Source organism: Haliotis cracherodii, unplaced genomic scaffold, assembly GCF_022045235.1.
Source record: "Haliotis cracherodii isolate W230 unplaced genomic scaffold, xgHalCrac1.p SCAF_2, whole genome shotgun sequence".
Taxonomy (NCBI): domain Eukaryota; kingdom Metazoa; phylum Mollusca; class Gastropoda; order Lepetellida; family Haliotidae; genus Haliotis; species Haliotis cracherodii.
This window is the reverse complement of record NW_027266275.1, coordinates 54,181,529-54,286,025: the sequence shown is the minus strand read 5'-3', so window position 1 is coordinate 54,286,025 and position 104,497 is coordinate 54,181,529. Positions and strand designations below refer to the sequence as shown.

At 41.8% G+C, this 104,497-nt stretch overlaps 2 protein-coding genes across 5 annotated transcripts; one reads left to right on the top strand and one right to left on the bottom strand.

The window, feature by feature from the left end:
* The first annotated feature begins 18,232 nt into the window (after positions 1–18,232).
* On the top strand, positions 18,233–83,336 carry LOC139468245 (uncharacterized). 4 transcript variants are annotated; one of them, XM_071250082.1, is made up of 11 exons: positions 18,234–18,328; positions 31,500–31,637; positions 58,664–58,812; positions 63,497–64,904; positions 69,785–69,921; positions 72,937–73,149; positions 76,642–76,856; positions 78,561–78,737; positions 79,587–79,715; positions 79,970–80,140; positions 80,994–83,336. In XM_071250082.1, exons 1-11 carry the CDS (start codon positions 18,287–18,289, stop codon positions 81,110–81,112), a joined length of 2,898 nt encoding a protein of 965 aa, XP_071106183.1. In that variant the 5' UTR covers positions 18,234–18,286; the 3' UTR covers positions 81,113–83,336. The 4 variants fall into 4 exon arrangements, with proteins under 4 accessions (XP_071106185.1, XP_071106183.1, XP_071106184.1 ...); XM_071250083.1 differs by lacking the exon at positions 18,234–18,328 and adding an exon at positions 27,014–27,087; XM_071250084.1 differs by lacking the exon at positions 78,561–78,737 and having other exon boundaries at positions 18,233–18,328.
* A 1,703-nt stretch (positions 83,337–85,039) lies between these two features.
* LOC139468243 (isovaleryl-CoA dehydrogenase, mitochondrial-like) lies at positions 85,040–104,190 on the bottom strand. The gene is made up of 12 exons (XM_071250081.1): positions 104,040–104,190; positions 101,471–101,560; positions 101,140–101,191; positions 98,805–98,974; positions 97,529–97,622; positions 96,403–96,539; positions 95,227–95,323; positions 92,852–92,945; positions 91,670–91,751; positions 90,345–90,449; positions 89,962–90,034; positions 85,040–88,644 (listed from the first exon to the last, which is right to left on the bottom strand). The coding sequence occupies exons 1-12, from the start codon at positions 104,187–104,189 to the stop codon at positions 88,511–88,513; spliced, it is 1,278 nt and encodes a 425-aa protein (XP_071106182.1). The 5' UTR covers position 104,190; the 3' UTR covers positions 85,040–88,510.
* Positions 104,191–104,497: the final 307 nt, after the last annotated feature.

The following is a 104,497-nucleotide window of genomic DNA, read 5'->3' as shown; positions in this document are numbered from 1 at the left end:
AACGTTAGCGTTATATCACAACGGTCTGTCTATAATCGTGTCTGGACCTGGCAAACCCGTGGCTGAAAGCATGAGCACCGATACAAATGTAAAATAAGAAAATGCAGCAAAGAGGGTTTGGGTGTTCCTGGGACAGACAGGCTGGTTAGGCTCATCATCAGCTCAGGGCCCTTGCCCCCTCTACACGCAGCCCAGACAGCGAATGGGACTTGTCAAACCCACCCAGGACTTTTCGATGAATGTGAAGACTCCGCCACACTGCATTACCCAGATTGTCAGAAGGGCTGTATTCCGGGGAGCAAACCCGGGTACTCTCCCAATGTCAGTCAACAGATTGGAGGTACTAAACCTGAGGCACCGAGAACAATGAGGAGTTGGACAACATGATGGTACTTGGTATGCAAGCGTGACATTTCGAAAGCGAGGTCCGCATATTTGCCATGTTTTTCCTGAATCTTGTCAATCACATTGGTGTCAAAAGGGACAGAAAATTCAATAATAAAAATTATTTCATTGGATTTATCAAAAGGGACAAGATCCGGTTTTTTGGCCTGGATAGGCCTGAGACTGTTTCCATGACGCCCTCTACATATTCTGGGTCGTACCAAGGATGGATCTCTGTGTCAAAACCACAAGCATGGCGAAGATGGTAATAAAATGATCGAGCCACTCCATCATGTCGCTTTAGATACTGTGTTTGTGCCAAATCTTGGCAACAACTGAAAATGTGTTGGAACGCCTCATTAAATTCATTGCATAATTAACTTGAACTTCATCCTAGCGAAGGACTCTGCGGGGTTGCTGACCCTCTCAACACACTACACATATACTCGATGCAGATGTCGTTCAGAAAGCCTGTCTGGGCCGATTTGATATGGCTCTTCGCTTGGTTGACACTCATGTCTGTAGCGTTCAGCAGTACAGAACCATCAACAAAATCAACATTGACATTGAGATTATTGCCCACACCCTTGGCTCGTTTCAGAAAACATATAGTTATAACACCAAGATGATGATGATTATTGTTGTTATTGTTATTGTTGTTATTATTATTGTTGTTGTTGTTGTTGTCCATTCAACAAAACTCATGCGGTAAATACACATCGGGTTATCGGTAGTTCGAGACAAGCGGAGTTTCCAAATTTGGGACACTTTCACTGAAGAACAAAAAAGGTAATACTAAATTAACAGCTACAGCAATTGTAACAGGCATTCCAAATTTTGCGAATTTTGTATTTTATTTCTCGATTGAATAAAATATGTTTGATTAACAGTAATGGTTGTACCATAATGTTATGTTAATGTTCGTCGAGTGAATGGAGTACGAGATATCGATGTATGGTCCAACGTCTAACTGATGCCGACAATATGCTACAGTGTCATTTCGTAAAAAGAGAAACTAATAATTAATCCATTTATGTTTATTAGTGGAACTGACACTTTCTCAAACGCATGGTTTCCATTCTAGCTGACGTAAAGCTAAACCTTTTTCCGATTCCTCAAGGTAAAAATAGCGTCAAACCTCTTTAACATGTGGGCCCATCATTGTGTAATGTACTAATGGAGAGCGGCTTTACCTCTGAGTGATATGGTATTAAGCATGCGATAAGTCACTTGTATTGACACTTGTTTACTGTTGATGACATATGTTGTTCCCTTGCTTAATCACGTATGTGTTACACAAGCCGTTAATGCAGAGATTATAAATAATATGTAATATAAATACTGAATACACTGTATGAACATAGCATACTTAATAACCAAGGAGAGAGTGTGAGAGACATGACAAATGTTTAATGTCTAACGTATGAATCATCCATTTCTTGTGAGTACTGGGCTGTTTCCGATGACTTTTGTATTTACTTGATATTTCCACCTAAGACTGGTGTCTAAGACAAAAACCGATTCTCTGCTTCCAGAAACTTCTCAACGGAGAATCACTGCATTTCCTGTATCAAGGAGCGTTTAGAACACTTCGCTTCGCGTACACACAAACACGATAACCTTCACGTTCTCGTTTAGTTTTTTACGACTTTTAAAACGGTGTTAAACAAGATAAAAGAGAATCTATTTCAAGAATACTGTGTATCATTTGGATGGTCTGATTTATGTTTTCAATGACGTAACTTTGAGACGTTTGTGGACTGTTTAGTCATTTTCCCAATGTACTGCATATTGAGAATACTCACATGTTCCCTGAACTATTGATTCTACGAATACCAGCTCCCCTGGAAATACCGTCAATGACAATTTTGCCTCTTTGAATAACTGTCAGTTATGCTATTGATATATGAGAGCTGATTATTCGTGCAACTCGATAAAGGCCCTTCACTTGGCCTTGGGCCTCCAGAAACGAGGTAGGAGAAATGGGGTTAAACGTCGCGTCCAACATTATTGCACGTATAAAGCGTGTGTGTGTGTGTGTGTGTGTTAGGGGCAGGGGGCTGCTTGTAGGTGTCCGATTTTACAGAAATACCATGCCGCAGTTTAAGATGAAAACTCCACTCAGACACAGTATACCGACTCAGAGCCGACCAGTCCTTGTTTTAGCCCCTTCATGCCGAACCCCAGGCAGGGTAACAACAAGTACCATCTTTCAAAATCTTTTGGTATGACGCGGCCGGGGATCAAACCCCGGACCTTCCGCTCTACCACTAGACCACGGAGGCGGTCCTCTAGAAACGAATGAAACATGATGACGACATTTATCGAGAAACAAAATACATCAATATTCGCACATTGCAATGAATATTCAACTTGTATCAATCTGTTTCAATATATGAATATCATACCCGTGAAGATCCGGGATTGAATAGGTCTTCAGCAACCCATGCTTGCCTTAAAAGGCGACTATGCATGTCGTAGGAGGCGACTAACGGGATCAGGTGGTCATGCTCTCTGACTTGGTTGAGGCATGTCATTGTATTAGAATTGCGTAGATCGATGCTCATGATGTCCATCACTGTCTGGTCCAGACTCGATTATTTACAGATTACCATCATTTAGCTGGGATATTGCAGAGTGCGGCGTTAAACAACTGTTATATCATATCAAAGTCCACTCTTATCTGTCATATTCTATCAAAGTCCACTCTTATCTGTCATATTCTATCAAAGTCCACTATTATATGTCATATTATATCAAAGTCCACTCTTATCTGTCATATTATATCAAAGTCCACTCTTATCTGTCATATTCTATCAAAGTCCACTATTATATGCCATATTATGTCAAAGTCCACTCTTATCTGTCATATTCTATCAAAGTCCACTATTATATATCATATTATATCAAAGTCCACTCTTATCTGTCATATTCTATCAAAGTCCACTCTTATCTGTCATATTATATCAAAGTCAACTCTTATTTCTGTGATGTTAAAACAAAGTTCGATCTTATCTTTGTCATCATGAATCAAAGTTCACTCATATCTCTGCCACAATGAATCAAACAAAGTTAACCCGTGTCTGTCATGTTGAATCAAAATAAAGTCCACTCGAATCTCTGCCACACTGAACCCAGCCCAGTCAAGACGGAGCCGACGATTAAAAAACACACACTAAGGAATCACGGCAAATAAGTGTTGGCGAGACAGGAAGCCTGCCATGCCCAATCTGCAGCACCTGTCGTCAAAGTCACAACATATCTGGCAACTGCGAATTCTAGGATCGTCCAAGACGCCGGTCTCGCCTCATCCTAGTAACTTGAACATTTCATTCAGTTCAGAGATTCTGTTTAATTACAATAACCCGATAACAATACGATAATGCGCCTAGCGCTAGTGGATGTAACTAGGTTTACAGGAGGTAATTCAATGCGGTTTATTTCATTACTGGTTGAGCATCATCAACTCGATGAATGTGAGTGCAAGGATATTGCACGTGTACTACAACTTGGAATTATGTCTTTTAGATCAAAGTACCGATTTACATGTAACTATATATATATATATATATTGTAATAATTAAATAAGTGGAGTAAGATTAAACACAGTTTTAGTGAGTGAGTATGGTTTTACGCCGCTTTTAGCAATATGCCAGCAATATCACGGCTGGGGACACCAGTAATGGGCTCCACACGTTGTACCCATGTCGGGAATCGAACCCAGGTCTCCTGCGTGACGAGCGAACACTTTAACCACTAGGCTACCCGACCGCCCCGAACACAGTTTTAATTAGCTAGCGCTTTCAACTCGTACCACGTACGAGTCTCATCAGGCCATAACTAAATAACGGACATGAATATATATATATATATATGTGTGTGTGTGTGTTTGTGTGTGTGTGTGTTTGTGTGTGTGTGTGTGTGTGTGTGTGTGTGTGTGTGTGTGTGTGTGTGTGTGTGTGTGTGTGTGTGTGTGTGTGTGTGTGTGTGTGTGTGTGTGTGTGTGTGATGTTTCTATTTTCACAGATTTACACTTATTAGTTGTTTAATAACCGAGACGATCCGCCGCCAAGTAATTCCGATTTATTACAACCTGGAAGAATAACTCATGTATTGGACAGAGCGTGAAGCAACCCTTTCAAACGATGCAATGATAGGCAACATGCTGCCTACATATAGTCTGGCACTCTCAGTCACTTAACATATGCTAGGACTGACTTCAGTCAGCAAATAAACCGACACTCTTTACCTCACACTTTACATATGCAAGGATTTGCTTCAGTCTGTAAACAAAACGACGCTCTCTTTTACCTGACATAGTACATATGCAAGGATTGGCTTCAGTCTGTAAACAAAACGACGCTCTCTTTTACCTGACATAGTACATATGCAAGGATTGACTTCAGTCAGTAAATTTATATAACACGATACTCTTTCACCTGACATATAACATATGCTAGGATTGACTTCTGTCAGTAAATAACACGACGCTCTTTCACCTGACATATAACATATGCTAGGATTGACCTCAATCTCCAAATAACCCGACGCTTTCTTTCACCTGACATGTTACATATGCTAGGATTGACTTCAGTCAGTAAATAACCCGACACTCTTTCAACTGACATGTTACATATGCTAGGATTGACTTCAGTCAGTAAATAACACGACGCTCTTTCAACTGACATGTTACATATGCTAGGATTGACTTCAGTCGGTAAATAACACGACGCTCTTTCACCTGACATATAACATATGCTAGGATTGACCTCAATCTCCAAATAACCCGACGCTTTCTTTCACCTGACATGTTACATATGCTAGGATTGACTTCAGTCAGTAAATAACCCGACACTCTTTCAACTGACATGTTACATATGCTAGGATTGACTTCAGTCAGTAAATAACACGACGCTCTTTCACCTGATATATAACATATGCTAGGATTGACCTCAATCTCCAAATAACCCGACGCTTTCTTTCAACTGACATGTTACATATGCTAGGATTGACTTCAGTCAGTAAATAACCCGACACTCTTTCAACTGACATGTTACATATGCTAGGATTGACTTCAGTCAGTAAATAACACGACACTCTTTCAACTGACATGTTACATATGCTAGGATTGACTTCAGTCAGTAAATAACACGACACTCTTTCAACTGACATGTTACATATGCTAGGATTGACTTCAGTCAGTAAATAACCCGACACTCTTTCAACTGACATGTTACATATGCTAGGATTGACTTCAGTCAGTAAATAACCCGACACTCTTTCAACTGACATGTTACATATGCTAGGATTGACTTCAGTCAGTAAATAACACGACACTCTTTCAACTGACATGTTACATATGCTAGGATTGACTTCAGTCAGTAAATAACACTTATCGAGATGGAGGTTGGGTTTTCACTGTACATATCCCCGTCTGTCACAACAGATTCAACCTGGTGAACCCCCTGTGTACAGTTACTTCTGCACATTCCGGGGCACACTGACCCAGGGTCAAGGGGCTAGTACAGTGACCAGGCTCCATCTTGACCACAGACATGGATAAAGGCACCAGATAACACCGATGAAATGTGTCACGGCACCCCACCGCACGGCCGACGCTGAATCTACGCCCACGTGTACAAGGCCCGATTAGAACCTTCAGTTTTCCGCAATAACGTTGAGTTTGCTGACTAAGGCTTGTGTTCCGCTACAATATTTAGGTCCGTGGTTTCGCTGACGTTCTGAATTATCCATACATATATAAATATAATAAATACGACATGGTTTTCATACAATATGATATGCACTGCATGATCAGTTTTAAGATATGGATCAATAGAGAGAAATTACCGCCCCCTGCTATGTGATGATGTAGGCTGTCTGCCACTGACCTGTGTTCACATGCCTGGAGCAGCCATAGGTGCATGTTGAATGTATAGTAATATGTATAGCGGAATGGGAAACACATGCGAGTCCCGCACACGGCTGCTGGTGTGAGGAAGCAGGCATCTTGCATATGCATCTGCTATGAAACTGATGCTAGATACATTCCTATCTGCAGATTCACCTTGGGGTATTTACAAATGATTTCATCGGCTTATTGGACCATGAATAATCAAAACGTCAGTGGGGTTATACGCCGTTTCTAGCAATATTCCAACATAGTCCAACTCTTTTCTTCAAAGAGAGAACCTTATGATGGATTGTATGCACTCTTTTTCAAAAATAATTTCAAGAATGTTTCTCGTTCTACTTTAAAGGCTTTGACCTTCAAGGGACCGGAGCTACAGATTTGACAGGGTACGCTCGCTCTCTACGAGGAAACCCGTTGTCCTAGACATTGTGCTTTGTGTATGGATGTTTCCTCATATCAACATCTATGTAAACTTTGGGGGTAAGACATTTCGGCAAGAAGTAGTCATCCCCATGGGCACCAATTGCGCTACCCTTCTTTATGCATATAAATCAGAATTTCTGCTCGGATTGGCAAAGTCAAACGAAGGTAATTTGGCCAAGTAGTTAAATTTTAACCTCAGGTATATCGATGATCTGATATTGTTCAATAACCATCAAATAGCAAATGTCCTTCAACTTATTTACCCACCTGGACCAGAAATAAATGAGACCAATTAGACCGCCTCGTCTGTTTCCTATTTAAATCCGTAAAGATTTAGAGCGTCGAAGCAACAAGACTCTATCACAACGGGGATGACTTCAGCTTTCCAATAGTCAACTTACCCTTTATGTCGAGCAATATTCCAGCAGCTCCGGCACGAGGTGTCTACATTTCACAACTTTTGAGGTACAACCGGGCATATACAACTCTTGCTCAGGAATTGTTTAATCACGGTTACAACCTTCAAGACTTCTGTAAAATGTTTTATGGTAGGCATTCCCAAATTTGACGCATCAGTGACAAAAAATTATGGCCGATGCAATTCCATATTCTGACCTGTACCTCATGTTCTCGTGTTGTTTTCGGGTGAACAATTGATAGATTTCTTATGAACATGGAAACATTGTCGCTTTTATTCAAGGATACGAGTATGAACACCACAAGATTAAAACCTGCCATTGCCTATCATTAAGCGAAGTTCAGTTTAGCGTAGTCATCGGCTTATTATCACAACGAGGCTAACATTGTGGTGCTGTCTTTAGTGTTACTGGGGCTGATATAGTCTATTTTGGTTATGTTCTAATAAAATGCATATATCCCACTGTCATGGTGCAAGACTACTTTGCTGGGTATGTCAACACATACGTCTTGTCACACAGATGTGTGCAGAAAGGAAATTCAAATGTGACGTATTTAGAATAAGTATTACTTTAAGCAACCCATTGAATATTGTACTTTTAATAACAAAACAAGTTATACACAGACAATGTAGGAAAAGATTAATGCGACATTTTTAACACATATAGCATGAGATAATTAGTTATTACAATGCTACAAAGGTAATGTCATTTAAAAATTGTTACTATGCAAACCTTTTTTAATTTCTGGTCTTCCCTTCCACAGTTTGTTTAAAAAACAATCTGTAATACACACTGATACAGTACGTTGACGTTATAGGCAACAATTTATATGTATGAATAGCTGTACACTACTTGAATACCATGTACCACAATTTTATTGACATGACAATAAATATATATATATATATATATATATATATATATATATATATATATATATGCTGTACCTGCTGAGATGAATAATAAAAGGAATGAGAAAAAAAAGTGTTACTTAAAGTCTTCCAGCCTTTGGATATCGCTCGATAGCGACCTTTACCGTCACTCCATTTGGACTAAGACCCTTGGGTGAGTGATGGAGGTAAGTCAAGGACACAACTAGATAGGCGCACCCATACATCTTATGCGCAGTTCTATTTATTTCTGGAACAGTGGTCCCTTCATTCAGGCAGTTGTCCTAAATTCGATCAATATGACAACATAACAATGAAAGCAGCAGATTTAGATTAGACTTTACAGCGTCAGTGAGTCAATGGAACCATCACCTTCACCAAAGTGAGTCACAGTCACGTATTTGTGCACACTTACCTTGCATTCATGTATTCAGAAAGACGGGACATCATTTATGCATTGTTTATTAAAGAGACTAACTATAACTGTAGAAGGGTCCACAAGAAATGTCAAACTTTGTTATTCCATTATAGCATTGGTGTGAACATTATTAGACATGTTCAAATGGTTGACAGATAGTTTCCTTTCTTAATATGCTTGGAAGTGTTAGGCTTTTTGCCACAATAAACTACATAAATTTATTAAAAGGCCGATTTATTAAACTTTTGAGAATATTTAACAATGACCCTCTCCGTGATCCAAGATGAATGTCTTATCATATGTTTGTCTGTCTTGAACTTGGTCATGTTCAAATATTATATAATTGGTCATGTTTTGAAATGTTTACCGAGAATCGGCCTTTTCGACATGTTATAGCTTTTCAACATATATTTAGCATTGTTATAAATCCCAAATATTTAATAATTAAAGTAAACAAAGTCAATTGTCTTCCACGTGAACATTTCTGATAACTTTAATAACGACTTCTAAACGTTTTGCCCATATGCAGATCCTGTGCGCTCTTATAATACCTTGTCCTTTACAACTTATTCATTATAATTGGTATTAACACAAACTCTGGAAAATCCTACTATACAGACACCCGTTAATATATGCTAAGCCGCAGGTAGCTGTAGATATTTGTGTCCCTTTACCGTGCCAGGATCCGCTGTTCCTGATTATGACCCTTGGTCTATCAGCACTTTTTAAACCCGACCCACTCTCATCCTCTCGCCATATAATTCCCATGTAGTGACGCTGTAGACATAATGACTGCCACATGTAGGTTCTTGTAGGTATTAGTATTGCTATAGCGACACAAACACGGCGTTCGGGAGACGAGGGTTCTCGTTGATAGACGATACCATTCAGTAACCTACCTTCACACGAATGTTTATGTTTAGTCCTGTTATCATACATCTCAAACATTTCGTATAGGTGTTGATTTTACATTTTACATAACATACGTGATTTTGTTTGTTTGTTGTTGTTTAACGCCGCACTCAGCAACATTCCTACTATATGACGGCGTTCTGTAAATAAACGAGTGTGGACCAGACAATCCAGTGACTGACATCCTACGCAAATAGGATACGATGACATGCATCAACCAAGTCAGCCGGCATGACCATCCGATCCCGTTAGTCGCCCCTTAGGACAAGCGTCGTCGCCTTTAACGGAAAGCATGGGTTGCTGAAGTGAGTGAGTTGGGTTTCACGCCGCTTATAACATTATTCCAGGTATATCACGGCGTGTCAGCTAAATGTGGGAGGAAAGCCCGAAGTGATGCAGGTCTCAGACTGAAGGTTTGAAGATCTATTCTAAACCGGACTTTCACGGGTAACTAACGAGTGATTGCGGCATTGATGTGTAACGCGTTACTGGATTATTGCGATGTGTAAATATTCCAGTCTGGGCCATGACAAAACAGTGGCTGAAAGCATGAGCATCGATCAACACCATTGGGATACAGTGACACACACGTACCACATTGTAACCACCTGATCGTTGGTTTAGTTGGTTTGTTGTTTTCACCGCACTTAGGAAATTCCAGCTATATGACGGCGGTCTGTGAATAATCGAGTCTGGACCAGACAATCCAGTGATTGATATCATGAGCATCGATCCACACAATAGGGATCGATGACATGCTTCAACCAAGTCAGCGAGTCTGACCACCCGATCCCGTTAGTCGCCTCTTACGACAAGCATAGTCGCCTTATTACAGCAAGCATGGGTTGCTGAAGACCAATTCTACCCCGGATCTTCACCGGTCCCACCTGATCGTAAATAGTCGGCTTTTAGGACAAGGGCATGGTACCGAAGACAATTTCTGCTCTGGAATCTTCAAGGTGTGAGCAGCCTTGCACACAACTGTGGTATTTTTTGAATATCACGAGGACCTCGCGGGAAAAATTGATGCGTTTCAAACACGACCTTCGCTAGCATGACAAATGTTGCTGCAACACTGCAGTAAATGTCAATACTACCGTTACCAATGACAAATTATATAGATGTTGTGTTGTTTAATGGAAGGCGAAAAACAATTGTCCTCGCGAAGATGGCCTTGGGTAATGCACTGAACACAATGTATGTGTACGTGCACACTAAAGCATTTGCGATGAAGCCAAGCCATTTGTTTGTTCCGCGACCATGAACCCATCATTGTCAGTCTTGTCAACAACTGAGCCGTGAGACATATAGGAAACTTGAAACATCTGTCTGTAAGAATGGTAACTTAATACCGCAAGCATATTGTATAACGGCACCGAGACATCTTCGTCCACAGCACTGCTATACCACACTGCGCTGCTACGCCTGGCACTGTCACTACCTTCTAGTGGCCATGGCAACATATCCTTGGTACCTATTTCTAGTTTGTGCGGGTCAGGTTATCTCAAACCCACCAAAAATATCGGAACCTTTCCAAAATCACATAATCAGTATCGAAACATACACACTGATCTAAAAGAAATGTTTGAGAGGTATTAACTCACCTGCGACGAAAGACCACGTGTTGCTATCCGGAGGGTGAGAAGACAATGTCTCAAGATCACTAGTCCCTGCAGGGGGGTCGGGAATACACTGTGGGGGAGGGGTCAGAGACACATGGCAGCATAGCAACTGACTGTCAGTAGCAATCAGCTCCAGCAATGCGTGGCATCGGGTCTTATAGTGTTACCCGGAGCGGCTAAGTTGTAGTGGCGTCCGAAAGATACGAACACTGTACACGCAGATCTCCGTGCTATCTGAATCTGAGAAAAGAAGGATACTGGGGTAGATTGGAATTTCAGTCTTCTCGAGGGTGCTAAACAGGAATAAACAGGCTAGAATAATATCTGCAGTCAATGATGACGTAAGTTGCCCTGCCTCTGTGGGTAGTTTTTTGTCTTGGCACTGATTAAGCAGTGTTGGTAAGTATATTTACATGGTTGGTGCTTTTGAAAACACTCTAGGGACCAGCTTGGTAGATAAATGTATGGATTTACTGGATAAACACCGCATGTTTACAGGAGAATTAAAGAGATGCCATAACACGCCACTTAACTAGGTGGAAGTGATGACACCAGGTGTTAGAGAAATGTGCGCGTGGACTCGTGTGAGATGGTCAAGTTCGTCTATTCATCCATGTCCATTTTGCGCGAGGGTCGAATTCGTCTCTGACCATTGTATCTGAAGGTCAAACTCGTCTCTTGATATGGTGTGTGAAGGTTAAACTCGTCTCTGGCCATTGTATGTGGAAGTCAAAGTCGTCTCTGGCCATTGTTTGTGAAGGTCAAACTCGTCTCTGGCCATTGTGTGAAGGTCAAAGTCGTCTCTGGCCATTGTGTGAAGGTCAACGTCGTCTCTGGTCATTGTGTGTGAAGGTCAAAATCGTCCCTAGCCATTGTGTGAAGGCCAAAGTCATCCCTGGCCATTGTGTGAAGGTCAAAGTCGTCTCTGGTCATTGTTTGTGAAGGTCGAACTCGTCCCTGGCCATTGTGTGAAGGGCAAAGTCGTCTCTGGTCATTGTGTGTGGAAGTCAAAGTCGTCTCTGGCCATTGTATGTGAAGGTCAAACTCGTCTCTGGCCATTGTATGTGAAGGTCAAACTCGTCTCTGGCCATTGTATGCGAAGGTCAAAGTCGTCTCTGGCCATGGTATGTGAAGGTCATACTAGTCTCTGGCCATCGTGCCCGACCAACTCTGGTGATGGTTTTTGTGTCCTACTTCGTAATAGAATGTATGAATTTTTTCACTGAAAGATTGGCACCAGTTTCTGACGTGTTGAGTGTCGTACATAGCTATTTCAAGGAATAGTTTCTATACTGGCTCGATTACTCGACAGATGTATGAAGAAATGCTTCGACTACAATCACAACAGATTGAGAATTCAGCACACGGCTTCATTTTCACATTAATTCCAGCATTCTCTGTTCTACAGCTCTTCCGTTAAAATGAAACCTATTCCACAAGCACAAACCACCAAAGACATACATATGTACTGATCAACATTAACTCATAACCACCTCTCCATTTTATGGTTATTATAAAAAAGATCATTCGACCTAGGAATACCTCATTTTACTTGAATGAATTTATTGCAGAGCAAGATATAAATGTAGAGTTTCTTAACGTGTTATACTTTCGCAAATTACGGTCAGTAACATGAAATTTCAATCTTGACGGCGTTAGTGTTTGTAGAAGTTTTACAGTAAGGTATAAGTGCTATTTTTGTTAATTTTGTAGCATTATTTCATCGATGGCCGTTTTTTCAAACTAAAATAAGAAATACAATGCAATAAGTGAGTCAGTGAGTTAGGCTTTAAACGCCGCTTTCAACATTATTCCAGTTATATCACAGCTTAATGTGGGAGAAAAGCCCGAAGTGATGCAGGTCATAGACGTTTACCTGAAGACCTATTCTAAACCGGACTTTCACAGGTATCTAGTGAGTGAGTGCGGCAACGTTGTTAAACGCGCAGTCCGCAATATCATGTTTATATCATTGTGGTGTTAGATCTCACACGTTTACCACTTCGGTGAAACCCACGAGCACGGGTATGGTGCTGACAAACCTAGAAGCATAATCAGGGCGAACCGGGACTCGAACCCACAATCATGGGTTTCTGGTGCAATGGAATGGAAGGGTTTCTCAATACTATCTATTGAATTTTATTCTATTGTAAAGAAATTCACAAAAATAATTACACGACACGGATTGTTCTTCTACATGTTTCAGCTTTATCTTCCTCACTCAACCTTTTCATTCTGGTTATTTCTTTTGCACAAATGACAAATGCATTGCTTTGTGTTTTAACTACGATGGTAGATCCACGGTTGCCTGTCAAAGGGAGGTAACTATGTAATATATTGCTGCCTTTCGGGTCCACTCGGCTTATCCCTTACCTTCGCGATACCCAAAGGAGCAAAGACGTACTGACATTGCATATCACTGTTACGCCGTTCCCACCCCTTTAAGTTCGTATAACATGGCAGCCGATTCTAAGAAAATTTGGGGGTTTTTTTTATGTTTAAATTACAGACATCGATATCGATATATGGTCTTAGGTTAAAGGAAATTAGATACGCAATTTGATATCGAATAACATTATGAGGGACACACCTGCCGCTAGATGGCGTTGTGTAATAGGTCACGTAAACTAATGCCACTAGTGGATGGGTTTCCGGAGTTCCCCCGATGCTGTTCGAGATATCGTATGGGGGATGCGGTGCGCCTGGCTGGGGTTACAATATCGCCCCCATCGTTCCTCGTTCTACATCCGCTTTTCTCTATGTCACAAACCGGGGATACGGATCGTCCCATAAAATGTCTGCCAATGTACGCTAGAGAATTTATAGCTCACTTCTACATCTCGGATTGGTTACAAATCGTAATATATTTGTAAAATCTAAATACCAATTTCTCCCTTACATCACTTATTTCTCCCTTAAATCACCAAATCGACATGTACTTATTTCATCGAAAGTGAACTTTTAATAAGGTTTCCGGGGGAACGGGTGGCCCAGTCGTTTAAGGCGCCGTGATTCGCTGTGCAGAGTTGCGTCCATTGGGCACGCCAGTAACCTATGATTGTGGGTTCCCCTGTAAGTTTCTAGGTTTGTCAGCACTAAACCTGTGCTCGTGGGTTTCACCGGTTGGGGTTTTCCTCCCACATAAAGCTGACACGCCGTGATATAACTGGAATAATGTTAAAAAGCGTCGTAAAACCCAACCCACTCACTCATTAATAAGGTTACCACATTGAAACAAAAAATCGCTGGTGTTTTCGAGGGGTCCGCCATCTTTGTTTTGTTTTTTTTAAAATCCCTGTCCTCGTCTTGTTTCCGATGTTCACAGTTCACTATCCGTAGCCCAGAGTAGTGCCACAGAGCAAAACGGATGAGAAGATAACCACAGGTAGAGGTGAGCCATGGATATTTCCGACGCATATACACCAAACACCAAACACAATGCTTTGATGGTATGTAATTGTTATCAGGCCAATGAGAGGAGGCACCCATTAAGACATCCACTCATGGTCTCATTACAGCGGAACTCGGGGGTAAAACACAATCGCAGGTGTTGAGATAGAAAACACGGAATTCCGCGGAGTCTGTTGTGAAATCGCGTGTTCGCCCAGCTTCCACATCTTGTCCTTGGATCTACTGCACTAAAGTAACATTGATAAAATTTGACTCTTTCTAGACATGTCAGATTTTATTTATTATTATAAAAAATGGGGGTCCCCAAATGTTTGTCATGTTTTTTTTATGTTTTACGATCCTGCCACCAACATTACATGTCTCTCCCGCATTTGTTGTGTGCAGCACGTGCATCATCGTGCACGCCTTCCACGAACATAACTTCGGTCCATGGACACCTGGTGCTGAGGGCGTTGTTTGTGTTCGCTGAAGCAATAGATATCGTTGACTCAGCAAATTGTTACAGTTTCACATTGCAAGCATTTCAATTCATCTGAGATTTATTTGGTAAGAAAATCTATTTTGAACGACGATTTAATACATTGGATAATCAAGGATTACCCGGCGTTTAATTTTGCCAACACGACTGCACCCGTGAAGATCCGGGTTAGAACAGGTCTCCTGCTACTGATGCTTGCTGTAAAAGGCGACTATGCTTGCTGTAAAAGGCGACTATGCTTGCTGTAAAAGGCGACTATGCTTGTCGTAAGAGGCGACTAACAGAATCGGGTGATCAAGCTCGTTGACTTGGTTGATGCATGTCATCGTATCCAATGTGCGTGGATCGATCCTCACAATAGAAATCACTTGATTATCTGGTCCAGACTCGATTATTTACAGAACGCCGTCATATAGCTGGAATATTGCCGAGTGTTGCGTCAAACAACAAAACAAACAAACAGGACTGACGGTTAAAATAGGTTTGTATAATTATTTCTATAAATCAAACAGAAAAGAAAGATCACCTAATAGATTGACTCTCCGACTTGTTCCCACTGTGCCGGCAGATTAATCAGGTTGATGACGGAAGTTGCGATAAGCCAATTGTAATCGGGTGGGAGAAAACGACCGAAAAAGAAGCAGTACCGCCAACTGGAATATGAACTCGATCGTCTAACATGTGCCTGGTTTCTGTGACAAAATCTGTAATAGAGTACGGAGATTCCGTTTCCAATCTTGTTGGGTTGTAAATTATTGTATGTCTGAAATCAATAAATTTAAGAAATTCATAAATTGTGTTCAGTGCTCCTTTTCCACTGGACCAGAATTTGCCGGCACGATGATCCCCATTTTAATCCTTCTATTGTTAAAGGGTAGATTAGCTAAATTACCCTAAACAATAGCTGCCGGCACAGTGACAACACCCCGACTCTTCTGCTATTGGAATGTATAAGAAGTATAGGCCACAGAAAATATCAAATTTACCGACAGCGTGTTTACTGCCAGCTTTATATGATATTTTAGAGACGCTTCCATCAATATTCCTCCTTTGATAAAAGTTGGGTTCGTCTGATATATTGTATGTTATGTCGTCGCGGGACCTGACAGGCATTTCGATATTTAGATAGAGCGGGTGTAGTTGGTAAGAGATGCATTGTTGTCGGTGTCGGTGTCAAGGATCGTGGGATTAGAATCTAGAAAACAACTCAGGAGTAATACTATAATAATAATAATAACTACAGATTTATATAGCGCTGGTATCCAGTTCGAAGAACTGCTCAAAAGCGCTTCATTTGAGTCTACACAAAGAAGAGACATCACACAGCTAGGAAAACACACAGCCTCAATACTCCAAGAAAGATTTGGTGAAAAGATAGGTTTGGAGTCTTGATCGGAACAAAGTAGGACTGTCAATGTTCCTATTATCCAATGGCAGCCTATTCCATAGCTCAGGGGCAACTTTGACGAAACTCCGACCTCCAAACGTCGCCGTTCTTACACTAAGCATAGAGAGTAGGGACTGGCAGCTTGATCTGAGAGATCTCCCAGGCACGTCCTCTTCAAGAAGCTCGCTGATATAAGTTGGTTGGAGTATAAAGTTACTCCTTCATCACGTTTCTGAGTATATACTTACTCTTTCATCACCTGATGAAGAAGTAAGTACATACTCCGAAACGTTGTGTTCCTCATAATTTAGAAGTTAACATAATAAATTCTCTTCCTTGTGTATCATTTCTAAATGCCATTCAAAAAACCCTATTGCATGTTGAAAGTAGAAGAAAAATCCCCACTCCGAAAAATGCGTTCGTAAAATCACGAGCCTGTGGACGCTCCAATGTGATGGTAATGTGGTTTTGACGTCTATTTTAATGATGCGACATGGTTGAGTGGGGACGATTGAAAATGAGGGCAATGTGCTGACATTCTGGCACGATAGACAATTGAAAATCGGTTGGCCAAAACGAATTATTAACGTTTAATTTAACCCGAATAATAAATCCGTTGAAAAGGGAATAAACAATAAAAATATCATTATTTGAAATCAGTGCCTTGGAACGTTCAACGACATTCACTCCTTCATATATTGGACGACGTAAGTGAGACGATGCTGTGTATGAATGGTGGTTACTTCCCATCTAGGGACCGAGACAAGGCGCAGAGATAAAGAAAATGTTATTTGTATAAATTAACGCCTGTTACTTATGGTAGTGTGCCAATTCCCAACTAAAGCAAACTTGATACATTTATTCCAGGGGCGCACGATCAATGAATATGAACAAACAATACCAGATTGCAGAGCAAAAAATGTCCCTATAGTATCTCATCTTTGTCGAAAGTGACATTTGAAAGAGGATCGGATGGTCAAAACAGCTGCTGAAAATGAATCATACTTGCTTGGGTGGCCACTGAGAAGACATCCTCGATTATCCGGGGTATTATTGCCAATTTCTCTATCAAACTTTGCATAACTGCAGCAGCCACTCAGCAGAAGAAAAAATATCACAGGCTCACTTCTTACCAACAGAAAATATCACAGGCTCACGTCTTACCAACAGAAAATATCACAGGCTCACGTCTAACCAACAGAAATGATCACAGGCTCACGTCTTATCAACAGAAAATATCACAGGCTCACGCCTAACCAACAGAAAATATCACAGGCTCACGTCTAACCAACAGAAAATATCACAGGCTCACGCCTAACCAACAGAAAATATCACAGGCTCACGTCTAACCAACAGAAATATCACAGGCTCACGTCAAACCAACAGAAAATATCACAGGCTCACGTCTAACCAAAAGAAAATATCACAGGCTCACGTCTAACCAACAGAAATGATCACAGGCTCACGTAAAATAGAAAATAGAATCTACATCTGATGCAGCCAAATGCTTAATGTTCTTTCAAATCTAGGGCTTAATACTGAAATGATATGTTATTTTACACGACCGATTTGTATACCGCTAATAGTGAATGTGGTTCGAATGATATACGACTTGCCATTCAGTGTCTGTTGTTTCTCAGGCCGTGACCCAGTGTTTCCTCATTGTGTGCTGCAACATATTTATATCATGTTTGGAAGACAATACGATATTAATATAGTCACGGATTCTGGGAATAGTTTTGTGAGAAATGTGGGCAAGTGGCGTAGTAGTATAAATATCTGTAACACAAAGGAAACGTCTTTCAAGGGCGGAGCACGGAGTGGGGATGTGTCTTCCGCCGATGTAATTGTCCTTGAGAAAGTCGTTCCTGTGTTCTGTATATCGATGTAACCTGCTGTCTGCGCCCACTCACTGTTATCACGTGCAGTCTGCCTGACAATTTGTCCGCATTATTCCAACTGTTGCGACGTATACTCCGACGTCTGTAAATTGCCCAGGCTGGGGAATGGAGACAAGTGGTTGATAACATGAGCGACGTCCAAGATTATTGCACGTATACGTGCATGCAGGTAAGTGTGTGTGCGTGCGTGCGTGCGTGTGCCTGTACTAGTCCAATGACGATTTTATAGTGCCAGCACACTAAGATACCATGCCGCAGTTTAACATGAATACCCCACTCTGGCACAGTATACGGACTCCCATTGTTTTGGACCCTTAATGCCGAGCGCCAGACAGGGTAACAACAAGTATCATTTTTTACGTATGACGTGGACGCTCTGCCACTAGACCACGGAGGCGATCCAACCCCGACGGAGTACGGTGACAGTATCAGCTGTTGTGACTACATATACGTACTCCTCATATTCGCGGGCTCTTACAAGCAGGGGTTGATGTGGACCTCTTCAGTATGACAGAATAAAGTGAGATATTTAACAGGATTACACAGGATTAACAGGATGGTGGTTACTTCCCAACTAGGGATAGAGGCATGGCGCAGAGATAGGAACAAATGTTTGCATTAATTAACACCTGTTACTTATGGTAGTGTGTCAATTCCCCACTGGAGCACACTTTGTACTTTAATTCTAGGGGCACACAATCAATGAAAATGAACAAACAGTACCAGATTCCAGAGCAAAAAAGGCCCCCATAGTATCTCCTATTCTATTTGTTTGTTTGTTTGTTTGTTTGTTTAAGCCGCAGTTACCGAGCCTCGCCACCTTTTTAATATGTATATTGTTTGTTTGTTTTTTGTTTAAGCCACACTCAGCAATATTCCTGCTATATGGCGGCGGTCTGTAAATAATCGAGTCTGAACCAGACAATCCAGTGATTGACAACATGAGCATCAATTGGGATCGATGACATATTCTATCCCGGATCTTCACGGGTCCGTAGCTATTTCAGTGGACAATGTGTGAAGCCCATTTCTGGTGTCCCCCGCCGTGATATTGCTGGAATATTGCTAAAAGCGGCGTTATACCATACTCACTCACTCACTATTTCAGTGGACTAGTCTTGAACGTGAGGCTAACCCCATGTCACCTCAAGTCGTTCTTTGTGTGCTGAACCAGGTTTGTAGACCGACGCGGTCAACACTGTCCACCAATTCCAGTGTTACACTAGCATCTTGTCGACCTCGATACATGCACGCTAAATAGTCACATGTGTCCCCGAGATACGCCACGTGAGAATGATGCTGGGGCAGAATTCGTGTCATCGTTGGGGGCGTTGCTCAGCTTCAGCTTCTATTACCCACAGGACGTCGTTCTGAATGCGGCGTAAAATAGCATACACACGTATGTTAATTCCTCTACTCCGCGCTCCGTAGACTACCGGTCTGGGACAGTTTCAACATCCAGACGTCATCACACAATGGCCTTCCGCAACAACGGAGTCCAGTTCGTGTGGTGCTGGGGAAGATCAAACCCACAAGACACCGGTCTATAGGTTAACGCAGTCCATATGTAGCCAGACTACTGCAGCTAAGAACTGACTCGAGAAAATTGTGAATTATCCGAGGCACAGCATGGTTAATGCCACCCCCGATAACCAGTCATGTGTATTTTATGACCATTCCATTCAAAAAATACCCTGGACCGATTCGATTCGTTCTTCTCCAGCACTCTATCTCTCCTATCACGAACGTGGCACAGAATTTCGTTCGCTGATGACTTTGAAATCAACAACCAATCAAAATGCCCCTGTGAACGCTAATTCAACATTTATATACATTCAAAATCGCAGCCTCGCAAGGGCGAGCCCTCGATATATATGGAATCAGGAGACTGTCATGATAAATGTTTTGAAAAGATGTATTCCCCAGTACACTAGATAATCGAGGACGGGATAAGGCCTTTATAGTACATACAGTACAGTATTGCCGTGAATATATCATTGTTTTATAATGTTCTGTGTATAATTTTGTGTTTTAGGGGCTTGGGCCTTCAAAATGCTTTTCTCCCATAAAAGTTTGGAGGGAGTGAGTGAGTATGGATTTACGCCGCTTTTAGCACTATACCAGCAATATCACGGCGGGGCTTTGGCGTGACGAGCGAATGCTTGAACCACTAGGCTACCCCATGGCGCCATAAAATATTTGAGGCAATTAATAGGAACTGATAGGTGGACCAGGAATAGAGAAAAATATCTATCGCATTAGTCCTGACCGTGGAATATATTTATTTTATGAAAAAAAAAAAATCTAGAAAAATATATACAAAAGCAAGTCTAGCCAGCTCAAGCTATTCCACTCTGAAATCAGGATAGGGAATTTGTTTTTATTTTTAGAGTCAAGAAGGATATTGTGTAATATACGATTTCAGAGACTAAATGTTAGTCTACTATCGCATATGAAAGATACTGTGCTAATGACGCGGCCTGGTCTAGTCTTGTAGGGTGCAAGGATGGTCAGCACCTGAAGGTATTAGTAGATACACATCCGGAAGGTGTACAGACGCCACAAGAGGGAACTATCTCTCCACGTGTAGGAAGCAGGGAGGTGATGCTACTGTAAGGGGATTACACACAGATGTAGGGCTCAATACCCTTCCCATTAACCTGATAAGTCATGAGGAGTTGATAAGCAGCGAAACAATACGGATCATCGTCATCGTCATCAGTATTGTCATTGTCGTCAACATCAACAGCACCTTTGTGATGATCATTGTTGTTATTATTTGTATCGGTAGTGTTGTTGTCATCATCTTAATTAGTTACAGGTTTCTGTATTCAGTGAGACAATGGTTGGACTTGTTGCTAGGAATCATGCAATGTGATACAAATCGTTTAATTATAAGGTTAAACATTGTGTTGAGTTATTTAGCCTGGCAACGTAAGGGAATGATAAAGGCAATGTGTATATTCTGTGTGTTGTGGCGAATTAGAAACCACTATTCCGGATACTGCCGCCTAATACAATACCGCCGCTTTATACAATACTGCCGCTTAAAACAATACCGCCGCTTAATACAATACCGCCTCCTAAAACAATACCGCCTCCTAATATACAATACTGCCGCCTAAAACAATACCGCCCGAATAATACAATACCGCAGACTTATACCGACACAGACTATTCTGCCAATTATAACAAACAGTAGACAATACCAAAAAGACCTCCAGAGACAATACCCACGACTACAACCGCCAAAGACCATACCGCCAACTACAACCATACACCAGAGACCATATCGCCGACTACAACCTCGAGAGACCATACCACCGACTACAACCATGCACCAGAGACCATACCACCGACTACTACGTCCAGAGACCATATCACCGACTACTACGTCCAGAGACCATACCACCGACTACAACCATGCACCAGAGACCATACCGCCGACTACTACGTCCAGAGACCATACCGTCGACGACAACCATGCACCGGAGACCATATCGCCGACTACTACCTCCAGAGACCATACCGTCGACTACAACCATGCACCAGAGACCATATCGCCGACTACTACCTCCAGAGACCATACCGTCGACGACAACCATGCACCAGAGACCATATCGCCGACTACTACCTCCAGAGACCATACCGTCGACGACAACCATGCACCAGAGACCATACCGCCGACATCAACCGCCATAGACCATACCGTCGACGACAACCATGCACCAGAGACCATACCGCCGACTACTACCTCCAGAGACCATACTGCCGACTACAACCGCCAGAGACCATACCGCCGACGACAACCATGCACCAGAGACCATATCGCCGACTACTACCTACAGAGACCATACCGCCGACTACTACCGCCAGAGACCATACCGCCGACGACAACCATGCACCAGAGACCATATCGCCGACTACAACCGCCAGAGACCATACCACCGACGACAACCGCCATAAACATTACAGCCGACAACAACCACCAGAGACCATACCGCCGACTACAACCTCCAGAGACCATACGGCCGACTACTACGTCCAGAGACCATACCACCGACTACTACGTCCAGAGACCATACCACCGACTACAACCATGCACCAGAGACCATATCGCCGACTACTACCTCCAGAGACCATACCGTCGACGACAACCATGCACCAGAGACCATACCGCCGACATCAACCGCCATAGACCATACCGTCGACGACAACCATGCACCAGAGACCATATCGCCGACTACTACCTCCAGAGACCATACCGTCGACGACAACCATGCACCAGAGACCATATCGCCGACTACTACCTCCAGAGACCATACCGTCGACGACAACCATGCACCAGAGACCATACCGCCGACATCAACCGCCACAGACCATACCGCCGACTACTACCTCCAGAGACCATACTGCCGACTACAACCGCCAGAGACCATACCGCCGACTACAACCATGCATCAGAGACCATACCGCCGACTACAACCGCCATAGACCATACCGTCGACGACAACCATGTACCAGAGACCATACCACCGACTACTACGTCGATAGACCATACCGCCGACTACTACGTCCAGAGACCATACCGTCGACTACAACCATGCGCCAGAGACCATACCGCCGACTACTACGTCCAGAGACCATACCGTCGACTACAACCATGCACCAGAGACAATACCGCCGACTACTACCTCCAGAGACCATACCGTCGACGACAACCATGCACCAGAGACAATACCGCCGACTACTACGTCGAGAGACCATACCGCCGACTACTACGTCGAGAGACCATATCGCCGACTACGACCTCGAGAGACAATACCTCCGACTACTACGTCGAGAGACAATACTGCCGACTACAACCACGCACCAGAGACAATACCGCCGACAGCTACCTCCAGAGACAATACCGCCGACAGCTACCTCCAGAGACAATACCGCCGACTACTATAGCCAAAGGCCTTATTTAGCCATACATGTATGTGCCCTTGCGTCAACGTCACGTACCACTACGCCTGGTTCTTCTTTGTTTGTTTGTTTATTTGTTTGATTGTTTGTTTCTGGTTTAACGCCGTACTAACAAATGTTCCAGCTATATGGCGGCGACCTGTAAATAATCGAGACTGGACCAGACAATCCACTGATCAATACTGCGAGCAACGATCCACGCCGTCCGGATACGATGACACAATATTAACCGACTCACGGAGCATGACAACCCGATCTATTAGGTTGCTGGGGACCAATTCTAACCCGGAAACACCCGAAGTCGGTCACTTAATTCGCCCGGTAAGCGTAATGACTGACTACTACCCATTAGGGGGCACAGGTGGCCCAGCCGTCTGAGGCCCCGCGATTCTCTGTGCAGAGTTGCGTCCCTTGGGCACGCCAGAAACCTGTGATTGTGGGTACGAATCCCGGTAAGCCCCGATTATGTTTCTAGGTTTGTCAGCACAATACCCTTGCTCGTGTGTTTCACCGAAGTGGTAAACGTCTGAGACCTGCACCACTTCGGGCTTTCCTCCAACATTAAGCTGACTCGCCGCGATATAACTGGCGTTAAACCAAACTCACTCACTCACTCTACCCATTCCATCAGTGTCCATGGGTATGTTCTTTTCACAAAATGCCAGGTCAGTTATTTTGACATCTGATCGTACAAATGAAAAGTCAAAGATCAATCAATCAATCAATCAATCTCGGATGTCAGTCATACAAAACTATTTACTGACTAATATTTACCACGCGAAAACGTGCAACAAATGATTCATACACTGACACTTGAAGCACATCACTCTCTTTGTGCCTTTTAACACAAACTGCTCACTCCTTCGTGTAGCCATAACTAGATTGTGACCTTATGACCTCGTGTCATCTATGCCAGATCGGAATGCGCACTCAGCGACCCCTAGTGGGGTAATATTAACACATGCGCAGTGGAACCCTACAGTGTAGGTGGACGGTTTCAATTTCATGAGTTTTGATGACATCACTGCGATAAATATTGTCCGTGCATGCCCTAGGGAACACTTTCAATTGTCACGCATCGTTTAACCTGTGTGACTGAAGATATATGTGAGTCGCATAAATGTTAATGGGATAAATTAGTTTTCGGTCAGTTGCTTTATCGTTTTTTCAACCCCGGGTAGAAGTGATTTAATCTTTCAGAAAACTCTTCAATGAAGTGTGCGTTGGTGGAGTGCTTTGACTTTTCTGAATGATTCCCGCGTTTTAAGCGTCATAGAAGTTAAATGTTAATTCATAGGTGGGGTGTCATTAACTTTTAAACCAGGTCGTGCAAAATGCCAAGAATATTATCGCCGACAGTCATGTAGGACGAACAATGTCTCATGTCAATTCTGTTACGGCCACGCGCGTATTATGGTCGTCATGTGCAGGTATTCAACACCCAGCACCACGGGTCGTTTCCTTCTCTTTAAGTATACGGCCAATCATTTAGTATTCTGGGATGGGAGTGGGAGCCAATGCATAAGAGTTTTCTTTAAGTCATAAGATTGTTTCGGTTACTGTATCAATACACTCATGATGTTGATTTTTTCTGACAGACGTTGCCGAATAATTTCTCTTTTTACAATAAGCTTTTTTTTCCAAACATTCAGCATTTCCAGCAGTATTTTCTGGAACATATAATCTTTTTTTAACAAATACTTCCTGCCTCGCTCTAAAAGCAGGAACACGTTGCAAAACATGAGTACATGTATGTTTTAACATAACATTAACAGGTATGTCGGTACAATCGAAATTGCCTTCAATTCATCCTTTCATGATATATGTACAAGACAGGTACACCCAACCCCCAGTACCACCAACATACCCCAACCTCAACACCATCCACATACCCCACCCTCAGTACCACCCACATACCCCACCCTCAACACCATCCAAATACCCCACCCTCAGTACCACCCACATACCCCAACCTCAACACCATCCACATACCCCACCCTCAGTACCACCCACATACCCCACCCTCGGCACCACCCACATACCCCACCCTCGGCACCACCCACATACCCCAACCTCAACACCATCCACATACACCACCCTCAGTACCATCCACATACCCCAACCTCAACACCATCCACATACACCACCCTCAGTACCATCCACATACCCCAACCTCAACACCATCCACATACACCACCCTCAGTACCATCCACATACCCCAACCTCAACACCATCCACATACACCACCCTCAGTACCATCCACATACCATACCCTCGGCACCACCCACATACCCCACCCTCAGTACCATCCACATACCCCAACCTCAACACCATCCACATACACCACCCTCAGTACCATCCACATACCCCAACCTCAACACCATCCACATACACCACCCTCAGTACCATCCACATACCCCAACCTCAACACCATCCACATACACCACCCTCAGTACCATCCACATACCATACCCTCGGCACCATCCACATACACCACCCTCAGTACCATCCACATACCCCAACCTCAACACCATCCACATACACCACCCTCAGTACCATCCACATACCATACCCTCGGCACCATCCACATACACCACCCTCAGTACCATCCACATACCCCAACCTCAACACCATCCACATACACCACCCTCAGTACCATCCACATACCATACCCTCGGCACCACCCACATACCCCACCCTCGGCCCCACCCACATACCCCAACCTCAACACCATCCACATACACCACCCTCAGTACCATCCACATACCCCACCCTCGGCCCCACCCACATACCCCACCCTCGGCACCACCAACATACCCCACCCACAACACCACCCACATACCCCCACCCTCAACGCCAGGACTTCAGCAACCCATGCTTGTCGTAAAAGGCGACTATGCTTGTCGTAAAAGGCGACTAACGGGATCGGGTGGTCATGCTCGTTAACTTGGTTGATGCATGTCATCGATCCCAATTGCATGGATCGATGTTCATGATGTCAATCACTGAATTGTCTGGTCCAAACTCGATTATTTACAGACCGCCGTCATAAAGCTGGAATATTGCTGAGTGTGGCGTAAGACAACCAACCAAACCAACATAATCCCGCATCATGATTAACATCAACAAAGTAGCCTCATTTTGATCGAGACAATTAGGTATCCACTTGTTGGAGGGTCTAGGTTTGATTTCTTTACACATTTTCATAATACTTTAATACATACCTTGGTAGGTTACAACCACCGCTAACTAAGAACAGAGAATCGGGACTAACTATCCATGAATTTCTTTCATCATTAAAAGGATCCATTCATAAATTAAATCAGTTCTCAACCATAAGTAGAATACGATAGTCCTTTCACCAAAACAGATAAATCTCAAAGATTATATCTAAAATAACTATTTGCTTCTTGGCAAGCATCTGTGCCAAGTTAAGACCGAGGTATTAAAGCATTATCCTTAAAGGAATTCTGACACTCCAGTCACCTCCATTATACAATGGTCGAATTTCCAAGCTTTACTTAAAGTATTCTGGAATTCGACCAGTACGCCACGTGATTGAGAAGTTGACACCCCCGCTACCGCGATTACCGTTGTACCCTGAGAACCCCCGGGGTGAATATCTCACTCTGGTTCACCCCGTGTCACACGCCGCTGAGAGGGATCTATACTCTCTGTCGCCTCTCACATAAGCCGTGCAACTTTGATCGGAGTCGAACAGTCGCCGGAAAATCTCTGTCTGAGGGCGGCATTCTTCCACATCAACATCACAATAACCGATTAAAGAGCTATTTCCTGGTCAGCACCGGAGCGGAACTTCCATGCGTAAGGTCACATGACCCCCCTTATTCCCGAAGTATGTTATCTCCCTCAACCTGTGATACGCTTCCCAGCATCAGCTGTTGATGTCCGTTTATAACACTACTGATGGGAGTAGCCGAGAATCATATACAGGCGGTAAGTTCACTTTTAACGTGTCTAATTTCTAACGTTGACAGTTATTTCAAATTATTAATTTATGTCATAACAATACCATGGCTATAGATAAATGCTCATAATAATAACACATCTAATATCGCCTGTGTCCTGATATAAGCCTTTATATTTCAAGTCAGTTAGCCTGTCGTATATCTGACAGACTGATACGAATGTATTATATAGTCAATATGGTCAATTAAACAACTGAAGCCGACGTTTAGATGACAGAGCGTCGTCGGGGTACAGTAAGGCTCCGTGCTGATGCAGTTGGTATCCTGAGTCAGTCAGCACGCTCACTAGCACAATACCTAAAACAGTCGCCCGTTCTGCTGGCAGTCAAGAGCAGGTGGGACTATGTTTATTTGCAGATATGTTCGATCGTTTGTTTACTGTTGGTTTGAATTTAACGTTTGATCATGTGGTACCCATTTAGAAAATATTTAAACGGAATCATTTATGCCAAAGTAGTAGAATTACTGCATGTATTACGTGAACGTGTTTAATCGTGCTGGGCATGTATTTCCATATGGTACCTTCAATACTTTCAAAGGAATGGATAACATATTTCAAAGCTAGTTGACAGATGCGTTTCATGGGAGGTACAGAGAACACGTTTTGAAAGAATTTATTTGTTAGATAAATGCATTATGATAACTATTATTATCAGTTGTGGTTATATTATGACATTAATAAAAGGCAGTAATAGCGTTACATTTACTCCATGTTTTCTTACTGTATTCCAAGGCAATGCCACATCAGTATGTATAAGATTATTGTGAAGCCTTCTTACTCCAGTATTTCCGAAACACTACTTTCCGGACGAGTATTTGTACACAAAGTGAAATTACTTCGTACCAATAATTCGTTAATCCGGAAATTTGTTAATCCGGACTATAACAAAGGGAATTAAATTAACGGGGTTTTACTATATACGTATTTGTCCTTGATACAGAGTAGGACGTGTCCCTATACCTACATCATCTGTACCTGAACGCGTTGATGATATGTGCGACGCACTAACGTTCAGCCTCCGTGACATATCCCAGGTATTGTTTATACATATGCGCCCTACTTTCTACTTCACAGCGGTTATTGATTTTTCATCAAACTAGTGGCACAGCCGTTAATGTCAAATATCTCCTGATCACAGACCCATACAAATGACTGGCAGGTCTAGACCAGCTATATACATTAAAATACCAGCATATATTATCAAGTATACAAAACCAATGGTCTGCTGTACTTATATAAAGTAGTCAGCTGTTTAACACGTGCAATATAGAATGTTTTAACTCCATATAACGTTGAGCATTACACAATACTGATTGTAGCTTCGGCTCAATCAAATACAACAAAATGCAGACTACAGTCCCTCATATAGACGACGCTTAGTCTCTGAAAATATATAATTTTGATAGAAACAAATAACTCCATTTAAATTTAAAAGGAGCCCCAGTGAGATGGAAGATGTAGTGGGAAATCTAGACTTGCTTCAGTTAGGGCTTTTGCATTACAGAAAAGTCTGGTCGGAAGGGAAAATGATATGGTTCAGGGACTGTGAAACAAACTACCCCTAATATCACAGTCCCAGTGGGATTTATCTTTGTACATGAATCATAGATTTAATTTTACACAAACGTGTCCAAAATATTTACGGACGTATAACCTGTTTCAGTCATATTTTCACTGACGTCAGCCAAATCAAATTATTATGCAACCTGATATCGTCTCGGTGTAATAACATGTAATTTATCGTCCGCCGTCTTCAACAACAATACACTCGTAGACGCCAGCCGTGCAGGGACGGCGACAGGACAAAGGTAGAGTACACATGTTGAAATTGTTTCCCATCGCTTAGTCGCGTACCAATGATACATGCTGTAGGAATTTGTTTGTACAGTGAAAAGTGTGTATGCACCTGCCAGCTGTACTGATAATATACACAACCTGCATGTCGCTATGTGAAATATGTGATCAATGTCAATCAATTGCTGTGGTTGAGATAAATATGAAGGTCGTGATTGTTGAACCTTGTCATAAGCTTGAACCTAGCCGTGCCATTGAAGTTGTGAATGTATATTTACTGGGGTTAAAAGTGAAAGCGAGTAAACATATTTTTAAAGGCAATGATATTAAAGTGAAATTATATTATATTTTGGTAATAGGTGCCCAAGTGACAAGGGACAACGATGTCCCAGGTCCGCTTCACCACGTGACTACAATGTATGTAGCCCATTTCTGGTGTCCCCGGCCGACATATTTATTGAATATTTCTAAAAGCGGCGTAAAACAATACCCACTCACTCACTCACTCAAATATATAATAAAACCTCGTTAACTCGTACTCCAATATAACTAGAGTTATCATTAAGACGATGTAACTTTATGGTCCCGTAAGAACCCATATCAGGCACCATGGTCTAATGTATCGACATTCCGTTTGTCTCGAACTACGGATTACTCGATACATGTTTGATTGTCCTCAGGACTTGACAAGGTGCCACGGCACACAGTGCTGTTGTATACATTATTGCTTGCTGTGTTTGAGAGATGACCTCACAACCCTGGTAAAGTAGGTAGTGATGTCTATATTGTGTGATGACGTGTATGCACTGCGTGTGCAACCTTTTTTCTATTTTTCGGAAAAAAATGTAACTTTCTGATTACCGCATTCTATGTAGCCCATGTCGAAACACCACGTGGGGAATCTGGGGCAGAATAAACCCCCAGGATCTTATGCCTGTTGTAATGGACGATTATTTGTTTGTTTGTTTATTTGTTGTTTAACGCCGCACACAGCAATATTCCAGCTATATGAAGGCGGTCCAGTGATTGACAACATGAGCATCGATCCACGCAATTGGGACCGATGACATGCATCAACCAAGTCAGCGAATAATGAGAATCGGGTGGTAACATGGCATTTGTGACCTGGTTCATGCTCATGAGGTCAACCATTGGTCTACCTCGCTCAGATTCTGCAATTCCTTTGACTGTGGCGTAAGACAATATGCAGTTACTGCTGGCCAAAGTTTATAAGTTTATGTGGGGAGAGAGAGAGAGAGAGAGAGAGAGAGAGAGAATAATCTCTATGGACAAATATTAGATGAGACATTATTTAAGTGGTGTTAATAGTAAAATAATTTGGCCTCTTAGTTAAGCTCATTAAAAAAACTTGTATATCATTTTTAAAAAAAGGCTTCTTGGGATGAATTAGAGTTTCCACTGACCACACCTAGTCCTCACCATGACTGTGGAATATATTTATTCATAAAACAAAAACTAGATATAGATAAAATCAAGTCTAGCCAACTCTATTCCACATTATCAGAAATATCAGAAATTATCATCAGGAAAATTATTTGTTTTAATTTTGGAGGAGAGAAATGTTTTGTGTATTAACAGATTTCATAGACTGTATATTAGTCTAGAACCACACCCAGCTCCTCCCTATATGAGATGACCACACCCTGAACATGTCCGTTAATAAACACACAACGGCCTTGTATGGTAAGAAGGTCCTACTTGAAACACGAAGCCTGTTCTTATTACAAGGAGCAATCACACTCTGGAACAATTCCACAGTTGACTGAACATCGCGCCACTGAACGCAATTGTCCACGTGTTACGAAACTGAAGGTGCGAAATACCGCAGCAAATGTAAGCAAGCACTTGAGTCCAACCACCTCCTAATATATAACAAACTGTCAACACTGTGGTAGATCCTAAACATTCTACGCCAGGTGCCAAGTGATCGCGTCATAGCGATTGTGTTCTTATAGCCAAGAACCATAGTCGCTATTGTATGTGTTCTAGTCTTATAGCGGGGAACCCTAGTCACGATTGTCTTCTAACTTTGGTGCTGATAACTGAAAGAGAGTGCAATTAACTATTACAATTTGTATTCCACCTCGTTTTGTTGCCAATTTGATCTGCGTGACTAAACGCCCGTGTTAGAAATGAAAGTTTGCTCTTGTGTAAGACTGACTAGTGTTGCGGAACAGTGTTGTGACTGAGAGTCGGAGTTACGTCAGACAAACTGGCTTTAAACGATACCCCAAAGTTCTGTTATCAAAAAGGTTTTTAAACGGATGTAGTTTACACGTTTACAGAAGAAATTAAGGGCTGTTCACAACAAGGGGCATTTTAAAGTATTTTCATAGGACACTGGCTCAAAGGAAGTGACATCATTGACGTTCAATGCACTGAGGGGTGATGGAGGCTTAATGGTAAACTAGTGAAATAAGGAAATTAAGCTTAAACGCATCAGAGGTAAGTACACGGGAAGGGTTTCCATGGAAACCGGCATTTCTATATTTAGCCAGAGGAGCATCTTCTGCCTGCACCTCATCGTTTCGTCAGTTTAACAGTGGCTACCATCTTACTTTCAGCGGGCAAACAGCCGGCTTGGTGAGGGGAGAGGTTCCGTCATGGAGACAATATGGCTACAACGATCGGGACCCCAGATCCCATGGGGGTTCCGACTACAAGGGGGTCGGGAATTTGGACAACAATTGGCTATACAAAGGGTGAGTCCCTACCAAGACACTCTCTCAACATCTCTCTCGTACTAACCCTTGACGCTTCTCCTTACGCATGCTTCTCTAAACATGTTTCAAAGTTTCTGTAAACGCTAGGGTGAACAAAGTCAAGATTCCTAAACAAGATTTGTTTCACGGTGTGCGATCAAAACACAGATGTAAAATCTGTGTTTTAGTTTTTTGCTCATCGCCTTTGATGAAGCGATACCTGAAGACACTCATCATATAGTATTTCAGTTACATGTATGAAATACGATCGTGTCTAGGTCGTTCTTAATATTTTCAAGGTCAGCCTCTCATAGGTAAAAGTGAGTTGACTTTATACATAGTTTACAACAAATTTCCCTACTATCAGGTTAAATTAAGTTATTAAACTTTGACAGCTTCGATCGCACAACGAGGAGTAACCGGACACCCACAGACAGCGTCTGTCGCTCGCCTTCCCTAAATTCTTGCCCCTGGAGTTAGAGTGGGAAGTAGCGAGGGGGTCCCATAGCTGAGAAATATAATCTGAACACACGTAACCCATGCCTGATAACGATAAGGGGGACATTTATACTTGGCGCCGTAGCAAATACGTACCCTGTGCCAGTATAAGACTACAACATTGTTCTGCAAAGATTTCATTAATATTCTCAAAGCCTTGAAGTGGGACGAGTCAAGGAATGTTTTTACGCCCCCTCATTTTAGTTCCCTCCAAAACAAATTCCCTGGCTCTGATGTCTGCGATGACGAAAATAGAGTGAAAGTAAACAAGTGGCTGGCGAGTTAAAGTTATTGATAGGGAAACCATCTATTACAGTCCTTGTATCTACGTGCGATTGCACCTCAGCTCCCCTTGCGCTACCGGTGGCAGAGGGGGGTTGTAGAAAATGCGATTGCTGACCTGTAGGGCTTATGTAATTTACACTGGGGTGGTAAAGGTGAAATACGAGGGCTGTTCCGCATAGATTCTGAGTGCCTAGTGACAAGGGTTGCTGTGAGGGGGGTTAAAGATTACATGGAGGGAGGGGTTGTTCAGACACATCATTATTTGCCCTGAACGGTTAGATCATTTATTTCATAACCCTGAGGCACGATGTATCATCATCATCATCATCATCATCATCATTATTATTATCATTATTATTGCCTAAATACAGACACCTATATTGTAGAATCTGTATGTACGCCAGGGTTGGTTTACGTGTGATATTATCGAGATTAGTTACTATTTGTTTGTTTGTGTGTTTGTTGTTTAACGCCACACTCAGCAATATTCCAGCTATATGACGGCGGTCCGTAAATAATCGAATCTGCACCAGACAATCCAGTGATTGACAACACGAGCATCGATCCACGCAACTGGGATACGATGACATGCATCAACCAAGTCAGCGATCCTGATCACCCAATCTCGATAGTCACATCTTACGACAAGCATAGTTGCCTTTCACGGCAAGCATGGGTTGCTGACGACCTATTCTAACCCGGATCTTCACGGGTCGATATATAAGTTACTGAAGTTGACAAGCTATGATGATGAGTATATAGTATGGGCGGTTGTTGAGTCATTATTCACGTCCTAGTGGTAGGGCTGTTTCCGGCTTTGTCTCACACCAAAGCTTGACTCTGAGGGCAGGGTGATACACAACGGAATACTGTTTACTGAGCCTCAGTTTGCAAGAATTTCTGTTGTTAATATTAGTAATGAAATGTTGGCAGCTGTTTAAATCTGGATATGAGATGCTGAAACATACCGGCATTCTGGGCGTATCTACTTGATATGAAAGATCAATTTAGGGAAAAAATACTTCGCAGCACGCAATTTAGTAATACCCGAGGAATTGACTGTGCAGAATATGAAAGAATAAGCTGGATCATGTGCGGACAATTTGACCAGACAACTGCATTCTCATGACGGGCTTACAACAACTGTTTAACCACCCATTACAGTCAACTAGTTTTCTGGGTGGAGCTGAATGTATGGTTGGGAGTGTGGGTGGTGTGGTGGGGAGTGTGGGTGGTGTGGTGGGGAGCGTGGGTGGTATGGTGTGGAGTGTGGGTTTTGTTGTGGGGAGTGTGGGTGGTGTGGTGGGGAGTGTGGGTGGTGTGGTGGGGAGTGTGGGTGGTATGGTGTGGAGTGTGGGTGGTATGGTGTGGGTGGTGTGGTGTGGAGTGTGGGTGGTGTGGTGTGGAGTGTGGGTGGTATGGTGTGGGTGGTATGGTGTGGAGTGTGGGTGGTGTGGTGTGGAGTCTGGGTTTTGTTGTGGGGAGTGTGGGTGGTGTGGTGGGGAGTGTGGGTGGTGTGGTGTGGAGTGTGGGTGGTGTGGTGGGGAGTGTGGGTGGTGTGTTGGGGAGTGTGGGTGATATGGTGGGGAGCGTGGGTGGTATGGTGGGGAGAGTGGGTGGTATGGTGGGGAGTGTGGGTGGTATGGTGTGGAGGGTGGGTGGTGTGGTGGGGAGTGTGGGTGGTGTGGTGTGGAGAGTGGGTGGGGAGTGTGGATGGTGTGGTGGGGAGTGTGGAGTGTGGGTGGTATAGTGTGGGGAGTGTGGGTGGTGTGGTGGGGAGTGTGGGTGGTGTGGTGTGGAGTGTGGGTGGTATGGTGTGGAGTGTGGGTGGTATGGTGGGGAGTGTGGGTGGTGTGGTGTGGAGTGTGAGTGGTATGGTGGGGAGTGTGGGTGGTATAGTGTGGGGAGTGTGGGTGGTGTGGTGGGGAGTGTGGGTGGTATGGTGTGGAGTGTGGGTGGTATGGTGGGGAGTGTGGGTGGGGAGTGTGGATGGTGTGGTGGGGAGTGTGGAGTGTGGGTGGTATAGTGTGGGGAGTGTGGGTGGTATGGTGTGGAGTGTGGGTGGTGGGGTGGGGATGTGGGTGGTATGATGGGGAGTGTGGGTGGTATGGTGGGGAGTGTGGGTGGTATGGTGTGGAGTGTGGGTGGTGTGGTGTGGAGTGTGGGTGGTATGGTGTGGAGTGTGGGTGGTGTGGTGTGGAGTGTGGGTGGTGTGGTGTGGAGTGTGGGTGGTATGGTGGGGAGTGTGGGTGGTATGGTGTGGAGTGTGGGTGGTGTGGTGTGGAGTGTGGGTGGTGTGGTGTGGAGAGTGGGTGGTGTGGTGTGGAGTGTGGGTGGTATGGTGTGGAGTGTGGGTGGTATGGTGTGGAGTGTGGGTGGTATGGTGTGGAGTGTGGGTGGTGTGGTGTGGAGTGTGGGTGGTGTGGTGTGGAGTGTGGGTGGTATGGTGGGGAGTGTGGGTGGTGTGGTGTGGAGTGTGGGTGGTATGGTGGGGAGTGTGGGTGGTATGGTGTGGAGTGTGGGTGGGGAGAGTGGGTGGGGAGAGTGGGTGGTATAGTGTGGGGAGTGTGGGTGGTATGGTGTGGAGTGTGGGTGGTGGGGTGGGGAGTGTGGGTGGTGTGGAGTGTGGGTGGTGGGGTGTGGAGTGTGGGTGGTATGGTGTGGAGTGTGGGTGGTATGGTGTGGAGTGTGGGTGGTGTGGAGTGTGGGTGGTGTGGTGGGGAGTGTGGGTGGTATGATGTGGAGTGTGGGTGGGGAGTGTGGGTGGTATGGTGTGGAGTGTGGGTGGTATGGCGTGCAGTGTGGGTGGTATGGCGTGCAATGTGGGTGGTATGGTGTGGAGTGTGGGTGGTATGGCGTGGAGTGTGGGTGGTCTTCTACAAATTGACTGGACAACAACCCTGTGACCGAAATATTAGTCTGTCTTCATCAAATTGGTTGGACAAGAACCCAGCTGTTATGGTTAATAAGTAACAACTGTCAACCGTCCACTTACTCCAAGCAGCGATTGTAGACTCTGCTGTTTCTGCTGGCCACGGGCCATAGGACCATCAGCTACGTAGACTCTGAAACCTTCTTACAAGCAACGTCCCTGTGTTGGTACTCAGTATGTATGTAACACATATGTATCTCACTGAGCCAAACATACAATACTGGCCTTAGGGTCACAGCTCCCTTCGAGTATATGCTCGGGACTCACACACATCTGTATAGTACATTAACACTGCATGCCGTCCTAACGTTGTACCCCGGGTACAAGAAGTCATACATATGACGACACGAGTTTTTATTCGAACTACACGTAGATGGTGCACATTCTGGGAGGATCTGCCGTGTGGTTGACTAATACTTTTGTCTTTGGATACTCGCCAGTACGTGTTGCCATGGTGATGACAGTCTGGCACTGGTGCATGGAGACCTGTCATTCGTTTTTCCAAGGAATATTTCGGTGACTTCCAACCATTTCGACACGTGATTTATTTCTCATCCACGGAGATATCATCATTTCAGATACTACTCGTCCATTTTGTCAAACGATTCAAGTTAGCCATCAATACTTCGCAAGGCTTGTTCAAGGCCCTGGTAACATTGGTTACTCGCAGAGTGAGTAGCGCGGACTTGAATTAGCCGTTGTGAGTTATTGTGGATTAAGAGTGTCGTTTCTACATTCTATAGGACGTGAACATGGCTTGAATTCTAGTGTAAGATCTGATGCTAATGAATTTCTGACAAGTATTTTCTCTAGATATGTTGTTTTGTACTATGTAGCCTGTCTCACGAACGTTGTTCCGAACACAAACCCCTAACGTCAACACCCCTCCACACCAAGCCCATTGCGTGTGTCTGTCCTTATATCATGTAAACAGCGAACTGATTTGGAGGGAGCGTTGGCTGCAAAGTTTGAATACATTTTTTTAGTTAATTTCAAATAAAAAAAGATATGTCTCTAGTTTCTCCAATAATGTTTATTCGTCTCTCTAGTTATTTCTTAACCTCGAATGCAAACATTCAAACCTGGAAATTAAACACGGATTCGTTTTTTTCTCGAAAGCTATTTTGGGATTTCCAGACACGCATTTAACTTTAGGCAAGCACTTGAGACAAGAACATGGGACTGAATTAGATTTCGCTTTATAAAAGTAAATTTTTATCTTCTTTTGCTTTGAGTGTTCTTCACCCTTGGCTCCAATTCTGTAACCACATGTTAGGCAATCCTCTTGCAGACAGCCATGACACTATCTTGTGAGTGATAAAAGCCAGAATGGAATTTATTCCGAACTAAGATCCAAGGGAAACCATCTTACCTGATATATCTTAAGGTATATTCACTTTGTGTTGGGAGTTTCGCGGGGGTGCTGAGCGCTCAGCCTGGGGCACGCTAATCAACCTACTTGTGGAAGTGTGATGTGGCTCGGACCTCTAATATTTCAGTACCAGCAGCCAAGTTTATCTTAAGGAGGTGATAGTTGTCGATATGGTGACGTACAAACCCACAGATAAAAACCCTAACATTTCTAAAACATTTATTTGTTTACCATATCAATATTAAATAATAAATACTAGTTGAATATCATGTTAACATACTACGTCAACGCCAGAGAATAACCATTCTCGATTATCCACCGAAACAGACTCAATTGGTCGTAAAAGGAAACAATATTTTAAGAATATTAATATCAATGTCATGGTTAATAATTTTTTTTATTGTGAACCTAATGTGGGCAGAGGATCTTGATAGCTAAGGGCCACAACTCTGCAACTCCGCATTTGACCACATTCGTCACCATTCGCATCTTTCCGTAACCTATTAGCTCATTCCGAAATGACACGAAATATCCCGAAATATCCCGAAATAACACGAATGCTTAAACCACTCTGCCTTCCTATTTCTTATACTATAATGGAGATATTATACACCAGACAGTCGATGAGGAGCCACCAGCGTCGCTTCCAACACGGACCGCCTCCGTGGTCTAGTGGTAGAGCCTCTGCCCAGAGAGCGGAAGGTCCGGGGTTCGATCCCCGGCCGCATCATACCAAAAGACGTTAAAAGATGATACTTGTTGTTACCCTGTCTGGGGCTCGGCATTACGGGACTTAAACAAGGACTGGTCGACCCGTAGTCAGTAAACTGTGCCTGAGTAGGGAATACATGTTAAACTGCAGCATGTTATCTCAGTGGGCTAGCAGTATAAATCGGCAACAGTCCGGGCTAGTACAAGCAGACACACACACACACGCTCATCGTTTGTAGTATATACCCGAACCTAGTTGGTCTATCATCACTCGTAGTGTATATACCAATCCAGTTGGTCTATCATCACTCGTAGTGTATATACCATCCTAGTTGGTCTATCATCGCTCGTAGTGTATATACCAACCAAGTAAGTCTATCAGCACTCGTCGTACTTTTACTGCCGCGTGCAGTGGCGTGCCATCCCTTGATGGATATCACAGGCAGTTGCCTCTGCGCATGCCCCACTGTCTGCAGCACGTGGTGCTGGAACCCAGCCAACAAGAACCTGTCGTACCTGATGACACACACTGTGGTCGTTGAGAAGGTGGTAGCCTTCAACAAGGTGTATAATCTGAATGCTTCTTCGTCTTGGATCTGAATAATATAGTTCCTTTCTTGTACCTGACTACTGGCGTTGACTTCCATGCTCCGATTTTTGGAAGTCTCTGTTAGGTAACACAACCTAAATACCAGGCAGGCAGCCATTGCATATACACCAAATAATACTGGCAAAACATATTGTACTGACGCCCGGACTAAGATGCGAGCCTCAACAGTAACTTCAGAGCGGGCACCACACAAATGACCAGGGTGCCGTTGTACAAACCATCTTAGCGCTAAGGCGGTCGCAACTCCCATACCTTAACATAGACTTGCGACAGTCGTAGCGCAATGGTTGTTTTGTACAACGGCGCCCAGTCCTGACTGTGGAATATATTTATTTAATGAAAACAAAACCAACCTAGATATATATAAAAGCTGGTCCAGCCAGCTCTATTCATATGAATTCAGCCTCAGGAATGTTTTTGTTTTAATTCTGGAGGAGAGAAATGTATTGTGTAATAAAAGATTCCATAGATTATATGTTAGTCTAGAACCACACCCAACTAGGCTTTGTGCAACAAAATAGAATAACGTCGTAATAAAACCGGTTGTCATTCAACGATTTACGGTTGACCGAAGGTTCCATGACCTTCACCAAAGGTCCGACAGAGAGGTATCGGGTATTGCCTTGTCTTCGTTTAACATCGGGACATTGACATCACTTACCTGGCATCGTTGCGGGGACACTAGTCTCACAGTCCCGGAACTATACTATTTTTTCCCTTCCGCTCAGTCCTTACTGTGACGCAATAGCCCTAAATCAAGCAAGTTTAGATTTTATAGAGGTTCTGAATCCCATCTCACTGGGCTCCTTTTCAATATTAATGTAGTTGATTGTTTCCATCAAAATTATATATTTGCAGCGACAAAGCGTTAGTCTACGGAGACAGATTAAACACCCAATACACTTTCCCACCTGTCCCTGGTGTGTGTGGTCCACACACGGTTATTTCAGGAGCGTAGATTTTGTTTGTCTGGTTTTAAGTTGTTTAATGCCTCACTCAACAATATTCCAGCTTCACCAGACAATCCAGTGATTGATAGTATGAGAATCGATCCACGCCATTGGGGTACGATGACATGCATCAACCAAGTAAGCGAGCCTGACCACCCGATCCCGTTAGTCACCTCTCACGACAACCTCTCACCTTTTACGGCAAGCATAGAACAGAAGATCTATTTAACCCGGATCTTCACGGGTCTCAGGAACGTAGAACATTGTATCCCCTCGTTACTGGGTGGGGGGTAGTCATAACGATGACTGGTATCAATGTATGGACCTGTGGTTGATAGAAGAAGCAACTTGCCCATACATCTCACGGAGTCAGTAGCCAGAAACCACGGCAATAACACGTTATTTTATCTGGACACAAAGTTTACTCCCTTTTAGACATATTTCAGAAGAATCACCAGCAACTAGTTTTACAATCTCATTAAAATCAGATCTGAGTTCTCGCTGCCGCTAAACAAAGATCTGAGGACATCCCATTACGGGCCACGTCAGAACGACCTTTCGCGAACTTTGACCGACCAATGGAATGACCTATCAGAAGGAAGCTTTCTCGTGCTTGCGTCACTCGTTTTCAACCTGGCGACTTCCATTTCAGTGTACGCTTGAAAAATATGTTGACACAGTTCTCGATTAAAATTTTGAAAACTGAACAAACGAACATTCAGGAATGTCTAATATATGGTTGGGATTGTATGGCAGTTCTTCCCACGTACTGTGCAACGCCTCCTCCGTTCAAATGTTTATCCCCCGGAAGCGAGAGACAGACGATAATTTTGACGGAATCAGTCGTACGGGCCGTAACTGTCGTTCGGAATACCCCGTGTTAACGTTTTCGAGGTTGCATGATTAGGAACCACATTCCGACTGTCACTTTCACGATCTGGTAAGCGATGCTTTGATTGGTCGGATCAAAGGTCGTTCTGACGTGACCCGTAATGGGATGTCCTCAGATCTTTGTTGGCGATAGCGAGAACTAAGATCTGATTTTAATGAGATTGCTAGTTTTACGAACCGTACCCGACATTTATATGTAATTCCTCTTAATTTCAGGTCTAGAGCTTTAAAGAGAATAGAATGTAATGCGGGTTATTGGTTTTTTTAATTATATGATCTTGGTTATTTAAAAGAGACTAGTTAAACGTCAATGCATGAGAGCTTTTCATAAATCATATACCACTCAAAATAGGTTAAAGATCACTCGATACTTTCACATTACTATAGTTAATCTGTCACGGCATAACAGTTTAACTGTAGTAATATGAAATAATAGGATGATCCTTAAGTTCTTTTGAGTAGTGTATCTACCATAAAACCCATGCAATGGAGTGCAAATAAAACTGGAAGCGAGATATATTTAAATATAAACTGCCGGGAAAAAGAAAGTATACACCCATGTTTGATGGTGGCTAAGCATGAAACAAACAAGAAATGGTTATTCGATAGTGATGATTTTGATACGGGTATCTAGCTAAATACAATCTTCTTCTTCTTCTAAACAAGAATCTGTAAACAGAAATTTAATATGTTCCATATTTCCTGCGATGAAGAAACGTCATAAATTCTTGTTGTTTTAGCTACAACTTCAAATTAACATAAACTGTTTACTGTTATCGTATATGCAGCATTCCAGTAACCATGTCGGGCCACCCATTGTATGGCTGCAACTATTGCACGCACCAAGTACCGAGTAAACTACGGTTATAACGAACTCATGGAGACTACTAATTTTAGTTCGTTATAACCGTAGTTCGTTATAAGCCTATATACAGAATAACTACAGCAAATAGTCGGGACCAAATAAGTAAGTTCGTTTATTCCGACAGTTCGTTAAAAGCGTGTTCGTTATAACCGTAGTTTACTGTAAATAAAGAATTGATACGGGTATTGTTGTGTTTTGTACCTTAGGTTTTCAGTGTTTCGGCAACTTCAGCCTAGAAACGTTTTGAAAACGTTTGTAAATTTCGGTTAAATCCAATTTTTAAGAGTATATTTTCTTTGCCCGTCATTTTGAACGAATATGGTAATTTCACTGAAGCAGATGTTGGTGAATATGTATGCAGTGTGTAGTTCATATATTCATCCTACACCTACATCGTCACTGCTTACAGCTGACGTTGTTTGTAGCCGCCACCTGTTGGTGTAGTTATCTACCGCCTGACTCTTATAATGGAATACAACCCTTCTCTACGGAAACACTATTAACTTTGCATTTATCCCGCGTTCGCCAACTGCCCGACCGCCTAGAATGTACATCTCCCCCGACCAATTCTAGTGTTCCTTCACAACACACGGTACCCCCTATATACCAGTTACATCTGACGATACAGTACGTAGGCAACACAATCCTATGTTTCAGCCCTTTGCATAGCTGCAATAATTCTGGTATTGAAGGCAGGTGAGACTCATATTTCAATTCCACCGGGGAACACCCGCCATAGTCGCTTCCACGTTCAGCTTCCTTCTGCTGTAGCGCGTGCCACTGTTTCCGCACGGTCCGACACCGGGGCGTTCATATGCATATCTTTTGTTACTATGGCAACACATCTATACTAATTGTGGCCGGCTGTTCAGAACACCTGGTTGGAGTGTGTTAGTCGGCCGACCGGCTGTCGGGGCAGATAACAGCACACATGAACAGGTCTAGTCACAGTCTACCACCAATACAACACTATAATAACCTATCTCCCGATAAAGAAATGCGAGCACTTAAAAACCTGATGAGACAAGATTACATTCAGATACCCTACCTGTCCTGATTTCAAATAATTTTATTGTATTTATGTTTTTATTTATTGATTCATATTCAGATTGTGGTTTTATTAGTAGTTTTACTGCTCTGCATTGTTTGTTTTTATATGTATAATCCTGATTGCTAGCCATTTATAAAGTATCCACACGACAGAGGACATCTGACATCATTACCCTTGTCAACGGATTAAACTCAAATTCCATTCGCAACTGCCGGAGTATTATCTTTTAAAAAAGTACCGTATACTATTTTTTCGTCTTTTAGTGCAGAATCGGCGGCTGTCATGTACTTCATAAAGACACGAATATTCATTACTCTAATTAGTGCCTTTATCTTTAGTAGTAGTAGTAGTAGTAGTAGTAGTTGTGGTAGTGGTAGTAGTAGTAGTAGTAGAGTTGTAGTATTGTACTACTACTACTACTACTACTAGAAGTAGTAGTAGTAGTAGTTGTAGTAGCAGTGGTAGTAGTAGTAGTAGTTAAATGTTTATTTGAGTGTCACACGCACGTACGTATAAAATATACATAAAATATACAAATTATATACAGTGCGTCCAGCCATTAATTGGCTTAAGACACACAAAAATATCACGTGTTGAATGCATTAAAATAGTAACTTTTAACGGCTTTAATGAGAAAAACGTTATCACATCGTTTGACGTCTTATAACATCTTAAAAAGTGTTCGAGCTGACATATTCTGAATTGTAATATCATTCATAAGAAATACAAACTTATCTTCATTGATAACTAGAACTCTCAGACATGTCAATGACCTGGTGGATATGCAGGATTAGCCTGTTTCTAATCATCGTTCGTTTCTTATTTTTCCCTTATTTCTTCAACAGTGTATGTGTATTCATCTCTCAACTTCACAGAGAAAGGGCTGCTTAAGCTTGTATAAATATGTAACACACATAATATGTTTTGTAATGTTTGATAAGAACGTGAACACATTTCTACCACATGTTAATACATGGTCTGGTATTGGGTTACGTTGACGTTATGCTATTTCTCCATCACCTTGTATTTGCCATATCAGCGCTGTAGCTGACCGTGTACTCCACGTGATACAGATTAGTGATGACCACTACAGCCCACTTAGTGTCTGTTTGGTCTTAATTACCACCCGTGGCTATCAAAGGATCTCATTTATAACAGTTGTCCCGACCCCCTGTCCGAACACAAATACCGTATTTCCTGAAATAAGAAAGTTGATTTTCTTGTTTAACGGTGAAGCAGGTTGTTGCATCTTCACCATGCAATGTTTCCGAATGGCTTGCCTTGAGTTAGAGCATAGACACACAGGTCTTATAGATATGGTTTACTTTGAGAGGGATAGGATATTCCGAATAGGTATTTGAGATGCAGCATCTGTTCTTTAAATATAACAGTTGCTGGCTTGTCAGTGGTATTAGTGCAATATAGTACTGTATCTGGTAAATAATGGATTCCACGAAGTGTGAATCGTGTAGAATGTGTTAAAATGGCGCTCGTATAACTAGTTGTTATTACTATTTGTAGTCTTTCCTTTGGGTGTATTATGGTAATGGTCTTTGTTGTGGTCAGTCGGTCCATTCAAGGCGTGGGAGGCGTCCGTATCAGGTTACTGTTTCAACACGACCTCACGTGCATGCCTCAAGGTCGTATTTACAAACGGATTGCTACATTACGAGGCTTTCAGTGTTTGGACACGTGTAACGGAATGGGGCATGGGTAATCCTGAAGACATATTGTTAATGTGTTTGTTTAGTAATTCTACATGTAGGTACAGAATATAACATCATGTAAGAATGTCTACACAACTTGTTCTGCACCAACCTCAAATCTTCCTTAAACACAGAAACAGACAGCAACAAACACACACTACCCCATTCCAACCCTAAAGTGCAACGGGGATATCTTATTTATAATATTAGTATTCATGCTTCGTGGATATTGGTAAAAGACCACTTGTTTATATATTTATTGCAATCATGTTCCTCTCTTCGAAATCAACCGACTCAGTAAAATATGCTTCCAAAACTAAATTATACAGAAATATTCTCAATGAACCTGTTTACATACCATTTATATGTCACCATGTTTAGTATTAGAAACAATTGTAAACAATATTGTAATGTAATGTGTCTATCTATCCACCCATCCATTAAAATTCTCTGCGTAGGGAAACGGTGCCAGGAATTGTAAATTGTTCTTAAGAAAGGATTGGTGCCAGAACTAAGGAAGGAATTAGGGCGAAAGTACCAATCTAAATTCCTTCGCAGCGGTCACTGAGACCTGGCGGTGTTGCCAAGCATTATGAGTCCATTACTGGATACCGTGATTCGAATAACACGTTCACACAGAGAGAATCACCATGTGTATGGGGTTGCTTCCAAGCAAGGTGAATTCTCGCGCTCCAAAGACATTAAAAACTTGACCCGTGTAATATTCATACAAACAGACATTTCCACATCTTTCTTAATTTCAGTATCATTTATTTGTTTATGTCGACGATGCGTGTTTGCCTGTTCCTTGTAGTTGTTGAGTGTGTGAGGTTGGTTTAACCAAAGACGTATATTGACCTATATACTTGTACGTTTAACGCTTTTTTAAGCCACATCACGGCGTGACAGCTTGACGTGGGAAGAAAGCCCGAAGTGGTGTAGGTCTTAGACGTTTACCACTACGGTAAATCCCACTAGAACGGGTATGGTGCTGACAAACCTTGACATATAATCGTCCCCTGCCATCCTACCTAACCCGTCCAATATATTACAAGTCGTCCCTTTACTTCAAACGCTTGTCCGAACACATTTGGTAATAAGCAATGTGTCAAACCCAGAAACCCAATCACACCCATTTGAACCCATTCACCTTGTAGCGAGGAGGCCACATGTCTATAACGGCATGGTATGGTGTTGGCAGTATCTCATTGAGGCAAAAAAACCACAAAATATCCTAACATTTCTTGGGAAAATCCATATTTCTTCAGTTTCTGAATATGAAGACATTCTCTGGGCTTCTTTATATTATGTATTAGAAACAATTTGATCAAAATATAATCTTGCAGACATATTTCAGATTTATAGCTTGTCTATGGCTTATGCCAATCAGTGTCTTAATGTTAAGTATTAAGAATTGGATTCACATATAACATGTTTACCAAACACAAGCGATTCACAAAGTGATGCATATGCGTTGTCTTTACAGCAATGGGATTTCTCTCACGGCTAACAGAATACTTCATTTGATATTCACTGTAATCTCTGTCACAGGGATAACCAATCTGACTCAAGTCATCGTCCGCAGCAGCATCGCAAGATGAGAGATGCGGCCCTTCAATGCTCGTTCACCCACCTGAACCTGGTCTTAGAGTACGCTTGTATGCGATAGTGTCTGGGTCTGGAAGGGTGATTCAGCGTAAACCTGACACCTGTCATCCATCACTTTTAGAACTGGGTCTCCTTTTTAGACTTTTATAACTTTTCATTCTGTCCCCTAATCTGTGTGATAGTGTTTGTGTCAAAATATTGTACACAGCAGTTTAATGATTGTTAACTTGTCACCATTATCTGTATCACTTTTCGAATGAAGTTTATTTCATTTCATAGACTTTATTTCATTTTGATATATTATACATACATATGATACACATTTGATATGTATGTATTAGACCAAAATGTGCCTAAAAGGCTGTTTTTAGAGATTTTCATGATGTTTAAAATATCATCACACTGGCTCATTCTTTTCAAGTTGGAAACCCAGCATTTATCACTCATTTAGCTTTTCTTATGATCATAACGGAAGTCCAAAACTTGCAGGTGTAAGAAAAAGGGTATAGCATTGCCGTATCTGACATGTTTTACAAGTTACATACCAATATTTCCAGTGGATCTAAATCGCCTTTTTCCAACCCCGTCCTTTGTATGGTAACCATGACTACAGATCGCTGTATTCGTATCTGAACTCTATGCAGAATATTGTTTACATCTGGATGTATGTTTCAAAGTAAGCTTTATCCTTTCCTCTTAGTCTCTATTCGAGTCTCACGTTATAGGGACTTTTATTGCTGTCATACTGTACGTGTACGTGTGATAGTTTTCAGCAACCCATGCTTGTCGTAAGAGGCGACTAACGGGATCGGATGGTCAGGGTCGCTGACTTGGCTGATGTATGTCGACGTATCCCAATTGCTTAGATCGAAGCTCATGATATCATTCACTGGATTGTCTGGTCCAGACTTGATTATTTACAGACCGCCGTCATATAAGTGGGATATTGTTGAGTTGATACACAACAAACACACAAACATTGTGCGATAGACATGACGTTGCACTCTGTTTGTGCACGGCCATTACGTTATGCACTGCCAATAATGACCCGATATGGATGGTAGTTTCAAGGTCAACTTCACGCTGTCTACATGTCTCGAAGTGATTTTCAATTTTATTTGTAGATTATATTTTTTCACACCATGTCCTAATTTCCTAATAACCACGACGTGAAATTGTATAAACAAATATGACGGACTGCCAAAGTGCCAATTGTTCTGGTAACGCAGGGTCGATCTTAAACAGCCCATGTGTCACTTTGTCAATAGTTGTCATTATGGAATAATGTATCACCATTATTATGTGATAAATATTTTTGCGCTTTTTGTTTATTCGAATACATCTGATCTGATATTTGTTTATACTGTCGCTGCTGCGGTTTCGACTGCATCTTTAAGCGTTGAGGTGGTCTTTGACCGTATGGTATGGCACTTGTAAACAGCACAACCTAGGTCAAACGTTGCCAGTAACACGATTTATGCAAACCTCCTTTGTTTTCGTGGCATTTCGAAGCGTATGCTTGGAATCTACCCCCATAGAACTAGGCCGTCATTGCATGGTGCTCCGCCGGACACTCAGTGACTGGTCACAGGAGGGCTACAATCAAACGTTTCCATTATTGGCGAGACTGTCAACCCCTACCTCCCCCTAAAACTACCCATGGGCCTCCAGGCCCCACCACCTCCTAACACTACCCACGGGCCTCCAGTCCCTCCCCTCCCCTGACACTACCCACGGGCCTCCAGTCCCTACCTTCCCCTAACACTACCCACGGGCCTCCAGGCCCCACCACCCCCTAACACTACCCATGGGCCTCCAGCCCCACCACCCCCTAACACTACCCACGGGCCTCCAGTCCCCACCCTCGGGGAAGGTGACCTTAAATGTGCGAGATACAGTGTTGATCTAGCTGCACCAAAACAGATGTTCTTGTTTGATACTGTTCTGTTAGTCTTCAGGCTAGTAATACTATTCATACTTGCAAAAGAAACCTGGAGTAATAAAACACAGTACGAAGAGAAACAAATGGGTTCTTCTACGGGAAAGTACAGGCTCGGGTGATAGATTCAGCTCGGCATGATAAAAAAAACACACAGCTCCCTGTGAGATGAAAGTGAAGGAATGTGCGGAGTGATTTCAGAAGGTGGTGAGCCGGCAGGAACAATCGTCCGCTGAGAGGCACTAGCTGTGACGTAAGCAGACTTAAGTTCAGAGAAACATTTCCTTGTAGAAAAGCAAGAGTGCAGGTTCCATCACAAGGGTTGGCAAGAAGAAAATTTAGAATCAGATTTCGGTTTTTCTTTTGACTTTTGCACGAGTTACTGAATCATGGGAGAAAGTCTTCTTGCGCAAGGTAAGACTTTTATCTGAGAGTATAGGTCCTACTTGTTCTCTGCGTCAGCCACGTTAAGCTGTAAACGATAAACCAAAGTCATCTAGGGCATTGAGGAATAGATTTCGTATCGCAAAAGTAGCTGCTATATGAGATTGTTAATGTGATGGTTTCTGGTGATGTTAGGAGTTTGGTAAAAGTAAACAAACCAGTCATTAAATGTTGGCGAATCGTTTGATCTACTGAATGCTTGCATACGTCGGCATAACCTGCAGTGGTATGCTGCAGAGCTATATCTGTCTGCACATCTATCTGATATTTTCTCATCACCCACCTGTCTATCCTGTTATCCATCAAACTTTTCAAGCCACCATCCATCCTTCTCAGACATTCTAGCATCGACCCAACTACCTATATGAACCTAGCTTCTCCAACAATCATCTTTTTCTATGTGCTGCTTCTCTCTCTCTCTCTCTCTCTCTCTCTCTCTCTCTCTCTCTCTCTCTCTCTCTCTCTCTCTCTCTCTCTCTCTCTCTCTCTCTCTCTCTCTCTCTCATATTAAAGGATATTTATGATTCCATCTTTGTTTATCTGCCTACATATGTCTCTATCTAAACCTCCATCCCACCGACACATATCCGTCTATCTTCTCACAGCTCTACTTACATAATGACCAACAGCTTTAATAAAGTCTCATCACTTGTCATTACTCATCACAACATGCCATCTTAGCAATTTAAAAGCCATATAACTGATTCGTTTTTGATGTCCTGTTGAAACGTACATGCATGTTATCTTTCGGGAGACAGCAACGCCCAGTGTTATAATGACTTGCGTGCAGATAATAACACATATTCAGCACCATGGTGTACACGAGGGAGTTAAACATATCTTCAAATATTCAACAAACTTAGTCCATATCTTTAAGACGAGTTGGTATCAACCCCACCACCCCTTACAGCAGGGAGGGTGGAGTTTCCACTTCAGCCGTGATGTCCTGAAAAACATGTTTAAAAGTATTCAAGTGGGAACTATATATATCCAAAGAACGAGGTGGCTCTCGTATATCACTTGTTCTAACAATAGTTCCCCGGTGGTGTTATCAGGGTTGGAAGCGTGGCGATTCCTCCTCAACGCGGGGGGAGGATGTGTGATTAACAGAACACCTGCTGGGCACATTGCCTACCGCCAAATGTTCCTGGACAAGCGTTGGAAGTAAAGGACATATAATGTCTACATATTGAACGGGGTCACAGAGGACGGCTAGGAACAACATAACGCGTGTCAATGAGGTTACACTGATGCTTTGATTGGACAAGGGTGAAAGGGTTTCATTTAGATGATGCAGCTGATCAGAAACTAGGGTGATGACGATGGAATTTCAGCAGCAGCATCCTGAGAAGTTTTAACCATGACATCACCAGTCCAGGCTGTGAACTCGTTCACGTGTGTTGAATATATATATATATATATATATATATATATATATATATATATATATATATATACACACACACATCGGGTTGGGTCCAGTGACAAGTATACCAGCTGGCAAGGTTCGGCCGGCCCAAAGCAGCTATGGTGGTAATATGAGGTCGTGAACTTACTCAGTTTGGTAGCCTTGTGCAAAGGGGAGTAACTAGCGTCACTCGTTTCTTTGCGAGGTTTACTATTTCCCTTGCCCTAAAGTAATTGTATGTTTTGTTTACAAGTTAATTTGGTGCAGGGTGGTTATTTATTTTATTTTCTATTGAAATGCTGTAGCAAGTACCGTGTAACGCCGTTGTGTCGAACTTTGACGTTTCGAACTTCCGGTTGTTAGGAAGTAAAAGCATTATGTTTTTATTCATCATTTTCGGTTGTGTCGAACCCCGGATAATTCAAAGTGTTTACAAAGTCCCTTCAACTTCGACACCACGGTGTTTGACTGTAATCATTTTTGACGATCATTAATCTTCCGAAGACATGTACCTTCCTGGAAGTGTCCACAGTATTTAACTGTTTGTTGGTCTAATTGCAAAAATACATATCAATATCCATAAAGATAGTTGCAACTTTAATAAAAACATTACAACTGTTCATAAACGCCGAAAAAAACGTTACTATTGAAACGTGTTCATGTTTCCAAAAGTTGACAATTTTTTGGCGAAACATTTTGACCGTTATCATTTAACATCTTCGTAAACCTTGATGCTTTAGGCGTGTTTATCATGGCTGGACTTATTCAGTGTAGCTGGCATATATAGCGGACATTTAACATTGGCCTGCAGTACATAATAACATATGCTAGACGAACATCCTGCGGGAATGTTTACACTGCGGGACTAATTGCTGGGGGTCATTGGGTGCACTACGTCATTAGCCCGTGCAACACACGTGAAGTGGAATGCACGTGGATCTGATTGCACGAGATTGCATCACCATCCAATCTCAGACCTAAATAGGAGATCGTTCTATTTAACACTGGCATTAACCAGGCACAGGTAAAATTAAAATAAATACTCATTCGCTCGGTGTTGTTCGAAACTTGGGCCGTTTCGAAAGGTTTGAGGAAAGGTTTGTCATTGTCTTTCGAGTTCGACCACAAGAATTTATGTTTCAGGAATAATTCACCATGATTCAAACATATCTCTTTTTACGTGTGGGTCTTCGTGGAGATTCTAAGGCATAAAGGATAACAAGGACCCCATGTTTGTCTCAGGGCTAGAATAGTCTCTTAAAAATCCCCTGTTTGTCTCCCTCTTGGGGATTCAAGAGCCGAATAGATCCCAAACACTCCATGTTTGTCTCCGTCTTGGGGATTCAGGAGCTGAATAGATACCAAGCACTCCATGTTTGTCTCCGTCTTGGGGATTCAGGAGCTGAATAGATCCAAAACACTCCATGTTTGTCTCCGTCTTGGGGATTCAGGAGCTGAATAGATCCCAAACACTCCATGCTTGTCTCCGTCTTGGGGATTCAGGAGCCGAATAAATCCCAAACACTCCATGTTTGTCTCCGTCTTGGGGATTCAGGAGCCGAATAGATCCCAAACACTCCATGCTTGTCTCCGTCTTGGGGATTCAGGAGCCGAATAGATCCCAAACACTCCATGTTAGTCTCCGTCTTTGGAATTCAGGTCCCGAATAGATCCCAAGCACTCCATGTTTGTCTCCGTCTTGGGGATTCAGGAGCCGAATAGATCCCAAACTGCTCATGCTTGTCTTCATTATTGAGATTCGGGGCTAGAGTAGTCTCTTTATCACCCCGGTGTGTGACGTTGTAGCCGGACGCCCGGGTTGTTGCCTATGCTATCAACCACTGGTTTACCTGGCATAGTCTCGGTTAGGGCAGACTACGCACTGTAACAGAGCAGGCTGTCGCGTGAGTAGACTGTCGTTCAGTCTCAGACATAATTTTATCTTATTAAAAAATGTATACGACAAAACAAACAAAATATCATCCAAATGGAGAAGAAACTCTCCTCATTTTCAGAAACTGAAAATAATAAACTGCCAAAATATTGTAGACTTTCTTGACAGTTTTCGGATATTTTCGTTTCCGGATCTGTATTAGAGATTGCGATCTCAGTTAATTCTTAAGGAATTCAAATCAAATGGACAATTTGTACTGACTGTCAAGAATACACACAGTATGTAATTTCTAAACCATGCGCTGGTAACGTTGGTGGTCTTGAAGAAGGGTAATTGGTCATAACAAGCAAAAGGTCACGAACAAACACTCTGATACTGCTTCCATATGGCTGGAATGAATATTTGGTCTGTAACAGGATCAACTAATACCTAGTGATCGGACGCAGTCATACACATTACATCAAGTTACATATTCTAACAGTGGAGATACACCATGGAGGAAAGAGTGGTCGGGTTTACTGACTAGAGTATGCAAGACAAGCATCTGATTGCGCCACGTGCGCTGTTGTTACGGGCTGCAGGGTTGCCTCTCATAACAGATGGCAGTATGGTGATATCAGGGATATCACCAGGGATATCACCAGGGATATCAAGCACTGTTATGGTAACATTGGTCTCAGTGGCGTAAGCTGGTGGCGTATCCATGTAACATCCCACCCAGCGCAGACCCAGTCGCTTTATTAGCCGGCGCAGTGCTTACTGGAAACCAGTTTTAACCTTTCGCGTCCACTCTACCATCACTCTCCGTTAACCATCAGAGGATTACTTCTCCTTCGTTTGTGAGTGTTTTTGTTTGGTTTGTTGTGTTTAATCAAAGTTTAGTTTAGTGTGTTTAGAGATATAACATATTGGTTAAATCATTTGCTCGTCACATCGGGTTCTGTTCTCCGTGGGAAGCATATTCCTAGTGTTCCACGTTTGATATTGTTTGAAACTTGCTTTAAAATAGCTGAAACCTATTCACTCGCTCGTTGGGATTTGTTTGTGGCAACACGTAATATGTAGAGCCATAGTGTGTATATATTGAGGGAGGTGGGGTAGTATAGAGGTTAAAGCGTTCGCTCGTCACGCCAAAACGCCCGTGTTCGATATCCCATATGGGTGTGATGTGTGAAGCCCATTTCTGGTGTCCTCCGTCTTGAGATTTCTGGAATATTGCTGAATGCGGCGTAAAACCATACTCACTCGCTCACTCACTGTATATATGGAGAGGAATGTATCAGTACATTGATTTTTCAGATTCGATTTAAGGTATGCGTCGATGACTACTGAAATGTCCTCGCTCATTGTTACACTCCACTGATATTTACTCTGTAGGACAACATATGCTGAGAAAAGAGTTTCAGGTAATAAACGCCCTATCAGTGATAGGTAGCCTACTGGACACATATTTCGTTCACACATCTGGGTTCGCTTCTGTACATAGGACTGTAGTGTGAATTCTATCCTTGTCGTCCTCGATATACAGTGGATTATACTAGTGGATTATGGGATTATACTATTATGATAAGTAATGAATTATTTGTCATAAAATATATTATATTCAGGGCCAACCGGGGTTCGAACCCACGATCATAGATTTCTGGGATGCCTAAGGGATGCAACTCTTCACAGCGAGTCGCGGCGCCTTTATAGACGACCGGATCCCCATGGTGATCCCCATCACAACGATGAAGAATTTCTAACTCTACAGTCAATTCTGGCAATCGCTGTAATAAGATCATAACACATAAATAGTGCCTTGGCATACGGCTAAGTATAAGATTCCCAAAAGCCAAAATAAATTAATGCAGCATTTTTCCTCAAGAATTAACGAGATGTATTCATGGTCACATTCATGTCACGTTTCCCTAAACTACATCAGAAGTCCCCGTCAGTGTATACGATCAATCATACGTCCATATAGACCAACCTTCTAACCCTGGTGTACAATACATTCATTAGCTTCATGTCAGAGTAGCTTCAGTAGGAGTCTGGTATCACATCAACTGACAGGTGTCGGGGGCTTCATGTTCAAAGTTGGGGTTGTGGTGGGCTTGGCGGCTGTCAGGGTCTTCATGTACAAGGTTGGGGTTGTGGTGGGCTTGGCGGCTGTCAGGGTCTTCATGTTCAAGGTTGGGGTTGTGGTGGGCTTGGCGGCTGTCGGGGGCTTCATGTTCAAAGTTGGGGTTGTGGTGGGCTTGGCGGCTGTCAGGGTCTTCATGTACAAGGTTGGGGTTGTGGTGGGCTTGGCGGCTGTCGGGGGCTTCATGTACAAGGTTGGAGTTGTGGTGGGCTTGGCAGCTGTCAGGGTCTTCATGTACAAGGTTGGGGTTGTGGTGGCCTTGGCGGCTGTCAGGGTCTTCATGTACAAGGTTGGGGTTGTGGTGGGCTTGGCGGCTGTCAGGGTCTTCATGTACAAGGTTGGGGTTGTGGTGGGCTTGGTGGCTGTCAGGGGCTTCATGTACAAGGTTGGGGTTGTGGTGGGCTTGGCGGCTGTCAGGGTCTTCATGTACAGGGTTGGGGTTGTGGTGGGCTTGGCGGCTGTCAGGGTCTTCATGTACAGGGTTGGGGTTGTGGTGGGCTTGGCGGCTGTCAGAGGCTTCATGTACAAGGCTGGGGATGTGGTGAGCTTGGCGGCTCTCAGGGGCTTCATGTACAAGGTTGGGGATGGGTGAGCTTGGCGGCTGTCAGGGGCTTCATGTACAAGTGGGGTGGGAAGTGGGAGGAGCTAGGTGACCCGGTGCACCCAATTACTGTTAATTGAGGTTTTATGGATGTCCACCTGTTAATATTGAACAGATTTAATCCTTCGTCCTCCCTAACATGTAATTGTAGCTCTCTACGGAATGTTCTTGCGACATGGCGAATACTTGAAATGCTATAGTTTCTGGTGGGTTGCTGTTTGTGGCCTTTATACGGCAGATATTCATTACATTTCTAGAGCAGGACATGCTCACCCTTTTTGCGAACACCTGGTGTCATCACTGATTATCAGTAATCATTCCATATAATTTTCACCACTATTTTTGTCTTTTACGCTTCGGCGGATTCTCGAGACTGATTATTCTCTGGTGTTTCCCTATTTTAACTTGTACCATATGTTTCCGTGTTTTTTTTTCAGGTGAACAATTACCTTGCCTTTACGTGTGTTTGTGACCGGTACACCAATGGGGCAGATAACAGCTGTTATCATCACTATTAAATAGTGATTCATAAACACGTGCTGATGATATAGTCGAAATCGTAGAATGGACTCGGGAGATTTCTTATGTTTAGTTGGTAGTTGAGTAGTTGGTGCATTGCCAAGCCAAGCCAAAGACCCTGGTTCGAGGCCGTGCATGGTTACAATTAGTCTGTTTCACAGTCCCAGAACCATATTATGCAAGTCTAGTTTATCCACAGTTCGGAAACTCCCATCATACTGTGGCTGCTTTTCAATAAAAATGAAGCTGTTTGTTTCTATCAAAATTATGTATTTTCAGAGACTAAGCATTCATCCAGGGAACAAGGTGGTACCATTGTTCGTGACCGCCACCCGGAATATTGTAAAACTCACTCATTCACGCACTCACTTCAAAGATGTATATAGATCTGTATACGTCTTTGCTCACTTCCACGCTGTCTCCGTGTGGAGGTTGGATTTTTTTAACTTTCAACTTTCAATGTAAACTAGTTTCAAACGAGGTTCGCATGGAAAACTGGATTTGATAAAACATCGCAAAAATGATGTTAAGCCCCTTCAGGCAATATCAGTTATTCCTGGACACCGATTACAGCTTGGAGAGCTACCCATTCCAATTGGCGTGGCACAGTTTCAGCTCTAGCCATACCTCCAGACTATCGTCTACATGACTTGTGTGTGCTCACTACACACGAGGTGGGGAACATTCCAGGCTTCCCATCAGCAACTTTATCTGTGTGTATGAGTACTGCCAGACGCCACTGCACATGCGCTGTCGCGTACACCTCACGTCATGGATGCCACCGCGAGCAGACGATCGTTGCTATTGCCCGGATGTTGGGTCAGCTGAAAGCGGTCAAGCCGTTCCACTGACTGCTAATGAAAAATGATGAAAATGAGGTTTACCTCACCAACTATTTCCTATCTTTGATACAAGGTGGATTATTAGTGATTACCCCGCCATTTTGAGAAATATTCGCCAACCCGAATACCCTTGAGTATAAATGTAGGGTTAGAAGGTTAGAAATCACGGGGATTATCAAAAGCGGAAAATAGTTCTTTCCTGTCTTTGATACAAGGTGGATTATAAGTGATTACGGCGCCATTTTGAGAAATATTCGCCAACCCGAATACCCTTGAGTATAAATGTACTGTAGAGGAATAAAATTCACGGGGATAATCAATAGCGGAAATAGTTCTTTTAAATATGATAATCTTATCTAATATTCAGAAAAATCTGTCGGATGTGTTAATCGGTGTCGACCCTGGGGGGATTACCGGTTAGAATTGGTCTCCAGTTGCCAGTGCTTATTGCACGAGGAGACTAAATGGGTCGGGTGGTCAGGCTATGTGATTTGGTTCAATGCTTGTCATCATACAGCATGGGGCGTTGCTAAACATAATCATTGGTTCGATTACTCACTGACCACCTTCTATAGCAACTGTTGCAACTGCTGAATGCGGCGTGAAACGACACACAACAGGGGTGGATCACAAACACGATATGGAAACCATTATTAATTTCACAACAAAACATTTTATTCTGGTACGTAATATTTTTGTTTGTTCATGTTGTAGGCAATGGGGGGTTAGGATGTTGGGGGGAGAGCTTTTTTACATAAAAAAGGGTGGTAAACATCTTCAGAATCCTCCTCCTACCTCCGCCACTGTACAACAACCATTGCGCACGTCGCATCAGAGACCAGGTGTATATCGTCTCAAAGCTGAACTATTACAAAACATTTATACTGATTCAGCAAGAGTGGTACGACTTTTTCCTTGCAGATCATACCGTAATAACATGCTTATATAATGGCACCGTTGTGTTACCTCCTTTGCTTAGTGTAAAGTACCGTACCAACTGTACTCCGCAATTGTAAATTAATACGCCCCTACCAAAAGAAATAGTGCTCGTTCTCCATCGGTGAAATAACGAGAATGGTTGACCTTTTGTTCTGACATGGCACTACGTTCTGTGCAACTAAGTGGGTTACAGCTCTTCAGATTGTTTACCCACTGGTGAAGAGTTCTCATCGAATTATCTGACTGGGGAATGCATCTGGTTGCCATGACTACAAGACATGGGATTTCACCTGAGCGTATGCTAAACACATCACTGATACAATATCTCCGTACATGATGACCATCTGGCTCGGCTCTTGAGACATGTTTTGGAACAGTTTCAGAGACAAACATCTAGCATGCTTCTGCATTTAGTATGTTCGCTGAGTATTTAACGTTTTAAATTATGAGTGAGTGAGTGCGTTTAGTTGTACGCCGCTTTTAGCAATATTCCAGCAATATCACGGCGGGGGACACTCGAAATGAGCTCACGCGTTGTACCCATGTGGGGAATCGAACCCTGGTCTTCGACGTGACGGGCTACCCGACCCCCTATATTATTATGAGAATCACAAAAAACATATACGTTAAGTCAGTTGGCACGATGCACATACCGCTGACGGAGAAGCGTTGCTATTCTCCCTGCGAAATTTGTCTGGCACCAACAGTCAGATTATTTTTTGTCCGTTTTCATCCTTTTTGTAAGAATAGGAAGGTTGTGTGTTTCCTCTCCCTATCTTCTACAGGTGATAGTAATCATGTAAACGGGGCCTAGGTTCAGGACAGTTGCACGTCGTGGTAATTGATTGTAGTCGTTCATATCCCACTTCGTTTTTTGCTAGCTCAAAATTGTATTTATGTTTGTTTGTTGTTTAACGCCGCACTCAGCAATATTCCAGCTTTATGAAGGCGGTCTGTAAATTATCGACTCTAGACTAGACACTCCAGTGATTGACAGAATGAGCATCGATCCACGCAATTGGGATCCGATGACAGGTATCAACCATGTCCGCGAGCGTGACCACCTGATTCCGTTAGTCGCCTCTTGCGACAAGCATAATCGCCTTTCACGGGAAGCATGGGTTGCTGAAGACCTATTCTAACCCGGATCTTCACGGGTCAATTGTATTATGTCTATCAAGCAACTAAACCCGACACATCGTCTAGACTAGATTTGAAATGTTCACTCGGCAGTATCATGGTCAATCTAAATTCCAACATGCACATTCTGAATAAAATAACTTTATGTTACAAGGGCTTCTGGTATGATAGCAGATCGATTGGCATCATATATGTTTGACATAACTTAATTTAAGTTGATATTCGTATTTAACATTCATGTCGGTTTTTAAGATATGAGACATATATAGAGAGAGATATTAAATAAATCGTGAAATACACAATTAGGTTATCGAAATCTTCAACACTGCATTCCATGTCTGGAATCTTAATTGTATTATTGTGCTATTTCTCTTACGCCTAACACAAGCACCCGGGTCGGTACGTAAACACTGGTTATAAGACAAATACCATTGTTAGCGAATCATCACCCCAAAGTAAATACTTGAACTTTGAAAGAAAACATTGTTGAGAGGCATGTTATCGTGTTTCCTTTGCCAGACATTGCACATACATTTTCCTCCAGGTGACAATTCTGCCGGCAATTTCACCGATTATCCGCCCCTTCACACACCCCCCCCCCCCCCCCCCCCCTGCCACTCCCACTTCACCTCCCCCTCCAAACAAATCAGCACCTCTGACTGAGTGGAGTAATGCTGCTCCTTTTTCATTGTTAGTATTGCCATAGCAACGGGAGAGTCTGAGCTGAGGTTTTCGCGTTTGCCATGTATGATAACTGTGTAATCCCGTACAGTTAAACATTTGAGGGGATGTGTTTGTTTGTTGTTTAACGCCTCATTCTGCAGTATTCCAGCTGTATAACGGCGGTCTGTAAATTTTCGTGTCTGGATCAGACAATCCAGTGATTGATATCATGAGCATCGACCCATGCAGTTGGGATCCGATGACATGCATCAACCAAGTCGGCGAACCTGACCACCCGATCACGTTCGTCGCCTCTTGCATAGTCGCCTTTTACGGAAAGCATGGTGTTGCTGAAGACCTATTCTACACCGGATCTTCACGGGTCTGGGGGGCTGTGCGGTAGCCGAGTGGCACGGGCTCGACTACCCATGTGGCTACTTTCTGGTATTATATGTAATACTAATCTGTACAATAATTCCACGGTATTACCTATAACGTCATGCTATTGCCTGTTATATCGTGAATGTGTGTGTAATGTCATGGGTGTGTCTTTAATATCATGACCTTGTATATAATGGCATGGTATTGTATATAATGTCATGGTATTGTATTTAATGTCATGGTATTGTCTGTAATGTCATGGTATTGTATTTAATGTCATACTGCCATGGTATTGTATTTAATGTCATGGTATTGTCGGTAATGTCATACTGTCATGGTATTGTATTTAATGTCATGGTATTGTCGGTAATGTCATACTGCCATGGTATTGTCTGTAATGTCATGGTATTGTATTTAATGGCATACTGCCATGGTATTGTATTTAATGTCCTGGTATTGTATTTATGTCATACTGTCACGGTATTGTCTGTAATGTCATGGTATTGTATTTAATGTCCTGGTATTGTATTTATGTCATACTGCCACGGTATTGTCTGTAATGTCATACTGTCATGGTATTGTATTTAATGTCCCACTGCCATGGTATTGTCTGTAATGTCATGGTCATGTCATGATATTGTCTGTGTTTCAGGTAACCCCCGGGAGCGTTGCTGCCAGTAGTCTAGGTTGTGGTGACGTCATTATGAAAATTGGAAACGTGAACGCCATGAATCTCTCCCACAACGAAGGCCAGGAGTTGATCCGCGGGGCAGGCAACCTGCTACAGCTCACCATTAAGAAGTAAGACCGCAATTCCACATGATGCCAGTTACATCATGGACCAGGCTTTGTTTACCCGTGTTTACTTCTCAGTAGGCATAACAATAAACTCGCCAGCAACATCGGCGGCTTAGGGTTGATGAGGAAAGATGATTCCTCTATTTAAACCCGGACAATCTTGGCGTTCGTAAACCCACGATTTTTAACTGAACAGAACCAACATTATTAAAACCCTTGAAAACGTCCCGCACATGCCTGAGTTTCCATGTGGTTACAGGCAAGATTATTTACAGACCGCTGTCATATAGTTGGAATATTGCTGGGTGCGGCGTAAAATAACAAACAAACACAAGTTGAGTGATGGACTTCGACAGGCCTTTGTTTGGTTGAGTGTGAGTTGGATTTGACGCCGTTCTAAACAGTACTTCAGCTATGACATGGGTGTCAGCTTGGTCGCGAGGTCTTTGGCGTTGTTGGACATACTGATGCATTTACCATAATGCTCATATCTAGTGTCATCATGGTTATTTTTGGTACTTCTTGTCAGTGTGTTTTACGCCGCTTTCAGCAATATTCAAGCAATATCACGGGGAGGGGCACCAGGAATGGGCTTCACACATTGCACCCATGTGGGGAATCGAACGTGGGCCTTCAGCGTGACGAGCGAACGCGTTAACCACTAGGCTCCCCACGAGCGTCTTTATGAATCTATTTTATTGAAATTATGTAATTATGAATGATATCAATCACTGGATTGTCTGGTCAAGACCCGAATATTTCCAGACCGCCATCATATTGCTGAGTGCGGCGTAAAACAACAAACAACAGTGACCGCGCTAATCTATTTCTGGCCTAATTTGTTATTTTATCAGTGTGTATCTACGTGTATTTTTAAAACTCAAACATGTGCCGGGAAAACAATCCCATAACACCTGCACGCCGAGTGCACCCTGACTGTCAGGGTTGAGGATTCTGGATCCTGGCAGGGAGCCCGTAGAAAGGTTACGACAACATGGGCAACACGTCCCTCTACGCCTACCCATATACTCTCCATTATGCATAACACATACCTGTTAGCGAGAGTCACACTGACTCGTATGCATGGAATTGTTTGCAAAATGACAAAATGTGTATGCAACATGCATCACGTATTCTGTTGTGAACGAACTTGATAGTCAAACCGCCTGTTTGCAGTCTACAGACGACTAACGATATCGGCTTGGTTGATGCATGTCATCGTATCCCAATTGAGTGGATCGATGCTTATGATATCAAACACTGGATTGTCTGGTCCAGATTGGATTATTTACAGACCGCCTTCATATAGCTGGAATATTGATGAGTGCGGCGTTAAACAACAAACAAACAAACAGGCCCAAAGAAGAACTGGCTATTTGCAATACATTTGTGACTCGTAGTCGTTTGACCTTTTGAATCCTGGTGCGTGGAGTCGAACCCGATCGGTTGTCATACTTTCGGCCTCTCATTTGTCTGATCTAGGGTTATAAGTTCGAAGCTGTCGTGATACACCTTCACTTAACAACTCACTCACTCAATGTGCCTTAACCTTTTCGCAAACGCCTGCTATCCACTGATTTTCACTGATCCACAATATTTTGCCTGACATCCAGTTGAATCTGTTTCGGCGGGTGATCCAGACATGTTTTTCTCTGGCGTTGACGTTGTATATTGAATGGAGGTGCAGTTTTGTCGGTCACGTGTAACAGTTTAAAAAACATGTTATATTTTAGAGTGGAGTGAGTGAGTGAGTATGGTTTTACGCCGCTTTTAGCAATATTCCAGCAATATCACGGCGGGGGACACCAGTAATGGGCTTCACATATGGGCTTTAATATGGATAATCTGATCGCTTTGCAGAAACGGTGTCCATATTAAATACTATATTATCTGTATAATTGTTTGGTATACTGTTTATTGTTTCATATATCGTAAGGTCGATCATCCACTGAAATAAAATTTCATGTTTTAAAACCATATTGTTCCTAAACATTGACGGTCGGACATATCACTGAAAAATGACAAAAGGGGGAAATATGTATTTTTAATTTAAATTCTAACAGTTATTTTATTCCACATTGCGGATCCGTAAAACAATTAATAATTAAACGCCCTGGGGTCCTTTGAAGTCATACCATTAACCAGCCTTGTTAATTTCCAGGTCACAACACGATACGTGGAAAGTCGCAAGTTGTGTTCACTGTTTACAATATGTTTTAAACTCTAGATAGTATATTCCATAATGCAAGCAATATGAACGAAAAGACACAACCAAAGCAACAAACTCGGGTTAGAGTTTAATAACTCGATATCATAAATATTCCAAAGAAAATAAATCCACGAAAGTATTTTCACCCTAGATGCCTTTTTGAAAACCTTTCTTCAACTAGGACCATATGCCAGTCATTCAGTCATTGGGTTCGGCGTCACCTCCGAATTAGAAGCAGGTTCGCTTGCAGGGATATTGTGGTCCGGGCGCTAGTGTTAGTGGGGTCGGGATTACAAGCCCGGGGGACACACGGCGTTATGAATAAAGAAGGTCTCATCAGGTTGCTCAATCTTATGATTATACCCAAGAAGAAGGAGCCGTGAGTATATTATGAGTATATGAGGGTTTAATGTAACATGTTCTATTTTCTTAAGTGGGTTAAATGGCTACATATTTCAGTTTCTATACAAGCTGGTATGTTTGTTGTTTGCACTGTGTACTGGATGCTGAGACAAAACACCTTGTGAACACTGAAATCAAACCTATCGTCTATGAATTAAATTGCATTAACTTCAATATGTTGTTCTTAAATGGAGAGCTATCAGAAGCCTTTGATAAATGTCCCGTATCAACTTTTTCGTGTTTAAAAAATTCGTGTTTATTTGTTTGTTATCATTTATGTTCATAATTGTAATTGAAGATTTAACAGCTGAAAAATCGCTATCGTCGATAATAATTTATTATATTCTAAACTGTCGAGGAACAAACATGGACACAATTGTTTTCGAACCCGTATTAAATACGAATATTTGGTGGTGAAAATGGCAGCATATGCTTGTATAAGATATAAGTACAATATTTGGCCTAATCAGATGGACGTATGTCTGAGCTTGTCATACATTTTGATGACCAATGCCCGTCGTGAGGCCAAAACACGACTTAAACATTCCTAACGCAAAAGACGAAAACTACAACCCCAACACTTGGCGATAGAATTTTGATCTTTCTCACGGAATGATATAAAATGTAAAACACACACTACATATCATAATATAAACAAACTTTCAATCACGCCCTAGAATGACCTATGCAGCTGACGAATTCTCAATAATATCCCCAGGCCACCATGTAACGTTTCCCCTTCAACTATTATTCAGATACAATCTCCTGCACATGTACGGGACAAACTGCCCCGAGAAATACGCTGTAAAGTAGGTTATTGTCCTGTTAAAGTATGGCGAACCTCGACGACAAAGTAGAACGCATGTGTGTAAACAAAATGTGCGAAAGTAACCCATATACTAGAAATAAACTCTCCGGACATTGTGTCGCGAGTCATTGTTCTCAGTCGTAAACAACATTGGCTACTGTGTCCATATTGAACACTTCTCGTGCAAACCCCATAAACCACATCTATATCAATATAATAGACGCCGTTGGGCGCATCTGTCTGTTTTATAAAAAACACTATATAGTACATCTATCAATATCATGTCATATCATAAAGCACACATATCAGTTGCATAGATCAATGACGTCATTGAGTGCATCTATATATTATTTATTCTGTATAAGCATTATAATGAGATCTATCATATATTGAATCCGCTTCTTAAAATGTGTTGACATGTAAAAGTCAACATCCTATGAGAAAGTAGGGATGTTTCTTAAGTTAGAGAACATGCGAGTAGCTGTCGGCTCGTGAATAAAATGCATCTAGCTCCTGCTTCGGTCGGCGATTCTTTTTCACAAACGGACAGCATTCGCATGTTTCCGTAACGTACAACAACATTCGTAACCAACTCGTGTTATTCCGGGACAAGCCGAATGCAGGTTACGGAAAGGGGCGAGTGGTGACGAATGGTACAACAAGGCTTGTCCCGGAAAGCGACGAGTTGGTCACGAATGGATCGGACAGTTTCTCGTATGTTCTTCTCAACGTAACACTCAACTGTATTTGTACATGATGATAGCTTTAATGTCATACCTTCCGATTTCAAAGTGACGTTCAAGTAAACTGCATAATCCTAACACACTATACCCCTCAGGGATTTACAACACCCGTGAATGAAACCATCACCAGCTATAAGACGACAACCCGAAAAGTTCGTAGTTACGGATGTTTTTGCATCACCATTCATATGTCTGACATGGTAATGTCATGTACTGAGAGAAAGTATCAACCAGTGCGTAAATGAAAGAAATTGTCATTTTAAACCCGACCAATGCCATACCAACAGATGTGATTAAAACTAGTTTGACTTAAAGGTCGTCATCGAGCATTCATTGCAAGCGCTGCTTTTCCCCTCAACGATGATTTACGTTTTCTACGTGTAGTCTTAACTGGTATGGTAATTCCTTTGACTTGCAACAGTCACGTGCTACTGTAGGTCTTCCAGCATTGGAGTATCGCTAGAAAGCTTCCTTAAGATTTAAAAAAAGATAAGCCATTTTTTAACTTTCATATTTTTGTTTCAGAGTGAGTGAGGCGTCAGCTGCTCCCCCAGACTCCAACTACGCCTACCACGGAAGTCAGGCCAATGCTCAGCTCTACGACTACACACCAAAGACAAACACCTACAGCCAATCAAGTCTCAACACGTCTGATCCCTATGGCAACAGAGCATCTGTTCAACAGGGCCGATCACCATCCTACCCAAGTGAACCTGCCAGGAGTTACTATGACCAGGACTACTCCAGCTCCACCGCCTACCCAGATTACACTGCAGGGTATAGGAGCGCCCCCTACCAGACACAGAGTAGTCAGGACACATACCAAGCTCAGTATCAACCCGCCTATGAAGTGGGCAGTTCCATGTCCCTACCGAGGGACGTAGGACAGACATCGAGAGGGGTGTCGTCCAGTCAATCTTCTAATGTGCAATCAGTGTACGGGAGGCAGAACTCTGCGCCGAGACCATATAGTCCCAGTTCGTATCAGTATAACTCCAGCGATTCGCCTGCACAGTATTCGGATAACTACTATTCCGGACAAGCATTTAGTCCATCGTCTGCTCAGACCAGTGCTCCAAGCTATGCAAGGTCTGCTGCGCCGTCGTCTGTGTATGAAACCAATTCTTATGGAAATACGTCGTACGGCAGTTCAGAGCCGTCGTATAACCAGCACTACAATACGTTACCAGCTTCGTTTCAGAGTCAGACCTACGGTGCCGAGGATTCCTCATATCAGCGGGCTCAACCCCAGAGGGCCTACAGCAGAAGTCAGAGTCGAGAAGCTCAACCCTTCTCTCCCTACTCACAATCAAACAACCAGCCATCGTTTGACTCGGCCTATAGGCCGAACAGGGAGTTTCAGCCAGTGACAAGCTATGGTCAGGCTGATGACACGCCTCAGTTTGACTCAAGCTACAGCAGTTTGCCGGCCAGGGAGTCTCAGCCGACCTCACCCTACACGAGGTCGGACCCTCCACAGTTCGGTTCTGGCTTTAACACGACTTTCTCCCCATCTCCGTCACAAGAACCATCCATGGGGTATGGAACTACCTACTCTCCCCCACAGTCGCGCCAGGATCCGAGCTACAGCAGCTCCATCTATTCTCCATCAGTGACCAGGCAGGACCCAGCAGATAGTTTCGGCTCTCCCAGAATTGCCTCAACTCCGCGGAGTCCGCCGGTATCCTCGTTCGATGGCTCTAATGTGTTTAGTCCTGTAAGCCCTGCTAGAACACAATCAGACCCCTTTGCTTCTGTAAGTGCTGATATGTCTGGTCTGTCTATGTCATCCCCAGTGTCAGAGGCTCCCCCACCTCCCCCTGTGGCTCCCCCTCCGCCTCCCCCACCCCCACCGCCGCCACCACCACCACCACCACCACCACCGCTACCTACTTCCGACTGGCCATCAAAGGCATCTGATTACAGTTCACAGGTAAGAGTCTGCGTCTCTTTGCTTGCTCGTGTCATATGTAGATCTCCAGTGCCTGCACCAACCTGTGATGGCATCGTATGAGTGTAAGTAGTCACTGTGCTAGATATATAGGCATGGTACCTTTACATTACCTGGCTGTGTAGTCCCGTATAATATTCTAATTATATTGCTGGTTTACTGTAGACTGCTTGTAGATATGCCTGAATATGTTCCCGTTATGCCTGAATTTATATTAATCTAGTTTAGGTCAAACTAATTATTCACATGTTCTTGGGCAATCGTGAGAAGATGGGGATTTTGTTTGTTTTCTTGAGTCTTTGTATTTGATGAAATATGTTTATTGTGTTTCATCCTATGGAACATAAGGCATGGCCATTTGTTCTTACTAACAATTAGAGAGAGGCTCCGGTCATTTTCAGCCGTCCATAATTTGGAACCCGTTCAAGAATCACTACCAGATCTGTGTCAAGAATAAGTTATTGATATGTTGAGAGCAAACAAAAATGACAAATATGTATCTGTATATTAATGGTATATTTAGTCTATGTTAGTATTGAATTGTTCCCCAATCCACTTCCGGTCTACCCATCACATCCTTTCAAAAATGATATTATCTGATGATCCGGTAAACAGGCGACTATCAGACCCCTTCAATAGTGGGATGATCCACATCTCATGTGAAAAGGTGACCTCAACCTTTCAGCCAGAATTCGTTCCACTGAGTCAGGGAGGCAATCAGAAGCTAAAGTCGAATCCCATTCACCCTTAGCAAACAAACTACAGTAATCACGCCATTGGCCTCAACCGGAAGTGACGATATTCCAACTCTGGCGCACCAGTCTTCATGGTTTCCAATGAGACTGAGGTTCGCCTTCCATACACAAACCACCCAGTACAATATGAACATCGTATGGGATGCTATTACGTGTGTGATAGAGGATGGAATCAACTGGCCTGGCAGCTGGCTTGAATGAATCAGGGGATCCCATGTCGTCATTCGGCACGAGGCGCTGATCGCTAGCCAGGCCCCAGCTTTTGAGGAAGCGCTCTGCCCTTTCCAACCATAACACAATGAAACACATATCATTCCCTTCAGTGGACGACGACGCCCAGCTTCCATGTACTGTATTTCGTTAAACACTGGATTCAGATCTTCAGTGGAATAAGCTAGGATGGTACGGTAAGGGGTGCTGTTTCCCTAGATAGTTGATTTTCCCTCTTCTCATTTTCATCCAAAATAATAGTAGAATAACCGACGTTCTTTTGGGGCCATTGTTCTAAGTCCATGACTAAGACACGTTCTCTTGGCATATTTTCATGACAGCAAAAGTGAAAAAAAAACTTTGCTGAAGTGGTTGGTTAGTTTGGTGTTTTGTTGTTTAACGCCGCACTCAGCAATATTCCAGCTATATGACTTCGGTCTGTAAATAATCGAGTCTGGACCAGACAGTCCAGTTTGCTGAAGTAACTATCGTTGACGCGTTATCTTGAACACCAAGAATTTCCTATGCTCAGGATCAGATGGTTAGACTTCCAACATAACCTTTACCCTAATAATGGTTCTTGGTCTGCCTTCAGTATGTCTGTCTTCGTTCGGTTTATCAAAGCAGTAGACGTCTCCGATCTCCATCACCTTAGGCTTTGTACCCAGATTAATTGACACGTCGTTATGTAAAGTTGAAACGACGTTACTGCAAACATTCCGCTGTTCCTCTGCCCAGCACCTTTATTCCCAATCCCAATTTCAACCCAGTTATTTTAACGGTTTGAATTATTCTAATTAATCAACTAATAATGTACGCTTACAACCAAGAACATTTTACCATTTGTGACGTCATACAAGATTCAAATCACGCGAGACTCCTCGACAGTGTTATTTCTCTGAGGCCAGATTGCTGTCTCCATTCCGCTTCTCACCGCTGGAGATCGGTGTTAAATAGCAAAGTTCCTGTTTTGACAGTATTACTCATGATGAACTACGAGACGGGCGTTTTACTTTCGGAAGCCTTGATAGAACGATAGTCCTTAAAAAGGAAATATATACATGCCCTTGTCATTGTATATCTGTATGAGTCATCACGGCAGCTAGTCCAGGGACTTAGAAACTTATCGTTGTATTATGCAGCTGCCCAGCCTTTCATAAAAATACATGGATACAAAACACATATATACATGACTGATAGCGCTAAATTCTTTTCAGCCCATGTCATATTAACCTGGTCTATATATTTAATGATATGGAAATACTTCTCATAACTGCCCTCCCTACGGCCCACCCCCCAGCGACATCGCCACCGTGACAGGATACAACACGACCCATGTAAGACAGGCACTTGTATTCATACCTCGAATGGGTTTTGTTCACACGCGTTATCAAGACGTTTGTCAACGACTTTCTTCACTCGGCCCTTGCGCTCTGGGACGCTCGCACTTTCTGGACAGTCAGTAGTGTTTATTCATTGTGAACGCATCTCCCGCCCATACACATATCTTATATTCTAACGGTAAGGGATTTTTATTTTTTTACATGATCGCTTATCCAATACTTTTACAGTTACGTATTCAATGCTACGTTAAAATTGAAAAATATGTTTTGAAAATGTATGTTTACGTATGTAAAAACATGTAATTTTGCTTGTTGTATAAATGTTGATTGTTTAGGTATATCTAAAAACACAATTTTTGCACGTGTGATTCTCAGTTATTATGTTTTGATTATTTTTTTATCACGGATATTTGTAACTTTTCTCAAATGTAAAAATATAAAGAACTTTACACGTTTGATCACTCTCCATAAACTGAACACACAAATTGTTTCAGAAAAACCGCACCCGTGGTTTCAGCTTTAACGTAGCGTATATGACATGTATTCAGTATGATCACATTCCAGCATTTGACACTTTTCTTCTCACGGGCTTTAATGTCACAAAGTATCTTCAATTAAGGAACTCATTTGAGCGTATACACCTACATCCATTCATGGAGAGATGCTGTGGAAAGATAATTTGAGCATGGCGTATTGTTAGTGAGACGGTTGTTCATTATGAGCGTGTATGTACCGCCCATGTTATTATAAGCCGCCAAAGGGATGCCTTCCTTCGTGATCAGTACAGGATACAGCTAAATGCATCGCTGTAGCCGCCTCAGCTTACTTGTTGACGTACAATATGGCAGTAGGTCACAGATTAACACAGTACACCCCTACTTGAAGCATATGTATGTGTCTGTGTATGCACTTGTATGAGTAAGCATCGTTTTTCGAGTTTATAGCTTTATCACAAGAAAATGCTACCCCGTAAGTAAGTAAGTAAGTAAGCACAAGTTCACATTAACATTCCACGGTACTGTAGTACCGGTTCCACGGTACTGTAATACCGTTTCATAACGAAGATGTAATCGGTCAATAAGAATGATGATGATGATGATGATGATGATGATGATCTTGGTGTGATAACGTGATAACGATATGTTTAAACAGACCCTTGAATATCTGTGATAATCAATACACATGTACGTGTGTGTGTGTGTGTGTGTGTGTGTGTGTGTGTGTGTGTGTGTGTGTGTGTGTGTGTGTGTGTGTGTGTGTGTGTGAGTGTGTGTGTGTACACTAAGCTTGTCACCCAAGAATACCCCTACACAAAGCATATCGCTATACACCCAAGACGAGTCAGGGGCGAAATATGCATGCCATTCAAGTATCGCGTAAATATGGTCGTACTGATCCTATATTTGTATCATAGACTATAGCTCTACGTGCATATATGTGTGTGACATATCCTGGAAGTATTTGTTTGTTTTGTTGCCTCCGTCAACATTATACATTACCCCCAACGAAGTCATTAAACGAGCGCGTAGCTTGCTTCGCGGAATAAGTTTGAAAACACCAATTCAATGCGTGTTTCTTTAAAAACGTCCTGGTGTGACATGGCAATATGTTTTGGCCTTATGAGTAACATACACGGAGATGTCTGTAGCAACTATGCCGAAATACCGCATATTGTGTATACATGATAGAGCGACCGTTGGGGAAGCTATATTGGAGCGTATTGAGATCCGTGGAAAGCGTTATCTTGTGTTTATTTATTATTAGAACATGATATTAAGGAGAAGTAATGCTATTCAGATGTTAGGGTTTAAACGCGTGTTGTAATGCTAGCCGTTCTTCCTCTCCATTTCACCACGCCCAGTACGCCTCTTTCTGTGCCATTCATTACAAATGGCTTTGTGTATTTATTTTGCAATACACACCGCGAGATTGATATTAAATAGATCGTGAAGTCGAAAAGGCCAAAGTCTTACAATAAAGTAATAATCTGGCAACCCCACTGAACCCCGTTCTTTTCTTTGTCGTTTGCACTTGATATTTCAAAATGGCCACCAAAGATCGTCTGCTCAACAAAAGATTTGGACAGAAGTGGTGGGATTAGTCCTATGATTTTGACAGCTGACGAGAAGCTCCCAACACTACAATCTCATTGTATTTGCACATATTTTCACTATTTGCACAACACCTGGATTATCATGTTTGCATGGGTGTCATCATCCTTGAATAGCCCTCATACCATGTGATGTTTACCCCCGCCTTTCACCCCATGTTACCCTCATACCAGCCACCTTGACTGTAGTGTTTACCTCAGTCTTGACATGTAGACCTGCTCGTTAGAATGAGTTTGCATGTCCGCAAATAGTACCTACCTACCGATTTAGTACAATTTAACAGTAAAGTATGTCTTTCATTTTCAAATGACACACAGCTGTATCCCTTTCGAATTTTAAAAGACTAAACTGATTCTATGTTTAAAAAAGAATGTTATGTCTACAAGGTGCAACGGAGGATGTATTGGTTTCTGAGTTACCCAGTAATGACGTATTTCTTTCAGAATAACGATGACAGAAGCAATCAGTCTGGCGGAGGCCAGAAAATCCCCGATGGCGTGTTAAATGCTATGTCCAAACCTGGACAAGCTAAGCCATTCTCGTATGGAATAGATTTGGACGAACTCAAGCTAAAGACCCAGTGAGTTATTCATATGATCCTCTATGTACAGACTGCAGTTGTATAGACATGAATGTTTGGGGTTGTTGTTTTTTTAAAAACAGGAGGTATTCAGTTCTACCTTCCTCGATTATCAAGTAGACATGTATATTATGTTTATATCCCCATTCTATTTTGATAAATATCCTACACCCATTTATAACCACACCTTCATTGTGAGCCCGTTTTGAACAGCACGACGCTTAAAACCTGCCGCCCAATCAAATTGTTTTCAAATTCTGCGATAAGTTAGAAAATAAAAGGGACGGTGGTGATGACGTTGCTTCCGGATTAGTCTCCAGACCCTACAGAAACCTTTTTTAAAGGATTCCAACTCAAGTCTAGAATGATTTGGCAAGTCTAGATTGCCTCAGCCCTGAAATTTAGGATTGTTCTGGTTTCCATTTGGATTTTATTATTTTCATTTTGTAGATTGATATTTTTAGGTAAAATAAATTTATTTCTGGGACTAAATGTCAGGCATACTTCGAAAGATATGATGGCGAATGGGCCCAGGGAACTTATCGCAATAGCATGGAGATGTACACGGGATAATCGAGGACGCTTTTCAACATGCATACAGAATGGTTAATGTAACATGAATAATTCTTTTCTGAAAGAAAGTGGCATTTTCTTTTTTAATATAGCATGATGCTTACAAATGGTTGGGCACTGTGCTGTATGTGGGTTCGATTCCCAACATGGGTACAATGCGTGAAATGAATTCTTGGTGCCCCTGGTGTGATATTTCTAAAACCATATCCACCCACTACAGAAGACCGTGCTCACTTGATTTTGTACAGATTGTCAAGACTGCAGAGCCAAGACTTGAATACACCCACAGTAAACTACGTTGTAACGAACACGCTTATAAGGAGCTGACGAATTTATTGTTTGGTCCCGGAAAACCACTGGATATATGCTTGTGAAATGCTTATATATAACGAACTACGGTTATAACGAACCAAAATTAGTGGTCCCTTTTATTTCGTTATAACCGTAGTTAACTGTTATTACAAGCCGCCGCCATATAGCAGAAAGACATTACGTTAAACGAGGCGCACACACGCACGCACACACGCATGCACACACATACAACATGTCTCTCTACCTAGATTTATGTTTATCTGATTCACAACTTGAACATGCACATGGGCAACACACTTCCCCGTGGTTTGAAAAATAGAAAATGGTTGCTTAAAGCTGAAAAGGCCACTCGTTTCCGCTATTTAAACAGTTTACCAATTTGTGTCAAAGGGAAACTACAGACTTGTTTTGAAATGTTTAAGGGACTGTGGTCTTGGCACGTATCAGACAGTCGTTTATGAAACACTTCACTTGAAATATGATCTTTCAAAGAACAAACTGTTCAGTGTGACATAATAACTGCTGCACGGTGTTTGTTTGAATGAAAGGCGAGGCAGACACCTGTCAAGTGCGTCCTTTGTTGCAGAACGAGGAGCTATTTAAATGAGGTTTAGATAACACGCTTGCAACAGCCGGAATGTGGAATAGCCTCATTTGATACACTTTACTTCTGAAAATTACTGCATTTATGTTGAAGTTTGTTAGCATTTAACCGCGCCCAAAACAATTTGAGAAGGGGTCCCGAGCCCAATATTAACATATATGCTTAAATGTTTTCATCGGATCGTCAAGTTGGTTTACATGACGAATATATTGCTTCTATTTAAAAGTAATAAATGTAGTTCATGGTAGATTCGAGGAGGTTCTTCAAACGTGTAAGACGCTGCAATTCGCTGTGCAGAGTTGCGTCCCTTAGGCATGCCAGAAACCTAAGATCGTGGGTTCGGAGCCCAGTGCGCCCCGATTATGTTTCTACCCGTGAAGATTCTGGATAGAATAGGTCTTCAGCAACCCATACTTGCTGTAAAATGCGACTAACGGGATCGGGTGGTCAGGCTGGCTGACTTGGTTGATGCATGTCTCCGATACTCCATTGCGAGCATCGATGCTCATGATATCAATCACTGAATTGTCTGGTCCAGACTCGAATATTTACAGACCGCCGTCATATAGCTGGAATATTGCTGAGTGCGGCGTTAAACAACGAACCACCTAATCAACCGATTATGTTTCCAGGTTTGTCAGCACCATACCCATGCTTATGGATTCACCGAAGTGGTAAACGTCTGAGACCTGCATCACTTCGGGGTTTCCGCCCACACCAAGCTGACACGCCGTGATATAACTGAAATACTGTTCACTCATTCTATCCAGGCAGATTCGATGAAACACATAAACCTTTTTGATGAGTAGATTAAGATAGGTAAAGTTCATGTCTTTATTTAATAGAGACTAGAACCCATGGCATTATGCCCATTTCAAGGCGCTGTAATTAATGATTGTTTAATACTGAAGTATTATTATAAACTGCTTGCTGATACGCGTGATTAAAATAACAGATCAAACGGTGTTTCATTGACTTGAATCCAAAGGGCCCCGGTTCCAATCAGTTTAAGCATAGTCGCCGGGCAATTGGCAGTCTTAGCGATTTGGATTGACTTATTCAAAAAAAATAATTTGTCTGTCAGCCTAATTTCATCAAGTACAAGGCCTTGATATTAGTTAAAAGATACACAGGGGACACACGGGTGGCCCAATAGTCAAATCGCCACAATTCGCTGTCTAGAGTTGCGTCCCTTAGGCATGCCAGAAACCTATGCTACGGGTTCGAATCCCGGTTCGCCCCGATTATGTTTCTAGGTTCGTCAGCACCATACTCGTGGGTTTTACTTAAGTGGTAAACGTCTGAGACCTGCATCACTTCGGGCTTTCCTCCCACATTAAGCTGACACGCCGTGGTATAACTGGAATATTCTTCAAGGCGGCGTTAAACCCAACTGAACCTCAAACCACGTTCAAGAAACATAACTGTCTGGAGAGAGCACTATGACTTGGTGGCATTAGGTTTAATAGATCAGACAAATATCTCTGATTGGTGATGACCAACTGACTTCCATGTTTGTCTTGTAGACGCAGAGCTCCCCCAGTTGCCCCAAAGAAGAAGAAGCCAGTTGAGAGCAACCAAGGTCAAGGTCAGAATCCCCAAATGGCGGTCCCAACAGGCCCCGGAACGGCAGTGTTCTCTCACGCCCAATACAATTCACCTCTGAGCATGTACTCCAACGACAACGTTGCTGAGTCGTTCAAGGGACAGTCTGGCGGAGTCATCACAGGAGTTGGTGGGTAAGTGGACTCTCAGAGGATGTAGAACTTCTTCCCTAAAACATATTTCGCTGTTATATGTTTGTTTTTCATATTTACAAAGTGAAATGTGGTACTGAATAGACCTGTACAGTTTAATCACGAATGTGGACGATTTGGATGTTTATTTATTGTAACCCCATAAACACACAATATAAGTATTCCCATGGGATATTCCAATGAGAATTGACCACCACCAACAACCTATGCTATTTGTAAGAGGCGGACGTGGGTCGTTGCTCGTTATATCAATCACTAGATTGTCTGGTCCAGGTACGATTATTTATATACAATAATATATACATTTAGTTCCCCGAGTGGGAAACTTATTTCCGCTGGAAGCACTCGTAAAATCTCTCAATATTTTCATCATTAACTGTTATTATTTATTTGTTTTGTTTTTTTGTTGTTGTTTTTGGGTTTTTTCTTTCTTTCTTTTTTTTTTTATTGTTTGATTTATTTTTGTTTGTTTATTTGGTTGGCGAGGGGTGGGGGGACTGTTGAATATGCAAAAAGTGTCTTACGGTACCGATGTACACTGTATGGAAATGATTTGGATGTTTGTATTTGAACTTTAAGGGCGTTGGAGTGTCTGATGTTTAATGCCTTCGTTCGTGTCAAAGAACTCTCCTCCTTACCAAGCTAAAGCCCCATGAGCCGTTTTAACCGTGTCACATTCATTGTTTTCTATATTATGTGGTTCACTCGTTTATGCTTGTTGAATGTATGTAAACATAGACTTAGGTCCTGTAACAGGCACACCAGCTAATGTTGAGGTGCTCCGTGAGATCGTGAACCTACAAGAACCCGTTACTGTTATCTGCGGATGTGACTGCGAAACTCATCACCGGTAGCCAAGGGTGTCAAGTGTAACTGTTCACTCCTTCCATCATGGAGAACTTGCTTATCGATAAAAGCAAGATTTTCGTGTATTTGCGGCTGGCTTAACAAGTCATAAAATAGTCAAGCTTTTGCAGCACCAAAAGGGTCGTGCGGACATGGAGGTATTTGCTCTCTGGAACTACCCTGCTTATCTGCACGTCCTAGTATTAAGCTGGGACATGGGCAAGAGGTAAGGTAAAGGAGGGTGCTATCTCTGGCAGCATCAGATACTTGCCAAAAACATGGGATGGAAATAAAACTACATTCCTTTGAAATGATGGAATATGGGAAATACTGGATCTTGTGAAACATGCTCAATAGACTTACACCGATTGTCTTGGGAACAACGTTTTGAAAAATGCAAACTTTGTTTATTTCATTAAGTCGACAAGAGAAGCTTGAGTGGGTGTACGTCTTTGTCGTTTACCATACATTCCCCGCGATTAGTAAGACGTTAGATGGACGTGTGGAAAGGATACAATGGTATTCGTCAGTTTTGGACGACTTGGAGTAAGCCTGTATGTCTGACTTGTGTGTAGGCATGTTGGAGAGGAGCCAGCCGGGCAGCGGTGTAGGATGGCGTCTGATAAGCATCTCTCTGCTCAACCTGGTCTGACATTTGCTGGAGTATGTAGAGTACCTGTGGCAACAGATCAGCGGATACGACCCAGTGTACCTTCACTAGAGAACAGAACGGGCGATCAGTGTACCTTTACTAGAGAACAGCACAGGCGATCAGTGTACCTTCACTAGACAACAGCAGAGGCGATCAGTGTACCTTTACTAGAGAACAGCACAGGCGATCAGTGTACCTTTACTTGAGAACAGCATCGACGATCCAGTATATCTTTACTTGAGAGCATCATATTCCATCTACATCCCGCGACCTGTAAATAATCGAGTATGGGTAAATGCATACATCTTTATCTAGATTTATGTTCAAACAGATGGTTGATATTATGAGCACCGCCCCACGCCCTTGGGGTACGACACAACGCAGTCAACCAAGTTTCCGACCTCTCGATCCATTTAGTCACCTCTTACGAAAATCATAGGTTACAAGGGACCTTTTCTAACTCCTTTTCTAAGTCCCACGTTACCTATGGTGAGGTGAGGTGAGGTGAAATGTGGTTAACGTCGCGTTCCAGATTATCGCACGTATATAGCGACGTCTGTCTGTCTGCTTGTACTAGTCCGGACTAATGCCGATTTCTAAGTGTACCCCGCTCATATACCAAGCCGCGGTTTAACATGAATACCCCACTCAGACACAGAAAACTAACTCTAAGCCAACCAGTCTTTGTTTTATCCCCATAAATCCGAGCGCCAGGCAGGGTAACAACAAGTAACATCTTTCGTATGGTATCGAAGCCCCGACCTTCCGCTCTCCGGACACACGCCCTGTCCACTAGACCACTAGACCACGGATTCGGTCCAGCCTATGGAGTCTAGGCATCATGTGATGTGTGATTGTCTGGTTTATTGTTATATAATTGTTTACAGCAACCGCAATTCACGTGCAGGTGTATAAACATTATTGTGCTTTCGATAAATGTCAGGATAGAAACATGAAATGTATATATGTACTTACATAATCTTCTCAAGGACGATTTGTGGATAGGGCACTATTATCCAGATTTATACCAGATGTTAGCTGGCCAGTTATCAGTCGTGGTGTATTACTTTTATTGCAAGGAATTCAACATAACAGTTTATCTCAATTTTGAAAAGGTTATCGCATGGCAGGTGATATATACTTATACTTTTTATGCAAATTGTGTGATTGGCGGGTGCTACATGTGGGGCAGGCCATGCTTTTCCTTTTCGCGAACACCCGATGTCATGACTGCTTTCCATTCACATCACTTTCACAGCTATTTTGCTCTTTACGCCAGATGGAATCGAATACAAATGTTTAAATCACAATCAGGTATCTTTAGTTACTCCATGTCAGAAAGACCCACCTAAATTGAAATCTATGTCAACCCTGTCTTCACAGATTAATTAAATGTTCTCTTTGAATGTTTTCATTTGATGTTCTGAAAAGATAATTATACTGTTGACAAACAAAAGAAATTGCCTGCCACAAAAATTACATTGTTGCAAGGTGTTCTTCTTCTTTTTAAATCAGGCACAAAACGTTTTTAAAAAATCTGGTTTTGTAGCTGTTTGATTGTTTGTTTGTTTGTTTGTTTCTGTGTTGTTTAACGCCGCACCCAGCAAATTTTGAAGCTATATAACGGCAGCATGTAAATAATCTAGTTTGGACCAGAAAATCTAGTGATTGCCGTCATAAGCATCGATCCACGCAATTGGGATACGATGACATGCATCAACCAAGTCAGCGAGTCTGACCACCCGATTCTGTTAATCGCCGCCTACGACAAGCAAAGTCGCCTTTTACGGCAAGAAAAAATATCTAATCTCGATACAAATCTCCCAGCTCCCCTAGAATATCAAATGGTCGGTCTCTTAGTGTCGGCATTCGTTATGGATGCGGTTCCGTTTAATATAGACGACCAAACGTCATACAAGACAACGGGATCAACTTCACTGTCCACCTGATGGCAGCTGTGTTTATTCTTTCTCCAGTCTCCCCAACAAGCCAAAGAAGGAGTTCAGCGACTCCCCAACGTACCGGTTCCTCCAGGAGAACGAGGGCCGGAAGCTGCCGGAGCCGGTGCAGTATGAGGAAGCTCCAGTCAAGTTCAACGTGGGCTCCAACCCTAACAAACAGTCCAAGTCCTTCAAGGTCCTGCAGTGGATGACTGACACGGAGAAGGATGAACAGGGGCCAGTGGAAGAAGGTGAGGAGTGTGTTGACGTTGATGCCGGAGTTGTTGATGTTTGGACCCAGTTGGGTTTCTTCTGTATGCAAGATTCTTGGTATTGATTGCTCAGGGCATACACATCTGGTCATTACCTCAGGGTAAATACAATCATTCATATTTTAAGTGCATTGTATGGTCGTAATCATAAGTTCATATTTGGGGTCTTAATGTTGTGACTGATTTGGTCTCTTTTGCGTCCATGACGGTCTAATGGTTCATCTGTGTCATCTTTTTTGGAGTCACTGGCTTGTTATATGTTCTCTAGCTTTACCGTTTATATATACGTCTACATGAGATCCATAGAATGAAACAGAGGCTGAATCGATGGATCAACTTTAGAATAGAGTTGTTTCAGATATTTTGTATACATATCTTGGATATCCTTAATGCTAACAATATGAGGATTGTTCTGAGAGTTCGTGATAAAAGATTTTCTAAGAAAGTGAAGAACATAAGTAATGAAAATATCAGCGTAGTGGCTCCGGAGTGAGTGAGTGAATGATATTTAAGCTGCCGTAGCAATTTCACAGCTATTAAAGGCTGGGCTCGGCGTCAGGGGCAGCTGGTTAAATAGACAGGGGTGATGACAGACGAAACTGGCCATTTACTGAAAACACTTTTGATAAAAATACGATCGTAATCACGATAATGCCATTAAGTGTAGTATCCATGGTAATGGCTCGTCTTGCATAAGTCAACATCCGCCACAGTTCTACTCGTGTCAGTCAGAGGGAAACAGGTGTTGAGATATGAATATGGCTCGGAAGATCTACTTCGTTATTCTTATTGGATTCATTGCATTCCTGAAATAGAGAATTTTGTCGTGTATCAAAGGGATCAGGAGTTACAAATCTCAGATGTGCTCCAAGGTGTAATTGGTGTCGACCTATATATTTAGATTATTAGTTAGCCATATTGTAGTAATACCGTAGAGATCATATCTTAGTGAAACTGTTGTAATAAAATAATTGTTGTCAAGGCTTACATAGAGAGAAATACACTCTAGCTGTTTTGGCGTGGTTCAAGCATGGTGTTATTTTACTAATTGTTTTATTCAATTACCACATTCCCATGCATCTGTAGCCCCATCGCCACCATCCCGAGGCAAGGGAGCTAACTGACTATATAAGTTCAGTTTCCACCCTTGCCGAACTAGGCTGGAATTTCGTGTCTCGATGGTACTGCCATCAGTGGCTATTACGATTTATGTCCCTTCTATACCCCTCCTATTGACCAATCAGATTCCAACTATCACATAACTTGCATTTGCGTCAAACAAGATGGCAGCGCCCTGTCAAGACGACTGATCGATAATCAAAATTTATATTATAATAAAACGGGTCTCACCTCGGGAAGTACTTGAGCACCTTGATAAAAAACATGAAAAGATTTGGAAAATATCTTTCGACGTTCAGTTTACGGTAAACATGCTTTTCAAATCCTGCAATCGACCGAAATTTGCACGTCAGTTTACAAACCGGATGTCGATTTCGTTACGATTGCGATTTTGATTAGACTATGCATAGACTCGTTAGTCCTGTCAATACATCACTCCGAAATTCTGGCCTAGTTCGGCAAGGGTGCCTTGGGAAGATGTCCCATCGCTAAAATATTCATATTGTCTTAACATGGAGCCGTCCTGCTTGAACTTGTTCTTACCTTTCGGCTAACTACCCACAGACAAGCCTAGACGGCAGAGGAACCCATTGTTGCGCCACAATTCGGAAGATGATGAAATGAGGTTTTCAGGACTAAACAACGACACCGACATACCGTCAAGGTCCTTCCAGAAGCTCCATAAGTATGCTGCCAAAAACGGTACGGACAGTCAAGGAGGAAGTGAAGAGGACCAATCAGGTTAGGGCACGTCATTGGTGACGTCACCATAACGTCATTTCCGCTTGGAATCATGAAATCGTCAGTTGTGTACTTTCATCACACATGAAAACTTACAGTGACAGTGACTGATCATCATGTGCACACTAACAACTGCAGTATGCATGCTCAGCTTTGCTTTATAATCCGATATGGCTGTCATGTTGTTGTTTTTTTTCTTGTCTTTGTAGTTCTGTTTTCTTGTCCAGGGACGTTTCTTACGATATAATTGACCGATCAGTTGATACTCGGGGGAGGTGAGGGGACTTTTTTAAAAGAATGATGTGCACCAGAATACCGGAAAGAATACCTTTGCCTCGTATTTTTTTCAAAATAAAACAAATGTTCGTTAAACATGCTGGATATTCTGAAAATAAATTTGTTAATGACAAATAAGTTTTTATTATTTATTTATTTATTTTTTTATTTAATATTTTTTTTTGGGGGGGGGGGGGGGGTTGGGGTGGGGGGCTCGTTTCAAAAATACAATGTGTTGATGTTGAAGTAGTGAATGTTCTCTGTTAACACATTTCCAAGTAATTTCACATTATGTGAGTCTTATGGTAATGAAAGTCTATGTTTCTGTCTTCTTATTGTCTTCTTATGACATAAACAAAATGTCGACTCTATATATCTGTATAGTGTTGAACATTGTGCTTGTTAAGTGTTGATGTATTGTTTTTGTGTAAAGTATTGACATATTGTTCGTAAAGTGTTGATATATTGTCATTGTATTATGTTGACATGTTGTTTGTAAAGTGTGGATATATTGTGTTTGTTATGTGTTGACAATATGTGATTGTGTTATGTTGACCTATTGTGTTTGTACAGTTACGGAGCAGCAACCAGAACGAGTGGGCAACTATGACGAGACTTCAATACGATACAAAGGGAAACACATTCCTTCCCCCTCCTTCCGTGTACTTAAATCATGGGCTGAGCTCGACACACAAGTAGAACGTAAGTATACTCACGCGAGCTTGGGAGGGTGAGGTGTTGACCTTGAAGCTGAAATGTTTTATTTACAAGTGAAGATTTTCATCTACCATGCGAAGTTTCAAATTTAAATAGCATGCCTCTGATTAAAATTGCCGATTTGGAGGGTGCATGACCGCGGGAGTTAACCATGACAGGAAAGTGATCTCTTTTAGAACCGTTAATATCAGTTTACGTCCAAAAAACATTCTTTAACATCACCGTTGTCAACGTTTCAGAAATGCCTGTGAGGTCGGCCAAGAAGGAAGAGGATGAGGATGATGGTCTTCCAGAGACGCTCAACCCAGATGAAATCAGGGATGTACGTTATAAGGGGGGTCACATCCCCTCCCGCGTCTTCAAGTCCTTGCAGAGGGCAGTAGGGGACGATACTCCCGAAAACCCTAATGGTAAGTTGTTATAATCACGTCACTACAATTAGTGGAGATCCGGGTGAGAATAGGTCTTCAGCAAACTATGTTTGTCGTAAGAGGCGACTAACGGGGTCGGGTGGTCACGCCAGCTGACTTGGTTGATGCATATCATCGATCCCAACTGCGTTGATCCTTGTTCAGGATGTCAATCACTGGAATGTCTGGTCCGGACTCGGATTATTTAAAGACCGCCGTCATATAGCTGGAATATTGCTGAGTGCAGCGTTAAACAACAAACAAACAATTTGTGTTCGGATGGATGAACAGTCTGGGAGAAGCCCGCGCTACTGAATCATTTGGTTTGAGGATAAACGTTATTTAGTGAGGCAGATCGTATAATTGTAAGGATTCAGGATTGAGAACCATGGTAGTGCTTGGGTGAAATGTGTGCTTCACGGCTAGATCGATGGCCACGTGACCATCCGCCAGTTTGCCTGACCCAAGTCTGAACACAGACCCTGGTGTTATTGGGAACGTGTTGACTCCCTTCCTCCCTGTATCGGTAGCATCGAGAGAAGGTGGTGTCTTGGGGTAGGATATTTCGAGAGTGCATGAATGTTGTTTGACACCGACAGACTAAGTAGTGGTTGATAGTTTGAACAACGCCCCCCTCGTCTGGTCACGATGACACACAATTCATAAGGTGCATTTATGTCGCCTTCGTCTACAAGCAACAAAGCGAGTTGGGGGCCTATTCTAACCGGGGTCCTTAAGGAATCATACTGCTGGGATATTGCTAAAGGTGGCGTACAACTAGACTCACTCACTCTTCAGGACATTTATTCATGATGGTGTAGTCAATATTCTTTAATGTATACCTTTTCCACAGATCCACCCCTCCAGAACAACCACAGCCAGAGCCAGAGCCAGAGCCAGGGGTCCTCCAGGCCTAAGATCAAGATTATCACCCAGCCTGCCCCAACCGTCAGTGGGGCCACCGACTTCTAGAAACATCCAACAGGAGAAGTGATATTACAGCATCCTGGTCGCCATCTTGGATCCATTTCAGATGGACATCATAAAGGACATACTATCGTCACACATTTCACCACGTCGAAATGGTCCTGCGATAGTGAATTGCAAGACCAGTTGTGACCGCAGGTGACCATTCGTCCATCATCACGGTGTTCTGGATGTACAGCAATGGATGTTCAGGACAATGCGAATATCCTTCACCATTGGTGCTTCTGCCATTGCCATTGATGCTGTGCAGCTGGCGATTTACCATTCTTGGCGCTAGAGAATGGGACCGACATGACGACATGATATTCTGCTGATGGTGCTGCTGCCTTGGATTATGCCGACGCCAATAGTTGATGTAATTGGGTGCTTCCTCCTCGATCTCTGGTTATGTTTTCATGACTCACATTAACCAGTTTCGATTGGTATACTTTAATAAGTATTCACAGAAGTAATTCTTAGAAGTCACACCATACCAACACAAGTCCAAAACAGTATTAATGGGAGCTGGCATAATCAGAGACACCGATGTGTGCAATGTATTGGTTCGTATATCAACCTTAGGCTAGACAAGGAACTTTATTAGGAGTGCTTGCGGCACTTTGGGGTCTGGTTTGGCCTCATTGTATTGTCATCGAGAAAACAGTACACTTGTATTAGACCGGCAGAGTCTAGCTGTCGGGGAGACGCGATAGAAATAGGCTTGTAAGGATGTTTGTGTAAGGGGAGGTAACTCTTCGTGATTCTGCTGAAAGTGTTGGATGACATGAGCGTTAGAAACAGATGGGGTTTGTACATATTCAGAGTGTTAATGATTGAACTAACCCTGATTTCGCCAGCGTTTGTGTGTTACCACATAGCAATAATTAAAACTATCAATCATCAACATTTCGCCACGTGGACAAATCTGGTTAAATGAAATTATATTTCGTTTGGTTTGAAGTGAACCGCAAGATGCACTTTAGAAAAAAGCATTCAGTGCATCAACATGGTGATAGTCTCGCTAGTGACATTTCGAAACGTCAGTGAATACGAATTATATCATTTGTGGATATGCAAGAATTAGTGTGCAGTGCAGTAATTTACACACTTAGTCCTTCAATAGCTGTTCTAGTTTGTGAAGCTGTTGATCCGTGTACGTGTATATATGTACGTTGTTTGTGACACAATGTCGAGGGCTGTCACGTTGCCATTCAACAAATTGTTTAATAGTATCTCCGACTTCCTCTTCGCGAACCGAAATGAGAAACTGTAATATGAGCAATGTCCATACTTTTATGTTTACAGTACAAACAGAATTTATATTAGCTTGTGTTCGTAACTTCAGTTCAAGACAAGCATTATTCGTCAATGAGAAACATACAGTGTTCAAGTATACTATTATAGATATGAAAGCCATCACTGAAAGGCTGGATAGGGCGTACCTGTCCATTGTGCGTGTTTTCGTCGAAACAATACCCTTTATCGATTGGTATGGAACAGTACCCTTTATCGATTGGTATGTACTTACATAGTGTATAGCATATATATCGCGTTCTGCCTATCAAACCATTTTTGTTACATTATACATTTACCAAGCAATGACTGTGAAACTGTCTCTACTTGTCACTAATAATCCATACGCTCTAACTGTGATTGTTTACGCAAGTCTGTGTCTCTTGTACAAACCTTTGTATTCAGTTGTATCGTTTGCTGTGCCATATATTCACGTAATCAACTCGTGTACATAAGGATTTTGTACCTGTTGAACAGCGGCTTGGAATGAACAACGATAATTTAACATACACGTACAATGGAAATCTGGATCGAATTTTCATTCTTCCGTAAAGTAGACACATCAGGAAACGATGTTTCTTGGTATATTAGGCCTATATCACAGCCTTGAAGCATATTCCTATGAAAACCCCTTTCGTTGCATTATTTGGACCCAACTGAAATATAGTGCTTGAGAAAGTATGTAATCTTGGAAATAATTATACATTATACATTATCCATAATACGGGCAACTGCAATCAATACCTTAGCTGCCGTAGACTGTATAAATGCATTCAATTAATCTCCGCTTACATGAAGCATGCCCTAAGAGATTAGTTCAGGTTAACTTATTTTGTTGTGTTTGGGCGCCCTGCTCCCGTGCAGGGAATGTTACGCAATCAGTGTGACCGACTATCCCTGCTTTGTGTTCTAACGGGGAATAAAGAACGAAAATTTCTGATTCTTGTTGTAATTTCTTCGGTATGACTACAGTGTGCGAAATAAGCGCCTGCCCGTAGGACCGTGGCAGGTAGTTCTCGTGACGGACCCGTAGTTTCAAACTTGTATGGGTCATTCTGTCCTGCAGTAAATTTCATATCGATGTATTTATCACAAATAAATGAGGGCCTGAAGAGTTTAATCATGGCCTGCAGCTTCTAAAGTATGTGGGTCCTGATGGCAGCCTGGCATATTTCATATTTCAAAGACTGTATGACTATCTTAACCTCCCATGAAGATCCAGGTTAGAATTGATCTTCAGCAACCCTATCTTCCAAAGGTAAGAGAGTCCGCTCGCCTGTATCAATGTCTAGTTTTGACAACTAGACTTTGATGAAGGCTCGTTGACACTCTTGTCTCGGGAACATATAGGCGACCGATGGTATAGGGTGGGCAGACTCGTTGACTTGGTTGATGCATGTCAACGAATCCCAATTGAGTAGATCGATGCCCATGATGTCAAACACATGAGTGTATGGTCCAGACTCGATTATTTACAGAGCACCGGCTAACAGCAGGCATATTGCTGAGTGCCGTGTTAAACAACAAACAATTACTTAGAAGTTTTCGGATGACAAAGTAGACACAATTTATGGATAACAACTTCTTTAACACTGTAATACAGTCTTGCTTGCCAACAGTATAAGGATCTATAACTAAACGTCGCCTTAACAGTATTGAAGAAGTTGTTATCCATAAATTGTGTCTACTTTAGCTTATCCAATTGAGTCCGCGGAACGGTACATTCGTCCAATGCTTGTCTGTCTGGATTGTGAACACACTTTGTGAGTCTGGACAAGTGTATCTCTACTATTTCGTGAGTGAATGATTTTGTGTTTTATGCCGACTTGAATGGTCTATCAGTTGTAGTGAGTGAGTGAGTACGGTTTCACGCCGCTTTTAGCAATATTCCAGCAATATCACGGCGGAGGGACACCAGAAATGGGCTTCACTCATTGAACCCATGTCGGTAATCGAACCCGGGTCTTCGGCGTGACGAGAGAACGCTTAAACCACCAGGCTACCCGACCGCCCCTCTATCAGTTGTAACACGGAGTGTCAGCTTATTGATCGAGGAAAGCAGAAATGACACTCTTCTTACATGTCATTACTTTGCTCAAATCAACGAGCACGGATATCGTATTGACACCGAAAGGTTCGGGCTATAAGATTCGTATCAGACCAGCGGATCCTGGCGCAGCTGTGGGATACTTGATCAACCAATCACCGAGTGAGTTAGTTTTATTGATTGATTGTTTGCTGTTTAACGCCGCACTCAGCAATTTTGAAATGAAATTATTTGCTTGTAGCGACGTAGTAAACGTCTAAAGCCGGCATCGTTTTGGGCTTTTCTGCTGAACTTATTGAAAAACCGTTCTAAGCCAACCCATACTTGCTGTAAAAGGCGACTATGCTTGTCGTAAGAGGCGACTAACGGGATCAGGTGGTCAAGCTCACTGACTTGGTTGATGCATGTCATCAATCCCAAATGTGTGGATCAATGCTCATGTTATCAATTACTGGATTGTCTGGTCCAGACTCGATTATTTACAGACTGCCGTCATATAGCTGGAATATTGCCGAGTGTGGCATTAAACAATAAACAAACAAACAAATATAGCAATTAACTTTAGAACAAAACAAGATCCAAATTCTGTATAAAACATGCATTTTATTTCCACTCCATACAAATTCCTCCTTCAAACATATCCATTACCGACACATTTCAGATTACACAAAACAGCTTTGAAAACACAGACCCAGAAATGAAATGTACTTGTTTCCTAAAATATATAAGTTCAGATAAAGTTCACTGAAAGTGGTCCTCGGAAGGTTTGCAAGTGCTGTGACTGTGGTTTCTTCAAAATAGACCTGTCAAACCTCCTGATGTGGCATACCACCATCCATGTACATTCGACACAGCTGTGTGGTTTTACTGTTCAAAAGGTTAAGAGTATAACGTTTAGTGAATACACTGTAAATAAATGTACTTGCATTTGTCTTCTGTGTGTAGGAAAAAAACACATTTGCCTATTCTTCGTGTTGAAGAAGGCTCAGACTGCGTACATGGTTGAGTTTTCAGAATAATATGCATAACCTCTGGAGTTCATACACATGACAAAGCATTGGATTTGTCAACATTTACATCATTATCAGGTACTTTCTCTAATGAGCAAAGAGTGACTGACCGAGTAGGGTTTAACACCGCTTTTAACAGTTTTCCAGTTATATCACGGCGTGTCAGCTTAATGTGGGAGGAAAGCCCAAAGTGATGCAGGTCTCAGACGTTTACCACTTTGTTGAAACCCACGAGCACGGGTAAGGCACTGACAAACCTAGAAGCATAATCAGGGCGAACCAGAATTTTGAACCCACAATCACAGGTTTCTGGTGGCCCAAGGGACGCAACTCTGCACAGCGAATCGCGGCACCTTAGACCCATGCCCCTAATGAGCAAAGAGATGGGCCTAGTCTCTTGGTCTTGTTTCATTCCACTGGATCTCACCTTGTACTCAGTACCAGTGTGGAACGGAGACATTGCCAGAGTGTAAACAGCAAGATAATTAACTGCATGGTTGATACTTACACCAAAATTTGAGTTCACAGACAAACCGGTGATTGATTAATTGTAGTAAGTTATATCGTGTATTTCGTTTGTACAAAAAGGCCTGTGGCCTACAAGTACTGAACAAAGTGAAGAGAACTGAATCAAAATCGTGGAGATTGTCACTTGGCCAGAGTCTAGTACCTCTTATACAGTTCAGCATAATTCTGTATAACCAGGGACACCCACACTACCGAATTCAACGTAATTAGCACCCCACTCTAATAAGCGCCCACGACAATATTTGCTAATATATTGGCTAGTGAACAATCTTAATTAGCACCCCTTCCGATTGATCAATGTACACAAGACTTATATATTCGCGTATAAAACACACTCGTGTGTTATATGCACCCTCAATTATGGGCAATTAAATTCTGGAAAAATATATCTGTCGTATATAAACATTTCAGGCTTTAAGAAATTTATGACCTTTCAACTGTTTTTTTCACCAAAATAATATTCCAATAAGAGCCCCCTATTTCTAATTTTGAGAGCGCCCTTGGCGCTTATTACGTCGAATACAGTATACTGGATTCATAACCACAACAGAATAATATAAGTGGCAACTCTATGGTCTTTTCTTATTCCTCTATGGTGCTGAGGTAATTAATATATAAAAATCCTTTCTTGTAAATTGCAAGAAGATTTGATGAAATGCATGAATATTTCTATGTTGTATAATATAAATGTATACCAAATTATCAGCTGAGTTGGCTGAAGACATGAGCATTCAGACAAAATATAACACTTCAAGGGTAGCAAGGATAGAAAAGAACAACCCAACAATGAAAACAAAATTCAACAAGAGATCCTATACTGAATGTATGTCCCACCATCTTTGAACATCTGTGATAGTTCAGCTCCTTTACAAACAGCTAACAACCAGGAGGTATTTAGTTAGGATTGATAAAACAAATGCAAAAGAAAAGTGCCAAGGGCAGACAACAGCATCAAGATCTGCGACCATGCCCTCTTAAAGTCAGCACTACCTGAAGATGAAAATTACATTCCAGGCTGTGGGTTACCCATTTGGTACACTTGTTCATATACTCAACTGCGAGTCATCACAAAATCTCAATGTATTTGAAGTTACAAAAACTTTTCTTAACAAACAAATATTCACTCGTATATAGCGTTTATACAAGCCAATGTTGAGATAGCTACTATATAATACCCCTCATGTTTCTACATGTATTTACTTGTGTGTTACAAACTGAGGGGTGTTGGAGCCTTCAAGTTTATTTCTGCTGTATATAATTGAGGGATGCACCAAATCGTTTAGTTTTTACATGACCGTCATGATTAGGCCCCTTGACTGCCATGCTCAATTTCAAAACTCAACACTCATGTGAATATGAAAAAGAGCTTGCAACTTGATGACGTCTTAAATTGGATGACTTTATTTTTTAGTGGGAAGTGTCTAGTGAATTGTTCCCCATTGATGTAGCTGGGCAATGCAGATAAACGCAATGATCACATCCAACAGTGGGACAGATATGACAATCGGTATTGTGAGAAAAGGTACAGATAATCAAAGTAAAAATTGTGAGAATATCTGAGAAATTCCAAAATTAACCCCCTGATCATAAAATGAAATTGTTCTACATTGCCAAGATTGGATTGAATTCATGGCGTCATCATTATTGAAATACGGGTAAATATCTTTGAAGGATGAATAGTTTTTTTAACATCCTTAAAAAAAGAAAAAAACGATGAGTGGTTGTTGTTTACCATACAATAAAACATTGCAGGGAGAATAAACCATGAAAAACAAATCCCACTCGTCATTTATTTCTGAAATCAATGTGGCACAATTATCCAAGTACCAATGGTAATACACTGATAGAAAGTTAACATATAAATAATTATCACCTATGTTGTGCTTCAATATCAATACTAGACAGTAGAAGTACTATCAACATACCAGTATCCAATACTAATGCATTGGCGGTGCCAATACTGTGTTAGTATCACAATAGTGTTTACCACTAAATAGTGTTTACCACAATAGTAAAAGCCCTTGATAGTGCCACTATTGTAAAGGAGTTACCACTGCTATCACACTCACACAATATATACAGGGAGGACACACAGCACATACACTAGACCACCTGAGATGTAACTATGAAGATGTATTTACAATACAAGACATGCGCCACCAAGGCTGACAGATTCCATATACTTGACAAACAGGTTCTTGCTGGCCCAATCAACCTTTAACAAAGCACAGCAACTACTTCAAATATTCTTTGATCGACTGTATTGAATTCTGACTACGTATATGTTGCAAATTTGTTTTACAGCACACTACAACCCCAATTTTTGTAATTATATATATCTTGGAAAATAATGGCTTTTTGTTCACATCTTCAATGCCCCTTCTGGAACGTCATATTAACGTTACCACCAGCAATATTAGCTATCAAAGTGATATGTATACAACAACTGTGTGATAATCTAGAATGACGTCACTGTCTAGTCCCTGTGTGCGTGACATCAATCAATCCATCAATCCATCAATCCAGCTATCTGTAGTGTGCATTGATGGCTCTGGCAATCACTAGCCTCCTGATCTCACTAGTCCCGGCACCGATCTCGTACAGCTTGGCATCCCGTAGTAGACGCCCTGTGGGGTAGTCGTTGATGTAACCATTACCACCTGAAATAATCAAGTTGGTATGCAGTAACGGTAGAAGTAGTGAGTGAGTTGGGTTGGAATCCGTTTTGAACAATATTTCAGTTATGTCATCACATAGCTGCTTGATGTGGGAGGAAAGCCTGAAGCGATGCAGGTTCTTAACATTCACCACTTTGATGAAACCCACAAGCACAGGTATGGTGCTGACAAACCTAGGATCATAATCAGAGCAAATCTGTGAAAAGACATAAGAGTTAGAGGAGTTGGGGCAATATTCAAGCAATATCAGGGAGGGGCCACCGGATTCACAAAGACATTAGAAGTTGCCATGGTAACAATCTTTCATCATAAAAATAAAATGACTCTTCATGCACAGTGAACAACAAAGGGACACAACTCAGCACAGTACATTACTGTACACAACACATAATGCTGGTAGGAGTACTAGACCAGTGAGATGAATTTATCAAACTTTTGTTATTCAAAGGGAGAACCACCAAGAGTGGACTTTACAAATAACAAAGTTGAGGAACTAGGTGAACAAGTGATCATGGTTTGTATACTATATTTACAGTATTGTAACAATATCATGGTGAGGAAACCAGAACTTGGCTTCACACATTGTACCTATTTGAGGAACAGACCCAATGCCTTCAAGCAGGAACTGAGGAATTTAAGCAGAGGTTTGCACATGACAAACATGCAATAAAATGAATTACACAAGTCCCAATCTCATTAAAATCAGATCTTAGTTCTCGCTACAGCTAAACAAAGATCTGAGGACATCCCATTACGGGTCATGTCAGACTGACCTTGCGCTAACTTTGACCGACCAATCGAATGACCAATCAGAAGGCAGCTAATTTCAAATTGGCGACTACGCTTCGAAACATATTTTGACAAATTCTCGATTACGAAATTGAAACCTGAACAAAAGAACATTCTGGAATGGCTAATAGATGGTCTAGATTGTATGGATTCAGTCATTAAAACCGTAACTACCCCGTGTTAAAGTTTTCGAGGTTGCATGATTAAAAATTACATTCCGACTGTCACTTTCATGATCTGGTAAGTGACGCTCTGATTGGTCAGATGAAAGGTCATACTGACTTGACCCCTAATGGGATGTCTTCAGATCTTTGTTTAGCGGTAGCAAGAACTAAGGTCTGATTTTAATGAGATTGCACAAGTCCTCAAATAATCTAAACTACAGCTAGTAATCTAAACAGCCTGATTTCGATCACCATTTACGACTAGGGTGAGTTTATTTACCAAGGATGCAATGTTAGATTACCAATCTGGCCACAGTTATCTCCCCTGAAAGATGTAAGCACCTACCCAAGATCTGAATGGCGTCCAGGGCCATCTTGGTGGCCGCCTCGGCAGTGTAGAGGATCACGCCGGCACAATCCTGTCACACAGAGTCATGCATACAATGAATACAGTTATCTTTTGTGTAGTAACCACTGGAGATTAACAAAGTTACTCAAAGACAAACCAGAACAGGTTTCAAACAATTCCCAAATGAACACATCTCCACAAATACACAATTTCAGCGACTACTCCCTATCTCCAGTGCAGATAGATAAACAAAGGCTTTTGTATCATTATATCACGCTTTGAATGTCACATAACAAATTTACTGTTTCAGTGTTGAAAAACATTTATATTCAAGTCCCATGAAAAGAAGCACCAGGTGTCGGCATACTCCTCAAACTTACATTAGGGTGTCTCTCTCCTCTATCTAGTGCCCTGGCTACATTGTAGACATATGACCGGCTGGCATTCAAGATGGTGTACATGTCGGCCATCTTGGCTTGAATCATCTATGGATTAAAAATTCCAAAGTTCAAATACCATAAATACATGTACCCTTGTTGTGGATAATAACTACTTTATTCTTTGCAATGACAATTCAGGGTTCCTTCTTACCCCTTCATACTTATTTTGTCTTACAATGAAAACTGTGTTTATGTAAGACATGACATACAGGTGAAGAGTTGTGCTCCTCAGACTTCCATAATGAGGACCAGTGAGGATAAAGATGCAATCTGTTCACAAATACTGTGCAAGATATCCCACTTACCAAAGCCACAAAAGATAGCTACATGAAATAATATGTGTCTTCTGACACAAGATGTCACAAGGGTCATGGATGTCATGTTGGGCAAAAGAGTACTGAAGACGCTATTAGATCGCCATTCATTTCCAGTTAGGACTTCGGTAGTAAGAGCAATGTGCAATATGTTATTTTGTCTGTTTGTTGTTTAACGCCACTCAGCAATATTCCAGCTATATGACAGCGGTCTGTAAATAATTGAGTCTGGACCAGACAATCCAGTGATTAATATAATGAGCATCGATCCAGGCAAATGGGATCGAAGAGATGCATCAACCAAGTCAGCAAGCCTGACTACCCAATCACGTTAGTCGCCCCTTACGACAAGCATAGTTACCTTTAATGACAAGCATAGTTGCCTTTTGCGGCAAGCATGGGTTAATGAAGACCTATTCTACCCCGGATCCTCATGGGTTGTGCAATATGTAATGCCGGATCGACTTAAATATATGCATAGACCTTTGGACCCAACCATGTTAAACAATGTGGTGTCATTTTTTAAAAGCAGACAAGAAGCCAAGATTTCTTTGAAACAAACGGTTTACTGCCCAATTGCTACTGTGAGAGGAAGCCATTATCCAATTGTGACAAAATGATGCTTGATCATCACATGCATAGTTTGTAATCAAAGTGCTGTAAAACTGTACTGCTGTTTATTATCAGACGTGAGGGCATGGAGCTTGACCATGTTTCTAACAGAGTCAATCAAACAGCTTGGAAGCCTTGAAACAAGGGCCTAACACCGATACTTCATGCAATCTGATATAGCAGAGAAACTGTGGGCCCAACTGTTGCACTTAGTTGATGATTTTTCCATCATAATTGATAAGCGTGAGTCCACACCACGATGCTCTATAATGAACACTGGTGTCTAGCTGATGAGAAACAGCTGTTCTATAATGAAACTTTCTGAAACAGTCATCTCACCTGGAAGTGGCCAATTTTGGAACCAAAACATTCTCGAACATGTGCATATTGGAATGCCACGTCACAGCATGCCTGCATGATTCTGAAACAACATCAAACTACAATATAAGCATGATAAGGGTCCTTGGGTCCTTTTTTGCAAAAATATTTTGATCCCCTGGATCTTAAAAATTAAAATTAGGGTTATGAGTAGGAACCCTCAACTTACATTCTAAATTTCAATTACATGTTACATGTGTAAGATACTAATAATTACAGGTTAAGTAACTCGGAACTATTTTGCATTTTAGATGGTGTTTGTGCATTAAAAAACATTTAAAATATACAAAACATTAACAAAATGTTAATAATAACAGGAAAAAGAGACTCAATTATCGATATTCAATACAATTATATTTTACACATGTGCATCAGGGAATCACAAGACACAAAGTATCATAAGCCTTGGAAATTTGTTTTTTTAAAAGCTAATCCAGATGACTAGTGCAAAATGTAAAACTCCAGTCCTCAGAGTCCTGTAAGACTGAGTTGTAGGAAGAACAATGCATGGAGAATTGGCAAAAGGTTTCCGAAATCAAATTTTACTGGTCATCATTGGATTTGTAATTGTCCTCGACAGAATTTTGTAGTCTTGGGCTTGTAGACTAGCATGAATTATGGAATCTGATCATGATATTTCTGTTGGAAATAATGACGGTTATCATTTGTATGCAAAACGCAACATTCAAAGTATTGTGAGTCAGCTCAACTATAAACAGGTATATTCCTATTACACAATGACACACAACTGATTACATCTGATCTTACTGGCCCAGAAAGCTTTCCATATCTTGGTATCCCTATCAAATATTGAGCAGGATATGTTTCATATGAGCAAAATCTATAGTGTCTTGTGACAGAGCAACTGGGTAAGATGTGGAAAGAAGTGAGACAGAGGGATTGAAACTAAATAGAACCCTATGCTGGAAACAGGGCAAATTGAAATCAAATATTTCATTTCATTTGACAAAATATATTCACTATTTAGGAAAATTTTATTTTCCTTTGGCACTTTATCAACCAATGAAAAAATAGCATCTGTTTGTCAGATTCATAAACACAACTGTACTAGGGTGTCAGACAACAGCAATTTTCAACCCTGGAGAGCAGACAGTGGACAGTGGACAGCAGACGGCTACTTACCCTAGAGGCCCTGCAGACAGGACACATCGCTCAATGTCCAGACCGCTGAACAGGACGTAAACGCCTCGGTCCTTCTGCCCCAGCATATTGTCCTCTAGTAGTTACATAGCAGGAAACAGAGTACAGACTGTCAAGCATATGTTGATGTATGTGCAAGGGAGCTGCTGGTGGTGACCACACAACCTCAGTTGGAATGACTACAGTGAAAACCTCTACCAGTCTACTGTTCTATCCCTAGTGAAGCCCTCTACGTGTCTACTGTTCTATCCCCAGTGAAACCCTCTACCAGTCTACTGTTCTATCCCCAGTGAAACCCTCTACCAGTCTACTGTTCTATCCCCAGTGAAACCCTCTACCAGTCTACTGTTCTATCCCCAGTGAAACCCTCTACCAGTCTACTGTTCTATCCCCAGTGAAACCCTCTACCAGTCTGAATCTGAATGAAAGTCCTTTGGTATTAACTTATTTCAAGATGAACATTGCTATGGAGCATTGTCATTTGATCTTATGTTGACATTCCTACCAGAAACCATCCAGAGAGTTAGCTTTCTGAACCAATGCCGTCTGGACAGACAGGGTTTCACTGTACACCAAAGATGTAAAAAGTGGTCACCACGGTTAGACAATATAAGATAATACAAACACAAGCAAGTCTTCACAAAGTGGATAATAAGTGTTCACCAACCAGTATTTCAGAAAAAACGTGTTTAGATATGCCTCATGAAACAGAAGAAATATATGACAATGTACACTACTGAGATCAAGTTTTGGTGATATCAATATTTGCTTTAACGTCTTCATGAGATGTCTCACATCCAAGGGAACTGTCATCCACTTTTGTGAAGAGTCAACCAGTGCTTGTACAACATGGTGTCCCAAACAGCTGAATATGTCCTGGCAGAACTCAAATAATAACATATTCATGGAAATGACAATCCGTGTCTTGTCGAACGGCCTTGACACTGAGTGATCTGGTATCCTGAACTATAACCCCACGGCACCCCCACCTCACCCCATCCCCACCCCATCCCCACCCCAAATTTAATCAAACTACTCTGTCCATTTTCCAATCTTACAGAACGTATTGGATATTGGAAATCTATACTGCCCAAGAATCACCACGGAGGAAACACTATTATTCCACATGATACAAATTGTTATACCAGTACCTACTTATTCCACTGCTTTAGCAGCTCATCCCAACAAAACCTGCAGAGGAATGCAGCTTATGCTAGAATATTCAATAATCAAGATATGGGCTTTGCTTACCCTAAGCAACCTACTGATGCTCAAAGTCAAGGCCAGACATTAGCACATAAGACACCTATATTTTCAATTGCCAAGCAGATTTTCTTCAGTTTAACTCAAACAAACAAATTCTTAATGTTCCCCTCTTATTTTCACATTGCTACCTACCCATCTGCTGCATGAGTTACCGTCAGGAGTGACACATCAGTTTAACATCCCTTAGCAAGATGATTATTCCAAGCACCCGGCCGATGCAAGGCATCTCTCAATGTCAAGGCCAGACATACATGACATAAGCACACAGACACCTCTGTTTTCCCTGCCTAACCCAAACAAAAAGATTCTAAATGTTGCCTTCCCAATTCTAAATTCCTACCTACATATTCAGCCGCACGAGTTACCGTCCTTAGTGACAGAAAAGGGTAACATCATTTGGTAACATGCTCACCCCACACACCCAGCTGACGCAAGACCTCGCTCAATGTCAAGGCCAGACAATAGTACATAGACACCTTTGTTTTCAGTGCCAAGCAGATTTTCCGCTGAGAACCCAAAAGACAATGATCAATCTTTATCGAACCTGTAACTCCACTGTTATTCAACAGACAAGTTTATCCCAATTCTTAAAAATGTAAGTGATTGTGAGAGTGGTTTTAATGCCATCAACTGATAAAGTTGGGTGAACAAGGAAAGTATAATAGGGCTTCCCAAGCAGTTTGGGCTGTAGGCCACTTTGGAAGACATACATTTTACTTGTGATGGGTTCAAACCAGGAACATATACAACAAAACTAGCAGACATGTTCGTTTTTACAAATGTGAGCTAAAGACAATTATTATCATAGTTATTTACAAACCAATCTACCAGGGTTCCTGTAGTCTATGACATAATTGTTATGTGATGTTATACTGAAATGTACTGTGTAAGTGGAGAGAGCTGTTCGCAATTTTAGCTATATTCCAGCCATGGCACGGAGGACACCAAAATGGACCCCCCATTGTACCCATGTAGGGAATAGAACCCAGTGTTGGCATAATGAGCAAACACTTTAACCACTAGGCTTTCCCACTGCAACTCTTCGGAGAGATAGAACTGTCTTTAATGAATGGACATCGTGGCTGTATTACCTGGTACTTTGCAGTCTTCAAAGATGAGTTCAGATGTGTTGGACCCCCGCATCCCCAGCTTGTCCAGCTTCTGAGCTGTGCTGAACCCAGGGAAGGTCTGGAAATACAAGCACATATCCTGTATTTGACAATACAAGCACATATTCTGTATTTGACAATACAAGCACATATCCTGTATTTGACAATACAAGCACGTATCCTGTATTTGACAATACAAGCACATATCTGACAATACAAGCACATATCCTGTATTTAACAATACAAGCACATATCCTGTATTTGACAATACAAGCACGTATCCTGTATTTGACAATACAAGCACATATCCTGTATTCGACAATACAAGCACATATCCTGTATTTGACAATACAAGCACATATCCTGTATATGACAATACAAGCACAAATCATCCTGTATATGACAATACAAGCTCATATCCTGTATTTGACAATACAAGCATATATATGACAATACAAGCACATATATGACAATACAAGCACATATCCTGTTTTGGACAATACAAGCACATATCTGACAATACAAGCACATATCCTGTATTTGACAATACAAGCACATATCCTGTATTTGACAATACAAGCACATATCCTGTATTTGACAATACAAGCACATATCCTGTATTTGACAAGACAAGCACATATCCTGTACTTGACAAATCAGCTTTTTACCTTATTGCTCTTTAACATTATATTGAAACTTGTTTTGAAAGACAAAAAGTTCAACAGTTCAACATCGTTCAGCTTTCTAATTTTGACCTTGTAAGAGGAGTGAGTGAGTGCTTTTAACAGTATTCCAGTTATATCACTATAAATCGGCATCAGTCCGGACTAGTACAAGCAGCCACACAAACACACACACGTACATGCACGTCGCTACATAAGTGCAATAATCTTGGACGTGACGTTAAACCCAATTTCACCTCACCTCACCTCATGTAGACGTGATCAGCAAATAGAGATCTGTACAGATATATAGCATCACATGCTGAGATGGCTACAATCAGTCATAACACCGTGCTGCTTATACCTTTTTAAAGTTTCAAGCATATTTGCGTGCAAGTAAGACAAGATAAATAACACATCAGAGATGTATTTATGCAAATATGCCAGAGCTCTGGAACTACAAGACCAACTGTCAGCACTGCTTTTCAATAATTACCTTCTCAATGAGGAAAGCACTGATTCCATGCTGTGGCTTGTCTGGGTTGGCGCTGGTCTTGGCATACACAACCAGCACATCAGCATCAGGGCCGTTCGTGATCCAGAACTTGTTACCATTCAGTACATAGTGGTCCCCTGAAATGTAGTTACACAGTTCACCAGTCCATCACACACCTGCGTTCTAGTGTTTTCAATAAGTGGAAAAGATGAACCAATAAGAAAACAGTCCTCTGAAATGTTGTGTGTAGTTGCAGTGTTTGAAAGTGGAAAGTCAAGGGGGCCTGCACTAAAAGTTTAAGATTAAGAGGTCCCTAGATTCAAACACCGGAGGACGGGACATCAAGGCCCCAGGACCTCCCTTTAGTTCCACCATTGTATTGTGTGCCTATCAACTGTTGCATACACATAACATAATTTGTATAGTAAAAAACTATAACAAGAAATTCTAATTATATGTTTTTAGGGGGTTAAAACATTGATGAAATCAGTTTATTGTAAAATCAATATTCTATCAATCGCTTGTGTAAGTTCAGTTTGGAGTGTAATGAACTTAGGTGAATATTAGGTGCATTACAAAACCAAATGGACCAACATTATATCATCACACTAGATGGTCTTTCCGGAATAATTTCTTTCCAACATGTACTAATTATCATGATCATGCATGTGTGATTGAGTTTATGCCGCAGTCAGCAATATTTAACTTTAATGCAGCAGCCTGTAAACATCGAGTCAGAGACAAGCACATCACTGGTTGATAGTGTGAGGTGAGGGCAAATGACAGTTAACGTTGCAGTCAGGGTTAGTTCTCTACTATAGCAATGTGCATTCACATGTAGATAGCTGCTAGTACTAATCCAGACTCATGTCAGGTGTACAGTGCTAGTCCATCGAGATGCCATACTGCCTACATGCTGACTCTGAGCCGAATAGTCCTTGCTTTAGCCAGGTAATATCTTTTGATATGATGTGACCAGGGGATCAAACCATCGACCTTCCACTCTCCACGATGGCACACAATCAGTGGGGTCACATACGTAATCCACCAATTCTGATTAGTTCTAATAGGGGACTATCATCTACACAAGACAATCACTGATTCACTTTACAAAATTATATCCAACCTTTCTTTTCAGCTTTCAGTTTCATCGACACAACATCAGAGCCACTGTTTGGCTCACTCATGGCTAGGGCTCCCACATGTTCTCCACTGATCAGCTGAAATACATCGTAAAACACATTACATCTTCGAAGTTACAGTGCATTATATCTCCATTATATTATGAGTAACGATCCATGTCAGTGGGGTCCGTCTGACCACCCAAACCATAAAGTCGCCTCATACGACAAACAAAGGTTCTTGGGAACCAAATATAACCTGGAATCTCCACGGGGGTTCACAAATGAAAGTATATTGCCCATCCACAGATCATCATCAATGCATCCCAGGTTTGTATACACTACGTTCCTCCATCAACGTTAATACAAATGGCCATTCTGCAATGCAGTCCCCATTTTGCATCTTCCTGAGACAAGGAAGTTAACTGACTGTAAAAGTCCAGTTTCCACCCTTGCCAAACTAGGCTGGAATTCTGGAGTTACATTTTAGCCTCTATGCATAGTCCAATCAAAATCCCACAACAAATTAGACATCCGGTTCGTAAATAACATAGATTTTTAACATGCAGATTTCAATCCATAGCAAGATTTGCAAAGCATGTGTACCATCAACTGGGTGTTGACAGATATTTTGCAAATCTTTTCATGCTATTTATCAAGGTGCTCACATGATCTTGCACTTCGCAAGGTGAGGCCCATTTTATTACAATATAGATCTTTATTATCAAGCAGATTGTCTTGACTGGGCACCGCCATTTTATTTGAAGCAAATGCAATTGATATGAGAGGTGGAATCTGATTGGTCATAGAAGGGACATAACCTTAATAGCCACTGGCGGCACTACAATCGAGCCACTAAATACCAGCGTAGTTCTAGAAGGGTATAAACTGGACTTTTGTAGTCCGTTAACACCCTTGCCTTGGGAAGATGCTATTTTGTAACCCAAGAATTATGCAACAACATCCTCCCAGTGAGAGGCAAACTCAGTCCAATGAGCACTCAGATTACATGGCACAAATGGCAATGTTTCGTGCCCGACATCCTGTACAACATGCACCACATATTGTGGTATCGCTCTACACATTGCTTCAGTAGCAGGATTTGAAGAAAGATTGCACCTAGAGAAAGGCTCATTTAGCTAACAGACACTCAAAAGCACTACATCACATATCGGCCCAATGGAGGATGGAAGGACATACTGTTTACAAACCCACAAAGTATTGACAATAGCCACAGATATACATTGAAAGAAAAGCATTATGTTCTTAAACTTTCATCACCTTGGGTAAATACTTCTTCCTCTGTTCCTCATTGCCATTGCGAACTATCTGGTTGATGCAGAGGTTAGAGTGAGCCCCATAGCTGAGAGCAATGGCAGCCGATGCTCGAGACAGTTCCTCCATGACGAGACAGTGGTCCAGGTAAGACATGTCGGATCCTCCATACTCACCTGGCAGATACAGTTACTGGTGTTACTGCGCATTAATCTACATTAATAGCTAATCAAGGTAAACCATTATTTTGACAAAATTTGTAAATATGTTTTCAATTTCAGGAAAATCAGACTTAGTTCTCGCTACCACTAAACAAAGATCTGAGGACATCCCATTACAGTTTACGTCAGAAAAACCTTTCATGCGACCAATCATAGCATCCCTCAGCAGATCAGAAAAGTGACAGTCTAATGTATTTTCTAATCATGCAACCTCGAAAAGGATAACATTGTGTACAACTGATTCCGTCAAAATTATCGTCTATCTCTTCCTTCAATGTGAAATACATTTGAACGAAAGAGAAGGGAAGTACTGCCATACAATCTCGACCATATACATGTATTAGACATTCCAGAATGTACTTTTGTTCACTTTCCAAATTCTTAATCAAGAACTTTGTCAAGATATTTTTCAAGAGATGTCTGACATGGAAGCCACCAGTCTGAAATTTGTGCCATAAAGCTCAAGAATTGCTCTTTGATTGGCTACGGTCGACTTTTTGTTGGTCATTTCACTGGTTGGTCAAAGTCCGAGAAAGGTTGTTCTGACATGAACCGTAGAGAGATATCCTCAGATCTTTGTTTAGCAATAGCGAGAACGAAGATCTGACTTTAATGAGATTTTTGTTGTCTTATTTCACATCTTCAATGACAGTTTTGACTGAATATTTGAACATATCAAAAAGTAAAATTTAATTATCACTAAAACCTTACCATTTATTACTATTAAATTTGTGTTTGCAATGACTCATTTTAATCTCTGCTACCTTTGCTGTCAGACAGTTCAACATTTTCCACTGGTCAGCTATAGGTCAGCGTGACTTGTCATCACCCTTGATTACCCAGGGTATTACATATCCATTCTGTCACGATACATATCCTGGACCCTTTTATCACCATTGCTTGTTTCAGAAGTGACCTCACCATCTCGATCTCTCATACCACTTACTCATCACAGAATTTCTCACGTTCCCGAGTGTAATATTATGGGATGGCTATCTTTAGGCTGATGTCATGTGAATCAGCCATGCTGTGAGTAGGTCCAGGTATTTATCAGGACTGAATGGAGGTGTATTACCCTGGATCACGAGGATCACCGTTTGCATATCTGAATTGATGATAATTCATAAATTGATTGCAGGACCATATCATATTGGATAACCAAATCACCCAGCTAGACATGACACATATGAACAAATAGTTTGTGCTATAATGAACTCAAATGTGCTTTCAAGCACCATCTATTTCAGGCATTAACCACATTGTGTTAACTCTCCATCAATGTCAATCATAATCAAATGCTAACACAGTGAAGTGAATGTTGTTCTATGCCAAAGTGATCAATATTCCAGGTATCACAGTGGCATTTATACATGGTAAATCAGAGCTCCAAATAAGCTGCGTATCTGCTTAAAATAAGCATCAGAAATGCAGAAATATGCAGTAAAATAAAATCCAAGCGTATCAAATACGCAACGAACATTACAGATAAGCTACAAAAATAAAACTTGTGCGTATCATTAAAATATTGTGAAGTAACCCTGAGTATTCGATTAGCAAATCAGAAACTTATTTTGAAATTATAAACGGGCATTCCGTCAACCTTGCCAAACTCCACGATGACAGTTACATCATGATCATTTGCCTTCACACTTTCCTGTGGAAGTATCGTGGTATTTTTTAGTCCTATAAAGCTCTCGAACCCACACGACACCAGTATGCAGGGATTAGATGAATTGTGTTTTTAAATATTTAAGTTAATACCCACATGTGTAAAAACTAGTGGGTAACAGAAATTTTAATACCAAGATAGAATTACTGATACCCAATGATTTTAAAATGCATGGGTAAAATACCCACAACACCAAAAACTTATCTGGAGCTCTGTAAATAATAACATCTGGCTCAGACAAACCATCGGTTGGTGATAGCATCAGCAACGATTCATACCACCAGGGAACAATGAGAGCCAGTTCACACAATGTAACCACGCAATCCTAATCAGTCAAATGGGATAATGGGGCTACATTCTGCCTTGGAATGACCAAGCTCAAACACATTCCTAAGAAGTAAATTTTGAAGTCGTTTAACATACAGACAAGGTCATGAGTACCGGTACTTACTTGGAGCAGTGATTCCATGGAGACCGAGTTCTCCACATTTCTTCCAGAAATCCTGAAACAATTCATGCGATGTGCAATGGAAAGTAACTAAACATATCATCCAAAAGTCAACGCTCAATGCACATTATGCAAGCAATACAATAAATTACTGCCAGTGTGCTTACTCTGTTAACATTAATAATACCACTTCTGGCAAAAGTAATATACCAGCTGCATACTAACAAGTAACATGTATATTTTTCTAGAACCATAATATCATTTCAGGTAAATTAATGAACAAAATCTTATCACACTTATCATTAACAATTAATATTTTAGTTCAAACTTCTACCTTCATATCTTTGAAATCATTGGTTTTATCAATTTCCCCAGCCTTTGGGGCAAGCTCTTTCTGTGCAAACTGAAAAACACTCTGTCGTAGCTGCAAAAGAAAGTGGCTAGTGTTAGAAACATCTGTTGCAAGAATGATGTAGCATGTTGCAGTGAGGAAGCAGACATATCAGGTATCAGAGTTATATGTTAGTGGTGTGCAGATAATTGCAGACAAATGTTATAGGCATAAAATGAAAGGTTTGTTTTTTTTGGTTTGTTGTTGTTTTACGCCACACTCAGCGATATTCCAGCTATATGACGGCGGACTGTAAATAATTGAGTCTGGACCAGACTATCCAGTGATTAATATGAGCATCGATCCATGCAATAGGGATCGATGACATGCATCTACCAAGTCAGCGAGTCTGACCACCCGATCCCGTTAGTCCCCTCTTTCACAAGCATAGTCGCCTTAAAATGAAAGGATGAGGTACGATCATGGATATAATGAGCAGCTATATATTATATTAGTCATGGGCATTAGCCTGAATTTTGCATTGCAATGTAACTTATTGCAATAATGACTCATTGATTGTGATATATTGCTTTCGTCTGTAATTTGTTATGAACCTGAATAAAAAAAACTTTCCCCAACACATTTTTGACAACTTTGAATTTTGTTGGATGATGCTGTGGTTACAATGCATGTGTAAGACACATTATATACAGGAAACTGGTCAATAGCTTCCCTTTTCTTATCACAGGAAACAATTGCTAATTTCTTAATTTCAATTCAACTTGTCACTTATGTAACATTTTCCAGCAAGATGAACATATGAATGATTTTGAAAAATGCAGTGTACCAGTATTTTCCAAACTTATTGCAGTGTTCTTCCGAGGCAGTGGCCTCACAGGATTCCCACAATATTTTATTGATGGCGCATAATATTTCGGCTCATTGGGACATCAGGCACTTTCATGTTGATGGGTTTATTTTACATGTATATAATTATGGGAGTCCCTGACGATCTCCAAAATATTGATCAAACAGCAAAATCAAAGAGCAAAGAGTCCTAAAGTATCAGAGATAGATCAATTTTCAATTTCTTTTCGTTGTCAACACAGCCTTAACTGTCTTCCAATAATCCAGAAGATTTTCCTGCTTCAAATGACCCCAAGGTTGCATAATTGCCGACCACAAGTAATGTTAGCGAAACACAAAGCGTTTTGCATGGTGCACCTGCCAGTGACCATGGTCTCTGACTGAGAGGGTTGAAGTCAAATTAGCCTCAAAATTCAAAACTCTAGACGGTCGCAAACAAGTCAAGTGGCCACAAAAACATAGTCATATAAAGTCATAGTCATTTCAGGGTGCTATTATATCTCTACAAAATACAAATGCATCATTAAATCCATGAGATGTGTTTTAATTCATTGACAAAGCTAAATTCTAAAAGAAGTGAGACACATAAGGCAACGAGAGTCAGGGCATTAATTTACATTTAATAATATAAGCCACTGTCAGAGAGATAGAAAATATTTTTGAGACAGTCAATGATCATGGCTCCCATAATTATATAAAATAAACCCATCAAAATGAAAGCACCTATCCCACTGGGACAAAATATTAAACGCCAATCGATAAATTATTGCTAAAAATCCTGCAAGGCCTTGGCAGAACACTGACCACACATGCTATTTTATATATCTCCCGGTATATCGATATTTCCATGAGGCCTACACTAAGAATGCAAATGTGTGCTTGTATAAATGTACTTGTCATGTTCTAGACACTGAGGTCCATATTCAAATCATACTCGTGAGGTGTCCCTTACTGATATAGGGTAATATTTAGATGACAAAAGATTCACAAAAGACTGGATGCAGGTTCGATGACCTAATTTAAATACATCTTTTCTGAAAGATATGCCCACCTAAAGCATGTAAAGTAAAGCTTGTTTTTATCTAGTTCATTTGTCATTGCCCAAATGTTCACAACAGACTAGTACAGTATATGAAGTCAGCCATGGGCGTACATGGATCCAGAGTCCATGCACCGGTTATATGGTTTTGGTCTCTGACAGATCATCTATGTACATCAATAATTCAGGCACGGACCATAACAATTTTTAAGTCCGTGATTAAGCCAATATGCAATGTAAATGACAGTTATGACAGCTGCATATGGGTCATCTTCTTATAATAGATGTAACCCGGCAGTACATATATAATCTAAATACTTTCACAGATAGTATTCATAGTCAGGTTAAGTAAAAGTTTCACATGGTAAGGCATAATGAAACTGAACTTTGTACTATGGCGAGGAGGTGTGTACCTTGTGTGTCTTGACGAACCAATCAAACCACATGAACACAACTGGTCAAGGTCATTCGATCTATATTAACCATAACATGCACGTTCCTAAATATACACAGTAATGGGGCTACAGTAACTTCTGAAAATGCACGTAATACAGGAGATCGTACAATGATTGTCGAGACTGTCAAGATTATTTGAAGTCATAGGACTAGTCTTTCATAACATTTTCATAACAAGTGTTTTATTAAACAAATGTCTGAAAGCGATACCTGTCGCTGCTCTTCAGCCAGATTGTACAAACTGTCGTCGATTGGAAAGTACGAACAGCTTCGAGTTGCACTGACACTGCCTCTGCCATTTGCCAGAAGACGACGGCAGACATTTGGTCGAAACACTTTGCTCAAGCTGTGGGCTGCCATGTTGCCTGTATTCAAGGGACGTAACTCCTCAGCAGGTGCGCGTCAAATATGTGTTTTTAGAGAGCAGAAGCAGGGAGTCTACAATAAAGAATAAATATTGAATCTTTTTTTTTGTGGAAGAGAAATGAAATAAATTGGCTTCTGGACAGTCGTCATACAGACAGAGAGACATACTGACAGAACAATGTAATGAATAAAATGTATAAAGGAGAAGGCCTCGTAAGTGTTTTAAAATTACTTGTGCCTAATTCATCTGAGTTTTCGCATTAATTGTCATTACATTCGTATTATTACTTGTTTAATGTAAC

What these genes read in the sequence shown, in the direction of transcription:
- LOC139468243 (XM_071250081.1), bottom strand. Translation starts at nt 104,189, where the DNA reads ATGGCAGCCCACAGCTTGAGCAAAGTGTTTCGACCAAATGTCTGCCGT. An exon ending in GTGCTTTCCTCATTGAGAAG is followed by an intron (nt 95,324 to 96,402) that starts GTAATTATTGAA and finishes TTGTATTTCCAG; the next exon opens with ACCTTCCCTGGGTTCAGCAC. An exon ending in GAGGAGAGAGACACCCTAAT is followed by an intron (nt 90,035 to 90,344) that starts GTAAGTTTGAGG and finishes TCTGTGTGACAG; the next exon opens with GATTGTGCCGGCGTGATCCT.
- LOC139468245 (XM_071250082.1), top strand. Translation starts at nt 18,287, where the DNA reads ATGAGCGACGTCCAAGATTATTGCACGTATACGTGCATGCAG. An exon ending in GAACTCAAGCTAAAGACCCA is followed by an intron (nt 69,922 to 72,936) that starts GTGAGTTATTCA and finishes TTTGTCTTGTAG; the next exon opens with ACGCAGAGCTCCCCCAGTTG. An exon ending in GCTCGACACACAAGTAGAAC is followed by an intron (nt 79,716 to 79,969) that starts GTAAGTATACTC and finishes TCAACGTTTCAG; the next exon opens with AAATGCCTGTGAGGTCGGCC.